The sequence below is a fragment of the Oncorhynchus tshawytscha genome, linkage group LG26 (genome assembly GCF_018296145.1).
Source record: "Oncorhynchus tshawytscha isolate Ot180627B linkage group LG26, Otsh_v2.0, whole genome shotgun sequence".
NCBI lineage: Eukaryota > Metazoa > Chordata > Actinopteri > Salmoniformes > Salmonidae > Oncorhynchus > Oncorhynchus tshawytscha.
This window is the reverse complement of record NC_056454.1, coordinates 14,097,306-14,207,393: the sequence shown is the minus strand read 5'-3', so window position 1 is coordinate 14,207,393 and position 110,088 is coordinate 14,097,306. Positions and strand designations below refer to the sequence as shown.

Here is a 110,088-nt window from a genome sequence, read left to right as displayed (position 1 = left end):
CTTGCATTTTACTGGAAAAAAGTAGGCTGGCTACACCAAGAAAAGTACTGGAGAAAAGTAGCTACACATCACAGAGCGCTGTCTGCTGATAGAATGCCCCTCTGTGAATTCCAATCTGATTGGAGAAATGCAACTGAAGCACAAAATGTGTCTGCTGTCGAGCAGAAATTACAATTAGAAGCATTTTAGATCTACGTTTACAAAATGCAGCAAGATATTTCTTATGCATTGAATCTCTTTTTCCTGTGTGAAAAACAAAGAAAAACAAAGAATTCTGCGACCCCTAAATTTAACTGGCTAGTTATCTAAGTGGCTGAAATAATAAGGTGACAGGGGCATCATCACATTGTGTTTGTGTTATGCCGTGTTTGAGAAGTCAAAGCCCTTTGGGTGAGTTGTCTGTACAGCTGCCACTGCTATCTTTTGATTTCCTTGCGTTCTTTCTCCTCTCCATGCTTGGTTGTCTGCTTCTCCCCAACTTCTCCAAGCAGAGCAGGCAGACCTGTTGCCCTATGCCCTAGTGACTCTAGACTCCACATTATAAATGTCCAAACTGATCAAAAATGACATTCGGTAGCTCCTATATATATATATATATATATATATATATATATTTAACTTTAAGAGCTGGGTTGCCTGTCTTGGCAATTTTTTACATTTTTGTTTGCTCTTATTAGCATATGTAGCTAGCAGCTTCCATGAAAAGTCACTATTACTTGTGCTAATTTTGTTAGCATTCTGGTAATATTTTACCTTTATTTAAGTAGGCAAGTCAGTTTAGAACAAATTCCTATTTTCAATGACGGCCTAGGAACAGTGGGTTAACTGCCTGTTCAGGGGCAGAACGACAGACTTGTACCGTCCAACGCTCGAACCACTAGGCTACCCTGCCGCCCCATAGATGTCCAATGGGCTTTTTACGTTTTTTTTGGCACCACTTGGGTACTAAGCCAATAATACTGTAAATCCCGGGATAAGAGAAGGACTGTATGACGATATAAAAACCTGGATACCGCCCAACCCTAATTTGTAGACTGCAAATTGACCACAAGAATTCCAAAGAGATATAACTTTGACTAAAACATAACAATTTCAAACTTTGCATCCATTTGTATACGATCACATGTGCCTCTCTATTATGCGTGGGCATACAGATTTCCAAAATGAAAATCCCTTGGAGACAATGTCCTGGTGTTTTTACAGTCTTTTTTTCCCAACAACATTTTTTTCCCAATATATTTTAAAAAATCCACAGAAAAAATGAAACCCCTCACGGGCAAAATTCCACCCACCAGTTGGGGAACCCTGCTATAAGCACCACTGAATAATGTTAAACTTTGAAACCACCCAAGTCCCGTCTTGGCCAGGCAGGCAGTTGATTGGTCCCGCCGAACAATGACACGTATTGTCCCGCCACTGAGGGTATAATGCCCACTGCCCTGACCAAGAGTGTCACTCTTGCTTTATTCAGCCACCGCTGTTTATCGAAAGCCACCATTCTACTCATCATTAAATTAATCTTTACATATTTTTTGTCTAAATTGCTCAACTTCGGACAGTCTAACGCCGTCGACCGAGCGGTGAACATTATATTTTAGATTTTATTTTAGATTTATTCGATGTCGGTCCGTTTAGTATCCTAAGTCAGCTAGCTTGCTAGCCACTCCTTGCTAACGGTTCTTCTAGCTAGCTAGCAAACACGTCGCTCCTGCAGGAGACTCAGGATTCTGAAGTAATTATATTATAATTGCCTTCCCAATGACACTCAAACAGTTTTCTTAACCTTTGAGTGAGGGTTCCAGAGGGATTCCTTCTGGGTTTTTTTGTTTTTAAAGATTTTTGTCTCCTCAGGTCGAGATTGACATCCCCTGCTGGGATAAAACAGATGCGTCAAGTGTAAGGCGCACATGTCGGGGAGGGACGGACACAGAGAGTGCGTCCGATGCCTCAGACCACCCAGAGGTGGTTCTTATGGACTTCTTCTGAATGAACTGTCCTTTGCCTTTTCAGTTCCAAGACCCTCGATACAGCTGCATCCTTTAACTGAGCCTGCATGAGACAGCTCCTCTTGCACTGATAGCCTTAGTGTGACCGTGGATATCCAAGTTACACAGTCATGCTGTTGTGCCTGAACATTACTGAGTGTTACTTTTACTGTCTCGGGTGAGTGTTTCTCTGTGCATTCATTCATGTAATGTTCAGCATGCAAAGGAGAACGTGACAGAAAGTCTGCATCAGTGTTTACCTTTCTAGGACGATAATTCAGTGTGAGATTGAAGTCAGACAGCTCTGCCACCCACCGATAACATTCAGTCTTTCTGTAGATACTGTACATAAAGAGGCTTGCGAAAGTACTCACCACCCTTGGCATTTTTCCTATTTTGCTGCCTTACAACCTGGAATGAAAAAAAAATTTGGGGGGGGAGTTTGTATCATTTGATTTACACAACATGCCTATCACTTTCAAGATGCAAAATATTTTTTATTGTGAAACAAACAAGAAATAAGACAGAAAAAAACTTGAGCGTGCATAACTATTCACCCCCCCCAAAGTCAATACTTTGTAGAGCCACCGTTTGCAGCAATTACAGCTGCAAGTCTCTGGGGGTATGTCTCTATAAGCTTGGCACATCTAGCCACTGGGATTTTTGCCCATTCTTCAAGGCAAAACTGCTCCAGCTCCTTCAAGTTGTTTGGGTTCCACTGGTATACAGCAAGCTTTAAGTCATACCACAGATTCTCAATTGGATTGAACTAGGCCATTCCAAGACGTTTAAATGTTTCCCCTTAAACCACTCGAGTGTTGCTTTAGCAGTATGCTTAGGGTCACTGTCCTGTTGGAAGGGGAACTCTGTCCCAGTCTCAAATCTCTGGAAGAGTGAAACAGGTTTCCCTCAAGAATTTATCTGTTTTTAGCACCATATTTCCTTCTATTCTGACCAGTTTCCCAGTCCCTGCCGATGAAAAACATCCCCACAGTAAAGCATGGTGGTGGCAGCATCATGCTGTGGGGATGTTTTTCGGGGTGATGAGAGGTGTTGGGTTTGCGCCAGACATAGCATTTTCACCAAGTGTTCTAATGCTCTCTGGTGAGCATCCTCCCATCTCACTTTCAGGTGAGGTGTAGCTTGTCCCGACTGTATAGTAATCTTGGTCCTTCGCTTCTTGGATACTGGGTTCTCCGACTTCACTGCTAGTAAGTCATAGAGACGTGTTGCATGTTGTGAAAAGTTCTGTATATAACCACTGTAGTACCTTGTTGGTGGCCTGTTTACCAGTTCTTGCACTGCTGCAATTTCTTTAACATTCATTCAGTAACCCTCAGCCCAAAACAAAATTCATAAATATATTTATTTATTTATAAAAAAATTATTTCACCTTTATTTAACCAGGTAGGCTAGTTGAGAACAAGTTCTCATTTACAACTGCGACCTGGCCAAGATAAAGCATAGCAGTGTGAACAGACAAGACAGAGTTACACATGGAGTAAACAATTAACAAGTCAATAACACAGTAGAAAAAAAGAGAGTCTATATACATTGTGTGCAAAAGGCATGAGGAGGTAGGCGAATAATTACAATTTTGCAGATTAACACTGGAGTGATAAATGATCAGATGGTCATGTACAGGTAGAGATACTGGTGTGCAAAAGAGCAGAAAAGTAAATAAATATAAACAGTATGGGGATGAGGTAGGTAAAATTGGGTGGGCTATTTACCGATAAACTATGTACAGCTGCAGCGATCGGTTAACTGCTCAGATAGCAGATGTTTGAAGTTGGTGAGGGAGATAAAAGTCTCCAACTTCAGCGATTTTTGCAATTCGTTCCAGTCACAGGCAGCAGAGAACTGGAACGAAAGGCGGCCAAATGAGGTGTTGGCTTTAGGGATGATCAGTGAGATACACCTGCTGGAGCGCGTGCTACGGGTGGGTGTTGCCATCGTGACCAGTGAACTGAGATAAGGCGGAGCTTTACCTAGCATGGACTTGTAGATGACCTGGAGCCAGTGGGTCTGGCGACGAATATGTAGCAAGGGCCAGCCGACTAGAGCATACAGGTCGCAGTGGTGGGTGGTATAAGGTGCTTTAGTAACAAAACGGATGGCACTGTGATAAACTGCAACCAGTTTGCTGAGTAGAGTATTGGAAGCTATTTTTTAGCACAGGTTCATGACAGAGCCCCACCGGAGCCTGGCCCTGAAACAGGTTACACAGAGTTGTGGGAGCCACCTGTAGATGAACAGCACTTGAACCAAGAACAAATAACGGACCTCATTCTTGAAAAGGGTCACACTTATCAGCCCTGAGTACCTGACGGACATCTTCCACATGTTGTTCAAATGACTGACTAAAAATAAGAACATCATCCAAATATGGGATACAGATTATCTTTCTTACGCCCTCTAAACTTTCCTCCATGCTTCATTGGAAGGCAGAGGGACTGTTTCATGTCCAGAACAGTCTTCTTGTTCAATCCCCTGTAATCAACACAAAGTCTTATACTCCCATCCTTTTCTGTACCTCATAGACCAGAGGTGATGCGTAAGCCCCTGGAGGTGACCTTTCTCCTCAGCATACAAGGGGCGTGGCACACCATTGTATCTCTTTGCCACTGGTATGTTATCAGTCAATGTTGTCTCCATTTGGAGATTTTCAATGTGCCCTATGTCCGTGTTGTCTTTATACAAAATGTCTGCTTCCTCTCTGAACAATCGGTTTGACTAATGTGTGTTGTTCTTGGTTCAAGTGTTGTTCATCTACAGGTGGCTCCCACAACTCTGTGTAACCTGTTTCAGGGCCAGGCTCCGGTGGGGCTCTGTCATGAACCTGTGCTAAAATAACCTTTTCTCTACTGGGCACCGGAACAGGGTGACACTCTACCATTCTCTGTAATATCCTTAGCAGTGTTTGTCTTGGTATGGTTATGTCATGTTTGGTAGTATTCACTACTGCAATGTCAACTTTTCGAGATGGGCGTTTTCATGTTTCACTACCTGACTTTGTAGGTCCAGGCCCCAGGACTAGGACCATGAAATAATGTCCAGTCTGAGCGGTTGGCTTCTGAGCCCGCTATGTACTTAAGTGCTGATTTGTTTTGGTTCTGCCCACTATAGTGCTGTCCGGTTAGAATGTGATGTTGACGCCCATACTGAACACTTGGTCACCACCACATGCACACAGACACAGCACTTTGGTTAACTAACAGCATGTGAAAGTCCGTCAGCATCAAAAAACGTATTTTCTCCAGAGGGCAAAGCACATCTAACATCAGGTGTGCATGTGGAGCCCTGGAGTGAGTCCAAGCACCCTGATTGGTTGGAATGAGTGGAAGCTTGAAGGGTGATTGACAGGGCTGCAGGCCAATCAGGTTGAAAGGGCTGGCCTTTATTTTTACAGCTCATCATTGAAGGGGGCCTCTCTTGGGAGACAGGGACGAATCCATTTTGTTTTCCTACCTGGAATTACAATGTCACATCTGCCTGCTGTAAGCAAGCATTCCTCAGTGTACTCTGAGTGCTGAAGCAGTTTGAGTAGTCTTTGCCTCATCCTGTCCTAGCTTAAGTGCATTTCTTAGCATATTTTGTGCCCAATAAAATGGCTACACGGACTGAGTTGACCCTTGTATTTTGCTTTGATTCTTGCACTGTCTCTATGCACTCACAAAGCCCTACACAATCGGGCACACTGACACTCCAACACACACACAAACTATCACTCCATCATTTGCTCACACACGCATAATATTCACATACATTTATACTGACTCTACACACACACCCACTCACATACAATCATCATATACACTGCTCTGCTTTTCATATATCCCGATGCCTAGTCACCTTACCCTTATCTACCTCCATCACTCCAGTATCCATACACACTGTAAATATGCTACTGGAACTGACTGACCCTGTACAGTATATAGTATGCTTACTTACTTTCTCATGTTCTTCTTATTTCTATTTATTTTGTGTTTTTGTTCTATCTTATGCTATTTTTAGTATTACATTGTTATTGATTACCACATTGTTGGGTTTGGAGCTTGCAAGAAAGGCATTTCACTGTACTTGTTTGTGCATGTGACATTAAAACTTGCTCTTTACTATATACATCAGCTGTGAGGGCTCATTTTTACTTTTTGTTTGGACTATTTATTCAATTACATTAAACCCAATGATTGGTTTATCCAGTCTTTCATGTGTGACTAATATCGAAACCCTCAATTATGTCCCTGTAATGACATCAACTTGGGATCAAGCAAACTAAAACAAATGTCCACCCAACCCAGAAAAGGAATTTCAGTGCCATTGACTGCCCTCAGATCCAGTTTCTCCGTATTGCCCATGATTTCTGCCAGTGGTCTAATTTGTGAGCTGGCAAATGTGGTCTCCTCCATTCCTCACTAATGATGGATGCCTGAGCCCCTGTATCCTACAGTGCTTAAGTCTTTACACCCTCCATATAACACCACACTTGACATTTTTTCCCCCAATGAGCTGTGCTACATTACCATGTCCTGTTACCCATCAGGAAGCTCTTGTGGCGAAATTTGAAGACTGTGACTTACAGAATGTGATGCAGCAAGTCGTGCGTGTGTTGAACATTAATCTTGCGAGGGCACTGAATCACTGGCAATTCCGCAAGTTGCTGGAGGAATACCAGACAGAATACGGCAACTTGATATTTCACAATGAGGTGTGATGGCTGTCTCGTGGCAGAGTTTTGAAAAGATTTCTCTTTCTCCGCTCTCAAATCTGTGACATAAAATAAAAAAAATAAAAAAACTGACATCACCTTCCACCTGAACACTGTGAATCTCCAGCTCCAAGGGAAAGCTAAAACTCTGGGCAAAATGCTACGTGTGGTCACAGCGTTTCAAAATAAAATCAACACACTGTTCATTCCCGTTTGTTCATTTCCCAAAACTCAAGAGCAGTCACCACATCCAACCCAGACCCAGACATACTGCAACATTTTAGCTATGATGTATTTGTGCGTGTGTTGGAAGAGTTGAAGTTGGAGTTTGAGTCAAGATTCAAGGATATCATGTACTTCATTGAGAACCCCTTTCATGTACCAGTATCATCTCTGACCCTTCATTATAGCCCTCTGTCCTGACCGTGCTAGAATAGAGAGTGAGATAGTGGAGCTGCAGGCAAATGACACATTGCAAGGTGAACTAAGATCAGGCGTTACCCATTTCTGGAGCCTTGTGTCAGACACAGAGTATCCACTTCTGAAGCAATGTATCTGTCAGCACTTATTTATTTGAAGCAACATTTTCAACAATGAAAATTGTGAAACAAAAACATAGAAACTGACTGATCACTGCACACCTGGATTGCCTTACAAGGATAGCAACAACAGACTATACATTTAGAATGAACTCAGTCAAGGAGCAGAAGGGACATTTTCGCTCATCCAACTACTGAGGTAACCCTTAATATGGGTCTCATACATGTGATGCAGCCTATTTTATGTGTGTATGTATATATTTGTGATGTGCTGTACATCAACTCAATTGCATTTGATAATATTGGAATAAAAAGTACAACAAATTAAAGATCTGTGCGGCCCTCTGAATGATTGTCTCAACCCAAAGTGGCCCCCTTACAAAAAATTGTGAGTAACACTGCTTTAGGCCCTACATGCCCACACTATAATCCCTTCTACAAGTGCATAGCCGTAGGAGTAGGTTATTCTTTACAACGGCCTGTGTTACCTATTTCTTATTAATTCTATCACATAGCCTGCAGGCTTTGTCTGTCTTATCCCGGTATTGATTATGTTATGTCAGGGGTATTCCAGTGGTGCCCGTCCTGGTGACAAGCAAGGTTGGTTATATACGATATAGCGTAGTGGGGTAGATCAAACTGTTGATGGTTTTATAGTTATACATGACCTTTCCCCCAGTTACCTGTCTGGTTATTTTCATTTCATTAGAAACTCTCATAGCCATCACACCAGAGGCAGTGTTGCCAATATCAGACCGCTGCGCGATAGAAGCATGGCTGGAAAAAGCTATTTCCTTAACACTGGTGCAGAGGAATGGAACGGTGTAACAAACGATTTAAAATCCATTCCTATGCTAGGGTATTTTAAGATAAACCTTAAGAAATGGTTTATGGGCAAAATACTTTAAAACTGTACAGACTTAAAGAAAGTATAATTGTTTTCAATGAGCATTACATGGTAATCTATTTAATTCCTTTTACAGTTTCCTCCTATTGATGAGATGTATTTGAGATGTTTTGTTTTCATGCTATAATTTTGTGTATATTTTGTTTTCATGCACTTTCATGAGGACCACAATGGACATACGTTTTAAAACTTTTTTGTGTCATCCTCAATGATTTGAATGGCATTGTACTGTTTCCACGTGTGGTTGTACTATGTTTTAAAATGGTCAAATAAATCAAAACAACAAAAAACTTGAGTCGAAATGATGTAAAGAATGAGCTGTAGGGTACTAGGGGGTAGCTGCCAATTATTTCCCCAACACCTTCCCTGGCTGCCACTGCTCTTGCACAACAAAAAAAATGTCCTCTGTGTCATCACAACTTTGAGATATTTCAACAAAACGATTTTGTGGTAAGTTGATCAAAAATGTTTAAATGTAGAAAAAGTTGTAGATATATTCCAATTACGTTAGATCTATAATCCTCTCACTAAGAGAGAAAAATGTAGATAATGTTTGAGTAAAGTAGTATGTTGGATGAGTGTGTTGGGTGCAACATTTCATGAAATAACAAACAAAAAAGTGTAAACCGTAGCCCTTTATTTCCCTTTACAGTTTATCCGTTTAAGCATGACCTTCGACCAAATAAAAAAAATTGCCGGCAGGGCAAAACGTATTATTACGTATTATACGTATTATACTCTCGAGGGCAGTTTCAAAATTGAAAATGATTCAGTGGTGCTGTCTAGAGACAGTAAGTAAAACCTCATGACAAAACAAGCAAGTATAGTGTAGAGCACGTGTCAAACTCATTCCATGGAGGGCCAAGTATCTGTGGGTTTTCACTCCTACCTTGTACTTGATTGATGAATTAAGGTCACTAATTAGTGATGAACTCCCCTCACCTGGTTGTCTAGGTCTTAATTGAAAGGAAAAACCCAAAACCCGCAGACACCAGGCTCTCCAAGGAATGAGTTTGACACCCCTGGTGTAGATTAACATTGTATCATCTAAACTGCTCTGAAATATATTTTCCATAACCAAAAATATTGTATTTTCAGCTGTTTGAAGCTGGTGTTCAAAACCGAAAGTAAAAGACAGAATGAAACTTCAAAACTGGAAGCATAGAAATAGTGCACATATAAACAGCTCTACCACTTCTAAGACATGTTTTCAATGAGAATGACAGGTCAATAACTCACATTTCTGTGAATTTGGTCTGATCGCCAGAAAAGTTACATATTGCAGCTTTAAATTCTGTTTGCATAGCTGTGGGAAGTAGTTTGGGACGCTGTGATTTTTTTTGTGCCTGCACTGATGACATCTATATGGGGGCTCCCGATTGGTACAGTGGTCTAAGGCACTATATCTCAATACTAGAGGCGTCCCTACAGACCCTGGTTCGATTCCAGGCTGTATCACAACCAGCCATGATTGGGAGTCCCATAGGGCGGCGCACAATTGTCTCAGCGTTGTCCGGGTAAAGGTTTGGCCGGGGTAGGCCGTCACTGTAAATAAGAATGTTCTTAACTGACTTGCCTAAAAATCCAACACAGTACTAGTAAAGGCCCAGTACACTACCTGTGTGATTTAAAAAAAAAAAAATGTATGAGTGTTTACCAGCATTTGTAACTTGTATCTGATAAATATATATACAAAACAGTTGATCTGATAATACTTGTGGAATATAAAAATACTTGCTTGATTTACAGTATCAGTCAAAAGTTTGGACACACCTACTTATTCAAGGGTTTTCCTTTATTTGGACTATTTTCTACATTGTAGGATAATAGTGAAAACATCAGAACTATGAAATAACACATACGGAATAATGTAGAAACCAAAAAAGTGTTCAATCTAAATATATTTTATATTTGAGATTCTTCAAAGTAGCCACCCTTTGCCATTATGACAGCTTTGCACACTCTTGGCATTCTCTCAACCAGATTCATGAGATAGTCACATGGAATGCATTTCAATGAACAGGTGTGCCTTGTTAAAAGTTAATTTGTTGAATTTCTTTCCTTCTTAATGCGTTTCAGCCAAGTTGTATTGTGACAAGGTAGGGGTGGTATACAGAAGATAGCTCTATTTGGTAAAAGTCCATATTATGGCAAGAACAGCTCAGATCTTCATTGTAAAGGGGTTAAACACCGTTTCCCATGCTTGTTCAATGAACCATAAACAATTAATGAACATACACCTGTGGAACGGTCATTAAGACACTAACAGCTTACAGATGGTAGGCAATTAAGGTCACACTTATGAAAACTTAGGACAGTAAAGAGGCCTTTCTACTGACTCTTAAAAACACAAAAAGAAAGATGCCCAGGGTCCCTGCTCATCTGCGTGAATGTGCCTTAGGCATGCTGCAAGGAGGCATGAGGACTGCCGATGTGGCCAGTGCAATAAATTGCAATGTCCGTACTGTGAGACACCCAAGACAGCGCTACAGGGAAACAGGATGGACAGCTGATTATCCTCGCAGTGGCAGATCACGTGTAACAATACCTGCACAGGATCGGTACATCCGAACATCACACCTGCAGGACAGGTACAGGATGGCAACAGCAACTGCCCGAGTTACACCAGGAATGCACAATCCCTCCATCAGTGCTCAGACTGTCCGCAATAGGATGAGAGGCTGGGCGGAGGGCTTGTTGGCCTGTTGTAAGGTCCGTCATGGTCTGGGGCGTGTCACAGTATCATCGAACTGAGCTTGTTGTCATTGCAAGCAATCTCAACGCTGTGCGTTACAGGGAAGACATCCTCCTCCCTCATGTGGTACCCTTCCTGCAGGCTCATCCTGACATGACCCAACAGCATGACAATGCCACCAGCCATACTGCTCGTTCTGTGCGTGATTTACTGCAAGACAGGTGGTTACCCCACTCTTGTGAGAGTGGGGTAACATCTCACAGCAAGAACTGACAAATCTGGTACAGTCCATGAGGAGGAGATGCACTGCAGTACTTAATGCAGCTGGTGGCCACACCAGATACTGACTGTTACTTTGATTTTGACCCCCCCCCCTTTGTTCAGGGACACATTATTCCATTTCTGTTAGTCACATGTCTGTGGAACTTGTTCAGTTTATGTCTCAGTTGTTGAATCTTGTTATGTTCATAAAAATATTTACACTTGTTAAGTTTGCTGAAAATAAACACAGTTGACAGTGAGAGGACGTTTATTTTCTGGCTGAGTTTATATCCCGCTTAGGATGACCCTGGTATGAGTAAGTCAGATGACTGTCATCTTGCATTTCACTTGTTAAAATGTCAAGAAAGGGGCCACTATCATTGATTGTTGAAGCTTGTAATGGCTTCATCTTCAATTTATGTAACAGATACAGCAGAACAAGCCAATTAGATCACAAGTGGTGTAAACAGATTTACCACTTGTTTTGGGTAACACAACATAAGATAATGGTGTGTTCTTTTTCGTCACGTTTCTTATAGGCCCAAATATAATTATTTGATCATTTGTCTGCACCTATTTCCACCTTTAACGAATCCTGCCCATAAAACAGCATAACCTGCAGGGATGTCTGCAAAGTTCCCTGACCCAAACACTCACAAATGGAGTTCAGGTAGAGTAAGGCTTAGCGGCACTGTTTCGCCAAGGGAACAGATAACGTTTACAGACACAGCTGCAGTAACTATTACTTGCAGTACAGGCCAATTTATCAAAAGTAACACGCACTGAGGTGTGATTTACAAATCATAAGTGTCAGGAATACAGTGTAATGTATGTCATATACTACCAGGCTTTTTTAAACATTTTTTTTATTTAACTAGGCATGTCAGTTAAGAACAAATTCTTATTTTCAATGACGGTCTAGGAACAGTGGGTTAACTGCCTTGTTCAGGGGGAGAATGACAGATTTTGACCTTGTCTTGTCTTTTTACCTTGTCTTGCAAATCTGCAAATCAGTTTAGCATATACTGAAAAGTGGGAGACGGCCAGAGGATATTATTCTGGCGCAACATGACATTTGACATTCAGTTCTTACTGCTTATTGTAGGAGTTGTTTTGTCATCCCAACCTTTTTTAGGTTAATAGCTGTCAATAATTTATCATGCAAAGAATTAGGTACAAGTAACAACATAATCAAGCCTGATATAACAACGTTCCAATGGTCAAAAGCTCTCTCTCTCGTTCTGTGTGTGTTTTTCTAAGAAATGTGATGACAAAATAACTCCTATAATAAGCAGTTACTACAGTTGAAGTCAGAAGTTTATATACACTTGGGTTAGAGTCCTTAAAACCAGTTTTTCAACCACTCCAAAAATGTCTTGTTAACAAATTATAGTTTTGGCAAGTCGGTTAGGACATCTACTTTGTGCATGACACAAGTAATTTTTCCAACAATTGTTAACAGAACAATTGTTTCACTTACATATTCAATGTATCACAATTCTGTGGTTCAGATGTTTACATACTGTACATGAAGTTGACTGTGCCTTTAAACAGCTTGGAAAATTCCAGAAAATGATGTCATGGCTTTAGGCTGACTGACCATTTGAGTCAATTGGAGGTGTACCTGTGGATGTATTTTAAGGCCTACCTTCAAACTCAGTGCCACTGTGCTTGACATCATGGGAAAATCAAAAGAAATCAGCCAAGACCACAGAAAAAAAATTATAGACCTCCACAAGTCTGGTTCATTCTTGGGAGCAATTTTCAAACGCCTGAAGGTACCACGTTCATCTGTACAAACAATAGTAGGCAAGTATAAACACCATGGGACCACGCAGCCGTCATACCGCTCAGGAAGGAGACGCGTTCTGTCTCCTAGAGATGAATGTACTTTGGTGCGAAAAGTGCAAATCAATCCCAGAACAACAGCAAAGGACCTTGTGAAGATGCTGGAGGAAACAGGTACAAAAGTATCTATATCCACAGTAAAACAAGTCCTATATCGACATAACCTGAAATGCTGCTCAGCAAGGAAGAAGCCACTGCTCCAAAACCGCCATAGAAAAACCAGACTACGGTTTGCAACTGCACATGGGGACAAAGATCGTACTTTTTGGAGAAATGTCCTCTGGTCTGAGGAAACAAAAATATAACTGTTTGGCCATAATGACCATCGTTATGTTTGGAGGAAAAAGGGGGAGGCTTGCAAGCCGAAGAACACCATCCCAACTGTGAAGCACAGGGGTGGCAGCATCATGTTGTGGGGGTGCTTTGCTCCAGGAGGGACTGGTGCACTTCACAAAATAGATGGTATCATGAGGAAAGAAAATGTTGCTTCAATATGTCCACATCATCTCAAGACATCAGTCAGGAAGTTAAAGCTTGGTCGCAAATGGGTCTTCCAAATGGATAATGACCCCAAGCATGCTTACAAAGTTGTGGCAAAATGGCTTAAGGACAACAAAGTCAAGGTACTGGAGTGGCCATCACAAAGCCCTGACCTCAATCCCATAGAAAATGTGTGGGCAGAACTGAAAAAGCGTGTGCGAGCAAGGAGGCCTACAAACCTGACTCCGTTACACCAGCTCTGTCAGGAAGAATGGGCCAAAATTCACCCAACTTATTGAAGGAAGCTTGTGGAAGGCTACCCGAAACGTTTGACCCAAGCTAAACAATGTAAAGGCAATGCTACCAAATACTAATTGAGTGTACAGTCGTGGCCAAACGTTTTGAGAATGACACAAATATACATTTTCACAAAGTCTGCTGCCTCAGTTTGTACGAAGGCAATTTGCATATACTCCAGAATGTTATGAAGGGTGATCAGATCATTGCTTGGCACAAAAAGGGCTTCACAGGCAAGGATATTGCTGCCAGTAAGATTGCATCTAAATCAACCATTTATCGGATCATCAAGAACTTCAAGGAGTGTGGTTCAATTGTTGTGAAGAAGGCTTCAGGGCACCCAAGAAAGTCCAGCAAGTCCCAGGACCGTCTCCTAAAGTTGATTTAACGGCGGGATCAGGGCACCACCAGTACAGAGCTCTCTCAGGAATCGCAGCAGGCAGGTGAGAGTTCATCTGCACGCGCAGTGAGGCGGCGACTTTTGGAGGATGGCCTGATGTCAAGAAGGGCAGCAAAGAAGCCACTTCTCTCCAGGAAAAACATCAGGGACTGACTGATATTCTGCAAAAGGCACAGGGATTGGACTGCTGAGGACTGGTGTAGTCATTTTCTCTGATGAATCCCCTTTCCGATTGTTTGGGGCATCTGGAAAAAAGCTTGTCCGGAGAAGACAAGGTGAGCGCTACCATCAGTCCTATGCCATGCCAACAGTAAAGCATCCTGAGACCATTCATGTGTGGGGTTGCTTCTCAGCCAAGGGAGTGGGCTCACTCACAATTTTGCCTAAGAACAGCCATGAATAAAAAATGTTACCAACACATCCTCAGAGAGCAACTTCTCCCAACCATCCAGGAACAGTTTGGTGACGAACAATGCCCTTTTCAGCATTATGGAGCACCTTGCCAGAAGGCTAAAGTGATAACTAAGTGGCTCGGGCAACAATCCTCTGCGGATTGCAGAAGTCTTGAAAAAGAAGGGTCAACACTGCAAATATTGACTCTTTGCATCAACTTCATGTAATTGTCAATAAAAGCCTTTGACACTTAAGAAAGGCTTGTAATTATATTTCAGTATTCCATAATAACATCTGACAAAAATATCTAAAGACACTGAAGCAGCAAACTTTGTGGAAATTAACATTTGTGTCATTCTCAAAACTTTTGGCCATGACTGTATATAAACTTCTGACCCACTGGGAATGTGATGAAAGAAATAAAAGCTGAAATAAAATCTCTCTACAATTATTCTGACATTTCACATTCTTAAAATTAAGTGGTGATCGTAACTGACCTAAGACAGGGAATTTTTTACTAGGATTAAATGTCAGGAATTGTGGGAAACCGAGTTTAAATACATTTGGCTAAGGTGTATGTAAACTTCAGACTTCAACTGCATATAGTTAATAATTAGAATAATTAGCCAGATAACATCAACACGTTCAAGTTCCAATGGTCAAAAGCACACACACACACACACACACACAGCCTGTACTGCCCTCTTGTGATAGAGATGTAAACTAACACTAACCCTAACCCTATAAAAGTTACAGTGCACCATCTCTTTTAAACTTTCAGCCATATTCACCATGTTGGGTTCTGACACTGCTGCACCGGGGCTCTGCAAGCTCTTAAGCCAGGGTTTAATACCCTAAAAGCATTCAGCAGAGCCCCAGGCGCTCTCTCCACACTTGCCTGGGGACCAAACGGAAGAATTTCTAAATCCACCGTCTGGGACATTTCAGTGTTTGTGTTTGAAATGGTCCTCTCAGGACCTCTACAAGCCTGGATGTTGGATAAAATTACATTTGAACTTTCTCTTCCAGTTGTCTGCATGGTTAGTCATTATGTAGGAATGAATTCAAAACAATATATCTACAGGAAATTATAATTAATCCAAATTTTCAAAGCACAGGTAGTATGTTCAGATTTCTATCACATGAAGCATGTGCACACAATGTAAATACACCGAACAAAAACATAAACTCAACATGCAACAATTTCAATGATTTTACTGGGTTACAGTTCATATAAGGAAATCTGTCAATTGAAAGTAATTCATTAGGCCATAATCTATGGATTTCACATGACTGTGCATGGGCACAGCCATGGGTGGGCCTGGGAAAGAAGCAAATTCATACTCTTATCTTATTACATCAGTGAATGGGTGGATGGAATGGTAGGTAGTCTTAGCCAATCATATGGCGCAGCTTGGCATTTAACTCCTTTTCCTTTTCAAGTAGGTCAGTGCTGTGGTTTTTATAGGCTTCAAAATCCTATGAAATAATTGTATACAATTGAGCACGATAGAACTTCTATAGCAGCTCTTTTGCAATATTGCAATGTCAGTTTATCCCAATGATTTATATATACACTAGATGACTAATTAGACGGTGGTGTGTTGAAGACACCGTGCCTCCATCTTGGCACTCCCCCAACATTATAAAAAAATATTTTGGAAGCTATAGAAATGCATTTATTAATGTCTACATTCATTTTTGTCACATGTATTCTGTTACAGACACCTTAATGGATACTTCTAAATTATATTTTATAAGATAAACATAAAATAGAAACAAATTGAAAAACATTTTATTTAAAGTATACATTTAAGAGATGACTAATTGTACTGTCCCCACTACAACAAAAAATACATAAATATATGTAATTTTGTCCTTTATACATTTAATTGAAATACTGTAGAATTCCATTGATTCCTTGCTATGGAGGACTGGGGAGTGCAATATGGCCGACCGGTGTCTTCAAAGCCTCTCAATCGCCAATACATAGCATTAGCAATCCAGGTTTTATATACATCATTGTTTATTTCCACATTTCAACTAACCTTCTTCAGCTTGTTGCAAGTGTTCACAGACTGATCAAGAGCATGCTGGAGTTCTTTGACTTTCAAATTAGTGTTCACCACAGCTGCCTCTCTTTCAAACCTAAAGCAGAGACATATTTAATATACAGACTGTACATTATATGTGCCACTATTGGACTGCATTTTAAAGGCCCAGTGCAGCCGTTTAAAAAAAAATCTCAATATCAAATCATTTCTGGGTAACCTTCCTGTGATTGTTTTCAATCAAAATCATCAAAAAGAACCACAAATAGCTTCTTAGCAAGAGCAATTTCGCAAGCAAGAATTTTACTAGGACTGTCTGGGAGTGGCATGAGAGGGGAGAGATTTGGAACACTATTATTGTTCTATTCTTTTGAACTAATTTACCACCTAGTGATGTCACCAAGCAGGCCAAATCTCCATCCCACCAAAACAGCTCTTACACTAAACGGGCATCATCATAATTTTCACAGTATTATAACTTCATAGTGTGGAAATATATATATATATATATATATATAAACACAGGCAATCACATTTTTGACTGCACTGGGCCTTTAAACCATTATATACCTTTCTTCTGCAGCAGCCCTGTTTTTTTCCACCTCTTGCCTTTTTGTCTCCAACTGCTGGATTTCCACCTGTTTATCCTTTCAAAAGGCAGAAATATTATGAATTAGATTAACTGCTTCCATGTGTAGTTAAAACTGCCATTCTGTTTTTAAAAAATGATGTTATGCATTACCTGTATTAGTTTCCCCCTTTGCATCGAGAGATCCAAGAATTTGTCTTTTTCCTTGGCCAAGACCTCCATTTTTTTCTGCATCTCTGTCCCTTTCAATGAATCATTTTCTCTTGCTTTTTTAAGCTGTTGATCAAGTTCTGGTCAAGAGACATCAGAAAAGTGGTCATATTTGTCATTTAGGACAGATGTTTTGGGAAACAGAATTATACAGCCAAACTCACCTGTGCACATCTCCACTGCATTGCTCAGCTGTCTTTGAGCATCATGCAATTCACCTTGTAAGGACGCCTCCTTAGTATGATGGAGATCCATGAGCCCTTTAAGTTTGGTCTTGAACCCAGTTGTTTTTCCCCTGTTGGGAAAAAATATATACCTATTGTTATAACACTCCTACATTGAACAATCGGATGAAGTCCGTCTACATTCACTAAATGCAGCCATAAATTTAAATAGAAAAACAAATGGTACATTCTTACTGATATTCATTATCAAGACTTCTATGTTGCTCAGCAAGGTCTCTCAGTTCTTGTGTTAGTTTCAAAACAACTGCTTCTTTGTCTTGTAAGTCTTTAGAGAAAAGTTTCTCGTTCTCTTCCTGAAGTCGTTCGTTCTCCTGTTTTAGTTTGGCATTCTGTCTTTTGTACTCGTCCTTGAAATGTATCAGCTCCTGATGGTTGGCTGCCAGATCCATAAACCTTTGCTCTAACTGCATGGATCTCTTCTTTTCCTTGTCAAGTTCGGTCTGTACGTCTGCTCTCAGGTCTTCTAACTCAGAGTTGATCCTCTCCAGAGCCTGACAACGAAGAAGCATGTCGTCTGCTCTTTGTTTCAAAATGCAAATCAAACTCGATTGCTCGTCTATCCTTGACCGCAGCATCCCTGACTCTGTCCTCTCCTCCAGGGAAAGGCCACGCAGTTTCTCCAAAGACTTGTGGACATCGTCCATGTCCTGGAGGAGAAAAATAAGTCATGTGAAATGTACAGTGGGGCAAAAAAGTATTTAGTCAGCCACCAATTGTGCAAGTTCTCCCACTTAAAAAGATGAGGCCTGTAATTTTCATCATAGGTACACTTCAACTATGACAGACAAAATTAGAAAAAAATCCAGAAAATCACATTGTAGGATTTTTAATGAATGAATTTGCAAATTATGGTGGAAAATAAAATGGTCTATATCGTAACAATCTGCGTTTTGGTCTTCATTTAAGGTTAGGCATGAGGTTACCCGTGTGGTTCGTTAAGGCTACCTTTAAAATCCCATTTTAAGAAGAATATTGTTTTAATAGGCATGGTAACTAGTGACGACCATGTCTACTCGACTCTCTGTGGCACATCCAGCCGATCATCCAAGAACCTCAACTACCATGTAGAGTTGCACCACATGCATTTTACACGAACCAAAATGTTATGTTATGTTGACCCCTCCCAAACCAAAGTTTCCTTCCAACCTCGCATCCCTGCTGTCACCAACATTGCAACATTTTACTTCCACTGAGACTCAAGTTCCACGGGAAAACAATTTGCTTCCAATCATTTGTAACATTGTAGCAAACATATACCGTCTGCAAGTGCAAGCAACCTGGAGCAAGTGAACAGCAGATAATCAGTCTGTCAGTCAATTAGCTAGCTATACATTGTTCATTGCAATGCAATCTTGTTTTAATTCGAAGGAAATTAAACGTATATTCCCATAAGATTGGCCATGCGGACTTCAGATATCCACACACACAGGTGGCTAAATAATGCAAAACAAAGCGTGCTTTACTGCTAATGTTGACGAGTAAATTAGATGGTTAACGTTAGCTAGCTAGCTACAGTAGCTTGTATCTGGCAGAGTCGGACGTCGACGTTTCTTGAAATTATAATAACCTGGTAACGTTTCTTACCTGTTTGGTCTCTCTTATCATCTTCCTTAAGTCTTTTGGACTTCTGTGGGGTGATGCCATGTCGACTGCCTTTAGAAAAAGGTATACGAGCTTCGAGATGCGTAAATCAGTATCGTTCACTTAACGCTACTACTTCAACGAGTCTTTTACAACGGGTCTTGTCGGAGAGCCGCAAAGTTTCAGCTGTTGCTACTGGCAACTGTCATTTCAGTTGCCTACCGGAAACCATTTTCTCCCCTCCCATCTTTACATTTCCTCGCACCATTTCTTAGTGTGCGGTGGCACACACCAACATTAATCATGTTTGACCAGAATTGTTACATTTATAATAACGTAGTTGATTTTGTATGTATTTATTTGGCTAATTGGCTTGTGCCTAAAGACATGAGCCACGGAATTATACAGCTCGACACAAATGCACAAGGGAAATGGAAAAGGGAATCCTATGTTGCATTGTTCGGAAGTGTTGCAGATGAAACATTAAACGGTGCGCCGCAGGTGGAATCTCCTCCTCTGCACCACATGATGGGGCTGCTGCGCCTCTCATAAGTGGCTTTGCATGCTACACATCGAAACGTGAGGCCCATCTAAAGTGGCTCGCAAACATGGTCCCAGACCCAAATCCTTCGTTATTTCCGTAACACCAATATTTAAAAGCAATGTATACAAATAGATAGATATCGAGGAGTACAAAAACAATAAAATGTATTAGGCTATGCATGATACCCAGCACATCAAAACCTGATTTTTTAAGAAAAGGAGCGAAAGTGCAAGGCTTGAGGCACAGTTTATATTTCAAATCAAACCATTTTGGGACATTCAATGGATTTATTGGGTGAAACCTTGCTTGCAGACCTAAAGTATGTGCTTATTAGGCAGTCATTTACAGGGTTAAATAGTGATCCAATTTGCAGGCCTATATTTATTGATTAGTCGATTTCATCTCATTTTGCAGCTTTTTTTTTGGCCATTTATCATGATCTGGGCCTTGAAATGATGATCCTGCCCCAGTGCCCCCCATGTAATTGAGGCGAGCCTTGACCCCGGTGTATTCCCGTACCAACACACCAAGGTCACCCTGAAGCTGAATAACGTTGAGTCCTTTCAGTCAGAACAAAAAATAACATTCAACAATGCTCTGGCAACAACATAACCTATAATTGATTCGTTTATTTTTACTTTTATGACAAATAATTGTCTTATTCATTTTAGACATCATTCACTGGATGTGAAAGATCATGTGAGCATGGTGGAAGAAGAGCAACAGTTGTGTTTCTTATTTGCCTGCTGCTGAGTTAATCAAATAGGCTACTAAATAAATAGTAAATAGATAAACAGTAAATAAATACATGTTTAAGACCTAGGACATAAATCTTTCAATTCAGCATTGTAAAAAATAAAGGTTTCCAGGGAATTATTTGCGAATGGGCTATTTTAGGCTAACCCATGTTGTTTTGATTTACATCGAGAGTAATTATTATAGATGTTTAAACAACAAAATGCTGCGTTATTATTTCACTAATGTTGCCACCATTAGGGCCTACCTAGCTGTCTGATGGACAACGCAATGTCAAATCACGTGTAGATGAGACACCCCGGGCAATGGAATTATGCAGATTCCAGGGCGCGCGGTTTAAGGGTTTTATCAGCAGGGCCAGGGTTGGGGGAGCGACCGTCTCTGGCTTTGTGTACGCCCCTTTTCATCAACTAGCGGGACAAAAAAGAGAGAGGCAAGCAACAGCATCTCAGTCCCTAGAGCACCTCCATCTGCCCGGCTTCATGAGGAGCTGGACGGACCAGCCGGGACCCAGCATCAGAATGTGGAGAGCAGTACTTGCAAAACTTGTTGTTATATTGATTTTCTGTACTTTCCGCTGTCATTCACAAGGTAAGAGTATCCTAAACTCATCACTTCATTGTGAACCTGCTGATAGTTGTTTGTGTAGCCTATATCTGCCCTTGATGAGAAAATGTCAACCACTTGTACATAGACACCAATAACCCCTATCTGGTAGAGTGGCCTGATTTGTAGTTATTGGGGTTGTTTTTTGAAGACATATTTTACTCAGCTAAGATGTTGATAGACAAACAATCATCTAATTTGGCTATCTATAAGTCAAAAACAAGCTATTTAGCCATGTTTGTACAATGCTTGGCCAATTTTAAGTGATAGGCACTAGCGGTTAGAGCATTGGGCCAGTAAGTAACTGAATGGTCTCTGGTTCGAATACCTAAGCCAACAAGGTGACAAATCTGTTGATGTGCCCTTAAGCAAGACATTTAACCCTATTTTGCTACAGTGCCACAGTACTACTACGGCTGACCTGTAAAACAACACATTTCACTGCACCTGTTCAGTGTATGTGACAAAACATACATTTATATTTTTATCAAGTGATGTGCACTTTCTATATAAAAAAATCTGAATTTATTTAGTCAAATCTTACCAACTCCTTGGCCAGTTATTTCCCCAGCACTACACATATTTTTTTTGCAACCAATAAATACAGAATTAATTTAATTTAATTTACAATATTTGACTTATTTAACAAAACTATTCCACTCTAAACATTATTAAAGCTTGTATTGAGCACAAAGCCTGCCTCCGACGATTTGAAGATCTCTCTTGGAGAACTTTTGCCTGAGCTTTGTCGTTGCTAGGTAACAGAAGTGAGCATGTGACTTGCAGACAATCTGTGTGGACTGCAAGCTACTGGTACAAATCTTATTCAGAGGAACTCAACGGCTTGCCTAGTGCAAACCTTTATAGATGATAACTAATTATATAGCCTTAATTCAAGGACCCATTTTCCTTAAAATGTTGTAGAAACTAGTCATACACCTTGTTTGATAGATCTGGAATACTGTTATCTTTGTCTCTTGCATACTAGAGTAGCCTATACCCTACTGCTCAAATTGTAATCTGCTTTCTTTTTGCTCAACCCTTAGTATGTAATCTCCTTAGTGTGAATCAAGCAACTAATTACGCTGCAGCTGCTGCTGAAAGTGACTATTTCTACCTAAGCAACAACAGGCAAAAGAGTGTATGTAAACTTCAAGGGGAAAGTTCTTACAACCTCACATGGAACCATCCCAGGCTAAATAGGCTGTATGTTTCTTCTTTATTTTTATTTTTTTATAGCTGCATTGCACTATAAAGGCTACTGTACATTCCAAGGCAATACAAAATAAGAAAGTATGACATTTAAAAATAAATAAAAAACACATATCTCAATCAAATGTAATAATTGAAATTATCCAGTGGCATTTTTTAGTCCATAATATAGAAGTGATCTCTACAAGCCGAGGCTATGAGCATGGTCTTCGCCAGAATTAATTATAATATTGAATCAAATCAGGGCTTTGCCAGCGTTTTCATGTTAGTAATTTGGAGGCTTGTCCCTTAGAAATGAACAATGGTGTACCAAAATATTTTGTGTCATTCGTAGTTTAAAAAGACATCGAAGTCAACAGGTAATCAAAGTCGTCTGTTTCAGTATATACCACGTTTTAACTGCATCGACTAGCAACAGGCCTCATGCACATCCTGCATCTTCTGCAGTTTTGCATCATGGCACTTGTTGATCTCCTCAGAAATTTGAGGCAGGAATGGTTGATTTAATCCAGATTCATCCAGCATGCGTTTGAGAGGAAATTACAAAAAGGGGCTTGGAGGACAGGTTACTTTCTTTAATCCATTGAGCCTAATTTCCACTGGGTCCTCCAGGGATAGTGTTCACACTCATTTTTGCCCTGTCAAAGTTTCTCCAAAGCTGGGGCAGCAGGTAGCCTAGTGGTTAGCACGTTGGGACAGAAACCCGCAAGGTTGTTGGATTGAATCCCCAAGCCGACAAGGTAAAAATCTGTCATTCTGCCACTGAACAAGGCAGTTAACCCACTGTTCCCCGGTAGGCCGTCATTGTAAATAAGAATTTGTTCTTAACTGACTTGCCTAGTTAAATAAAGGTTAAATGTAATTTAAAAAATGCTAATGTGGCTCAACTTGATGATCATTTAATGTGTGACAGACAGTCTTTTGTGGCTTATTATCAAGAGGCTTTAAAAGTGTTGTAAAACGCCTGTGTTGAAATAATGGTTAGTGTGACACACTTGTAGGGTGATTTAATGTTACAATAATAGGTAACAAAATGAACTGGACTTGGTGGCAAGCATTTCGCTACACCCGCAATAACATCTGCTAAATATGTGTATGTGACTGATACAATTTGATTTGATTGTGGCCGTTCAAAACATGTTTTTGCAGGTTAATTGCTTGAATATTGGGGCTAAATGCCTTTCAAACCTCAATCATTTGCCAAACAACGTTGGTCATTCAGGATCTTGTGAAAAACAAGCGTGATTTATTTAGAAAAAATACATACAATTAACTAGGATGAACAAGATGTTCAACGTGTCACACACGTGATCTAGTACAGGGGGATATGGGGTTGACTAATTAACATTTCCTCCTACTAACTCAAATAGGTGTTTTCAGTTGCTCACATTCATTGAGCCTAACCTATTATTAGTTAATTTTGTTTTATAGCACTACAAAAAAACACTTGCGGGTTGCTGTTGAAGTTTTACAAGGCACAGAAAACCTTGGCCAGCATGTGCGTGCTAAATCTTAAAGATGCTGCGGCCTTTTCCGGTCTAAATCCATGAGCAACGTTAACGCTGTACTGGAAAGGGGAACAGAAGTTAGCACAGTTGACTCAAACGAAGGGCTAATCCTTTCCCATTATACAGCAGTCTCAACCCAGGTCCCAGACTGTTATGTGATGCATAGGGTGCAAGGTTTAGGCTAACAATGCTCATGTTGTGTTGAGTGACAGTTTGTCAGAGGCAGTGCGAACAAAACCATTTGACCTCCTGCAGAAGTGCAGTGTAACATCTCCATCTCTGTTGCTTTTTTTTTCAAATCTAGCCTTACAAATGTGTTAAAACGTTATACGGGTTTTTTTCAAGTTAGAATTAGAAGTACAGCTTCATTCCTCACTCACTATTTCTTGCCTCCTTTTGTACCCATGCCAATACCAAACTCCCTTGGGCTTTTCTCTGTTTTGTGTGTGGCAGCAAGAGCCAAAGTCAGTTGTTCAGCAATTGACTGCATTCTGTTGAATTGATTTCCATATGAAATGGAGCAGGAGCACTTCGCTCTAACAGCATGGACGGATCCAGCGCTCCGCGCTGCCAGCCGTTTTCTAGACACACATTCAGAGAGTGCGAGGGGACGCACAAAAACAAGGCGGTTTTGATGAAAGAGGCTACAACTCTCTCAGGGCCCCCACATGATTGGAAAGAGATGTTTTTGGGAAGGGGTGGGGGGTTCAGTTAAACTTGTGTTTTTTTGTAGGAAGCTATACTGTATTCTGCATTCTGCTATCCCTCTCCATAGTCCATTTGGCGTGGTGACACTTCCAGTTATGAGGTTGAAGCCCTGCTGGCTCTTCCATTGTGCCATTGTGATTTCACAGTGGGGTCTGAGGCATTGGCAGGCTTCATTCTAATGAAAATTCCTCTGCTGCTCCTCTTTGTTTGGCAGTAGTAGGGCGCCCTTATCTTTCTCTGTGGATAGTGTAGGGTTCTCGCCTGCTGTGGGTTTAAGATGGCTAATTACAAAAGACGTGGTCAGAGAGAGGGACAAAAAGAAAACACCAAACTAAACAAAACAGGCTAAACAAAGACACTAACGAAAAAGTACCAATCCTTAGACACCACATTCTTAAGAGCTTATTTGCATCATTTTGGCCACTTTTCTCTTAACTTTATTTTAAAAGTAATTGACTGACATAGTCAAATTGTTATTACATTTTGGCTTTAAAAAAGAACAACTATTTACCAATTTATTCCTGAAGGAATAGTTAGTCAAATGACTTTAACAAAAAATATGGCTGAATGTAAGAGCAGCTCACATTCATTTAAAAGTCCACTTTAGTCTGCCAGTCACCTTTCCCAGAACTGATACTGTCAGGAAACACTGGCTTCATTTGAATGTCTCAGAAGATTGGTTTCCCTTTGGCAAAGGTTGTTGAAAGCTGTTAACCTAATGCATAGCAGACAGGGATTATGAACAGGGATTATGAACATCGCCATTGATGCTAGGAGGCCTCAGGAGTGTCCTTCCTCTGAACTTGAAGTCCATTGTTGCTAGGAGGCCTCAGGAGTCCTTCCTCTGAACTTGAAGTCCATTGATGCTTAAAGACACTTTTAATATTTTGCTCTTTTGAAAAATATGTTGGTTTGTTATGTTGATAAACTGGTGGACATTGATATGCAATCCTACTTGTGGGTCAAGCAAGGAGTGAACATGGTTTTATTTGTCTGATATCTACCATACATTGTCAAATATGACATATTCAGAGTTGATCTTATAATGATCATAATGGCATTGAGCATTAGACCACTGAATGTCTGTTCAGGGGTACAGAGATAAACCCAAATGTCTTTCAGTGGTGTCACTGTGCCGCTCCGATACTGTATGCGCCGTTTGTCTTACCTGCACGTTACAGATGATGCTGAAACCTCCCGGATCATTTCCTCCCAACAAAGGCACTCTTTGAGCTAATGGGGAAGCAATTTTATCATTAGTAAACTGAGCAGGGAAAAAGCTTGCTTCTCCATTGGCTGCTGAATTAGTTAAATATGAAGCCCCTTTGGCTGGCGTAGTTTAAAAGCAGTTTGGTGGTGTCGGCTAATTAATCTGAGACCAGACCTCATGATATGAGATGCCCCTCACAAGGCTTTTAGCACAGTCGTGACCCCACAACTGAAGTGGAAGTGAGTCATCTTTGAAGAGCACATTACATGAAAGAGATGATCAACTTCTGGCTCGCCTTTAATAAAGTGCCTGCTCGCGCAACATTTGTCAACTGAATGGGCTGAGGTTTTCCAAGTCAATTCGTTACGTTGTATGTCTGTTTGACGAGGAAGGAACATTTCCCTTGGCTTTTGGCGTTTGGTCCAGTACTGGTCATATTGGAAGGTTGAGAGGTTGACCGATTATGATTTTTCAACGCCGATACCGATACCGATTATTGGAGGACCAAAGAAAGCCAATACCGATTAATCGGACGATTTTTAACATTTATTTGTAATAATGACAATTACAACAATACTGAATGAACACTTATTTTAACTTAATATAATACATCAATAAAATCAATTTAGCCTCAAATAAATAATGAAACATGTTCAATTTGGTTTAAATAATGCAAAAACAAAGTGTTGGAGAAGAAAGTAAAAGTGCAATATGTGCCATGTAAGAAAGCTAACGTTTAAGTTCCTTGCTCAGAACATGAGAACATATGAAAGCTGATGGTTCCTTTTAACATGAGTCTTCAATATTCCCAATATTCCCAATATTCCCAGGTTGTAGTTATTATAGGAATTATAGGACTATTTCTCTCTATACCATTTGTATTTCATATACCTTTGACTATTGGATGTTCTTATGGGCACTTCAGTATTACCAGTGTAACAGTATAGCTTCCGTCCCTCTCCTCGCTCCTACCTGGGCTCGAATCAGGAACACATCGACAGCAGCCACCCTCGAAGCAGCGTTACCCATCGCTCCACAAAAGCCGTGGCCCTTGCAGAGCAAAACTGGCAAAACGCACGAAAGTGCTGTTTGAATGGATGCTTACGAGCCTGCTGGTGCCTACCACCGCTCAGTCAAACTGCTCTATCAAATCATAGACTTAGTTATAACATAATAACACACAGAAATATGGTCATTAGGTCATTAATATGGTCGAATCCGGAAACTATTGTCTCGAAAACAAGACGTTTATTCTTTCAGTGAAATACGGAACCATTCCGTCTTTGATCCAACGCGTGGCATCCATAAGTCTAAATATTCCTGTTACGTTGCACAACCTTCCATATTATGTCATAATTACATAAAATTCTGGCAAATTAGGCAGCCCAAACTGTTGCATACACACTGACTCTGCGTGCAATGAACGCAAGAGAAGTGACACAATTTCTCCTGGTTAATATTGCCTGCTAACCTGGATTTCTTTTAGCTAAATATGCAGGTTTAAAAATATATACTTCTGTGTATTGATTTTAAGAAAGGCATTGATGTTTATGGTTAGGTACACATTGGAGCAACGATACGCACCGCATCGATTATATGCAACGCAGGACACGCTAGATAAACTAGTAATATCATCAACCATGTATAGTTAAATAGTGATTATGATTGATTGATTGTTTTTTATAAGATAAGTTTAATGCTAGCTAGCAACTTACCTTGGCTTCTATTGCATTCGCGTAACAGGCAGGCTCCTCGTGGAGTGCAATGTAATCAGGTGGTTAGAGCGTTGGACTAGTTAACTGTAAGGTTGCAAGATTGAATCCCCCGAGCTGACAAGGTGAAAATCTATCATTCTGCCCCTGAACGAGGCAGTTAACCCACCGTTCCTAGGCCATCATTGAAAATAAGAATGTTTTCTTAACTGACTTGCCTAGTTAAATAAAGATTAAATAAAGGTGTAAAAAAAAAAGCCAAATCGGTGTCCAAAAATACCGATTTCCGATTGTTATGAAAGCTTGAAATCGGCCCTAATTAATCGGCCATTCTGATGAATCGGTCGACCTCTAGTAAATACTTTGCCAGACTTGTTCTTTAATTAAGTAGGCAGACTCTTAATGTCAGTGTCCAACAATTCCATCTTATCCTTGAATAGCTCCTGGTGTCTCTACATCCTGCTAAAGGATAAATGTCAGTAGAACCTGTTCAACCGACGCCGTATCAGTTTATTTTAATTTTAAATGAGAAGAAGACGGAAAAGGCAGTAGTTTCCCAAGAGATTTCAATTTATCAGCACAAGATCAAAGGATGACATCATACCAATGCTTAGTTCAGTGCCTTATCTCATGAAAGCTCATGTTTAGCGTTAGGCCTAGATGGGTGTGGCCGGATTGAAAATCCTTTTTCTCGTACAAAATTGTCCAGCAGCTATATTTTCAACATGTCGGTTTTCTTTTTGTTTGCAATGGACCACTGTCTTCTTGTTTTGCATGTCCTTATCATGGAACATGCTCCTATGCCATTGGAATTTGAAGTCGTCTGTTGATAGCTGGAGTGGGAGAGAAGCACCACGTGAAAGGTTGTGCTAGTAGAAACCCAATGCACATGCTGACTGGTGATGGCACAGCTAGCTGATGCAATGGAAATAGCTGATTACTTGCATATTTGCTTCTAGGAGTCACAATACATGCATAACATATGATTGATGGATATCGCCCATTGACACGTTTATGTTATGTGAAAAACGGTCATGAATCAGTATCCAAAAATCTGTTGTTTAAAAATATATATGTTTGTGTTTTGTGTGTAATTTGATTGGTCGGATGGCAGTGTTTGATTTATAGATTGGAAATAAAACAGAGGGGTATTTGTATTACTGGTTGTATTTCTCAGTGTTGTTTGTTTCTCGAACAATGTCTTCAGTTTGTTTTGCAACTGAGGTGTTGACGCAATGTCAAACCCTTCACTTCGGCACATATTTGACCGAGCAGGGACTGTGATTCAAGGTAGTCGATAAGACACTGTAGACCACCAACCACAGACATGCACCACCAACCACCACCTTGCATCTCCCCCAGCAAAGAATTTGGGCTTAAGGGTTGCGGTACCACCTGGTACCACTATTTATCCCAATTACATTTCCGACAAGGAACAGCATGCACCATAAATCAGGTTGTCAGAGAGAGACAATGAGAATTGTACATTCCAATTCGGACGGGTCTGACGGAGCGCTCTGCCACTGAACTATGCTGCTTCAGTTGATATCTCCTGGAAAACGTCAGGGAAGGTAGAGTGGGGGTACCTTATCTCCTCAGATGCCACTCAGTGAGAACATCAAAAGGAAGCTTGGGATGAGTGTGCTGAGGGTTGTGTAACTGTTTTGAGGATGGCTGGCACGCTCATCTCCAGTCCCTGTCGATGCTGTTAACACCATGCTTCATCAATAAGAGACATTCCCAAACGCACCCAACACGGTTTAGATGTTTTGATAAGAGACACAAAGAGTTCCTACTATTTATTGGGCTAACTATAGAAGAGAGGGAAAATTTGACAGGAAATTATTTCTTATTTCTGACCTAGTTTAGAAATACACATGATCAAGATCATGAAGAATTATGCACCTGGGGACGGAAGGTATTACAAAATAAGATTTGAGAATTGGTCTAAAATATGGAATGAAGATAACTTTCGAAGTTAACTTTAGTAATATTGTGTCTCCTGTATGAAGGTTGTGAGACGGGGCAGTTCCGGTGTGGGACAGGCCGATGCATCCCACAGCACTGGCATTGTGATGGAACGTTAGACTGTGTAGACGATTCTGATGAAGCTGACTGCCGTGAGTAACTTATCCTCTTACAGTGGACTGAGCTGCACACTGAACCTCTCCCTTTACACTCTAACAGGATTTGTCCCATTTACTCACATTTCCCTGTTAAAGAGCAGCAAAAGTGTTGCTTCGTATAAGCATCTTGTGTAAGAATCAACTGGCGTTGTCTTACTTAGACCTTCACCTACGTATTGAGTGTTGTTGCTGAGAGTGTGCAGACTAATATTGGATGTGCTGTGTGTGTCCTCAGCCCTTGTAACATGCGATGAGAGTCATTTCCAGTGCTTGAGTGACGGGGAGTGTGTCCCAGATGTCTGGGTTTGTGACGACGAAGAGGACTGTGAGGATGGCTCAGATGAGAGACACCACTGTCGTAAGTTCTCACACTTTCTACAGTAGATGAAATCAATACACAAGTACTGTGTAGACCATACAGTGTACAACCTATTTTATTTAGAATTTTCACCAGTGTGACAGGTGCCACAAATGTTAACCCAAAAATCAATGACAAAGGCAATTAAGGGTTAGAAAAATGCTACACTTGTGGTTAAGCTGCTCCTCAATCTCTCTGCAGCTGGTAGGACGTGCTCCAGTGGGCAGTTCAGCTGCACCAATGGGGCCTGCATCCCAGGGGAGTACAGGTGTGACCGGCTGCCCGACTGCGCGGACGGGGCTGACGAGAGAGACTGCCGTAAGTTCCCCAGTGTGGCTTACTTACCTTCTTCCCTCAGGCTCCTGTGGCATTTTAATCAATTTGTAAGATTAAGAGGCTTGCTGACTGACAGAATGGCCACAATATGCTTCTTGTTGTCAGAGGTTGATTGCAGATTCCTTGGGGATTAGTCAAGCTGAAGTTCAGCTGCTATTCCATTATTGTGCCGAAATGTTAGACTCACAGCACTGCACACTTTGGTCATCTCACAATGGCAGAAAAAAAAGCCAAGGCTGTTTGTGGCGCTAATAGAAAACTTACTGTAAGTGTTTTATCCTCCCATTAGATTTTAGCATATTTTTTTTTTGCGCCATTACAGGCCGAGCCCGTTTGCCATAATTACGTACAAAGCTTTATATTTCAGAGGTGAATTGCCAACGTGACTTCATGGGGGAGCATTTAAGGGTATATTTTCTACTGTTAATGAGATTAAAAGGGGGTTAGAGCTGCCAACGCAGCAGCTAAGTTAATGATCTGCTAGCAGCAGACTGTTACATTTGGCTAATTGCATAGTTGTGTTAGCACTTGAGTACTTGAGAACTGTATATAGGAATGCGTTAAGACTACTGACATTGGAGAAATGTCATGTTTGAGAAATGTTTAAGACGAGTAGAGACATTTGACATTTGAAAGGGAAAGCATTATGCACCTCTTTGAGGAAATGATTTGATGCTTATGCCTGATGTTCTTTGAATATTCCACAGATGGGTTTGTTCTATGTCAGTCTGGTATGATTTGTCATGTTTATTTCCCTCTCAGACTACCGTGAGTGTACAGAGATGAGGTGTGCCAACAGTGCCTGTTATAACCGGACCCAGCACTGTGATCAGGTCATGGACTGCCGTGACGGGTCAGACGAGGCGAACTGCAGTAAGTGTTCACTTCTGGCCGTGACTAGGGCTGTTACAGGGACCGTATTACCGCCACATTGCCGGTCACGAGTCGTGACAGCAGTCAAATTCCACGTGACCGTTTAGTCACGGTAATTATGATTCTCCAAGCTCTGATGCTGCTGATGGTCATTAGTAGCCTACCAAGCTTGCTAACTGCCTGGTACTCCGCACTCTATTGTCCCTCTAATCACATTAATGCAAATGTATTCGAAAATCTAATCAAACACTTCATTAGAGCCCTTGAGCTCATGTTGCGCAACATTTCTATAGGCTATGTATTTGCGTGAGAAAACAGAGTGATGGCCTCTATTAAAAGAGGAGGATCCCATCAGCTTTCTATAGGCTAGGCCTACTATATTTATTTCTCAGCTTTCCTAATGTTAAGCACATTGCTTCTCTTTAAAACAGGAGTATAGCCTATCTGGCTGGCATGAAAATGAACCACGGGAAAAGGGTTCTTCATTCTCTATTTAAGTGCATAGATTACATGTATTTTGTTCCGCTGCCTCTATTTCGAGACAGGTGCATTGATAATGGTGAATTATAACTAAAAACAAATTTCACACATATATTATTTTGTATATGTAAAGTCAAGATTAAATCAAAAATAGTGTGATGGGTGACAATATTAGCTTATCACTTGTGAATGATGCCCAGCTTAAGGCAAACAGCGCATGCTTTTTTTTGTGTGACTTTTCAAATCATAGTCGCACACCTCATGTAGCCTAGCTCATAGGCCTATATGTTTTGATAAGGTTTGTATCACAACTAAAGTGGCCAAATAACTTCTTAGCGTGTGAGTTTCAAGTTTGGGGAAGATCATTTTCACCATAAAAATGCACCTTTATAATAAAAGCATTACATGAATAATCACATTTGTGGTCACTTTTGAGAATGGTGTTTTCCTGCTAATGGAACATTTGCGCTTATAGCCTGCTGCTGTGTGCACATTGCTGCGCTTATAATGTGAAGAAACAGCCTAGTAGTTTATCAACATTTTAAGTTAAACATTCTCATCTGTTGCATTAGGCTCATTGCTTAAAACAGTTTTTTTGATGCTAGTGGTTTGTATTAATTTGGGATCTATCGCATCCCACAACTGTCCCAGACTATGTTTAGAATATGTATTTCTCACACAGAATAAAATAGGTCAACTTTTGTACTATGAGGGATAGAAGATTGACATAGGCTAGTGATTTTGCTGTTTGTTAGACTTACTCATCTTGTTGGCTAACGAAAATTAAATGTGGACAGTTCTTCCAATATCTTCAATATGCGCCTCGGGAATTAGATAAGGACTCGAGCAGTTGCGTCCCCAATGTGTCTGTCTTCACTTGTAGCCTGTGAAAAGGCCCAATCAAGTGACTGAGAGCAATGTGAATGGGAGGTGCTTCGGCACACAGCCGGGAGAAGGGAATTATAATTATTATATTCAGCCCAAGGACACAATGGCCACTGACCACAAAAGACATGGATTTTTTTAGGGGGCATTACGGCTGCACAAAGGGGATGCAGCCGGGAAATTCGAGGCATTATTAAGTGTTCGTCAAATTGTTAATGAGAGACTATTGCAGTTTGTACAGCCTGAGCAAAAAAACAAAGCAGAGCTTATGCCTTTCATGCAACTTCTTTCAAATTATCATTGGAGTCGCATCACGCAGCCTTAGAATGTACAAAACATATAGCCCAACATTTGTCTAACAACTAAAGTTACATAAATAACTGTAAATTAAGCATATAGGAGTACCTGTTTCTTTGTTAACCGCTCAACACAGAATAGCCGCATGCGCACGCTCACTCAAATCATTTGGAGAAAATATCCTTTCTATTTTATTCAGCTTTGTTCATTTGTGTTCTTCATACGATAAAACAATATAAAATAATGCCATGGAATTCTAAGCAAATCTTGTCTGCTAAATTAACTAGTGTTGCCCACAGCCATCTGGCATAGCCAGATCAGGACCTAACATGAGGACAACTCAGACAATGCTATTCTGTTCTTCTGAAATAGACTACATAGACCTGTCTAAAATAAATAATGGATTTATTGTTATGGTGTAGGCTATATTACATGGATTTATTTGACTTTTAAAAAAAAATGTAGATGTTCCAAAGATCTGTATCAGTGTGTGAAAGCCAGGAGATGCTAAATGTGTTTATGTTAATTAACGGTCAATTACCGTGGGACCAACAGTTATCTGCTTGACAATCGCCGGCTGACAAAATTGTATGACCGCTGTGACGCATGACCACATATTTAACCATGCCCTCGTCCGGTCAGTGCAGCAGGGGTAAGATGAAAAACGGACACATACAGACAGTCACTGAAGGGGTTTTGTGTCTGTTTTATTCAGCACAGCACTGCAGTAGTGGCCTGTTCCAATGCGGAAACGGAGAGTGTGTCCCTCAACGCTATGTCTGTGACCATGACGACGACTGTGGAGACAGGAGTGATGAACAGAGCTGCAGTGCGTACCTCTACCCTCCTCGCACCACTACTGCTATCTGTCAACCCATAGTCTACACCTCTAATCTTAACTCCTCACCCAGATAGTTTCTCCCCCTAACTTGGACTTAATCTGACCTTTTCGATGTGCTTCTCTCTCTCTCTCTCTCTCTCTCTCTCTCTCTCTCTCGCTCGCTCGCTCTCTCTCTTCTCTCGCCCTCCCTCCATGTAGCCTATCCGGCTTGCAGAGGGAGCTACTTCACGTGCCCCAGCGGTCGCTGTGTTCACCAGGTCTGGCTTTGTGATGGGGAAGACGACTGTGAAGACAATGCAGATGAGAAAGGCTGTGGTATGGATGCTACAGAGTGACAGCTCCCCTTCTTCTTGACACATTTCTAATATTGGACCCAAAAACCTGACAAAGAAACAGTAAGCGGGTTCAGTAGAAGCACACTTGAAGGAGTGAGAAACACTGCTTTGTCGAAACCTGATTCACCTCTGGTCTCCGTGGTTGGTATGGGCTAGGCTCTGTGCTCCTTAAAGTGTGGTAGTCAAATCCCTCTTTGATCGCTCACCCCTCCAAAAGAGCTTTAGAATTCTTCAAAAAATATTAAAGTTACGGGAGTTAGTGTCCTTGCCTGTTTTTAAGACTCTGATCGACAACACTGTTTGCGATCGCCGCAGTTGTTTCTAATCTTGAATCGTGTCTGTAACTTGTGACGCTTTTGTGTGTATTTTGTATTTTTTACTTTCTATTTTTACACGCTGCTATTTCCCTGTTTTGCCTTCTTGTCACTACGCCCTCGCAAAAGAGGTTTTTAACCTCAATGGGTCTTACCTGGTTAAATAAAGGTTTAAAAAAAATATATATATATATTTTTCCTCCTCACACGAAGAGTGTTTTTGGAGAATGGGCTGCAGAATCCTCCAATAAGGCTGCTGTCTTCAATGCATACCTCACACATGGTTGCTGTTTTCTCAAAGCAAGCCAATGAAGATGACTTTGTTCTCTCTGCAGACTCTGTATCACACGAGTGCTATCCTGGAGAATGGCCCTGTCCATCCTCAGGCCTGTGTATCCCAATGGACCAACTGTGTGATGGGACAGCCCAATGTCCAGATGGAGAGGATGAGGCCAACACCACTGCTGGACGCAATTGCAGTCAGTAACAATACAACCAGTTTAAAGTGCATGCGCTCACGCACATACGTCATTTTGAGAAGTGACATTGGGAGTCATGTGTGTCTGTCTGTGATGGTCAGGTATCTGGAGGTGTGCTTCTCTGAGCTGTGAGCATCGCTGTCATGCGTCTCCTGAGGGAGGAACCTGCTCATGTCCTTCTGGGTACACTGTCAACAACAATAACAGCCGCTCTTGTATTGGTAAATACTGGTAAATTCACTCCGTAACAGTACATTGAAAGAACTGGAATCGCAGGCTACTAGAGGTAGAATATTGGATGTGTGCTTTGAATTATTCCGTTTTTTTTTCTTATTTCATTGTGAAGACTTTGACGACTGTCAGATGTGGGGCGTCTGCGACCAGCTCTGTGAAGACCGGATGGGAACCCATCGCTGCAGCTGTCGAGAGGGCTATTTCCTGGAGCAGCACCGATACTGCAGAGCTAACACCTCAAGTGAGTGGCCAGTGTTGAGCTTCAATATACTTCAACATATCAAAGTCATTCCTGCTGGCTAGAGGCCCTCAGCCCCTCCACCCAGCCTCCCGTCTGCCAGCCTCTGTCCGCCTGCTCTGCTTTCTGGTGCATTGTTGCACACTGAGTGTTATTTCTGCCAGTCGTTTGTGTCTGTGGACCCCTCTGACTTTGAGGCCAGCAGCAAGGAGGGATTTGCTGTGTTAATAATACAGATCAAATTATTTTGACCATTTGGGTTTCTAAAAATGACATCAAATGAAAAATCTTACTAAAGGTATTCAAATTATAAGATTTGAATCAACCCAATAGTATGGCTTCAAAACTGACAGACTAAAATGTTTTTTTTCTTTTTTTTTCTGTTTTCCACTGCTGAGTAAATGAATGAATGATTATACAGTATATACAGTCAAAAAACAACTGCTTAAACAGCATATGACAGGTGTTTATACGAGATGATGAAATGTTTGAGCATGTTGTCTTACGGATTGCCTTGCCTACTGTCTGTAGCTAGCGTAGCCTCGCTGGTGTTCTCCAATGGCCAAGACATGCTGATTGGTGACATCCATGGACACAGCTCTCGCACCCTGGTCCATTCCCAGAATAGAGGAGTCCCTGTCGGGGTGGACTTCCACTACCTCCTCAATAGAGTCTTCTGGACGGATACTATTCAGAACAAGGTAATACTGGCATTAAAATACTTCACATGAGTGGTTCCTGTGGCCCTGTTAAGGCATCAGTGCATCGTTAGAATTACATGTACAGTGGACCGTAGTTACAGTCCACAGGATAGAAAGGCTTATTGTTTGAGGAAATGCTTGAGTTGTACAGGAACCTGTACCCCCCCAAAGGAGAGGGAATACTTTGTCAGATCTGTTAAGATACCGCCACTGTTAATACTGTACAAATGGTAGACCTGCCGGCTCCCAAATGGCTGGGTCATAATGAAGGGGAAGTAGGTTGGAAATGGAATCCAAAATGTCTAATCTGGAGAACTGTCCGATATGCTGGTACGATGTTCGCATAGCTCAGTGTAATTTTTGTAACCCGATCGTGTTCAAAGTAATCGTGCAGTATTTGTTTTCACCGAGTCCACCCTGTTATATGCATTCTTTGGCCAGCTCAAAGGGCTTTGTTCAGCATCTTGGCTTCTGTATGGTTTGAACCCCAGCCATGAGGCTGAAAAGCAGGGACATATCAGCAGTGGGGTATCTGTGCAGATCAGTCACCTCCATGGCGGAATGTCAGCGTATTTAAATTGGGGGGACCACAAACAGGCCATGTGAACGTACTAGGAAGGTTAAACTAGCAGGCTACTTCCACATATTCAGTTTCTCTTTAAACAGGTCAGCTGAAAATCCTGCTTTTTAGACGTCTGGGTCTTGTTTCAAACGAGCCAGAGCTGTAAAGAGCACTATCCCTTCTGAGGTGCCAAGGCTTCAAGCCTGAGAAACTGGTGCCATCTTGGAATCAGTAGGGTAGAGGTTTCACAATACTATCCGACAGCACCGCTCAAATGCTACTAGACAGACAAGATGGAAGTCAGACAAGCAACCAAAGCCCAGCCTTAATGACAGTAATTTCCTTCTCATATTGAGGTATTATGGTGACATATCCCTGTTTTTCGGACTGTCTCTTTTTATTTGATATCTCCGTGAATTTCCGGAGCCTTAACCACCAAAGAGCTAATCTCTTAGCAACAATGCTTTCTTTTGTGGCCAGGTGTTTTCGGTGGATATGGACGGCTCCAATATGCAGGTGATTTTAAATGTATCAGTTGACTACCCAGAGAACCTAGCCGTGGACTGGGTGAACAATAAGCTGTATGTGGTGGAGGCCAGCGTCAACCGGATTGACATGGTGGACTTTGACGGGAATAACCGGGTGACGCTGATCGCAGAGAATCTGGGAAATCCCAGAGGGCTGGCCGTGGACCCAACTGTGGGGTGAGTCGAGGGGACCTCCTCTATCCTCCATCCCTCTATCTATCTGTCTCTCTCTCATGCTGTACCGGTAGGGAGTAATGAGTGTGTTCGATTCGCAGATTTTCCTGGCGGATTAGTGAGCAGTATTAAAAGTGATGAGCCTCATTGTAATCCAATAGTGTGGTTCCAGAGTGGAGCCTGGGCCAGGTGGCTACAGGTGAATTGGGAAGTGAGGCTAAATGTACACACTTGTTCTACCTCGGTGGGATTTAGGGCTGGCCATCCTGTAAGACCGGGAACAAAGACAGTGGAGGATGTGTCTGTTTCAAATTCAATTAAAAGGAAATCCGCTTATGTATCACCATTTGTTGAGTTGCAGTCCTGGTCGTTTTATAGCTAAAAGGAGGGATAACTTTGCTGCTATGGAATCCAGTTCACCGATGTTCAATATTGCATCCGGTACATGAATCAAATCAAATTGTATTTGTCACATGCTTCGTAGACAAGCTTCGTAGTCTACACGTAGGTGCAGACGAACAGCGAAATGCTTGCTTACGGGTACTTTTTCAACAATGCAGAGTTCAAAATAAGATTTTTTTTAAATCAAATAAAAAATGTAAATGGTGAAATGAGGACACAGTGGAAAAAATAAAGACTAAAAATAACATGGCTATACACTGAGTGAACAAAACATTAAGAACACCCGCTCTTTCCATGACAGACTGACCAGGTGAATCCAGGTGAAAGCTATGATCCCTTATTGATGTCACTTGTTAAATCCACTTTAATCAGTGTAGAGGAGGGGAGGAGACGGGTTAAAAGAAGGACTTTTAAGCTTTGAGACAATTCAGACATGGATTGCCTTGAAAGATTTAAGTGCCTTTGAACAGGGTATGTTAGTAGGTGCCAGGTGTACCGGTTTGTGTCAAGAACTGCAACACTGCTGGGGTTTTTCACGCTCAACAGTTTCCCGTGTGTATCAAGAATGGGCCATCACCCAAAGGACATCCAGCCAACTTGACACAACTATGAGAAGCATTGGAGTCAACATGGGCCAGCATCCCTGTGGACACCTTGTCCATGCCACGACAAATTGAGTCTGTTCTGAGGACAAAAGGGGGTGCAACTCAATATTAGGAATGTTTTGTACACTCAGTGTATTTAGGGAGTAGAAAATAACATGGCTATATACAGGGAGTACCAGTACAAGTCGATATGCAGGGGTACGAGGTGTGTGAGTGTGTGGCGTCAGTATGCATTTGATTTGTGTGCATGTTTTGTTTGTGTGGGCGTAGGTACAGTTGAAGTCGGAAGCTTACATACACCTTAGCCAAATACATTTAAACTCCGTTTTTCCACAATTTCTGACGTTTAATCAGAGTAAAAATTCTCTGTATTTGGTCTTTGTTCCATGTGCAGTTGCAAACCGTAGTCTGGCTTTTTTTATGGCGGTTTTGGAGCAGTGGCTTCTTCCTTGCTGAGCTGCCTTTCAGGTTATGTCGATATAGGACTTGTTTTAATGTGGATATAGATACTTTTGTACCTGTTTCCTCCTGCATCTACACAAGGTAATTTGCTGTTGTTCTGGGATTGATTTGCACTTTTCGCATCAAAGTACGTTCATCTCTAGGAGACAGAACGTGTCTCCTTCCTGAGCGGTATGATGGCTGCGTGGTCCCATGGTGTTTAAACTTGCGTACTATTGTTTGTACAGATGAACGTGGTACCTTCAGGCGTTTGGAAATTGCTCCCAAGGATGAACCAGACTTGTGAAGGTCTACAAAAAAATTTCTGAGGTCTTGGCTGATTTCTTTTGATTTTCCCATGATGTCAAACGAAGAGGCACTGAGTTTGAAGATAGACCTTGAAATACATCCACAGGTACACCTCCAATTGACTCAAATGATGTCAATCAGCCTATCAGAAAAAGCCAGAAAAAGCCATGACATTCTAAAGCCATGACATAATTTTCTGGAATTTTCCAAGCTGTTTAAAGGCACAGTCAACTTAGTGTATGTGTTCTGACCCACTGGAATTGTGATACAGTGAAATAATCTGTCTGTAAATCATTTTTGGAAAAATGACTTGTGTCATGCACAAAGTAGATGTCCTAACCGACTTGCCAAAACCATAGTTTGCTTACAAGAAATTTGTGGAGTGGTTGAAAAATTAGTTTTAATGACTCCAACCTAAGTGTATGTAAACTTCTGACTTCAACTGTATTGTGTGTGTGTATGTTAGGGTGTAAGTGTAATTAAGTATATTTTAGTAGAGTCCAGTGTGTGTGTGCATAGAGTCAGTGCAAGAGAGTTAGTGCAAGAAAGGGTCCATGCAGGTAGTCTGGGTAGCCATTTCATTAGCTATTTATCGTTCTTGTCTTGTGGCTTGGGGGTAGAAGCTGTTCAGGGTCCTGTTGGTTCCCGACTTGGTGCACTGGTACTACTTGCCATGCGGTAGCAGATAGAACAGTCTGTGGCTTAGGTGTCTGGAGTCTTTGACAATTTTTTGGCAACCTACTGTACTGGTAACCTGTACATAATCTGTACCAAAACACATTTTCTTCACAGGTTCCTGTTCTTCTCAGACTGGGACTCTCTGAATGGAGAGCCAGGTTTGGAGCGGGCTTACATGGATGGCACCAATCGCTATGGGATCATCAGGACTAAATTGGGCTGGCCAGCAGGGATCACACTGGATATTGATGCTAAGCGAGTCTACTGGGTCGACAGCCGCTACGACTATATTGAAACCACCACATATGATGGGCTTCATAGGTAAGCATACCAGATATGTTCCTTATGAAAGGGCTCAAATGTGATGTTTTTTGGCCAAATGTCTGGAGAGACCAAATGTAAGAAGTCAAAACAATGCTGTTTCCCTGTCTATCACAATGGTAAATGTACAGTCTGCTCAGGGTATTCTCTCCACCTTTCAGGAAAACAGTGGTCCATGGAGGTGCTGTGATCCCCCATCCCTTTGGCATCAGTCTGTTTGAGCACACTGTGTATTTCACTGACTGGACCAAGATGGCCGTGATGAAAGCCAACAAGTTCATTGACACAAACCCTCAGGTGGTCTACACCACATCTCAGACCCCACACGGAGTGCAAGTTGTACACCAACTGAGACAACCGTATGGTAAGCACGTCACTTGGTACAACCACTCCGCTGATCTGCCCCACTTCTGTATGTTCTGTCAGTGGCTGAGCGTTTGTGTTGTGTTCACAGTGACTAACCCTTGCGGGGTAGACAGGGACGGCTGTGAGCAGATCTGTATTCTAAGCCACAGGTCAGACAACCAAGGGCTGGGCTACCGCTGCAGGTGTCGCATGGGCTACGACCTGCATGCTGACGGCAAGAGATGTGTTGGTAAGGCCAACACACAAACCTTGTTTCGTTTTTTTCCCTATTAACATTGGACTTGGTACACTTCAATGTGCTGTGTCCTTTATACTGTGAGTGCCCATGTGGTGTGACATATGAGGTAGAAGATCTGGAGGTTCATGGTGGATGTCTTCTTCTCACTCGCTAGCGGTGAGGCAGTTCCTTCTCTTCTCCAGCCAGCTGGCTGTCCGAGGCATCCCCTTCAACCTGTCCTCTCAGGAGGATGTCATCCTTCCTGTCACTGGAACGCCCTCCTACTTCGTTGGGGTGGACTTCAGCGCAGAGGACGATGCCATCTTCTTCTCAGACACGGCCAAAGACATCATCTACAAGCAGAAAGTGGATGGCACCGGTGAGAGCGGCCTACATTTATTTGATTGGATTGATGACTCGATACTGTATATTAGAATCAAACACCGAATTTTCTGTTAAATATATTTTCATAACTGAATTTGTAGTTCATTATTACTGAATGTTTTTTTTTTCATTTTTAGAATGTGAGGAATAGTTTTTTGTAACCATGGTTACATCCCCACATATATCCTTTCAAGCAGAGAGCTCAAGCATGTGATCCAGCCAAGCTTATACCGGCAGTTAGGGGAGTGCCTTATGGAGCCGGGTAGTGCAGTGGGGGAGGGAGGGGAGAGGGAGGGAGGGAGGGAACAGGCAGGAGCATGGACAGCAGTGAAACTATCACGTAACAGCTCAAAGTCAGGCTCCAGAATGTGATAAAACAAACACTGGGAACATAATTAATACAAGTTGTCGAAGATTCAATATTTATCTTCCAACTTCCATGTAAAATAAGTTACTAATGTGGTAAAGAAATGACAGTAGAAAATGAAACCACAATCTGTACTGATCAGTGGTGTTGTTTTTGCAACATAGGGTTGACCAGCCCTAGTTTTCTCTGTCAGGCCTACATAGCACAAATGCAAGCTGACAGTCTATTTACTTAAATGTGTTCCTCTTTCATCTCCGTATGAAATGGCGGTGTCACCGCTTTGATCTGCACAGGCAGGGAGGTGCTAGCTGCCAATAGAGTGGACGGCGTGGAGGACTTGGCTTACGACTGGATTTCAAAGAACCTCTACTGGACGGACCCGCGCTTCAGGAGCATTTCAGTCATGAAGGTGGCCGATCAGTCCAGGAGAGCCATCATACGCAACCTGAACAACCCACGGTCCATCGTGGTACACCCTGTGATTGGGTAAATACAGCTGGGCTGGACCTCAAGGGGGGTCAGGGGAGAGGCCTGGCGCCACTTCCAGCCTTAATGTTGCAACAAAAACAAGAGAGAGGCAGGGAGAGCAGATATGATAGGGTTATATATCTTTGTTGATGCTTGAAGAATGCTGACTTTACCGATGAATACATGCTTTTTACAGCATAATATCCCAATGTTTGATTCTATTCAGTTCATTAATATAAATGTTGATCGGATTATATTTGTTTGAGATTCATTTAAAGGACCATAGGATGTCAAAGGGAGACAAAGACAGTGTGTGAAATCGGTCAAGTACTCCAATGTCCTGGGCATGCACAATTTAGTGAGGGCATTAGCCAGACCCAGCAGGGCTCGGAGGCCCATGTTTTCATCCTGGATCCCTGCCACTTAAGAACATGAAAAAAAAGCATGAGCAAACTGAGCAGTTGTGTCTAGTCACACCTAGTATAATGCGAGAGGTACCGACCCATTCACAGATTGTTCGCACTTTAAATCCCAAACCTGATAAAAGGACTCTTTATTTAGTGCTAGTGGGACATTTCCAATAGCTTCAAAGTCATAAGGCCTCTGAGTCCAACAGCCTAGATTAGTGCTGCATGAAGGCTGGTATTGTAGTGAACACTAAGAACTTGGCTTAAACGGAAAAAGCCCTGGGGAGCTCTGAAATAAACGGTCTATATTTCTCACTTCATAAAAGATTTTGAAGTGGACCTAAAGCCAGAGACTACTTCGGTTGAGGTGAAAAAGACACTATGATCTTTTTCCATATAAGTGTGAGTGTTGGATAATGTATATGTTTTTATTTGGCAGGTATATTTTCTGGACCGACTGGTATCGTCCAGCGAAGATTATGAGGGCCTGGTGTGATGGGTCACATGCCCTGTCGATTGTGAACACTACTCTTGGCTGGCCCAACGGCCTGGCTATCGACTGGAGGTGAGCCAATGGTCCCAGAGCCTAGCAGGACCAAAGGAATGGCCTCACAATACACCATTCTTCATCTTCCAGTTGCACTCCGTCAAAAAAAAGCAAATAGCAGTTTCATTCATAACAAATCCGATGCATAGGTTTGACTTAGGTTTGAAATTGTGACACTATGTGCATTGTAAGCTATTAGCTGGTCAAAGTGAGGCTGCATGAAAAGTGGAATACTGTTAATATAACTGTATGTTAGTGTGGTTTTTAGTGAATTTATGTTCATCACGGAGCTCATCTGCATTTCCTGCTGTCCAGCAAAATTCTCAGCGACAAAAGAGTGATCAAATTAAGATCCGACGTCTGTAAGATCTCAGTAAGCCTCTTATCAGACTGATCTTCCCTAATCCTCCTCTTGACAATATGTTTGTGCAACAGTGTTTAAGAATGTCTGTCCTACTCGTCCTGTCTCCCCCCCAGCTCCATGCGCCTGTACTGGGTGGATGCCTTCTTTGATAAGATCGAACACAGCACCTTTGATGGGCAGAACAGGCTGTCTTTGGAGCGCATCACTCAGATCTCACATCCTTTTGGTCTCACCATTTTTGGAGGTGATTAAATTTTCTCCTCTTTAAATTCACGAAGAATGGAATGCAACACGGTTCCATCAGTTGCATTAAAGCGACCTTGTTACTGTATAGAAGCCTTCATCGTTAGAATTTCATTACTACTACTTACCCATCCAGCTTGATTGATGATCATTAGAGAGAGCAATTACCGTGTCATCTCAAACATTAGTTCAGTGATGATAAGAGATAAAACCGCTAATGTCATAGGTTGTGCCCTGGCATTCCCAACGCCGGGTCTCAAGTTTCATGAGCATTCCTGCTTGGCCCATCCAGGTTATGCATATTTCACTGACTGGCGCCTGGGTGGGATCGTGCGTGTGCGCAAGACTGACGGGGGAGAGATGGTCATCATCAGGCGGGGAATCAGCCACATCATGCACGTCAAATCTTTCAACTACAACTCCCAGACCGGTGAGAACTCTGTCAACCCCCCTGCTGCGGTGTTTATGTGATGGAGGATAACTCTGTGGCCATCACTGGATTCATTTGCTACCCCTCTCAGGTTCCAACTTCTGCAACAGGAATACTAATCCTAATGGAGACTGCAGCCATTTCTGCTTCCCGGCGCCGGACTCGCAGAGGGTGTGTGGCTGCCCGTATGGCATGAAGCTGGCGCCCAGCCAGCAGACGTGTGTAGACGACCCTTCCAACGAGCCCCCTATGCTGCAGTGCGGTTCCAATTCCTTCTCCTGCACCAACGGGAAATGTGTCCCTCAGAACTACAGATGCGACGGCGTTGATGATTGCCATGACAACAGTGATGAGGCCAACTGTGGCGGAGCTCATAGTAATGCATTGTATTACGTTTCAATGGAGTATACTAACTGTTTGTCATTCAAGGCACTTTATTGGGGCATTAGTAATAATGTTTAATATACTTATACGTATATTTTGTATACTTTTAGTATACTTAGAATGGCTTGTTACGGTGTTAAAAAGTAGCCAAAAAATGATGTTTCATGAATCCTTACTTTTCTTTCTCAGACACCACCTGCTCACCCAGGGCATTCACCTGTGCCAACCAGCACTGTGTGCCCAGTGGATGGCACTGTGACGGGCACAACGACTGCTTTGACAGCAGTGACGAGCGGGACTGCCCCACCCAGACCCCTGGCACCTGCGCGGCCAACCAGTTCACCTGTGCCAACAACCGCTGTATCCCACACATCTGGCTGTGTGACACGGACAACGACTGTGGAGACGGCTCGGACGAGGCCAACTGCAGTGAGTCTCCGAGTCAAGGACCACATTTATTTACCATAGGAGTAATACCTCTGTTATTGAGTGTCTTTTTGAGAATGACTGTCAAGTCAGTCATGTGTTGCATTTAACTGTTAGCTCCATTGGTCTCTCTGTGTTGGCAGACCTCAGTGGTACATGCCACCCGGAACAGTTCCAGTGCCCAGACCACCGCTGTATAGGCCCCAGCTATGTGTGTGACGGTGACAGAGACTGTATGGATGGGGCTGACGAACAGGGCTGCAGTGAGTCTCTCTGTCTTATTTCCGCACTGTACTGTATTTAGGAACTTGCATAGTTGGACAGCGCCAACAAACAAGTGTCACACAGTTTCAAGTCAATTGAATACACCGTGAACGCAAGCGTACGTTAGCCTCTTATCCCATTGATCTTCTTCCATGTGTATTAAACAGAACACGCAATGACTTTGCGTGTTCTAAACGGCATCCTTTGTTGTTTTTTTTCTTTTCAGTTTACAACTGCACTCTCTATGAGTTCAAGTGTTCTAATGGACATCAGTGTATCAACTCCTACTACCGCTGTGATGGGGTCTTTGACTGTAGCGATCACTCAGATGAGTCTGGCTGTCGTAAGTATTCAACCTCTTTTTTTTTAAGTTACAAGAAAATGTAATGATCAGTTTATATACTCTCCTTTCTTGCCTTCCACACTGCTATCAGATGATCGTGAGCCTTTACCAGGTAGGAACAGCCTCAATCATTGGTTAAACCTCACGTGTGTAGCTTTGATTCATCCCAATACCTGCCAACCACACTAACCCTCTGAATACGGTTAGCATGTTGCAAAACACAATTGTATAAAAACAATTTTTTGGGTCTGTAGTCACGTGTGTTCTAGAATGTCCAAATAGTGGGTTTTGATACAGAGTAGAATGCAATGGCTGTTGCAAGTGTACCAACTCAATGTTTTGAGTCACAAGAAGAAAATAGAAGGATCAGTTTCTACATGCAGAGTTGATCAACCAACGGGTCTCAGAGCACAGCAGTTTGAGCATTACTCTCAGTGAAGTGACATCATCGCCGAGGTTCTGTTGAGGCTTCGTCCTGAACTTCAGCCACACTTCACTACACTGTCTGACCTTGCCTTCTCCTGCTCTGCCCAGCCACCAGACCCCCAGGGATGTGCCACCATGAGAGTGAGTTCCAGTGCCAGTCCGACGGCAGCTGTATCCCCTCCACCTGGGAGTGTGACGGTCACCCGGACTGCGAGGACGGCTCAGACGAGCACCACGTCTGTCCCCCCCGCACCTGCCCCACCACCCTGTTCCGCTGTGACAACGGCAACTGTGTGTACCAACGGTGGCTCTGCGACGGCGACAACGACTGTAGGGACATGAGTGACGAGAGAGACTGCCCCACGCCACCTTTCCGCTGCCCTAGCTGGCAGTGGCAGTGCCCGGGCCACAGCATGTGTGTCAACATCAGCAGGGTGTGTGACAACAATCCCGACTGCCCCAATGGTGCAGACGAGTCTCCGCTCTGCAGTAAGTCACCATCTCTCTCTGCCTTTTAGGCCAGCATGCTAATAGTGTCATGTTACGAAAATGAAGTGCACTCTCTGTAAATTTTCCATTGTAATTATCTAGTTTCACTGGTCACTTGAAATCTTGACATATTTTGCACGGCATTTCTGGTCACAACCAATTGAGTGCGTTAATGTTTGTGAGGAATTTGTGTTATGTGTGTAATCTTGTGTTCAAATCATGCATGTGTTGATTTGTTCTGTATTAACTTAAAAGTGATCTATGATTTCCTTCCTTCTTGCCTTCCTCACTGCTTTCAGACGAGCCCTTGCCAGGTAGGAACAACCTCAATCATTGGTACAAACCTCACGCGTGTAGCTTTGATTCATCCCAAAACCTGCCATCCACACTAACCAACTCAATATGGGTAGAATGGTGCAAAACACAATTGGAGGATAAAGGGAAATTCTTGTCTGTAGTTACACGTGTAGAAAATGTGTTTCAGAATGTACTAATGGTGTGTTTTGACGAAATTCACAAAATATTCTCTAGGGTAGAACGCGTTATTTGTAGCACTGTGATTAATTGAGCAGCTTTCTCTTATTGACTCTCCTCTTTTTACCGTCCTAGACCAAGAGAGCTGCACTGACAACAACGCAGGTTGCACCCACGGCTGCATCCAGGGGCCTTTTGGGGCCCAGTGCACGTGTCCCATGGGCTACCAGCTGAGTAACGACTCGAAGACGTGCGATGACGTAGACGAGTGTAGCCCCCCTGGCCTGTGTAGCCAGCATTGCTTCAACGAGAGAGGCTCCTTTCGCTGTCACTGCTCCGACGGATACACTCTGGAGGCTGACCAACGCGCATGCAAGGTCTCAGGTCAGGAGGAGGATGTGTGTGTGTTTGGGGGGTTGAATTGGCATCCGCTGCATTACCATTTTGTGCTCTTAGAAACGATTTACGTACATTGTCATACCAATCCATCATATAGATTTGACCAATCCATTTAGTCCACAACATACTCAGTTATGTTTCCTCTAAACATAATTGGCCTGATTTCAAAATAAGACACATCCTCCCACTATGGATTAAATTCAGTCTCCTAGATGACAGGCAGAGATGGATATACAGTGCATCTGATTGGCCCACACAGACATGATAAACTGCCCAGTGGCTGGACAGGACAGGACATGAATGGTCTGAAGGGAGCCGGTGTTGGCACCAGACCACCGGGCGGATGCACTCTCTCTCTTCTTCATTCTCTCCCCACTCTACTCTGATTTCCCCAGATAAGACAAATAACATATATGTCACTCACTGACTCTCTCTCCGGGTAATTAGGACATAATCAACAACAAAGGGCTTGTTTATGAGCAGTGTGCCTGACATGAGCCCGTCTACCTCAAAGATAACCAGTTGAAAATCCCTGTAATTCAATCTGCCATTATTCCCAACAGGGCTGCATTGATTCCCTGCTGTAGATATCTTAGGAGCTCAACTTATCTTGTTTTGTAGATTTAAGGAAGAATTGTATACAGCTGATGTGAAGTCTTGTTTGAATTATAATGCACAGGTGAAAAGAGAGTATTCTTTGTTTCCAGGTTCACGCGAGGCTTTTCTTTTAGTCGCCAGCCGAAATCAGATTGTGTCTGATGACATAACCACTCAACCCAATGTGGTCCGCTCGCTGGTCCGGGATGGACGAAACATTGTGGCGCTGGACTTTGACTCAGTGACTGACCGTGTGTACTGGTCTGACACCAGCCAGGACAGAATATGGAGCGCTCACAAAAATGGCAGCGACAGGGCTGTGGTGAGTACCGAATGCCCTTCCATTTCCCACAAAAGAAATGCTGCGCTTTCTACATTCTCTAGGGTAATGAAATGAACTCCAATAACTTAAACATATGTGTGTTGATTTGACAGGTTTTTGACAGTGGAGTGACAGTGACAGAGAGCCTGGCAGTGGACTGGGTTGGCAGGAACCTATACTGGACTGACTATGTTCTGGAGACCATTGAGGTGTCCAAACTGGACGGCACCCACAGGACTGTCTTGGTTAGTGAGAATGTGACCAATCCCAGAGCCATTGTGCTGGACCCAAGGGACAGGTGAGGCTCATCTTTAGAGAGTAGAGTACACAGTGGAAATTCAAAATGTAATGAATGAAAACAGCGTAATTGACTGTAACTATAACAGTTCATCTACTGTGCAGTGCTCACCTCATGTTCTGGACAGACTGGGGGAGGAACCCTCGCATTGAGAAGGCCAGTATGGACGGGAAGATGAGGACAACCATCATAAGCAACAAACTGTACTGGCCCAACGGCCTAACCATTGACTATCCCAACAATCTGCTCTACTTCGCGGATGCCTACCTGGATTTTATTGACTACTGTGATTACAATGGCAAAAACAGGAAACAAGTTCTGGCCAGCGATCTGGTGAGCAAATTAAAAATGTTATTTACATTCTTTACATATATATCAAATCATTGATACATAATGAACAAAAATATGACTGCAACATGTAAAGTGTTGGTCCCATGTTTCATGAGCTGAAATAAAAGATCCAAGAAATGTTCCATACGCACGAAAAGTGTATTTCTCTCAAATGTTTGTTTACAATCCTGTTATTTCTTTCAAATTGGTTTACAACCCTGTTTGTGAGCATTTCTCCTTTGCCAAGATAATCCATCCACCTGACAGGTGTGGCATATCAAGAAGCTTATTAAACAGCATGGTCATTACACAGGTGCTGGGAACAATAAAAGGCCACTCTAAAATGTACAGTTCTGTCACACAACACGGTGCCACAGATGTCTCAAATTTTGATGGAGCGCGCAATTGGCATGGTGACTGCAGGAAAGTCCACCACAGCTGTTGCCAGAGAATGTAATGTTCATTTCTCTACCAAAAGCTGCCCACAAAATCGCTTTAGAGAATTTGGCAGTACGTCCAACCGGCCTCACAATCGCAGACCATGTGTATCCACACCAGCCTAGGACCTCCACATCCGGCTTCTTCACCTGTGTGATCGTCTGAGACCAGCCACCCAGACAGCTGACGAAACTGTGGGTTTGCACAACTGAAGAATTTCTTTACAAACTACCAGAAACCGTCTCAGGGAAGTTCATCAACGTGCTCGTTGTCCTCACCAGGGTCTTGACCTGACTGCAGTTCGGCGGCGTAACACAACTTCAGTGGGCAAATGCTCACCTTCGATGCCCACTGGCACGCTGGAGAAGTGTGCTCTTCACGGATGAATCCCGGTTTCAACTGTACCAGGCAGATGGCAGACAGTGTTTGTAGGTACTTTAGGTATTTTTAAGGTGAGGACCTTATTGGGTTTTGTAGGCCTATGTTAATGACCAAATTGAATAAGCAAAGGTATAAATATAAAATATAAATGGTAGGCTACATTTTTTACAGGGGTGGAAAAAGTACCCAATTTTCATTCTCCAGTAAAAGTAAAGATACCTTAATAGAAAATGACTCAAGTAAAAAGGTATTTGGTTTGAAATATACTTAAGTATCAAAAGTAAATGTAATTGCTAAAATATACGAAAGTATCAAGAGTGGCACAGGCACTGCATCTCAGTACTTGAGGCATCACTACAGACACCCTTGGTCAATTCCAGGCTGTATCACAACCGGCAGTGATTGGGAGTCCCATAGGGCGGCGCACAATTGGCCCAACGCCGTCCGGGTTTGGCCGGTGTAGGCCGTCATTGTAAATAAGAATTTGTTCTTAACTGACTTGCCTAGTTAACTAAAGGTAGAATAAAATAAAATAAACATCAAAGTAAGAGCAGATCAGATACAGTAGGGGTGACCAGGGATTTCTTCTTGATACGGGCGTGGATTGGACAAGATTCCTGTCCTGCTTCAAAATGTAACGAATACTTTTGGGTATCAGGGCAAATGTATGGAGTATAAAGTACGTTATTTTCTTCAGGAATGTAGTGGAGTAAATGTGAAAGAAATAGTATAGTAAAGTACAGATACCCCCAAAAAACGACTTAAGTAGTACTTTAAAGTATTTTTACTTAAGTACTTTACACCACAGATTTTGTAAATGTATTTTTCTCATTCAGTTTCACACTCTCGATCCTGCAAAACGTTCTCACTACGCTACTGTAGCTCACCCAACCTGTGTTGATTGACAGTTTGCTGATCCAATCAGAGGGCCGAGTGTGCGTTTCACTAGCTAATATATATTTTTTGGGGGCAAGTGCGATACTGTCTCTGGCTGCGTGCGCCTAATCTACGGAGACTGTGCCACAAAACGAGTGACAAAATGTAACAAAATGTGGGCAGATGTCATCAGTCTCAAATATAAGTTGATTCCCAAGTCTTGAGACTCCAAATCGAAGTCAAGTCTGAAGTTGTTTTATTTTCTATCAAGTTGAGTCTCAAGTCATCAAATTTGTGACTCAAGTCAGACTCGAGTCCAAGTCATGTGACTCGAGTCCACACCTCTGCAAAGAACCCTAGAACAACATCCGGGGATCTCCAGGCCTCTCTCGCCTCGGCTAAGGTCAATGTTCATGATTCCACCATCAGAAAGACACTGAGCAAAAATGGGATTCATGGCGGAGTAGCAATGCGGAAACCATTGCTCACTAAGACGAACCTGAATGCTCGTCTTAAGTTTGCCAAAAAGCACCTGGATGATCCTCAAGCGTTCTGAAACAATGTTCTATGGACCGATGAGTCAAAAGTAGAACTCTTTGGCTGACATGGGCCCCGTTATACCTGGCGAAAACCAAACACTGTATTCCACAGTAAGAACCTCATACCAGCGGTCAAGCATGGTGGTGGTAGTGTCATGGTTTGGGGATGCTTTGCTGCATCAGTACCTGGACGCCATGCCATCATTGAAGGAACCATGCATTCTGTTCTGTATCAGAGAATACTACAGGAGAATGTCAGGCCATCCGTCTGTGAGCTGAAGCTGAAGCGCAGCTGAGTCATGCAGCAAGACAATGATCCAAAACACACAAGCAAGTCTACATCAGAATGGTTGAAGAACAAGAAATTGAACGTTTTGACCTGAAATGAGCAGGTCATGCTGGAAAACCCACAATTGTCACTGAGTTGAAGCTGTTCTGCACGAAGGAGTGGGCTAAAATTCCTCCCCGGCGCAATGAGAAACTAATTGATAACTACAAGAAGTGTTCGATTGCAGTTATTGCAGCTAAAGATGGTGTAACCAGTTATTGCAGCTAAAGATGGTGTAACCAGTTATTGCAGCTAAAGATGGTGTAACCAGTTATTGCAGCTAAAGATGGTGTAACCAGTTATTGCAGCTAAAGATGGTGTAACCAGTTATTGCAGCTAAAGATGGTGTAACCAGTTATTGCAGCTAAAGATGGTGTAACCAGTTATTGCAGCTAAAGATGGTGTAACCAGTTATTGCAGCTAAAGATGGTGTAACCAGTTATTGCAGCTAAAGATGGTGTAACCAGTTATTGCAGCTAAAGATGGTGTAACCAGCTATTGCAGCTAAAGATGGTGTAACCAGTTATTGCAGCTAAAGATGGTGTAACCAGTTATTGCAGCTAAAGATGGTGTAACCAGTTATTGCAGCTAAAGATGGTGTAACCAGTTATTGCAGCTAAAGATGGTGTAACCAGTTATTGCAGCTAAAGATGGTGTAACTAGTTATTGAGTTTAAGGGTGCGATTACTTTTTCACACGGGGGCATTGGTTTTGCATGACGTTTTTTTAATAAATAAATGAAATATGTATACATTTTTTGTATTATTTGTTCACTCGGGGTCCCTTTTATATAACATTAGGTTTTGGTTGGTGAGCTGATAACATTCAGTGTAAAAAATATGCTGGAAAAAACGTCTGGGCAGATACTTTTTCACGGCAGTGAATGAATGAACAGTAACTCAGTAAAATCTTTGAAATAGTTGCATGTTGCGTTTATATTTTTGTTCAGTGTAGATGTCAATGATACCGTTTTTAAGCTAGGAGAACATTACATACATCATATAATTTTTATTCAAATGTGCTTATTTCCTTCTTTTGTGTGGGTTAATATCAATAAAATGCACTTCTTGTCTTTTGCTGCTCTCAATAAAAAGGTACTGCAACATCCCCACGCAATTACCATTTTTGAGGATTTTGTGTATTGGACCGACAGATACATCAACCGCGTTATCCGAGCCCATAAGTGGCACGGGGGGAACCAGACAGTGATGCTCTACAACCTTCCTCAGCCCATGGGCCTGGTGGCGGTACACCCGGCCAGGCAGCCCGCAGGTAGGACAAGGACATACAGTAGTACATGGTAGGCCAACTGAAAATACAGATTTGGCATGGTGATATCATAAGCTAGTATTGCCACAGTACAGTTTTGTCATTGTATTTGAAATGACATTTCAGAATGAAACCAGAGGTGACTGAAAACGGTTTACTTTTTTTTCTTGTGTGTGTGTGTTATGGGACCTGTGTGCAGGTGAAAACCACTGCTTTAGCAGCCCCTGTTCTCATATCTGTCTGCTGTCGGCCGTGGGGCCCAGCTTCTACTCCTGTGCCTGCCCCTCAGGCTGGACCCTGGCTGCAGACCAAATCACCTGTGCCAGAGGTAGGCTCCATGCCAACCTGAGGGAAACGCTCATCACTCACAGTTTGATTAAAAAGGAAGTCAGGTCAGATGGAACAGATAGATTGTAACATTCATAAGTCATAAAGCTTTTATTAATGGAGTAGGAATTGCAGTAAATCCTTCTCGAGCCTACATACAGAGCTGCTCTTTGCAAATATATTTTAAGGGGATCTATCCAGCTCCTAGAGCGCCAGACTCATATTTTAGAGGCTAGGGACTTGTCAACAGTATCCCATTTAAATTCTGTTGTAAAATCCCTTTCCAGAAGTAAATATTTAGGATCATAAAAGTGTGGCTAAGGTTTCAATAAGACAAGGGACCTTTAATGTGAAGTCCAGAGAGTCCTCTTTAGGTCAACAGCTTAACCCATATCAGGTTGCAGGGCTTCAGCTTTTTCTAGCCATGCAGAACGCATTCTCCCCTGAGAGGTGAATTACCCAAGAATGAAAATGCCCCCGAGCTATCCATTGATTCTAATCTCTGATGACAAAGCAAATCAGGGCTGTGGAACAAACTTTCACCAGCCCATCTGAACCCCCTCCTCTTTCAACCTTCTTTCAACATTAAGAGGTCTTAGGAAGAAAGTATGGTGATACCAAATTATAGTATTTGTTTCTGTTTTAAAAAATTCAGTCAGCGCCCCGTAGGCTACAGACATGTCCGTTTGGAGCTGTTTGGTGATGAATAGTTTTGTTTTCCTGCAGTTGAGGATCCTTTCTTGGTGGTGGTAAGAGATAGCGTCATATACGGCATTCCCTTGAACCCGGACGTCAAGAGCAACGATGCCATGGTGCCTGTTGCTGGACTTCAGAATGGATACGATGTGGACTTTGACAACACTGAGCAGACCATCTATTGGGTGGAGCACCCGGTAAGTGTTCACACTCTCCACACCAACAGAGACCTGAAGTGAGACTACTCTACTGTCCCTAGGCTCTGACCAACCCCTGTCCCTTCTCCTCTGTAGGGCGAGATCCACAGGGTGAAGTCGGACGGTACCAACAGGACAGAGTTTGCCCCGGCAGCCATCCTGGGTTCCCCTGTGGGCCTGGCCCTGGACTGGATGACAGAGAACCTGTACTACACCAACCCAGCCAGCCAGTCGATTGAGGTGAGCTGAAACATCCATACTCTCTACGCTCCTGTAGAAAGCAATGCAGTTATTCTGGAAAATGAACGGTGCTGATCGTGATCATCGTATTTAGACAAATAAAGTCGTTATCTCAGTTGGTTTCCCTACGTCAGGGGTATATCTGATACAGTATGTGCGTGCATTTGCGTGTTTTGTCAGGTTTTGAGGCTGAGAGGGGAGATGCAGTACAGAAAGACTCTCATCACCAATAATGGCTCCCCGACTGGCGCAGGCACTCCGGTTGGCATCGCTGTGGACCCAGCACGCGGGTAAGCCCATTTTTAACACTGCTCTGGCAGGGCTGCTCATCTCCACAGTCACTGAGCCCTATCTGCCTGCCTGCCATTTGCTCCACCCCCAGAGAGAGACTTACCACTGTTACTGTATACCACACAACACAATCCACTCCAACAAGCCACCACCTGGGAATATGTACACCTATTACCTATTCATTGTTAGCATATCAAATGTGTAATGACATCATTTTAAAAACTTATCAGCTGCAGGACAGAAGAACGTATCAAAGAAAAAGGAATGTCCGCAACTCTGGTAATCAGAAGCACAAAACAGTTGGATCTTCTGAAATCACCACGGGAGTTTACCAGAGTTGCGGACATTCCTTTTTTTCTTTAATGACATAATTGAGATACACATTTCTCGCTTCATCTCACACATGGATTGAATCTGTTGTAGAGGGTCTCATATGAGGTGATGGAAATGCCGAGGGGCTGTATTCATAGCCGTGTGTCTCTCTGTAAGGAAACTGTACTGGACAGACCAGGGCACAGAGAGCGGCATCCCTGCCAAGGTGGCGGCTGCAGACCTGGACGGCTCCAACCCTGTCACCCTGTTCACCAACAACCTGGATCAGGTGGAGTTCATCACTGTGGACATCAGTGAGAACAAGCTGTACTGGGCTGTCACAGGCGCCGGAATGGTGGGCCGCCGTCACTACCTTAACCACTGCCTGTGTCTCAAATGCCACCCTATTCCCTACATAGTACACTACTTTTGACAAGGGCCCATAGGGCTCTGGTCGATTCAAGTGCACTATATGGGGAATAGGGTGCCCTATTATTCCTGGGTCTGACTCTTAACAATATACCACTTATGTAGTCCACCTCAATGCCTATTATCCATATATTTGACATGTTATTAATGGCAGTCTTGATATTAATAAAACCCCATAGATTGAGCGTGGCGACCCAGACGGGACCAATCGCATCACTATAGTGACAGGCTTGTCCCATCCCTGGGGTGTTGCTGTTCATGAGAGCTTCCTGTACTTCACCGACCGGGACTTTGAGGTGATAGAGCGCGTGGACAAGGCCACCGGTGCGAACAAGGTGGTGCTGCGGGACAACGTGTCTGGACTGAGAGTACTGAAAGTGCACTACAGGGAGAGTGAGTATCTGAGGGACCTGATGGTACACAGCCAAGCAAATATGAACCCCACTCCATTGATCTGGATGGAGACCTAAGCGTTGGTTAATTAAATAAGAACCATTAACTTGTTGGAAGCATCAGGATTACCAGTTTATTGGAGTTTTTTTTATTGTGTTGAGTGTTTAATCAGTATGCAAACATACGTATTCTGTCTGTTCTGTTTTTTTGTGGTAAAGAAATAGCATTGCTGAATTATGGTATTGCTTTGGTGTTTTTGATAGCTGCTGGGTAATTACTAGGGAGACGGAGTGGATTATTAGTTGACCAGTTCCTCGTCCTTTATTAGGAACACTGGGCATTGTGTACGGAACAAGCCGTGTTCCTTTATCCCCTAAAACAGAGCAGATACTGTGAGTGACATGTTTTCTAGGAGTTAAACCAGCCGTGAGCCTGATTTGACAACAATGTATCAAAGTGGTGTTGTCGTCAGATTCTTCCAATGATGACTAAGAAATGAGGTGCAGGTTACTTTCAGTTCCAGTAATGTCATTTGTAATAGTTTAGTCTCATTTTGAAACGTCCCTGGCGTTGCGCTTGTCGTCCAAGACCTAGAAGTTGTTTCGGGAATTCTTAATACATTTCTAGTTCTATTTGGCCAGACTCCTGTTGTATATGAATGATGTCCTAATCCACCATGTGGTCTTTGCCTCTGCAGCCTCGGCTGGTACATCCAACGGCTGCAGCAACAACATGGGGCTGTGTGAGCACCTGTGTCTACCACGGCCCGGGGGCCTGTATACCTGTGCCTGTGCTACGGGCTTCAAGCTGAGTGCTGACAACAGAACCTGTGCTTCATACCAGTCCTACGTGGTCATCTCCATGCTATCTGCCCTCAAAGGTTTCAGTCTGGAGGGGGCTGACCACTCTGAGGCCATGGTGCCAGTGGCTGGGAGAGGTAGGTGTTGTTCAGATATAAAACTCCTGCTGCAGGGCATTCTAATTCTGTATGTCATGCATGTGGAGGCTTTATGGATGCTTTATGAATGTTACATGATACCAAGGAAACAACACTTTGTTTGGTTCTCAGACAATATACTCTGATGTGACAGTGTGACATTGAAGCAACCACTGAAGTGTTTGTGTCTTACATCTCTGGTTGTGTCGTGCAGGCCGCAATGCTTTGCATGTGGACGTCCACATGCCCTCTGGGTTCCTCTACTGGTGTGACTTCAGCAGCACCGTGACATCTCAGAATGGAATCCGCCGGATCAAGTCTGACGGAGCAGGTTTCGACAGTGTGGTCACGTCTGGAATCGGACGCAACGGGATACGAGGTATCGCCGTGGACTGGGCTGCAGGTAGGCATGTTCAGAGAGCTCAAATGAAAAGTGTTTCAATTATGCCAGAAGTAGGGCTCTATAAAATCTGTTTTATTTTTTGCCTGATTCTGTTTGTTTTTTTCCCAAATTCCCTTTTCTCCATTTTGTTTTTCCAGGTTTCTGTTTTTCCCAGTTTTTTTTTTTTTTTTTTTTTTTTTTTTTGGGGGTTATTCAAAATCACACTTAGTTAATAGAAAAACATCCTACATTCGATGATTTAAGTCCACAACAATCCTTTAACAACATCCGGAGACCACCTTTGAGTTCTGGGAAATATCTAAGACGTTTAGAATTTGGGGTGTAGTTACCCTTTAATTAAACTGTGCACCAGCCAGAGACCATTGTTTGGTTAGCTGTGTTTCTGTAGCGCTTGTGTGATTGCAGAGTTTGCAAAACAAATGGCCACAGGATTGATACAAATAATCATGACATTATTCTGCCAGGTAGGCACAACCCATTGGAACCCCTGCCCAGTTGACTACTTTGACTACTTTAAAATGGCGGAAGCATTGTAGAAGCCCACAATGGCACTGCCTATGCTAAAATGGCCTTTTGGCCACTAGAGGCCTTTGTCATTCTCTATGGGCCCTACAGCAGGTAGAGGAAGTAAAGGTCAGCCAGTAGTAGGTATCCATGGATACAGCGTAAGAGGCTTCAACACAGGGCCTGACTCCAGAGAGCAGGCTGGTTTATATAACAGTCAGTTGACTGGAAAGAAATGAGTATAATGGACAGGAGAATGCTACTTATCTTGGTACTGTGGCCAATAAGGATTTAAATGATGGTTATACTAAACAAATGCCGGTTTCCCGGACCCAGACTATATATAAGCCTATTTCTGCTTTTGCTGTCCAGAAATAGGCTTAATCTGGGTGTGGGAAACCAGCTCCTGGTGACTATGCAAATTAGCAGGCTTACTCTGTCCTTACGCAACCACTCAATAAGAACTACATGACCACAGGCCTTTCCTACATCATCTAATCCCCATTACCCTTTCACTTATATATGTCAATTTGGCTTTTCAGGAAACCTCTATTTCACGAATGCTTTCCTGACGGAGACCTATGTGGAGGTTCTGCGCTTGAACACCACTTTCAGACGTGTGCTGTTGAAGACTCAAGTGGACATGCCACGCCACATCGTGGTGGACCCTAAAAACAGATACCTGTTCTGGGCAGATTACGGACAGAACCCCAAGATTGAGCGAGCTCTGCTGGACGGGACCAACCGCACTGTGCTGGTGTCGTCTGGGATTATAACCCCGCGAGGTCTGGCTCTGGACTACCAGACTGGATATGTCTACTGGGTGGATGACTCTCTGGATATGATAGCCCGGGTCGACCCTCAGGGGGGCGAGACAGAGGTAGTCCGGTTTGGGAGTCGTTACCCGACTCCCTATGGCATCACTGTGTTTGAGACTAGCATCATCTGGGTGGACAGGAACCTGAAGAAGGTGTTCCAGGCCAGTAAGGAGCCTGGCAGTACAGAGCAGCCTACAGTCATCAGAGACAACATCAACATGCTGAGAGACGTGACCATCTATGACCAGCGTATCCAGCCCAGCTCGGCCCAGCAGCTCAACAACAATCCCTGCCTGGAGACCAATGGAGGCTGTGCCCACTTCTGCTTCGCCCTCCCCGGGAACCAGACCAAGAAGTGTGGCTGTGCCTTTGGCAACCTGGGGACGGACAACAAGGGCTGTGTGGTGTCGCGGGATGATTACCTCATCTTTACAACAGAGAGTACGGTGCAGAGCCTACATTTGGACACGGACGACCACGGACTGCCCTTCCCTGTGGTCAACGTGCCCGGCACCTCTGTGGCCCTGGACTTTGACCGCACAGACAATAGGATCTACTTCACCCAGAGCTCAGGGGCTGGGAGCAGCAAGATTAGCTTCATCAGTCTTTCATCTCCTCCCTCACCTCCAGTAGTGGTGGCTTCAGGTAAGACACTTAACAGCTAGATTTGTTTTGTTATGTTACAAAATCATACTGTAATTAATGATCTGGTTTCACCTTTTTTTGTGCTATTTGCTTATTGCAGTACTTTTCTACATTATGTGTTGTGTTTTGTGTCCATGCAGATCTTGGAGCTCCTGATGGTATTGCCTATGACTGGATCAACAAAAGGATTTACTACAGTGACTACATCAACCAGACTATCAGCTCCATGGCAGTGGACGGGACACAGAGATCCATCATCGCTCATGTGCCTCGGCCTAGAGCCATAATGCTGGATCCCTGCAGGGGGTAAGACTGGCCAGAAATGCCAAGAATGCTAATACCGTTTCACTCCTTCTGTTGTGAAAAACAAGAGCGCTCACTCAGTATCACATATTCAGCATGTGTTGAATGTATACTGTGCAATCATTGATTAACAATGGGAAAACTCATCTTCTTCCATGCCACACAGATATATGTACTGGACAGACTGGGGGACGAATGCAAAGATTGAACGTTCTACTTTGGGAGGGAACTTCAGGGCAGAGATTGTAAACAGTAGTCTGGTGTGGCCCAATGGGCTGACCCTGGACTATGAAGAGCAGAGACTGTACTGGGCAGATGCCAGCCTGTAAGACCCTCTTATAAAGCTACCTTCTTCTCACAAGTCATTCGTTGTCCTTTCATGTTGATGCTAAAGATATGTGCTGGTTTTGGTTATCAGACAGAAGATTGAGCGCTGCTCTCTCACCGGGGCCAATCGGGAGGTCATCGTCAGCACAGCCATTTACCCTTTCGCCATGACCATGTATGGCCAGTACATCTACTGGACTGACTGGAACACACGCAGTATCTACCGGGCTAACAAGCACGATGGGTCTGACCAGAGGGTGATGACCCAGAACCTTCCATCCAGGCCTATGGACGTCCATGTGCTGGCCAGCAACAAGCAGCAACAGTGCAACAGCCCATGTCAGCAGTTCAACGGAGGCTGCAGTCACATCTGTACCCCAGGTACTAGAAGTTATGGCCCTGTTTTAATCCTCAAGTTTTCTGATCAAATAGAAGCAGGCTGTAGTTTCTGAGCTAAATGTCGGAGTTGGACCAAACTTCCATTGAAAATGTGATCTTCTCTAGCATCCTATTGTTTTGGTGTTGTAATGTTGTTTTGGGATCATGTGAGTTGGGCTGTGGTACGCCTGTCTGTCATACCCCCCCATCCGTCTGATGCCTGTCCCCCTGTCCCTCTCCGCAGGGCCCCAGGGTGCTGAGTGTCAGTGTCCCTCAGAGGGTCGCTGGTACCTGGCCGACAACAAGCACTGTATCCCTGACAACGGGACCCGCTGCCAGGAAGGCCAGTTCACCTGTATGAATGGACGCTGTATCCGTGCTCAGTGGAAGTGTGACAATGACAATGACTGTGGGGACGGAAGCGACGAACTGGAGAGAGTCTGTGGTATGGTGCTCAGTGGCCACAAGTAGTGCCTGTTTTCTCAAATCATATTTGTTTGTCTCGTCTATTTAGAAATATCTTGCAATGTGATGATTTTGCATGTCTTGAATGTGGTTGTGATTACAGCTAATTATGATTGATTTATCACTGCACCTGCTCTGTCCTTCACTCTCTGAACTACTCTTAACTGTCTTTAACATGCTGCCTCTAACCAGCCTTCTGTTTCTCACTGCAACAAACATTTTACAGGATCCAAGAATGATTTCCAAACTTCCGGTGTGTATGCTTGCAGTTCACTAATCTATTGTAGCTATTTAGTGCTGCTTGTTTATTTCTACTGACCCCATCCTAAACTAATGAATACATGTACTTACATCTTACATGCAGTCCAAGTGCAAATGGCAGCCGCATTTATTGCCTTGTCAGGTAAAGCCCGCCTCTATATTGTACACCCGTCCATCTTCACCTGCTCTCCCTGTCCATTGGCTAGAGCTCTGATAATGTTGTATCTGGTTTGATTGACAGCCTTCCACACCTGCGAGCCCACTGTGTTCACTTGTGGGAATGGTCGCTGTGTGCCCTACCACTACCGCTGTGACCACTACAACGACTGTGGGGATAACAGTGATGAGGTAGGCTGCCTGTTCAGTCCGTGCGATCCCAACACTGAGTTCCCCTGCAACAACGGACGCTGCATCGCCAAGGACTACATCTGCAATGGCATCAACAACTGTTATGACAACGGCACCTCGGACGAACAAAACTGCCGTAAGTCCTCAAAACAAAACTTGGTTACAAATCTAAAGTAAAAAGATTAGTTCATGAAGATTAGATATGTTTTTGTGTTGTAAAAGTCACTAAAATATACAGTACCAGTCAAAAGTTTGGACACACCTACTCATTCAAGTTTTTATTTTTATTTTGACTATTTTCTACATTGTAGAATAATAGTGAAAACATCAAAACTATGAAATAACACATGGAATAATGTAGTTACTAAAACAAGTGTTTTACAAATCTAAAAACAAATCATTCTTCAAAGTAGCCACCCTTTACCTTGATGACAGCTTTGCACACTCTTGGCATTCTCTCAACCAACTTCATGAGGTGGTCACCTGGAATACTTTTCCTACAGTCTTGAAGGAGTTCCCACACTTATTGGCTGCTTTTCCTTCGCTCTGCGGTCCAACTCATCCCGAACCATCTCAGTTGGGTTGAGGTTGGGTGATTGTGGAGGCCAGGTCTTCTGATGCAGTGCTCCATCACTCTCCTTCTGGTCAAATAGCCCTTACACAGCCTGAATATGTGTTTTGGGTCCTGTTGAAAAACAAATGATAGTCCCACTAAGTGCAAACCAGATGCCGTATCGCTGCAGAATGCTGTGGTAGCCATGTGGGTTATGTGTGCCTTGAGTTCTAAATAAATCACTGACAGTGTCACCTGCAAAGCACCCCCACAACATCACACCTCCTCCTCCATGCTTTACGGTGTCAAGTGTCAGTTGTGCAGAGGTGAGGACGGAGTCAGGCGCAGGACACAGAACTGAGTAAAATAACGTACTTTACTCTGAAAAATAATCAGCCAATAAATCCACGCAGGGATAACAAACCCTAACACAAATGATTAACACAAAACCAGGAACAATCACGCACAAAACATAATGAGAACCAGAGGGTTAAATAGGGAAATAATAATAACATAATGGGAACCAGGTGTGTACAAACAAGACATAACAAATGGAAAAAGAAACGTGGATCGGTGGCAGCTACAAAGCCGGTGACGACGACCGCCGAACGCCGCCAGAACAAAGACAGGCACCAACTTCGAAGGAAGTCGTGACATATGGTGGGATCCACACATGCAGAGCTCATCTGTTCACCTACTCTGAGTCTCACAAAGACACAGCGGTTGGAACCAATAATCTCAAATTTGGACTCATCAGACCAAAAGACAGATTTCCACCGGTCAACTGTCCATTGCTTGTATTTCTTGACCCAAGCAAGTCTCTTCTTCTAATTGGTGTCCTTTAGTAGTAGTTTCTTTGCAGCAATTTGACCATGAAGGCCTCATTCACGCAGTCTCCTCTGAACAGTTGATGTTGACATGTGTCTGTTACTTGAACTGTGTGAAGCATTTATTTGAGCTGAAATCAGAGATGCAGTTATTTGCCGATTTCTGAGGCTGCTAACTCCAACAAACTTATTATCAGAACTCAGGACAAGACCCAGTTGCAGACAGTTCGAATCACAGAAGTTTATTTACACAACAGGCGACAGGCAAACAACAGGTCAATCCCAGGCAGAGTTTGGTAATTCAGGGCAGAGTCCATAAGGTACAGAACGGCAGGTAGGCTCAGGGTCAGGGCAGGCAGAAGTCAGTAATCCAGGGCAGTGTCAAAAGATACAGAACGGCAGGCAGGCTCGGGTCAGGGCAGGCAGAATGGTCAAAACCGGAAGAACTAGAAAACAGGGACTAAAGAGAACAGGAGTACAGAAAAGAGGAAAGAGGAGACAGAGGCCTGTGAGACAGACATTTAATCCTTGATACATGAAAAGTGTGATGTATACGGAGGGTGCGGGCAACAGAAGACGAACAGCAGAGGGGCTAAGAATCTTAGAGATGGGGAAAGGTCTGATAAAACAGGGGGAAAGTATACAGGAACCCAAGTGGACCTTCTGCTCGAGACTAAAGCCGGGTTCCGGTGGCGGTCTACTTGTCGTCGATACCTGAAGGTGGTCTTGAGGAAAGCGGACCGGGCTCTCTTCCAGATACAGCGACAGTGGCTGAGCAAGGGAGGGTGTTGCAGGCGTATTCCACGCACATGAGTTGCTGCCTCCAGGTGGTGGGGTTGGCTCAGACGAGGCAGCGAAGACAGGCTGGCTGACGACCCAATGGGTATGCAGAATGGCTTCCAGAACCGCGACAAGAACTAAGCACCATGGTCGGAGACCATGTCCAGCGGAAGTCCATGGATCCGGAGGACGTGCTGCACCGTCTCCTTGGCTGAGGGTAGCTTAGGGAGGGGAATGAAATGGCCGGCTTTGGAAAACATGTCCACCACCGCAAGGATAGGGGTGTTGTCATCAGACAGGGGGAGACCAGTGATGAAGTCCAGAGATACATGTGACCAGGGATGGTGAGGGACAGGAAGTGGTTGAAGGATGCCAACAGGAGCTTGCCGAGGAGTCTTATTATGAGCACAGACAGTGCAGGCGGCAACGAACGCGGAGACGTCAGGGACCATGGTAGGCCACCAAAAGCGGTGTTGAACAAAGGTCAGGGTCCGACGGGAGCCGGGGTGACAGGCAAGCCTGGAGGAATGAGCCCATTCCAGGATCCAGGGAGCGGCAGCGTCTGGGACAAACATTTGGTTAGCCGGCCCCCCAGATGAGTGCAGCAGCCAGACACGAGGTAGGAAGGATTGTCTCAGGGTCTGAGAGTGTAGCAGCGGGGCTATAGCGGCGTGAAAGCGCATATAACTTAACATTCTTGGACACCGGCGGTAAGAGATGGTAAAATTAAAACGTGTGAAAAACAGGGCCCATCGAGCTTGCCTGAAGTTGAGACTCTTGGCGGTGCGGAGATATTCCAGGTTCTGGTGATCCGTCCACACAATGAATGGATGTTCCGCCCCATCTAACCAGTGCCTCCACTCCTCCAACGCCATCTTCACTGTTAGTAGTTCTCGATTTCCCACATCGTAATTCCTCTCCGTGGTGTTAATACGATGGGAGAAGAAGGCGCAGGGATGTAGCTTAAGGTCCAGAGCAAAACACTGGGACAGAACAGCCCCGACGTCCGAAGCATAGACCTCCACCACAAACTGAAGGGACGGGTCCGGATGGATTAATATAGGCGCCGTGGTGAAGCTGTGCTTAAGGTCCAGGTGCGCCCTGTCAGTAACTGGGGACGTGAAATGGACCTTGGGAGAGGTGAGTGCTGATTAGGGGAAAGCCAGGGTGCTGTAACTCCAGATAAAACGGCGATAGAAATTGGCAAATGCCAGGAAGCGTTGCAGCTGCACTCTGGATGTGAGCGCCCATCCACCTCTCTAACATCCATGGGATTGGAGAGGGGCTGAGTGGGGATGCCCAGCTCTGACACCAGGGTAGTGTCCATGAAACTCTCATCGGCCCCAGAGTCAATGAGTATTCAGATAGATTTTGACTGGTCGCCCCATGGAGAGGAGCACGGGTAAGGGGAGAAGGAAAATTCTCCGTATAGCCCACCAGATTACTCATACCTACTGATGAGTCTGGTCTTTTAATGGACAGGTAGACACGTACAGACAATTCTTGGTGTTAAGTCAGCGTAAACGTTCGGCTGGAGACAACCTAGCTCTGCCGAGTTGCATCGGCTCCGGAAGAGGCGAGTCTGCAGACCTCCGAGACTCTTGGGGAAACTCCGGTAACCTTGGATTCTCTCTGAAACGTAGATGCCAGGGACTTCCAGGATTCCTCAGAGGTGAGGTGGGATCCTTGTGTAAATGAGTGGGACTGGAATCAGATCTCCTTTCCCTCCTACGTTCCCATAGCCGCCCATCGATCCAGATGGTCAAGGCGATGAGCGACTCGAGATCCATAGGCAGCTCCCAGGCTGCAAGCTCGTCTTTTACCTCCTCCGATAATCCGTGGAGGAACATGTCGAACAGGGATTCCTGGGTTCCAGGCACTCTCAGCAGCCAACGTGCGGAAATCAAAAGCATAGTCTGCCACACTGCGGGAGTCTTGACGAAGCTGGAGTAACTTCCGGGCAGCCTCTCTCCCGGATAACGGAGAATTGTTGTTCCCACACTGCCTTAGCCCAGGCGAGGGCCCTCCCGGACATCAGCATTATGAGGTATGCTATCTTTGAGCGGTCCGAGGAAAAGGACGAGGGCTGCAGCTTGAAGATGAGGGAATACTGGGAGAGAAATGCCGGACAGGTTCCTGATTCTCCAGCGAAGCGTTCCGGAGGAGGTAAGCAGGGTTCTCGGGAAGCCGGGGAGGCCTGGAAAGATGCGCTGCTGACAGAGCGGTTACTGAGGTGCTGGAAGGTTACTGTCGTGGCTGGCTGCCTAACAGACAATCCACCAAATTGCTCCAGCAATGTATTCAACCCTTCCAAAAGACCTCGAAGTAACTCATTGTGTCTCCCAATGGTGACTCCTTGGGAGGAAACGGCATTGCGGAGCTGGTCCGAGTCTGCTGGGTCAGTCATGGCCAGTTCGTACTATCAGAAAACACAGGTATAAATGCACAGAGGATTATGGGGAAAATGGGCAATAACTGGAGGGGGGTGGAGACAAGCACAAGCCAGGTGAAACAGATCGGGGTGTGACACTTATCCTCTGCAGCAGAGGTAACTCCAGGTCTTCCTTTCCTGTGGCGGTCCTCATGAGAGACAGTTTCATCATAGCGCTTGATGGTTTTTGTGACTGCACTTGAAGAAACTTTCAAAGTTCTTGAAATTTTCCGGATTGCACTGACCTTCATGTCTTAAAGTAATGATGGACTGTCGTTTCCCTTTGCTTATTTGAGCTGTTCTTCTCATAATATGGACCAAATAGGGCTATCTTCTTTATACCAACCCTACCTTGTCACAACACAACTGATTGGCCCAAACGCATTAAGAAGGAAATAAATTCAAAAAATGTACTTTTAACAAGGCACACCTGTTCATTGAAATGCATTCCAGGTGACTACCTCATGAAGCTGGTTGAGAGAACGTCAAGAGTGTACAAAGCTATAATCAAGGCAAAGGGTGGCTACTTTGAATATTCCAAATATAACATTTGTTTGACACTTTTTTGGTTACTACATGATTCCATATGTGTTATTTCATAGTATTGATATATCCACAATTATTCTACAATGTAGAAAATAGTACAAATGAAGAAAATCCCTTGAATGAGTAGCTGTGTCCAAACTTTTGACTGGCACTGTATACTAAAATATATATACTCAACAATAACACCAATCCTCTTCTTGTCATGTATCTCAGCGGAGCGAACATGTCAGCCAGAACACACTAAGTGTACATCCACCAACATCTGCATCCCCCGCTCCTACCTGTGTGACGGGGACAACGACTGTGGGGACATGAGTGACGAGAGCCCTACACACTGTGGTGAGTCCCCCAGGCCTGTTCTGTACAGTAAGGGGGCGTCTGAAATGGCCCCCTATGCCCTTATATAGTGCGCTATATAGGGAATAGTGTGCCCTTTTGGAAGCACAATAACTGGGTTTTGAGAGGAGAGTGACCCCTAAATGACCTTACCATGTCTGTTTCTCTCCTTCCAGCCACCTCCACTTGTGCCCAGAACGAGTTCCGCTGCTCCAGTGGCCGCTGTATCCCAGCCCATTGGTACTGTGATGGGGGTACCGACTGTGCTGACGGCTCCGATGAGCCCTCCTCCTGTAGTACGTACCACAGCTCTCCTTCACTCACTACGCTAAGCAAGAGAGATTCAACTAGGTTCTCAGAATGGAGTCATTATTCATTTGTTCTCCTGAGTTGACAGTCGTGAATGATTGGTTTATTTTCTGTGTGTGTGTGTGTGTGCGTGCGTGCTGTTGGTGATGTGTCAGTAGTGTATGCCTTTGTTAGTGATGTGGTCAGTCAGTCAGTCCGGCCTCCCACTGTCTGCCACATTCCTCCATAGTGACGCCCACTAGTCTCCTATGACAAACACAGCCCCTCCCCTTTCCTCCCTTCATTTCCTCTCTTCCTTTCCTCGCTACCTTCCCTCTCTTCCTTTCCTCTTCCTTTTGTCCCAGGGTAATTACACAGCCTCACTTTATCTAGTGTTTCAATAGAACACCATAGATTGGAATGTGCATTACCTGTTGTCTTTACTAGTTGAAGTCAATCAGAACATGTAAAGGGAAGTTTTAAGTGACTGACATATTTGTATTTAGAGGACAATAGTATTCTAATTGTAATCAGTTTTCACATGGTTTGCTTTGACCTTTGATTCCCTGCAGCCACCCTGGTGAGAACCTGCAACACTGACCAGTTCCCCTGTGACGACGGCAGGTGCATCGCTTCCTCCTGGATCTGCGACGGGGACAATGATTGTGGAGACATGAGTGACGAGGACCAGAGACACAACTGTGGTGAGTGTGAATTCCTCTCCTCTACCTCCTCTCTCTCTCTCTCTCTCTCTCTCTCTCTCTCTATCAGGAGTCAGACACTGAGGGATCAGGATACATGCTGGGTTTGTGGGGGGTGGATACTGGCTCTTGTTGAAGGTCTCCGGCCAGAGTCCAAGGAGCTCACATTCCTGATTTCCCCTGCCTCACTCATTACTTTGTGTCTGTCGCAGCTCCCAGGCTCAGGGTGGAACTAAACTATTATGTCATCCCTCACCAATGTGGGCTCTGACAATAAGGAGCCTGGAGCGCATGGCTTCAGCGCACCACGGGCCTCGGCAGGAGTCTCACTTCAAACAATAGGGCTCAATCACATTAGATGGATAGGAAACCGAAGTCACGGCTAGAGGTCCTGAAATACACTTAGGAATGTTTGGATCGCGAGAAATTTCAGGTCCAGTCTCGGGAGTCTTCATAATCTTGAAACGTCTCTAATTTGGCGTCATTTATCCTGCCCCCCTCTGTTTTGTTAGACAACCGCACATGCTCAGCTTTGGAGTTTACCTGTGTGAACAACCAAGCGCCACAGCGGAAGTGCATCCCTCGTGATTGGGTGTGTGACGGCGATGCGGACTGTGCGGACGCGTTGGACGAGCATCAGAACTGCACGCGCCGATCATGTGGTGTCAACGAGTTCACCTGCAGCAACGGCCTCTGCATACGCAGCTCCTACAGGTTTGGCAACTCGGACTTGACAGAGACATAACAGTGACATTTGTCAGATGTCTTGAATGAGTCACACTGTTCAGTAGATGATGAGACTACAGTGTGAGTGTGTGGACTGGGCAGCAGCACCCCCTGGTGTACGGCGAAGCACACTGAGTGACTGATGTGTTTGATGGCAGGTGTGACCGGAGGAATGACTGTGGGGACAGCAGTGACGAGCAGGGCTGCACCTACCAGCCATGTCAGCAGCACCAGTTCACCTGTCAAAACGGACGCTGTGTGTCCCGCGACTTCATATGTGACGGGGACAACGACTGCGGGGACGAGTCCGATGAGCTTGACCACCTGTGCCGCATGCCACCGCCTACGTGCCCCCCCGGGCAGTTCAGGTGTGACAACGGACACTGTGTCCCGATCGTCAACGTGTGTGACCGTACCGACGACTGCTCAGACAACAGTGACGAGAAGGGCTGTGGTGAGTGCATGATATATAAGCAATAAAACATATTAAGTTATATAAAATGTAAAAACATAAACTACAACGCTCATATAGCCATTTAGTATCACAGCAGAGCAGCAGTGTGGTGTTGGATTCATAGGCAATCTCCTCTAATGCGTGTTCTCTCTTGTCCTGGATGCAGGAATAAATGAATGCACCAACCCCTCTATGCACCACTGTGACCAGAACTGCACTGACACACCCACCAGCTTCATCTGCACCTGTCGCCCCGGCTACCGCCTCATGTCCGACAACAAGACCTGCGACGACGTCAACGAGTGTGCGGAGACGCCCAGCGTGTGTAGTCAGGTGTGTGAGAACACGGTGGGCTCCTACATGTGTAAATGTGCCCCCGGGTTCCTGCGGGAACCGGATGGCCACAGCTGTCGTCAGAACAGCAACATTACGCCCTACCTCATCTTCAGTAACCGCTATTATCTTCGTAACCTGTCCACGGACGGAGAGGCCTACTCCCTCATCCTGCAGGGCCTGACCAGCGTGGTGGCCATGGACTTTGACCGCGTGGACAAGAGGTTCTATTGGATTGATGTGAGTCGCAGGGTGATTGAGCGGATGTTCTATAACGGCAGTAACAGGGAAGTGGTGGTGAACGGGGTGCTCCATGGAGAGGGCCTGGCGGTCGACTGGGTGGCCAGGAAACTCTACTGGGCGGACAGTTTCCTGGACTGTCTCAAAGTGTCTGAACTGGACGGACGCTTTGTGAAGAAACTGGCTGAACACTGTGTGGACGCCAATAACACCTACTGCTTTGAAAACCCCAGGGCGCTCGTTCTCCATCCCAAATATGGGTGAGTAAATCTAATCACTCACCATTACACGGTCAAAATGAGGAATAGTTCATTTATTCTTGATTCATTCGATAAGCCAATAATCTCAACCCATTTGATCCCTGTCAGATATGTCTACTGGACAGATTGGGGGGACAAAGCCTTCATAGGCCGTGTTGGAATGGACGGCACCAACAAGACCGCAATCATCACCACTAAGATCGAGTGGCCCAATGGGGTCACTATCGACTACAGCAATGACAAGCTCTACTGGTCGGATGCCCATCTCAACTACATTGAGTAAGACCCTGCTTCATATTGCCATGCAGTCTTGCTTTGTTCCCGAAATGCCTAAAGGCCTCCTGTAATCCTACTCCTCTTCTCCTCAGGTTCTCAGACCTGGAGGGACATCACAGACACACCGTGTATGACGGGATACTGCCCCATCCTTTTGCCCTGACTGTGTTTGAGGAGACTGTGTACTGGACTGACTGGAACACCCGTACAGTGGAGAAAGGCAACAAATACGACGGATCCGGCCGCCAGTCTCTGGTCAACACCACACACAGACCCTTCGACATCCACGTGTGCCATCCCTATAGGCAGCCCATAGGTCAGTCTCAGTCTAGGAGACAGTAATCTGAGTCTCCTCTTCTCCTGGATCAACATCCATTCCTTCACACTCAGATTGCTATCACTTCATTATCCTGACGTTTCCTGCCTGTTAGATCCATTCAAGTGTTTACATTGACACAATGCCGGGCCTGTGTTTGCCCAGCTGCATTGAATGCCTGACTGATTCCCTGACCCCCTCTCTCCCCCCCAGTGACCAACCCCTGTGCAGTGAACAATGGAGGCTGCTCCCACCTGTGTCTGCTCCGCGACGGGGGGCGGGGTCACACCTGTGAATGCCCAGACCACTTCCTGACTTTACAGCTGGGGGGGGTGGCTCGCTGCCTGCCCATGTGCACCAGCACCCAGTACAGATGTGCGGATAATGAGCGGTGAGTGGGAGTTCACCTCAGAGTTCTACTGCGATACACACATTCTCTTTATTTTATACAATTGTGGCATTGGTGAGCCCTGAAGAGTATTGCCCTTCATCTCCTCCACAGCTGCATCCCCATCTGGTGGAAGTGTGACGGCCAGAGGGACTGCAGAGACGGCTCTGATGAGCCCTCCACCTGCCCCAGTCGCCACTGCCAACTGGGCCAGTTCCAGTGCAACGATGGAAACTGCACCAGCCCCCACTTCCTGTGCAACAGCAACCAGGACTGCCATGATGGCTCTGATGAAGATCCTGTGCTGTGTGGTGGGTGGCATTTAGCTCTGTAATTTCTGTTTTCAGAGAACACATGAAACAGTCTTTGTAATTGCTTGATAACATTGTTATTCCAATTGTTGATTTCCCATGAGTTGTGATCTTTTGTCGTTCAATACCAGGGATGGATCAATGTAGAGTGTTTCAACTGAATTGACTGTTTGTCTGTTCAGCCACTCATCAGTGCGAGACCCACCAGTGGCAGTGCACCAGTAAGAGGTGCATCCCAGAGGCGTGGCAGTGTGACGGGGAGGACGACTGTGGCGACGGCTCTGACGAGGAGCCCACTCACTGCTCCAGCAGGACCTGCCGGCCCGGACAGTCCAAGTGCCGTAACGGACGCTGCATCCCCCAGAACTGGATGTGTGACGTGGACGACGACTGTGGCGACAACTCCGACGAGCCTCTGGAAGAGTGCAGTGAGTGACACGCACAACACAGAGAATCACGTGGTGAAATCACGCCCGGTTAACTGTAGGGATTGGGTGGGATTGCTACAGTGAGCCTATTGAGATCTGTTCATCCTAAACTGTGGAAAATCACAATTGATAGCTGTTTGCTCCCGCCAGATATGATTGAAAGACTTCGTCTTTGTTATTGACTTCTTTGACGTGGTCTTTTCGCAGTGGGGCCGTCTTATCGCTGTGACAACCACACCCAGTTTGACTGCAGGACCAACTACCGCTGTGTGCCACTGTGGTCTGTGTGCAACGGTCACAACGACTGCAGGGACAACAGTGATGAGCAGGGCTGCGGTGAGTCCACAGAAACACCAGCGTCCTGACATAAATCGACCAATGGTGCAAACCCACCGTGCTGAATAAAAGAGTCTTTGTGTGAGGTAACAATGTGTGTTGAGAGTGAATGAAGGGTTGTTAGCGGGAACATTACATAGTGTGACAGCAGGAGGTAGTGATGGAGAGGTACTCACCGCCTGCTCTATTCACCTCCCCGTGAGAGAACGCTCTGGATTTATGGCCTGTGTGTGTGTGAGAGAGTGTGCGTGTGTCTGCGTGTGCATGTGTAATGGGGCAAGGTTCACACTGCGCTCTTTGTACTGCGCCCCGATCTACACAGCAGCATCCCTGGCCCTCCCGTCTCTTATCAGAGGCCCTCACTCCATTAGTGCCATCCCCGCGCTAGAGGGAAGATCCGTGCTAATCTCTGTTAGAGAATGCAGCCAGCGGCCGGGCCAGGTGAAGAGCAAGGAGGGCCTGGATCCACTATCTTTCAAACCTCCGGCACTGTGTGGTAGAGACAGCGCAGCTCTGCTCTCCTCCTCTCCTGTCCTCTCCTATAGACCTGGCATAGCTCAGAGCTCACCCACTTCAGACATGCTGCCCTCCCCTCTGCATGATGAGCTCTGCTTTAATTAAAAAACCAGAGGGCACCTCTCAGTTCAGCACTGTGGTCTAGTAGTTATCATCGACGCTATATTAAATAGTAGGAGGCACAGTGTTGAAGAATTTCTCATTAGTCTGACAGTGTCTTGTAGTACCAATGGTTGGTTGTAGCTGTAACATCATAACAGTCTTGTAATTTGGTCGAAAGAGGAGAAGTAACATCGCTGTAATGAACCATTGATTTTTCAGCAAGTAAAAAAATCAACTATATGTGTTTGCGCCAGTGCAATGTTTGGCCGAAAAACATTAAAGATAAAACTAAAGGATAAGAACAATAAGAAGGATAAGAATGATGACAGGGATAATAAGGATAAGAATGGTAAGAACAATAAGAATGATAAGAACAATAAGAATGATGAGAAGGATAATAAGGATAAGAATGGTAAGAACAATAAGAATGTTAAGAAGGATAAGAATGGTAAGAACAATAAGAAGGATTAGCTGAAGTGTAAATGTGTCGTCTTTTGTTTCTTATCTCATATCCATGTGTGTGTTTCAGAGGAGGTGACATGTGACCCTCTGGGGGACTTCCGCTGTGACAACCACCAGTGTGTCCCTCTGCGCTGGAGGTGTGACGGGGACAATGACTGTGGGGACAGCTCGGATGAGCGTGCCTGCAGTGAGTTCTACAGTACATCTAACCACCATTAACTATCTAGTACTGTATCTACACTGAACAAAAAATATAAACGCAACATGTAAAGTGTTGGTCCCATGTTTCATGAGCTGAAAACAAAGATCCCAGAAATGTTCCATACTTACAAAAAGCTTATTGCTCTAAATTGTTGTGCACAAATTTGTTTACATCCCTGTTAGTGAACATTTATCCTTTGCCAAGATAATCCATCCACCTGCATGTGTGGCATATCAAGTAGCTGGTTAAACAGCATGATTGTAACGGTTCTCGTCGAAAGGAGTGGACCAAATAGCGGCGTGGAAAGTGTTCATGATATTTTTTTTTTTTTTTAAACACTCAAAGAAAAACAACGTTTTCATCAAAGTGAAAACGACAGTGCACAGTTCTGTCAGGTACAGACACTAAACAGAAAACAAGATCCCACAAAACCCAACAGGAAAATGACAACTTATATATGACCCCAATCAGAGACAACGATAGACAGCTGCCTCTGATTGGGAACCACACATGGCCAAAAATGAAGAAATAGAAAACATAGACGTTCCCACCCGAGTCACACCCTGACCTAACCAAACATAGAGAATGATAAGGATCTCTAAGGTCAGGGTGTGACAATGATCATTATACAGGTACACCTTGTGCAGGGGACAGTAAAAGGCCACTCTAAAATGTGCAGTTTTGTCACCAAGACAATGCCACAAATGTCTCAAGTTTTGAGGGAGCATGCAATTGGCATGCAGACTGCAGGAATGTCCACCAGAGAATTGAATGTTAATTTCTCTACCATAAGCCACCTCCAATGTCATTTTAGAGAATTTGGCAGTACTTTCCTACCGACCGCACAACAGCACACCACGTGTATGGCGTCATATGGGCGAGCGGTTTGCTGATGTCAACATTGTGAACAGAGTGCCCCATGGTGGCGGTGGGGTTATGGTATGGGCAAGCATAAGCTATGGACAACGAACACAATTGCATTTTATCGATGGCAATTTGAATGCACAGAAATACCGTGACAAGATCCTGAGGCCCATTGTAAAGTCCCATTTCTTTTAAGGTACAGTAACTTTGACCAACAGATGTATATCTGTATTCCCAGTCATGGGAAATCCATAGGTTAGGGCCTAATGAATTTATTTCAATTAACTGATTTCCTCATATGAACTGTAACTCAGTTGAATCTTTGAAATGTGTATGTTGCGTTTATATTTTTTCTTCAGTATACTTAACACCTGAACCTTAGATTGCCTGGCTGGCTCGCATTGGGACCTCTACACTGAGCCTTCATGGGCTGGTTGCACAAGTTGAGCATAACTAGGTCGTAACTCTATCTCGTCCTTTTAAGCCCAACCTTTTAAAGTCCAACTGGTGCAACCGGCCCTATGTGTCTGCTTAGCAGTTATGGGCTAACTCAGACAACTGGATACTTATATAGTCCTGGTTTTGGTGAGTCTCTGAGCAATTCTAATGGAGTATTCCATTGTAGCTCAGACACAGTGAGTCACCCAGATGAAATAGGGGTGTTGATGGCAAAGAATGGACCTGTTAAGATAACAAAGTGCTCTTGCAAAAGACAACACTCCTGTCTTCGAAGCAGTGTTATTTGGGGCGGGCTTATCAGCTGCTAGCGAAACAGCTTGTCCTCAGCATGTCAGACGGAGGGGAGTGAGGGAGTCGGCCACCTCGGCTCTGGAGAATTTAAACAAGTCTGAGAACATGCCGGCTAATGAGGATAATATCTATGCTTCAATGAACAACTAATGTCTCGCGGAAAATCACTGTGTTGTATGATGAAAATTTGTGTTTTTTTGCTGCCACTCCCCTTGTAGCTGTAGGGGTTATGCGTAGTGAGAGAACACCTCCACTGAATTCCATCATGAACTCACCACAGAAAAATGACTGACATGATTGGTCGGGGTCTTTGAGATCATTTGATAATGTACAAAAAGCAAGTCACAGCTTTTGCCATAACCCAATTGAGGGAATATAACTACAGTATGTATCAATGCAGTGTCTGGTTTGTATGGAAAATAGCAAACAATCACAGGATAATGTAGTAATACTGGGACACCCTCTGTCAGCTGTGTCTACATCGTGTTTGTTTGGACTGTGGCAATGACGACTAATTTAGTATTCTCGTGTGCGGTGATAATTCTTTAGTTCCCCTCTCTGTGTTCCCCCCCAGGCCCGCGTGTGTGCTCCGAGAGCGAGTTTCGCTGCGATAATCTGCACTGCATTCCCGACCGCTGGGTCTGTGACCATGACAACGACTGTGAGGACAACTCGGATGAAAGGGACTGTGGTGAGTGGAGGCTCTTTGTTTTGCCGCTGGCTTGGCTTATTCATGTGTGAGGGAATACAGCGCTAAGCAAAGAGGCACTAAAACGTCACCTTTTTGAGGAACGGGATACACAGAAAGGACCACCCGGATGAATTGACTTTGCATAATGAAAGACATGACATTCCTTCTTCCGTTGCCAATTATACTGGTCAGATTGTGAATTCAAGTCCATTCTAGATGTTTATTTATAGTAGTCATGAACACAAGGTCAGAATCTGAGATACATCAGTACTTGGCATGACTGTAAATGAGTGATATTAGTGCCAACTGAAATAGAATTTGTATTCAAATGGGTTCATTAATACCTATTAATTATGAGTTGTGCTGGCATGGCTGTGCTGCAGAGCTGCGGATCTGTCACATGGGCTACTTCCAGTGTGGCAGTGGCCACTGCATCGCCGACCGCTTCAAATGTGACGGCAATGCCGACTGCATGGACTACACTGATGAGTTATCATGTCGTAAGTGTTAGATATTATCATAGATGTGTCTATGGGCTGATGTCAAATACAACGCTCCCAGTGAGCAAAACTGGATAAAAAAGACATAATTTCAATGGCAAAACTGGTTGAAATGATGTCTTTTCAACCAGTTTTACTCACTGGGCTCCTATCTCTTCAGATGAACAAAACACATTGGGTCCAGAACAATCATTATGTTACTACAGCACCCTCTACAGTTATCTAAATTCAAGTTACAACTGTGAATTTGATTTGTAATGGGCCATTTATCTTTCGTTTGCAGCAACCCGTTATCCCAATGGCACTTTTTGCCCACCGTTCCTATTTGAGTGTAGGAACCATGTGTGTGTGCAGCCCTACTGGAAATGTGACGGAGACAACGACTGTGGAGACAATTCAGATGAGGAGCTCCATCTCTGCTGTAAGGCCAATGCACCTTCAATGGTTACACTGTCCTTTAAATGGTTACACTGTTCCTTTAAATGGTTACACTGTCCTTTAAATGGTTACACTGTTCCTTTAAATGGTTACACTGTCCTTTAAATGGTTACACTGTTCCTTTAAATGGTTACACAGTCCTTTAAATGGTTACACTGTTCCTTTAAATGGTTACACAGTCATTTAAATGGTTACACTGTTCCTTTAAATGGTTACCCTGTTACTTTAATTGTTACGCTGTTCCTTAAATGGTTGCAGGTGTTCCGTAAATGGTCGCACTGTTCCTTAACCCTATTACTGTCTCTTCTTGAAAAACTTGTTGAAACTATTATTTACCCTTAAATTCCTATTACTAACAACTCAAATTAGAAATTCCGATAGTTAAAAAAAAAAAATCTTTATGTTTATTTTGGAAATTACAGAGCTCTACCAGGCGGTTGAGAAGGCAAAATAAGGTCATACCCGCAATGCCATATTAGAATGTCAATTCTATAGCATTTGTACTAATCTCAACAATATTACCAAATGCACTTTAGGTCTGGTTCAATGGCTTTTATAGGTTGGTAAATTGGTAATTGTGTATGCCCAAACATGAGTATCCAATTACATTGTAATGAATGCTTTTTCAGGTGGTGTGTATTGCAATTTCCGTCAAAATGTTTTTCTTAAAATTCTTCCACCATGTTTCCCACTTGTTCGGACTACATTTTGAGTTAATATATGACAAAGTGCAGTTTTTATTACTATTCTAGGTATTCATTTATAGGCGACCTTACGTCTGAGTATTGATTAATTGACCCCATGGGTCATGAAATGTAGTTTAACCAATTTATGTTGCCTAATATATAGTGTGTTGTCAACAATTCAATTAAATTTTTCACCATAATAAGTATATATATATATATATATATATATATATATATTTTTTTTTAATATACCCTATTCTGAGTCCACCATACTTTTTACTGACATATCAACTGCCTGGTTGAGCAAAATAATTGTTTACTAAATTCCTGCTAATCAGGCCTTTTTACATTTTAACTATTTATTTTAATATTCCTGCTTAATTCTATAGCTAGAGGACTCCTGATATCTCCAGGAGTGATAAGTATAATTGTTGTCTTAATCTGTTGTCGTCTAGTACTGTCTTTTTGCTAGCTAGATGTACTTTAAGTGCTGCCTGTCTTAACTAACACTCTCACTTGACTTTCCCCCCTTATTAGCTCTGACTTTGCTACTTTATAGAGGAAAAATGTACTTACTATGACTTTGGTATGTGGTTGTCCCACCTAGCTATCTTAAGATGAATGCAGGAGGGCTGGGGGAGTTGACCAATCAAGTTCAAGTAAAGATTTGTTTTATTTCCAAATCCATTGTCAAAACATGCTCTACCAGCCGGTTGAGAATAGGGTTAAATAGTTACACTGTTCCTTAAAGAGTCACACTGTCCCTTAAATTGTTACATTGTTGAATGTGATGGTCTTTATTCTTTGACAGTGAGAAATGACATTGAGTTCATGTTCTGGTCATGTCTCCCTTAGTGGACATCCCGTGTGACGCGCCCTTCCGTTTCCGCTGTGACAACAACCGGTGCATCTACAGCCATGAGCTCTGCAACTCTGTGGACGACTGTGGGGACGGCACTGACGAGAAAGAGGAGCACTGTAAGTATACGCCAATCACAAGTTACAGTAGTGTTATGTAGGGCAGGCTTCCCAGACACTGATTATTAAGCCTAGTCCTGGACTAAAAAGCATACTCAATGAAGAATCTCCATTGAAAAAGCTTTTTAGTCCAAAATTAGGCTTAATCTGTGTCCAGGAAACCGGCCTATATTGTCCCGTCTCCGTGGGAGTTTGGAGTAAATGTAGCTCATCATTTAGGGCTCCCGAGTGGCGCAGTGATCTACCGCACTGCATCTCAGTGCTAGAGGCATCACAATAGACCCTGGTTCAATCCCGGGCTGTATCACAACCGGCCGTGATCGGGAGTTCCATTGGGCGGCGCATAATTGGACCGGCGTTGTCCGGGTTAGGGTAGAGTTTGGCCGGGGTAGGCCGTCATAGTAAAATAAGAATATGTTCTTAACTGACTTGCCTAGTTAAATAAAGGTTAAATAAAACATCATTATGTAATAATACCAAAATTGATTGTTCAATTCGTGTCAATGTCTTTTACTCTCTAAAATGATTGACATCTTAACATGAGGATTGACATCTTGACATGTTGTGTTTGTCACAGGCCAGACCCCCACACATGGGCCATGTTCAGCGGATGAGTACAAATGCAGTAATGGCCAGTGCATCCCACTGCAGTATACCTGTGACGACTATGATGACTGTGGAGACCATTCTGACGAGCTGGGCTGCAGTGAGTAACCCACCCAACTCATTTACCACAGTCTTCACTCTACATCTCAATCATCACAAACCTTTATTTTATGCTAAGCCATATGGCTGTTTGTATAATACTTAAGTGAAAGTAAACGTTGACCCTCATAATGTGACACGTGTACGTGCTCTGCCCAGATGTTGGCAGTGGGCGCTCCTGCAGTGACAACATCTGTGAGCATAACTGCACAGATCTGACAGACGGAGGCTTCCTCTGCTCCTGCAAGCCTGGATACAAACCCAGACAGACAGACAGGAACACCTGTGAAGGTACAGGAAGCAGCAGCATCACCTGAGTGTACAGTCGTGGCCAAAAGTTTTGAGAATGACACAAATATTAATTTCCACAAAGTTTGCTGCTTCAAGTGTCTTTAAATATTTTTGTCAGATGTTACTATGGAATACTTAAGTATAATTACAAGCATTTCATAAGTGTCAAAGGCTTTTACTGATTACATGAAGTTGACGCAAAGAGTCAATATTTGCAGGGTTGACCCTTATTTTTCAAGACCTCTGCAATCTGCCCTGGTATGCTGTCAATTAACTTCTGGGCCACATCCTGACTGATGGCAGCCCATTCTTGCATAATCAATGCTTGGAGTTTGTTAGAATTTGTGGGTTTTTGTTTGTCCACCTGCCTCTTGAGGATTGACCACAAGTTCTCAACGGGATTAAAGTCTGAGGAGTTTCCTGGCCATGGACCCAAAAAATGGATGTTTTGTTCCCCGAGCCACTTAGTTATCACTTTTGCCTTATGTCAAGGTGCTCCATCTTGCTGGAAAAGGCATTGTTCGTCACCAAACTGTTCCTGGATGGTTGGAAAAAGTTGCTCTCTGAGGATGTGTTGGTACCATTCTTTATTCATGGCTGTGTTCTTAGTTAAAATTGTGAGTGAGCCCACTCCCTTGGCTGAGAAGCAACCCCACACATGAATGGTCTCAGGATGCTTTACTGTTGGCATGACACAGGACTGATGGTAGCGCTCACCTTGTCTTCTCCGGACAAGCTTTTTTCCGGATGCCCCAAACAATCGGAAAGGGGATTTATCAGAGAAAATTACTTTACCCCAGTCCTCAGCAGTCCAACCCCTGTACCTTTTGCAGAATATCAGTCTGTCCCTGATGTTTTTCCTAGAGAGAAGTGGCTTCTTTGCTGCCCTTGTTGACACCAAGCCATCCTCCAAAAGTCTTCGCCTCACTGTGCGTGCAGATGCACTCACACCTGCCTGCTGCCATTCCTGAGCAAGCTCTGTACTGGTGGTACCCCGATCCCGCAGCTGAATCAACTTTAGGAGACGGTCCTGGCACTTGCTGGACTTTCTTGGGTGCCCTGAATCAAATCAAATCAAATCAAATCAAATGTATTTATATAGCCCTTCGTACATCAGCTGATATCTCAAAGTGCTGTACAGAAACCCAGCCTAAAACCCCAAACAGCAAGCAATGCAGGTGTAGAAGCACGGTGGCTAGGAAAAACTCCCTAGAAAGGCCAAAACCTAGGAAGAAACCTAGAGAGGAACCAGGCTATGTGGGGTGGCCAGTCCTCTTCTGGCTGTGCTGGGTGGAGATTATAACAGAACATGGCCAAGATGTTCAAATGTTCATAAATGACCAGCATGGTCGTATAATAATAAGGCAGAACAGTTGAAACTGGAGCAGCAGCACGGTCAGATGGACTGGGGACAGCAAGGAGTCATCATGTCAGGTAGTCCTGGGGCATGGTCCTAGGGCTCAGGTCCTCAGAGAGAGAGAAAAAAAGAGAGAATTAGAGAGAGCATATGTGGGGTGGTCAGTCCTCTTCTGGCTGTGCCGGGTGGAGATTATAACAGAACATGGCCAAGATGTTCAAATGTTCATAAATGATCAGCATGTTCGAATAATAAGAAGGCAGAACAGTTGAAACTGGAGAAGCAGCACGGCCAGGTGGACTGGGGTCAGCAAGGAGTCATCATGTCAGGTAATCCTGGGGCATGGTCCTAGGGCTCAGGTCCTCCGAGAGAGAGAAGGAGAGAATTAGAGAACACACACTTAGATTCACACAGGACACCGAATAGGACAGGAGAAGTAATCCAGATATAACAAACTGACCCTAGCCCCCCGACACATAAACTACTGCAGCATAAATACTGGAGGCTGAGACAGGAGTGGTCAGGAGACACTGTGGACCCATCCGAGGACACCCCCGGACAGGGCCAAACAGGAAGGATATAACCCCACCCACTTTGCCAAAGCACAGCCCCCACACCACTAGAGGGATATCTTCAACCACCAACTTACCATCCTGAGACAGGGCCGAGTATAGCCCACAAAGATCTCCGCCATGGCACAACCCAAGGGGGGGGCGCCAACCCAGACAGGATGACCACAAAGAAAGCCTTCTTCACAACAATTGAACCGCTCTCCTTGAAGTTCTTGATGATCCGATAAATGGTTGATTTAGGTGCAATCTTACTGGCAGCAATATCCTTGCCTGTGAAGCCCAATGATGACGGCATGTGTTTCCTTGCAGGTAACCATGTTTGACAGAGGAAGAACAATGATTCCAAGCACCATCCTCCTTTTGAAGCTTCCAGGCTGTTATTCAAACTCAATCAACATGACAGAGTGATCTCCAGCCTTGTCCTCGTCAACACTCACACCTGTGTTCATGAGAGAATCACTGACATGATGTCAGCTGGTCCTTTTGTGGCAGGGCTGAAATGCAGTGGAAATGTTTTTTGGGGATTCAGTTCATTTGCATGGCAAAGAGGGACTTTGCAATTAATTGCAATTCATCTGATCACTCTTCATAACATTCCGGAGTATATGCAAATTGCCATCATACCACCTGAGGCAGCAGACTGTGTGAAAATTTATATTTGTGTCATTCTCAAAACTTTTGGCCACGACTGTAGAAGAAAACACCACTCTGTAACAACATCACAATCTTTGATGATCTATTCTTTCCTCTTCTTATGCCATTAGTAATATTTTGGTCTTTTCTCTGTGTTTTTCCTGTTTTTCGTGTTTGTGATCAGACGTGAACGAGTGTGAGGTCTACGGGACATGTCCACAGGAGTGTCAGAACTCCAAGGGCAGTTACGAGTGCTTCTGTGCCCAGGGCTTCCGCTCAGTCAGCGAGCAGCATGGCATGGAGTGTGCTGCTGAGGGTAAGAGCTTAGCTGGACATGTCATTTTGTCTGCATCCTAAATGCACCCTATTCCCTTTGTAGTGCACTACTTTTGACCAGGGCCCATACAGATGTAGGATCTTCATTTGAGCCAGTTTGCTAAAGCAGGGAAGATGGTGCCATTTGGGACGCAACCTCTGTCTCCGATCTGTTAGTCCTGATTGTTCAGGAAGTTACCATATTCTCCATTCTCCATTTCAGGATACCCACCAGTGCTGCTTCTGCCCGACAATGTGCGGATTCGTTGCTTCAACCTGTCCTCAGAGCAGTATTCAGACTACGTGGACAACATGGAGCACATCCAGGCTCTGGACTACCAGTGGGATCCAGAGGGCATCGGACTCAGTAAGACCTTCAGCTCAACTAGTTAACTAGGCAGTTCTCTTGGGCTTATGTGAAGAGCACTATGGGAGTGATACAGTGACTGGGGAGGTTTTAATTTTTACTCCACTTCATTAGGAACCAAACAGAAGCAAATGGGTCAAAACGGGGAGGGACTACCTGAACTTGTTAAATGAGAAACACCTGTTTGCATTTTCCATTGCAAACATTTTGCTATGATGTGTGCTTATTAATATGACCCTGTTGTGCTTTTAGGTATTGTGTACTGGACAGTTCTGGGCCGAGGCTCTCAGTTTGGATCTATCAAGCGGGCCTACATGACCACTTTCAATGACAACGGCAATAACCCAGTGAAGGAGTTGGATCTGAACCTGAGATACATTGCCAACCCTGATGGCATCGCTGTGGACTGGATCGGAGGGTACAAGACCTCACTCATTGCTTACTATTTTCATTTTTTGAAAATACCGTTTGGGTTGAATACAATCTAACATCTTCCTTCTGTTTCTCAGCCACATTTACTGGACAGACGCAGGGACCAATCGAATTGAAGTGGCAAAGTTAGATGGTCGCTACAGGAAGTGGTTGATCCATACTGACCTGGACCAGCCAGCTGCTATTGTTGTCAACCCAGCACTCGGGTACGGAAGTGATCAACTACAGGCTTTCTGTTTGTTCCAAAGAAGAATGTGTGTGTGTGTGTGTGTCAGTGTTCACCATAAGCTAATACACTGGATCCTCTCAGCTATAACAGCAATGTCGAGTGATCGACAGTATATAGATTTCAAAGTAGTCAAAAACATTAGTTATTAACAAAGACTGTTTTATGTGTCTGTCCATTCCCTAGACTCATGTACTGGACAGACTGGGGCAGGAGACCCAGGATTGAGTCTGCTTGGATGGACGGACAGCATAGGCAGGTTCTGTTGGATGAGGACCTGGGCTGGCCCACTGGACTGGCTCTGGACTACCTGAATGGAGACAGGATCTACTGGTGTGACTCCAAAGAGAACATCATAGAGTCCATGAAGCCGGACGGCACCGAGAGGAAGATCATCATGTCTGGAGGTCCGAACCCACTGAGACCTTTCTTAGATGTTGCTAACATCGTTATGTTATAACATCATGTTATAGTCTTTGTAATATCTACATTATTAACTCCCTTAAAAGTGACTGATTAAATCAGACCACATGTCCAGGACAAAGTCTCTCTTGTAAAAGAGGTATTCTGACCTCAATGGGACTTCAATAGACTAGGTCTTATGGAACTATGGCTAATTGAGTATGGTCATTTTCTGCTTCAGATATTGGGAATCCCTACAGCCTGGATGTCTTTGAGGGCCATGTGTACTGGACAACCAAGGAGCGGGGTGAAGTCTGGAAGATGGATAAGTTTGGGAAGGGGGACAAAGTGAAGGTGCTGACCATCAACCCCTGGCTGACTCAAGTCCGCATCTACCAGGAGCACAGACACAACCGTTCAGGTTAGAGTTTTTCAAGTCTAAACATACACACTGTAGTTTTCTCCTGTCTGGTGAGTGTATGGTAGTCACTGATCTCTTCCCCCTATCAGTACCCAACCCCTGTAAGAACATGTGCAGTCACCTGTGTCTGCTGCGGCCTGGAGGCTACACCTGCACCTGCCCACAAGGCTCCTCCCTGGTCGGCTTCAACCCCAACGAATGTGACGCAGGTATGGTCATTAAATCACATCACCTCCCTGCCATATTGGCTGCACCATCATTTATCGTTGGAATCATACTCCATGCAGGCATGGCTGCTTTGATATTGTTGTGGTGACATTGTGGTGATGTTGTGGTGACTTTGTGCGTGGCTTTCACTCCTGCAGCCATTGAGGCTCCAGTCTTAATGCCACTTGCATGCAGATGCATGAACGGAGGGACCTGCTACACTGACGAAGGGGGCCTGCCCAAGTGCAAGTGAGTTCAGCAGCTGGTGTCCGGAAGTAGATTCGTTGTCATATTATTATAACATGTAACACCACAGCCACAAGCCATAGGAGTGTTTCGTTCCAGGAAGAAGAAACATCGTTTTTTTGTATTTTATATTCCAGGTGTCCATATGGCTATGCAGGGAGTTACTGTGAGATGGGAAAGTCCAGGGGTGCCCCTGCAGGAACAGGTATATTATAATATGAGATAAGAAGTAGAATATCTATATGATTTCTCCCCAAACAAGTCAGTCCAATATGCCAGTCTTCATAAAAAAGGTTTCCACTGATCAATGGTTCACAATAGAATAGTTATACAACATTGGTCAGAGACAAATTACATCATTTTTCTGGAAACCGTTGCCTCACAACTGGGGCGGCAGGTAGCCTAGTGGTTAGAGCAGTTGGACTAATAACCGAAAGGTTGCAAGATCGAATCCCCGAGCTGACAAAGTAAAAATCTGTCGTTCTGCCCCTGAACAAGACAGTTAACCCACTGTTCCTAGGCCATAATTGAAAATAAGAATTTGTTCTTAACTCACTTGCCTAGTTAGATCAAGGTCAAATTAGATTGTGACCTTGAGATTGGTTAAACACTAAAAGTGTTTTTCTCCTGTAAAATAACCTTTTAACTTCAATTGGGAGAATGTCAACCAAGTAATAAGTCTACTGTTCTACAGTAGAAAATGGCAAACATGCAGAACATATGTTTCTATTCCTTCTAACTTTTTGAGGTTTGCTTCTTATTGCTACGTGTAGGTTAAGAGGCCCTGGGGTTGTGTTGGCCTGCTTTCTGCTAGTCATCCCTTGTTTTTCAGATGCAGAATGAAATGAAATGTTCTGCATGTAATTTACCAGCAATAAGTGAGAAATTGTTTTAGTTTCGGACTACTGATATGTACATGTTTATCTGGACACTTACAAATGATGAGTAGAAATGTTCTGGAATAAACATTGCTGCTGATATCTCTGTCTTCAGCAGTTGCCGTACTTTTAGCAGTGATTATCATCCTCATCACTGGAGCGTTGGCTGTTGGGGTTTTCCTCAACTACAAACGAACTGGCTCCTTAATCCCATCCATGCCCAAACTACCCAGGTAGGATCTCAGCTTTGACCTGATCTCACCCATCTGTGGGTGCCTCTGTTGTGTCGTTTTAAAACCAGAGCTTCATATGAGAATTGTTACCCTGGAAATTGTAAACTATTTTTCTACCGTCTCTCTTTTCCAGCCTAAGCAGTCTGGTGAAATCGGGTGACACTGGGAACGGGGTGACGTTTCGTTCGGGTGACAATGTCACCATGGATCTGGGACCTCCACCCATCGGGGTTTCATTCATTGACAGGGCCATGCAGTTGGTAAGCACGGGATTGTGTTGGATTAGCACTTAGTGGTGTCACTGTACCTTCAGACAATACTGTCAGCATGTTAATCCCGTGTTAGGCCTGGGAGACCCCGATTGACTTTGGCCTTTTGGACCTCTGTAAATCTTTCCCTTGTACATTATTTTAAGCTATGAAAATAAATTGAGAGTCAAACACTATATATATATACGTGTGTGTGTGTGTGTGTGTGTGTGTGTGTGTGTGTGTGTGTGTGTGTGTGTGTGTGTGTGTGTGTGTGTGTGTGTGTGTGTGTGTGTGTGTGTGTGTATATATATATACAGTATTTATGTATGTGTAATCTATCCCCTAAAGAAGGCACAGTGATGCCGAAACGTTGGTGTTTTACCCAAGAAATTACTGGGAGTTTATTTACATTTTATTTTATTTAACCTTTATTTAACCAGGTAGGCCAGTTGAGAACAAGTTCTCATTTACAACTGCGACCTGGCCAGGATAAAGCAAAGCAGTGCGACAAAAGCAACAACACAGAGTTACACATAAACAAACGTACAGTCAATAACACAATAAAAATCTATGTACAGTGTGTGCGTATGTAGAAGAGTAGGGAGATATACTGTATACATAGAGCGTGCAACTGTCATGGTCTTCCTCCTCTTCATCTGAAGAGGAGAGGCGAGAAGGATCGGAGGACCAAAATGCGGCGTGGTTTGTGTTCATCTTGATATTTAATAAAGAAAACACTGAACACTGAAACACACTATACAAAAACAATAAACAAAATAACGACCGTGACGCTAATGAGAACTGTGCTGACACAAGCAATCAACATAGACAATCACCCACAAAAACCAACACAAAACAGGCTACCTAAATATGGTTCCCAATCAGAGACAATGACTAACACCTGCCTCTGATTGAGAACCATATCAGGCCCAAACACAGAAACAGACAAGCTAGACATCCAACATAGAATGCCCACTCAGATCATACCCTGACCAAACAAAACGTAGAAACATACAAAGCAAACTATGATCAGGGTGTGACAGCGACTCTCTTTATTTTTCTAGCTTCCAGTTTATTCTCCATTAGTCAGCACCTCCACACTAAATAATGTTCTCTGGGGGTGCTCCAGCTCCAGCTTTTTATTACTGTCCGTTATTAACAACACTAATAGACAGTCTACACATTCCCAGCCAGGGTTCAGTAGTTAATAAAGTAAAGCACAAATTGCAGGGCATTGTGTTCATACTACAAACCTGAAATACATGTAGGTGATAGATAGCAATGTGTCATCTTTGAGGGACATGATGAATAACACTGTCTCTCTTTCAGGATGACAACTTTGCCGTGGAAGCGGGGAGGCAGCCAATCACATTTGAGAACCCTCTGTATGGCACTGCAGCGGCTGGATCGTCTAGTGAGCCTGCTGTCATCCACGCCACACAGGTGCGCAAAGGCAACACTGTTGCATGAACATTCCTAGGGCAGGTTGGGATTGACATCGTTGTTAAAGCAGTACCAATTGCTCTGCGCTGTTTTACTCCTAACAGGTGACTGTTACTGTTAGCGGTGAGCAGATAGAGAAGAACCTTGCGAACCCAGCGTACCATACAGATCAGATTGTGTGCACCGTGGACAGTTCCACAGCCAGAGCCAAGCCTGTTCAGGTGACTCTCCCGCCCTGTACTTGTATCATTAGTTAAATGTAAGGGATTATTTTGTAATTTACTGCAATTGTGTCCTACATTGACAGGAGTCCAGGTGGAGCTTCTTCAAAAGAAAATTTAAGCCAAGCACAACTTTTGAAAACCCTACCTACTCAGAGGTAAGGCCAATACTGCCACCCAAGCAGCTCCTATTCCTGTTCTACAGTAGAAAATGGCAAACTTGTATGTTAAGAGGCCTTGGGGTTGTGTTGGCCTGTTTTCTGCTAGTCATCCCTTTGTTGTTTTTCAGATGCAGAATGAAAAAGCAGTAGGAAGCAATGAGGACAGTTCCTCCACTGACCCCTCTCCCTTTGCCCCAACCGCCAAACCCTTCAAGAGGGATCGTCCCAGCACCTACTCACCAACTGAGGACACTTTCCGAGACACAGCGAACCTTGTTAAAGAGGACAGCGATGTGTAATCCCGTTTCCCACAGATGGGAATCAAAGACACACTCTCCTTTGCACAGAATCTATTTTTATATGCAGCCTGTGTAAAAAAAAAAACACACAAAAAAAACGAAGATTGTTTTGAGAGAAGAAATTAGACAAACGTTTCTTTAGCATACAGAAAAGAGGTCTGTCGTGACTATGCCTTCGGATATTTCTGATGCCAATTCTTGTTTCCTGATTTTTTTTTTATTGTGATGTAATATATGTATATCTTTGCACTGAAGCTGCTGATAGAAATGTTATAAATATGTTGTACATTTGTAAATTTGAAGAGTAAGATTTTTGTCGATAATATTCTCTGGCTATTGGAAGTAGATGAACTTATCGATAGTGCTTCATAAACAAAGTAACAGGTAACATAACAGGTGAAGTGCATTGTGAATGTACAGTAGACATATCGCATTAGGACAATGTTTTGAAAGGATAACTAACTATTTTTGCCACTGAACCAAACTGAAGATGTATGCATTTTATCTTGCATGTTTATATACCTCATTTCAGGGAGCAAAACAAACACAAACTGATCCAATTACCTTAGCTATTCTAAATCTATAGATGCTGTAAAAAGAAAACAATCAAAATTCTGAATATCTCGAAGAATAGTATGCTAAGCATATTTACATGGTACTTACGTTCAAACTTGTAAAAACAATTCCCTGACTTTTTTTGGCATATATATATCAAAATTATCATATTTAGGTAAGACTTTTTAATGAATAATGATGGCCTCTTTTTAAAATTAATTTGGAACAATACTTGAATATGCCAATGATTTTAATGTGTGAAGATGTAAAATTTTGGACATCTCTAGTGACTCTGGAGCTGGTAAAGTCCAAGAGCATCTGGAGATACAGAATTTGAAGAAATTAGGAATCTGACTGTCATTTTCTAAACATGGGTTATACATCCTGTGCTCTTAGATTGATTGTTTTATATTGTGATGAAAATGACAAATAAAGACTGTATCAATGATCATTCTAAATATGCTCAAATGGTTTTCTAGCTAGCAAAGTGGGAGACGAAATTTATGCTGCTGAGACGTCAAATGAATAAATGTTTTTTGGTTTTTTTTTTTACAATCTCAATAGTCTGTTTTTCTTACCTTAAACTACATTGTGATTAACACAGTAGTATATATTTTCTTGGCACCTCAGGAACATTTATTTTCAATATTCATGAATTATTCACTACATACACTACCGGTCAAAAGTTTTAAAACACTTACTCATTCAAAGGTTTCTCTTTATTTTTTACTATTTTCTACATTGTAGATTAATAGTGAAGACATCAACACTATGAAATAACACATATGGAATCATGTAGTAACCAAAAGTGTTAAACAAATCAAAATATATTTTATATTTGAGATTCTTCAAATAGCTTGATGACAGCTTTGAACACTCTTGGCATTCTCTCAACCAGCTTCACCTGGAATGCTTTTCCAACAGTCTTGAAGGAGATCCCACATATGCTGAGCACTTGTTGGCTGCTTTTCCTTCACTCTGCGGTTCGACTCATCCCGAGCCATCTCAATTGGGTTGAGGTCGGGGGATTGTGGAGACCAGGTCATCTGATGCAGCACTCCATCACACCCCTTCTTGATAAAATACCCTTACACAGCCTGCAGGTGTGTTGGGTCATTGTCCTGTTGAAAATTAAATGATAGTCCCATTAAGCCCAAACCAGATGGGATGGCGTATCGCTGCAGAATTCTGTGGTAGCCTTGCTGGTTATGTGTGCTTTGAATTCAAAATGAATCACAGACAGTGTCACCAGAAAAACAACCCCACACCATAACACCTCCTCCATGCTTTACGGTGGGGAATACACATGCAGAGATCATCCTTTCACCAACACCGCGTCTCACAAAGACACAGAGGTTGGATCCAAAAACTCCAATTTCCATTGCTCGTGTTTCTTGGCCCAAGCAAGTCTCTTCTTCTTATTGCTGTCCTTTAGTATTGTTTTTTTTTGCAGCAATTCAACCATGACAGCCTGATTCACACAGTCTCCTCTGAACAGTTGATGTTGAGATGTATCTGTTACTTGAACTCTGTGAAGCATTTATTTGGGCTGCAATTTATGAGGCTGGTAACTCTAATGAACTGATCCTCTGCAGCAGAGGTAACTCCAGGTCTTCCATTCCTGTGGCCGTCCTCATGAGAGCAAGTTTCATCATAGCGCTTGGTGGTTCTTGAAACTTTCAAAGTTCTTGAAACGTTCTGTATTGACTGACCTTCATGTCTTAAAGTAATGATGGACTGTCGTTTCTCTTTGCTTATTTGAGCTGTTCTTGCCATAATATGGACTTGGTCTTTTACCAAATAGAGCTATCTTCTGTATACCCCCCTACCCTGTCACAACACAACTGATTGGCTCAAACGCATTAAGAAGGAAAGAAATTCCACAAATTAACATTTAACAAGGCACACCTGCTAATTGAAATGCATTCCAGGTCTCATGAAGCTGGTTGAGAGAATGCCAAGATTGTGCAAAGCTGTCATCAAGGTAAAGGCTCGCTATTTGAAGAATCTAAAATATATTTAGATTTTTTAAAACACTTTTTTGGTTACTACATGATTCCATATGTGTTATTTCATAGTTTTGATGTCTTCACTATTATTCTACAATGTAGAAAATAGTACAAAATAAAGAAAAAACTTGAATGAGTAGGTATTCTAAAACGTTTGACTGATAGTGTACATCATTGAGTATCTATTTTACTGAACAATGCAACATGCAACAATTTCAAAGATATTACTGATTTACAGTTCATACACTACATGACCAAAGGTATGTGGACACCTGCTCGTTGAACAGCTCATTCCAAAATCATGGGCATTAATATGGAGTCGGTCCCCCTTTGCTGCAATAACAGCCTCCACTCTTCTGGGAAGGCTTTCCTGTAGATGTTGTAACATTTCTTAAGCCTGGTGTTCGATGGGGTTGAGGTCAGGGTTCTGTGCAGGCCAGTCAAGTTCTTCCACACCGATCTCGACAAACCATTTCTGTATGGACCTCGCTTTGTGCGCGGAGGCATTGTCATGCTGACTCAGGAAAGGACCTTCCCCAAATTGTTGACACTAAATTGGAAGCACATTGTATGTGTCACACCAACCTTCGCTTTGGCTCCCCCTCCTGTCCGGCGTCGCCGGCCTTCTAGCTGCTGCCGAACCTGCTGCTGGCAAACTCCCTTCACTTGTCAACCCCAGACTTGTCTCGTAATCATTACACACACCTGGTTCCAATCCCCACTCTATCACTGTAGGTATACTCCCTCTGTCATTTGTCTTTGTCGGTCATTGTAAATGTTGCTTGTTTTCCTGAGAGGAAGCTCTCCTACTATTTCCTGAGTACTTTATTATTTTGCACTTTGGGTTTCATTTCGCTTTTAAATATATAGTGCTTTAATTAACTCAGTAGTTCTAAACCTGTGATTACCTCCTGCCTACTCCTCTCTACACTTGTGACAGAATGACTGACCCAAGAAAACAGGAAGCATCAGGACATCCCAACATCTCCGTTATAGGAGCGAAGCTCCTATACCACGACTCATGCCTGGACTGCCATGGACGAGGTGCTCCGGACCGTACGCCAGGTGCATGCTACACCACCAACTTCCCAGCTCCCCATGGTTGTTCCATCCACCCCACCACCATCTAAATCACCTGGTCCAATCAGCAATGTCCACCTGCCCCTCCCGGAGTGGTTTGACGGCACCCCAGCTCATTGTAGGGGGTTTCTCCTGCAGTGTGACCTCCACCTTGCCCGTCATGCTGGGACGGCCTCCGAGAGGGACAAGGTGGCCTTGGTGAGCTCGGTGCTGACAGGCAGGGTTCTGGAGTGGGCACACGCCGTCTGGGAGAGGGGCGGTCCAGAAATGCAGTCCTATGAGCGCTTCACACAACTCTTCTGTGCTGTTTGCGACCATCCTACAGAGGACCTGCCTACATCAGGGGTCCAGGACAGTGTCTGCGTCCAATGGCTGGAGCGACCAGGCCTTGTTGACGGTTTTCCACAGCGGGCTACAGGCAGACGTCCAGACCGAGCTGGCCTGTCTCGATGAGGACCTCACGCTGGACCAGCTCATCGCCATGGCCATCTGCCTGGATCATTTCCTGCGTGCCATCGTCGCCCATCCCGGGGGCTCGGGTCTCTCCCAGGAACCTCCAGCGAGGTTGAGCCCATGGTGATAGGCACGACACACCTTCCCCCAGAGGGATGTCAACGCAGCCGTCAACAGGGTCTCTACTCCTACTGCGGGGAGTCGGACCACCCCTGGAGGAGAACCAGGCGAGGAAGCGACAGGCCGAGGAGCACTCCTGCACCTTCCCAGGAAGGCGTGGACGTGCCTTGCTTCTCTCTGTCCACCCAGCTCGTCCTCCTTCCTGTCACCTTCCTAGACTGTCCTGGCTCCCCAATGAGTCCTGCGCTACTGGCCTCAGCTTCTGCAGGCAATTTCCTAGACCGGTCAGTGGCCTTATCAATATGCATTCCTCTAGTTCCTTCACAACCCCTTATCCCAGTCCATGCCCTAGACAACCATCCCCATTAGGAACCGGACTGGTGTGCTAGATCACGATTCCCATTTTCCTCACAGTTTCTCAAAACCACCATGAACGCATCACTTTCCTCATCTTAGACTCTCCTGCACACCCCGTAGTTTTATTTTTCCCCTGGTTACAGTTCCATAACCTCAGTATATCGTTGGACAAAGAGGAGGTTGTTGGGTTGGTCGCAGGAGTGTCAGGGGAAGTGTCTATCTGTGCCACCTCCATGGAAAGTCTGGACCAGGCCACCCACGTCCCTTTTCCTGGAGGAATCCTGGGACCTACAGGTGGCTTCTTCGAAAACTCGTGCCAGGCGCTGGCCCAAGGATTCCTCCATCCGTCCACCTCTCCGGCCTCCTCCAGCTTCTTTTTCATGAAGAAGGACAGATTGCTCCGCCCCAGTATTGATTACCAGACACTGAATAAGGCAACTGTTAAATCCAGTTATCCCCTGCCTCTCATACCCACTGTGATCGAACAGATGCACGGTGCTCAGTACTTTACCAAATTGGATTCACGCAGTGCCTACAACCTGGAGCGCATCAGAGAGGTGGATGAATGGAAGACCGCCTTCAGCACCAGCACTACGAATACAGGGTAATGCCCTACTCCTCACAGGAGGACGAGCTGGGTGCACCCTCTGTGTTTCAATCCTTCATTAACGAGGTGTTTAGAGACATGTTGGGTTGCTGTGTAGTGGTGTACATAGACAAAATCTTGGTGTACTCCACTACACGCGAGCAACATGTCTCTCATGTCAGGTCCATCTTAGAGAGGTTGATAGGTCATCACCTGTACGCCAAGGCGGAGAAGTGCCTTTTCTTCTAGCAGGTGGTCTCCTTACTGGGCTCTAGCATATCTACTGCGGGAGTGGAGATGGAAGAGCAAAGGGTCAGTGCAGTACGGTTGTGGCCTGTTCCATCCAACATAATGGCAGTGCATCGCTTCCTAGGGTTTGCCAACTATTTCAGGCCCTTCATTGGGGGTTTCAGCACAGTGGTGGCCCCTCTCGCCTCCCTCCTGAAGGGAGGTCCTAGACAACTGCGATGGACTGAGGAGGCCAATGAAGACTTCCGTGCGCTCAAGGAACGTTTTACGAATGCACCTGTTCTGGCTCGTCCTGACCCGTCACTGCCCTTCATCGTGGAGGTGGACGCCTCCGAGGTTGGAGTAGGGGCTGTTCTCTCCCAACGGACTGGATTTCCATCTAAGCTCCATCCATGTGCCTTCTACTTACGGAAACTGTCTCCCGCAGAGCAGAATTACAAAGTGGGGGATCGGGAGTTGCTGGCCGTCAAGAAGGTGCTGAAAACATGGTGGCACTGGCTGGAGCGTGCTCAACAACAATTCCTTGTTCGGACGGACCACCGGAACCTAGAGTATATTCAAGCAGCGAAGAGGCTGAAACCGCATCAGGCCATGTGGGCCCTATTCTTCGCCAGGTTTGACTTTACCCTCTCCTACCGGCCGGGATCTAAGAACATCAAGGGCGATGTGTTGTCCCGGGTGCATGCCACAAGGGATCGAAGGGAGAAAGTGACACCCATTATTCCCCTGTTCCGCATTGTGACTCCTGTCGTGTAGAATGTGGACGCGACATCGGTCGAGACCTGTGACAAGAACCCTCACCTGCCCACATACCTATGTGCCCTCTGATGTGTGGGACCGTCTCCTCGCCTGGGCACACACAGCACCTGTGTCGGGGAACCAGGGTATAGCCAGTACTATCAACTGGCCCAGGACGTCCGGGTTTATGTCTCTTCCTGCTCCACTTGCACACAGAGCAAGACACCGAGACACCTCCCCTATGGCAAACTCCACCCACTTCCGGTTCTACAATGACCCTGGTCCCATCTCTCCGTGGTCTTTGTCACAGACCTTCCCCCTTCGGAGGGGCACACCACCACCCTGGTCGTTGTGGACTAGTTTTCCAAAGCCTGTCATTTGATTCCTCTGCCTGGTCTCACTACAGCCATGCAGACCGCGGAGGCTCTCTTCTCTCACACCTTCTGGCACTACGGGATTCCAGAGGACATGATGTCTGACCGTGGTCCTCAGTTCACCTCCCGTGTGTGGAAGGCCTTCATGGAACGACTGTCAGCATCACTGACACGGTCTGCATCACCTCCGGGTACCGTCCCCAATCAAATGGGCAGGTGGAAAGGGTAAATCAGGAACTGGGTAGGTACTTTTGTAGGTACTGTCAGGACCGGCCGGGGAGTGGGCTGCGTTTCTGCCTTGGGAAGAATACGCACAAAACTCCCTCCATCACTCCTCCACTAACCTCACACTATTTCAGTGTGTTCTAGGCTATGAGCCGGCCCTGGCAACCTAGCACCGGAGTCGGATTGAGGCTCCTGTGGTGGACGATTGGTTCCGGCATGCTGAGGAGGTATGGAACACAGCACACACCCGTCTCCAATGCGTCATCCTCCGGTAGAAGGTGCAGGCCGATCGTCACCGCAGTGCCCGCAAAACACCAGTCTCAATGTCAACAGTGAAGAGGCAACTCCGGGATGCTGGCCTTCTAGGCAGAGTTGCAAAGAAAAAGCCATATCTTCGACTGGCCAATAAAAATAAAAGATTAAGATGGGCAAAAGAACACAGACAGTGGACAGAGGAACAGAAGGCCAGCATCCTGGAGTCGCCTCTTCACTGTTGACATTGAGACTGGTGTTTTTTTAATGAAGCTGCCAGTTGAGGACTTGTGAGGCATCTGTTTCTCAAAATAGACACTCTAATGTACTTGTCCTCTTGCTCAGTTGTGCACCGGGGCCTCCCACTCCTCTTTCTATTCTGGTTAGAGCACATTTGCGTTGTTCTGTGAAGGGAGTAGTACACAGCGTTGTACGAAATCTTCAGCTTATTGGCAATTTCTCGCCTTCATTTCTCAGAACACGAATAGACTGATGAGTTTCAGAAGTTTTTGTTTCTGGCCATTTTAAGCCTGTAATCGAACCCAAAAATGCTGATGCTCCAGATACTCAACTAATCTAAAGAAGGCCAGTTTTCTAACTTATTTAATCAGAACAACAGTTTTCAGCTGTGCTAACATAATTGAAAAAGGGTTTTCTAATGATAAATTACCCTTTTAAAATGATAAACTTGTATAAGCTAACACAAAGTGCCATTGGAACACAGGAGTGATGGTTGCTAATAATGGGCCTCTGTACGCCTATGTAGATAATCCATAAAAAATCAGGCTCTTCCACCTACAATAGTCATTTACAGCATTAACAATGTCTACACTGTATGTCTGATCAATTTGATGTTATTTTAATGTACAAAAAAATGCTTTTCTTTCAAAAACAAGGACATCTTTAAGTGACCCCAAACTGTTGAACGTGTGTGTGTGTGTATAGTGCTTTAATAAACACAGGAGTTCTAAACCTACGACTGCCTACTCCTCTCTACACTTGTGAAAGTATTGTGTAGGGTTAAGAATTCCCTTCACTGGAACTAAGGGGCCTAGCCCGAACCATGGAAAACAGCCCCAAAACATTATTCCTCCTCTACCAAACTTTACAGTTGGCACTATGCATTGGGGCAGGTAGCGTTCTCCTGGCATCCGCCAAACCCAAATTCGTCTATCCGACTGCCAGATAGTGAAGTGTGATTCATCACCCCAGAGAACTCGTTTCCACTGCTCCAGAGTACAATGGTGGCAAGCTTTACACCACTCCAGCCAATGCTTGTCATTGCACATGGTGATCTTAGGCTTGTGTGCGGCTGCTCTGCCAAGGAAACACATTTCAAGAAGCTCCCGATGAACAGTGCTGACGTTGCTTCCAGAGGCAATGTTCTGCTTTGTGAGCTTGTGTGGCCTACACCTTTGCAGCTGATCTGATGCTCCTAGACATTTCCACTTCACAATAACAGCACTTACAGTTGACCGGGGCAGCTCTAGCAGGGCAGAAATTTGATGAACTGACTTGTTGGAAAGGTGGCATCCTATGATACTGCCACGTTGAAGGTCACTGAGCTCTTCAGAAAGGCCATTCTACTGCTAATTTTTGTCTATGGAGATTGCATGGCTGTGTGCTCGATTTTATACACCTGTCAGCAACGGGTATGGCTGAAATAGCCAAATCCACTAATTTGAAGGGGTGTCCACATACTTGTGTATATCTATAGTGTATAATAAATTCATTTTTTGGGATTTCATATGACTGGGCAGGGGTGCAGCCATGGGTGGGCCTTGGAGGGTATAGGCCCACCCATTTAGCAGCCAGGCTCACACACTGGGGAGCCAGAACCAGACAATTAGAATGTATTTTTCCCCACAAAATGGCTTTATTATTGGAAGAAATACTCCTCAGACTTTTATTGTCCCCAGCACAAGGTGCCCCTGTGTAATGATCATGCTGTTTATTTATGTATTTACCTTTATTTAACCAGGTAGGCAAGTTGAGAACAAGTTCTCATTTACAATTGCGACCTGGCCAAGATAAAGCAAAGCAGTTCGACAGATACAACGACACAGAGTTACACATGGAGTAAAACAAACATACAGTCAATAATACAGTATAAACAAGTCTATAAACAATGTGAGCAAATGAGGTGAGAAGGGAGGTAAAGGTAAAAAAGGCCATGGTGGCAAAGTAAATACAATATAGCAAGTAAAACACTGGAATGGTAGTTTTGCAATGGAAGAATGTGCAAAGTAGAAATAAAAATAATGGGGTGCAAAGGAGCAAAATAAATTAATTAATTAAATACAGTTGGGAAAGAGGTAGTTGTTTGGGCTAAATTATAGGTGGGCTATGTACAGGTGCAGTAATCTGTGAGCTGCTCTGACAGTTGGTGCTTAAAGCTAGTGAGGGAGATAAGTGTTTCCAGTTTCAGAGATTTTTGTAGTTCGTTCCAGTCATTGGCAGCAGAGAACTGGAAGGAGAGGCGGCCAAAGAAAGAATTGGTTTTGGGGGTGACTAGAGAGATATACCTGCTGGAGCGTGTGCTACAGGTGGGTGCTGCTATGGTGACCAGTGAGCTGAGACAAGGGGGGACTTTACCTAGCAGGGTCTTGTAGATGACCTGGAGCCAGTGGGTTTGGCGAAGAGTATGAAGCGAGGGCCAGTCAACGAGAGCCTACAGGTCGCAGTGGTGGGTAGTATATGGGGCTTTGGTGACAAAACAGATTGCACTGTGATAGACTGCATCCAATTTGTTGAGTAGGGTATTGGAGGCAATTTTGTAAATGACATCGCCAAAGTCGAGGATTGGTAGGATGGTCAGTTTTACAAGGGTATGTTTGGCAGCATGAGTGAAGGATGCTTTGTTGCGAAATAGGAAGCCAATTCTAGATTTAACTTTGGATTTGAGATGTTTGATATGGGTCTGGAAGGAGAGTTTACAGTCTAACCAGACACCTAAGTATTTGTAGTTGTCCACGTATTCTAAGTCAGAGCCGTCCAGAGTAGTGATGTTGGACAGGCGGGTAGGTGCAGGTAGCGATCGGTTGAAGAGCATGCATTTAGTTTTACTTGTATTTAAGAGCAATTGGAGACCACGGAAGGAGAGTTGTATGGCATTGAAGCTTGCCTGGAGGGTTGTTAACACAGTGTCCAAAGAAGGGCCGGAAGTATACAGAATGGTGTCGTCTGCGTAGAGGTGGATCAGAGACTCACCAGCAGCAAGAGCGACCTCATTGATGTATACAGAGAAGAGAGTCAGTCCAAGAATTGAACCCTGTGGCACCCCATAGAGACTGCCAGAGGACCGGACAGCAGACCCTCCGATTTGACACACTGAACTCTATCAGAGAAGTAGTTGGTGAACCAGGCGAGGCAATCATTTGAGAAACCAAGGCTGTCGAGTCTGCCGATGAGGATGTGGTGATTGACAGAGTCGAAAGCCTTGGCCAGATCAATGAATACAGCTGCACAGTAATGTTTCTTATCGATGGCGGTTAAGATATCGTTTAGGACCTTGAGTGTGGCTGAGGTGCACCCATGACCAGCTCTGAAACCAGATTGCATAGCAGAGAAGGTATGGTGAGATACGAAATGGTCGGTAATCTGTTTGTTGACTTGGCTTTCGAAGACCTTAGAAAGGCATGGTAGGATAGATATAGGTCTGTAGCAGTTTGGGTCAAGAGTGTCCCCCCCTTTGAAGAGGGGGATGACCGCAGCTGCTTTCCAATCTTTGGGAATCTCAGACGACACGAAAGAGAGGTTGAACAGGCTAGTAATAGGGGTGGCAACAATTTTGGCAGATAATTTTAGAAAGAAAGGGTCCAGATTGATTTGTAGGGGTCCAGATTTTGCAGCTCTTTCAGAACATCAGCTGAATGGATTTGGGAGAAGGAGAAATGGGGAAGGCTTGGGCGAGTTGCTGTTGGGGGTGCAGTGCTGTTGACCGGGGTAGGAGTAGCCAGGTGGAAAGCATGGCCAGCCGTAGAAAAATGCTTATTCTCAATTATGGTGGATTTATCAGTGGTGACAGTGTTTCCTATCTTCAGTGCAGTGGGCAGCTGGGAGGAGGTGTTCTTATTCTCCATGGACTTTACAGTGTCCCAGAACTTTTTTGAGTTAGTGTTGCAGGAAGCAAATTTCTGCTTGAAAAAGCTAGCCTTGGCTTTTCTAACTGCCTGTGTATAATGGTTTCTGGCTTCCCTGAACAGCTGCATATCACGGGGGCTGTTCGATGCTAATGCAGAACGCCATAGGATGTTTTTGTGTTGGTTAAGGGCAGTCAGGTCTGGGGAGAACCAAGGGCTATATCTGTTCCTGGTTCTAAATTTCTTGAATGGGGCATGTTTATTTAAGATGGTAGGAAGGCATTTAAAAAAATATCCAGGCATCCTCTACTGACGGGATGAGATCAATATCCTTCCAGGATACCCCGGCCAGGTCGATTAGAAAGGCCTGCTCGCTGAAGTGTTTCAGGGAGCGTTTTACAGTGATGAGTGGAGGTCGTTTGACCGCTGACCCATTACGGATGCAGGCAATGAGGCAGTGATCGCTGAGATCTTGGTTGAAGACAGCAGAGGTGTATTTAGCGGGGAAGTTGGTTAGGATGATATCTATGAGGGTGCCAGTGTTTAAGGCTTTGGGGAGGTACCTGGTAGGTTCATTGATAATTTGTGTGAGATTGAGGGCATCAAGGTTAGATTGTAGGATGGCTGTGGTGTTAAGCATGTTCCAGTTTAGGTCGCCTAGCAGCACGAGCTCTGGGGATAGATGGGGGCAATCAGTTCACATATGGTGTCCAGAGCACAGCTGGGGGCAGAGGGTGGTCTATAGCAGGCGGCAACGGTGAGAGACTTGTTTTAGAGAGGTGGATTTTTAAAAGTAGAAGTTCAAATTGTTTGGGTACAGACCTGGATAGTAGGACAGAACTCTGCAGGCTATCTTTGCAGTAGATTGCAACACCGCCCCCTTTGGCAGTTCTATCTTGTCTGAAAATGTTGTAGTTTGGAATTAAAATGTCTGAATTTTTGGTGGTCTTCCTAAACCAGGATTCAGACACAGCTAGAACATCCGGGTTGGCAGAGTGTGCTAAGGCAGTGAATAGAACAAACTTAGGGAGGAGGCTTCTAATGTTAACATGCATGAAACCAAGGCTATTACGGTTACAGAAGTCGTCACAAGAGAGCGCCTGGGGAATAGGAGTGGAGCTAGGCACTGCAGGGCCTGGATTCACCTCTACATCGCCAGAGGAACATAGGAGGAGTAGAATAAGGGTGCGGCTAAAAGCAATAAGAATTGGTCGTCTAGAACGTCTGGAACAGAGAGTAAAAGGAGGTTTCTGGGGGCGATAAAATAGCATCAAGGTATAATGTACAGACAAAGGTATGGTAGGATGTGAATACAGTGGAGGTAAACCTAGGTATTGAGTGATGAAGAGAGAGAGATTGTCTCTAGAAACATCATTGAAAGCAGGAGATGTCATTGCATGTGTGGGTGGTGGAACTAATAGGTTGGATAAGGTATAGTGAGCAGGACTAGAGGCTCTACAGTGAAATAAGCCAATAAACACTAACCAGAACAGCAATGGACAAGACATATTGACATTAAGGAGAGGCATGCTTAGTCGAGTGATCAAAAGGGTCCAGTGAGTGGAGATGTTGGTTGGGGGTCACGGCGATTTAGACAGCTAGCCAGGCCATCGGTAGCAAGCTAGCATAGGATGGAGGTCTGTTGTTAGCCACCTCTTGCGTTCCGTCAGTAGATTAGTGTGGTTCCGTGTGGTAGAGGGGATTAATCCAAATCACACAACAACAACAAAAATAAAAACAATAGATATAGTTATAGAGGCCCAAGAAGAAAACATAATAATAAAAATAAATAAATTGTCCGATTGTCTATTCAGATAGCAGCCGGTAAGACACTAACGGTTAGCAGGCCGCAGATGGGCGTTCAGGTAACGACACGACGGAGGAGCCAGACGGATCTCCTTCGGGTAGATAACGTCGGCAGTCCAGTTGTGAAGGCCCGGTGGGGCTCCGCGTAGGCAGTAAAACGGGTCCGGATAGGTGACTGCAGCCCAGGTGTGATTGATGGAACTCAGGAGTGATTGACGGAGCTGGCTAGCTCCGGAATAATTGATGTTTGCTCCGGAATCGACGAAAGCCGATAGTCACACGGATAGCAGCTAGCTAGCTGTGAGATCCGGGTATGAATGTCCAGAGAGCAGTTGAAATCCAGGGACATGGAGAGAAAAATTGGTCCGGTATGTTCCGTTCCGAGCCGCGCTGCGCCGTACAAAACTGCCGATAGATTTTCGAGCTAAAGGATAGCTGATGACCACAAACCGTGGTTAGCTGAATACTAACGATTTGCCAGTAAAGAAGCTAACTAGCTTCTGATTAGCTTCTGGATTAGCTTCTGGGCTAGCTTCTGGCTAGCTCCTGGCTAGCTTCTAATAAGCTTCTTGATATACCACACCTGTCAGGTGGATGGATTATCTTAGCAATGGAGAAATGCTCACTAACAGGGATGTAAACAAATTTGCGCACAACAAATAGAGAGAAATATGCTTTTTTTTGTGTGTATGGCAAAACATGGGACCAACACCTTACATGTTGCACTTATATTTTTATTCAGTGTAGTATCAACATCCTTGAAATGCAAATCATGAATATAAATCAATCTAAAACGTATCATAGACGTGATTGATAAAGGAAAGAGTCCAGTGGCTCATGTGTTTGCCACACCCACTTGGTTTGCATGGCTCTTTCTGTCGTCTTTGGGGACAGGAAGTAGAACAGCGACTGTGAAGTCTGCTATGAACGCAGGGAGGTAGGACAGGGGGATCCAGATGAGCTTAGCATCCCAACCAGGTGAGTAGCGGGTCCGCGGGTGGCGGGCTGTGAGGGCATGCTGCATGCAACTGGTCACCTTGGAGATGTCTGAACTGCACAGGAGACCCATGGAGAAATCCTGAGCTTTTACATCTGTAATAGACCACATGAAATGGATGAGAATCAGACATGAACGTTTCAGCATTGTAATGACATGACTCAACCATTTCAAAAAAACATACAGTACACAGTATTTACTCACATTCGTCAAAGAATTTGGGTCCATATGAGTGCTTGACCTCCTCAGGGAGACGGTTCCACAGTCTCTGCAGGTCTGCTTCAATGAGGTCCAGCCTGGTCACACCCGTCTTGAAGAAACCAGGCTCAATGATACTCACTTTTACACCAAAATGCTGCATATCCCGCCTGAACATAAGAGCAAGCAGCTTAGTCGTTATCTAGCTAATACACTAAGATGCTTAAATCTATGAATAACTCTGTGGTGCGAATCTACCCAGCACAGCGTCGCACAGTTGCAGTTCCGTAATAGAATGCTTGGAAATCAATCCCTAGTTTACTGAGTTCATTATACTGTAAAACAATGCCACAGTACCTAAGGCTGTCAGAGAAGGCCTCCACACCATACTTAGATAGGCAGTAGCCTCCTCCGTTGAGGGCAAGCCTCCCCAGAATACTGGCAACATTGACCACCCTTCCTTGAGCCTTCTTTAAGAGTGGGAGGAACTTCAGGGTCACGTCAATCAGACCTATTAAATTCACATCTAGAACTTTCTTGAAGTCCTCCAACTGCATCCATTCAGTGGGGCCTATAGGTGTGGACCTCCCAGCGTTGTTGATCAGCCCCCAGAGACCTGTGATACAGAGAGGGAAGGAGATTTCCTACAATAACGACATGTGATACAGCATTATCAAGTATTAGAGTACTCTTATATGATGAGAAATGTGGGTAGAAAGAGATACTACAGTTACTCTACAGAACAGTTGCAGTGTAACACACACTCTTTTCTACTACATGTAATCCTAGAGTGATGCCCCCTACTGCAATATGTGTCCTATCAATAGCTAGATGAATTCTGGGAATGTCAAAAGGCAATTAATTCATCTTTAATCAGGGCTGGATATGTGAAGCAAAGGTGTCTTAAATATTCCATTCACTAATCTGCATGTGGAAAGAGGTAAAGGATGCATGACATGGTTGTGGATCTTGCACCAAATATTTCATTCTAAATGGGTTGGGCTACAGTAAGTGCAGTAGTAATATTTCAAAGCTTGGGATAGCCATAAATCAATATGTTTTAGTGTTTAGTGTTTAAAGCAAGAATATTCCAATTTGGCATCTAATTCAAATCACATAGACCATTTATGTGATTCAGAGTAAACTTGTCTGGTGACCAACAAAAGTTTGTCAATGTTCTCATCACTGTGTCTAGATAATGTTACGGTAGGCTTTCTAGATGTTTCCTCAGCAGCTCTCAAGGCGGTTTGAAAATATGCAGATGTATGGGTCAGTTTCGGTTAGTCAAGCACCCCTATCTCATTTTTATCTCGCCCGGTGCTCGACTCTGACTGGCACCCTATCTACCCCCATGCTGCCTTCCTCACTTACCTCGCTCTCCAACCTCCGCGCGCACAAACTCCACCGCACTCTCGATGCTCGGACTGTCGGTAACATTGAACAGAACTGTCTTCAGTCTGGGAGAGGCCGCAGCCTTCAATTCCGATTCACCTTTCTCCGTGAGACATGCGGCTATTACATGAAACCCATTTTGGTCAAGCTGCCTTGCCACCAAATTTCCAAATCCGCTATCACAGCCCGTGATAAAGACATGTTTCTGGTCAAAATCTTCAACTTTGAAAGAATCTCTAATAAACCAGGCGATGGCTATGGCTGTAACTGAAATGAGTATGCAGGATAGAGCCAAGTGTGCCTAAAACAGACACGCATAACATGACAACATTATTTCTTGCATAATCAATCAAGCAATGTAATAAAGAAAGTAATGTTATAAAGTTATTAAAGATAAGGAACTGTATCAATCTCACCTGAAAAAAATCTAATAGAATATTCTCTTCAGACACCACAGGAAAGACCTGTAGGGAGTCACATTTCAGTTATATAATGGTACCTTTTCAATAACATATTATAATCTTGTCTTTCCTTCAAAACACTTACACCAGAGAAAGCTGAGTCTTCATCCATTCGTATTCCAATTACTCATTCATTTGAAAAGTTGACATGTTTGCCAGTATAATACAAACAGCATAACTATATTGATAAAGAGGAATAGGCTCTAAAGAACCATATTAAATCAGGTGAGTTTTCAAATTAAGACAATAGCTTCGGGTTTAGAGTAGGCCTACAGTATAATTATTCTGTTTCTTTTCAGATGCAGTTGTTTGTCTGAGTCCTCCATCGCCATACTCCTTGTCTATCTTGCTTACAGAACTGGTACACACCTGAAGGATTATATAATTAGTTTGCCATAATCACAGCAGTCACCTGGTCATAAGCAAACTTGGCTGCAAGCAGCTCACAGCTTTTCATTTGACATAGTATACATGTCTGGCAGGTTGAAAGATAATACCTAAAAGCGTATTTCTGGTTTGAGAGAACGTGGCTGAACAGAAAATTCTACAATTCTTCTAAATTCTACAACCCTCTTTTTTCAATAATTATTTCTGATTCCGCAGTTGAAATTAATGGTAGCAAGTCACAGGTATATCCAATGAGAGTAAACATTTGATTAGGAAGCTTTTGTTTTTTGATAGGAAGAATTTGCTATAAATCATACAGTAGGCTAAGTCTATTTGGTTTTCTCATCATGACACTATTCTATCATAGCTGTATAATGGCAAACACCTGTAATAGCGCTTATCTAACCACCAGATGGCCTCCTGGTCTCTCCTAAATGTGTACATAAACACTGTTGTAAAGTAAATAATGTACAAGTCCACACACTGTTGTCAACAAGGTTAAAGGTCATTTATTTCTGGCAGTGTTATGTTTATGTAAAAATGTATAATATATACCCACACAATTATATATAAACCTATATTCACAAATGCAATAAGTATGTTGTGTTGAATTCAATTTGTTCACAATTGACCATTAAAAGGGTAGAACATTATTACTGCTTACACTTGCATGGGATTAGGGTTACAAAATTCTCATTAGTTTCCACAAATTCTAGGATTTCTGAAAAATCCAGGAATTTAGGGACATTTTGCATCCTATACAAGCATCTTCTGTAATGTAAATTATACATTGGACCTACCATGGCTACTTGCAAGTTTGGTGTTCTCATCCAGTATATAAAAAAAAGCAGAATGGAGTTTGTTCCGCAGTCCAACCTACATGCTTCCCAGTAGCTACTATAAGAAGACTTTACGAGGGGCTACAGAATGGGAGCCGTGTCGAAGGTCTGTGCTGCTTGATTGTGTAATATGTCCCGTTGACCTTCAATGGTTTACATGACCATAATAGTCCTGGTAAATGCATCCTCTTTCATCTGATTGCCTCTAGGGCTAGGTCACTCATGTTTTTCTTTTGAAGGTGCACTCCATTCTGCAAAGTCACACAGTATCATTGAGCAGAGCAGTGTAAGTGTGACGTTGTTCAAGACCAATGAATGAGAAGAAGGGAGCCAGAGCAGGTAAAGTAGAATGCACATAATACTATAATCAGCAGCAGCCATCTCCCCTTAGTAACCTAGGAAACAACTATTGGTTGTATCCTTCAATGAGATTGGGTAGCTATAAGCTAATCAAATGTATTTATACATATTTACATCAGCAGATGTCACAAAGTGCTTATACAGAAACCCAGCCCGAGTAGATCTAGACTAGAGTTTGGATTCATGGTCTAGAGACAGAATATAATTTACTGTATGTATCAAGTGGACACAATGAAAACATCCTCTAAACCACAAACTCTTTCCATTAAATTTTATTATCAGACCAGTGAAACACCATACAAATACAATATGCAAATCCCAACTCTGTTCATTTTTCATTCATTGGTTGAATCAAATGCAATACTTTTTTCTCATCAGAAAAAAATTGCATTTTTCTTGCTGTCCCGTGGGTGTAAATAAAGACTTGTTCTTACTTTTGGTCAGACAACCATTAACATTAAAGAATAGATCCTGTTGGTTTGGCCATATCTTTTAAGAGCATTTTGTCAGCGATCCAAGTTGGCAGGTAGGACATTGGCAACCATAAGAACTTGGCATCCCAGCCAGGTGAGTAGCGTGTCCGAGGGTGGAGAGCAGAGATGGCGTGCTCCATGCAGCTCACAACCTTCATCAGGTCCCCATCCAGCAACGTCGCAACATTCTTCTCCAATGTCACATTTGCTGGAAGAAAGGTATTACCTCCATTAACAAGCTGACGTCAAAGGCAGACTTAACTTGCCCAGTTAATTTGCCCTGGGCAATCCCTGTCAGCCCGTTCTTGGAGTGCTTGTCATTCTGTCACACAAGTTTTGATGAACCTATTTGCGTCAATCACACTACAGCAGCATGCACAGGTTCATGTGTATATTTGTTTGTTAAAAAAAAAAATATGTAAACAATATATTTTTTTACAGTACCTCTCTCTGGGTAATCATGTCCATATTGATCTTTGATTTCTTCAGACAGATTGTCCCACAATGTCTTTACATTCTTTCTCAGGAGATTTAGATCAGTCACACTTGTTTTAAAAAATCCTGGTTCAAGACACAGGACTTTAACTCCAAACGCTGACATGTTCATCCTGGAATTCAAAAACAGAAAATGTCCCACAACAAACATTAAAACATGTCTGCAATACAGTATCCATATAAACTCAGAGCCATAGAGAATAATGCTCTGAGCATCACTATTCAGTTTGCTACAATTCTCGAACTCATTCAAATAAACCTGATACAGTATATTCTTAGACAAAAGGCCAGGCCTCGCACCGTAGACTGTCATTGAAAGCCTCCACTCCATATTTTGACACACAGTAGGGACCCCCAAAGGCGCTTATCCTCCCAAACACGCTGGCCACATTCACCACCCTGCCCCTGGCCTTCTTGATGAGGGGCAGGACACTCAGAGTCACACCAATGACTCCAATAAGGTTAACATCCAACATGGACTTGTAGTCGTCGACGGTCATCCAGTCACAGGGACCTGATGGTACAGAGACTCCAGCATTGTTCACCACAGCCCACAGACCTGAAAAAAAATATTAAGGCAGACCATATTGTACAAACAAAATCACACACACAGCAGGACACAGGCTGTAGTCACAATGAAGGATGTAGGCACGGAATGTTTTCATCCAAATGTCAACAAGTGCTTACATGCCAGTTGTCACATATGGGAGTGAGGTACCTTACAGTGAGAAATGTTAACTTAAAAAGGCCCAGTGCAGTCAAACACCTGATTTTCCTGTGTTTTATATGTACAGTTGAAGTCAGAAGTTTACATACACTTAGGTTGGAGTCATTAAAACTATTTTTTCAACCACTCCACAAATTTCTTGGAACATCAAAAGAAAAATCAGCCAGGACCTCAGAATTTATTTTTTGTAGACCTCCACAAGTCTGGTTCATCCTTGTGAGCAATTTCCAAACGGCTGAAGGTACCACGTTCATCTGTACAAACAATAGTATGCAAGTATAAACACCATGGGACCACGCAGCCGTCATACCGCTCAGGAAGGAGACGCGTTGTCTCCTATTGATGAACGTACTTAGGTGTGAAAAGTGCAAATGAATCCCAGAACAACAGCAAAGGACCTTGTGAAGATGCTGGAGGAAACAGGTATAAAAGTATCTATATTCACAGTAAAACGAGTACTATAGCGACATAACCTGAAAGGCCGCTCAGCAAGGAAGAAGCCACTGCTCCCAAACCACCATAAAAAAGCCAGACTACGGTTTGCAACTGCACATGGGGACAAAGATCATACTTTTTGGAGAAATGCCCTCTGGTCTGATGAAACAAAAATAGAACTGTTTGGCCATAATTACCATCGTTATGTTTGGAGGAAAAAGGGGGAGGCTTGCAAGCCAAAGAACACCATCCCAACCGTGAAGCACAGGGGTGGCAGCACCATGTTGTGGGGGTGCTTTGCTGCAGGAGGGACAGGTGCACTTCACAAAATAGATGGCATCATGAGGAATTCAAATTATGTGGACATATTGAAGCAACATCTCAAGACATCAGCCAGGAAGTTAAAGCTTGGTCACAAATGGGTCTTCTAAATGCACAATGACCCCAAACATACTTTCAAAGTTGTGGCAAAATGGCTCAAGGACAACAAAGTCAAGGGATTGGAGTGGCCATCACAAAGCCCTGACCTCAATCCTATAGAAGATTTGTGGGCAGAACAAAAAGCGTGTGCGAGCAAAGGAGCCTACAAACCTGACTCAGTTACACCAGCTCTGTTTGGAGGAATGGGCCAAAATTCACCCAACTTATTGTGGGAAGCTTGTGGAAGGCTACCCAAAACATTTGACCCAAGATAAACAATTTCAAGACAATGCTACCAAATACTAATTGAGTGTATGTAAACTTCTAACCCACTGGGAATGTGATGAAAGAAATCAAAGCTGAAATATATAATGCTCTACTATTATTCTGACATTTCACATCCGTAAAATAAAGTGGTGATCCTAACTGACCTAAAACAGGGATTTTTTACTAGGATTAAATGTCAGGAATTGTGAAAAACGGAGTTTAAATGTATTTGGCTAAGGTGCATGTAAACTTCTGACTTCAACTGTATATTTTTCCACCATTGAGGCTGGAATAATACTGTGAAATTGTAAACATTATGTTAATGCCCTTTTAGTGTAAGAGCTGTTTGAAAAGATTGCAAGAAATGTCATACTGTTTTAGTGGGATTGTGTTTTTGCCTGGCCGGTGACATCCAAACCAGTCTACCAATAGCAGCTAGTTTTCAGTTCTCCCCACTCAGACCACTCCCAGACAGTCCTAGCAAAAATCTTGCTTGAGAAATTGCTCTTTGCTAAGAAGCAAGTTGTTTCTTGTTGACTATTTGAATTTAAAAACAAATCAGAGTAAGGTACTTAATTCTTACCCAGAAAGTATGATAGAGATAACAGCTGCATTGGACCTTTAGGATGTTTGTGGTTAGAAATTCCATAGCAACAGTTTAATCTGACGCATAGTAATTATAGTTATTGAGTAGACCAACAGTCAGTCTAGATACTTGGATATTTTGAATACCAAAATATCCAAGTATTACAAAAGTTGCAACATTTGGCTAAATTGGACTTCAAAAGACACACACCCTTCTCCCCAACCAAGGTTTTGATGAATGCTGTTGCTTTGTTGACACTGTCAGTGCTGATGACATCCAGGTGGACTGTGTTCAATCGTTCAGAAGAGACCTTCTTCAGCTCATCCTCCCCCTTGTCAGTGTAGCAGGCTGCGATCACACAGAAGCCCAGCTTGTCCAGGTGTCTGGCCAGAAGGTTCCCGAACCCAGAGTCACAGCCAGTGATGTAGACATATTTCTCTCCTTTATTGGGTACTCTTGCGAGTTCCCTGTACCAGCGGAACACAAACCAAAAAGCCACCAGTCCAATAATGTACAGGAACATTTCTGAGAGGAAAGAGGTTCATTCAGATAAACATAATATTTTATCACATTCAAAATAAACATTTTCTCTTTGCAAAGATATGTAATTGAAGGTTAATTGGGAGCATATCATATTATCTTCTATTTTACCAAGGAGCACAAACCAGTAGAAAAATCAATGCAATCATTCCAATAGCAAAAACGGCAGAATCTTGTAGGATACTATTTTGAAAACCATATATTTCCATTCATTTTAATTGGATTTTAGAAGCAAATTCATATCTGCTGTGTTGTTTGCACTACAACATTTGTTTAAGTGTTCAAGGTCTATTTACATTACTCCAGTGAGCAACTGAAAGTTCTGCTTAGTGACTATCCTACAGCTAGAGCAGTGTTTCTTCATCCTGTTCCCTGGGACGCAAATGAGTGACAATTTTGTTTTTGACTTTGCACTACACACCTGATTCAAATCATTGAAGCTTGATGATAGTTTGATCATTTGAATCAGCTGTGTAGTGCTTGGAAAAAACAAGAATGTGCCCAGGACAAAGGACAACTTGCCTACAGTAATTACAGAATATTTCCAAGTGAAATATATAGTAGACAGTCTGATGACATGGCCATTTGAACATGAAGTGAGGCATGGAATTAGAGAGAACTGGATGGGTGAATCAACTTGGCTACAAAAGATGATGCATTATCACAAAGTATTATACCTCCAAACTGATTAGCCTGCCCTATTCCCTGGATCAACAAAACCATAAACTGTCTACATAACATCTAAACGAATGATAAGATCTCCTGTTTACCATTTTAACCATGAATGATCTTTGACCACTATGGGTTATCTGATAGTTTATATTGAGCAAAAATTATTCGGATAAATGGCTGAAATCTTCATACCACATCTACTAGCCCCTGTTGCATACAACAACCTAATAAATTATATATATAAAACTTTGCGCCTCACATAAAATATGAACATTAATCAGATTCAGACGCCAAGAACAATATTTTTTTTAAATGTTTTAATCACCTCGTTATATTTCATCACATTTTTCAATAACCACGTCTAGGCAGTTAGCCCATTCTTAGAAAGATGATACACATGAGTGACTCGAATCACTTGTTCAGCGAACTGCAACTTTATCAGCTCGACTAACGTTTGTCCTAACATTTAATGTTCATCAAAAACTGAACTGCTTGATTAATATCCTTTCTCAGACATGGCAAAGAAACACTGGAAACTTACCCCAGGCGACAGAATTGCGCTCCCCTAAGTACGCTTGTTGAGTGGCTGGTAATAGTGTAACATCAGTGACTGTATTCCTTGTCCTAAAATAATTTTCTCTGTGTTCTTCACCTTCCGGTGTGTGAAGAAACTTTATTTAACTTTTTTTTTTAATGAACGGTCGACGTACTCCATCTGCTGGACGTTATAAAAGCTGTAACTACTCTTCAACCACAGATGAAAACCAGTCGTTAATTTCAAATGTTCGATTTGCAACCTATTTATGTTGATGAGTGAAATATATATGTAAACACTAATGAAGTGTAAACATGACAGTGTTGAAATGTTCACCTACTGCACCAAGTCTACTGGCCTACCATTCAGGTGTGGTGGGTATGCTGGTATAGAATGTTTTCATGATGGTATCTGTCTATAATGAT

At 43.7% G+C, this 110,088-nt stretch overlaps 4 protein-coding genes across 8 annotated transcripts; 1 reads left to right on the top strand and 3 right to left on the bottom strand.

Moving 5' to 3' along the window:
• Positions 1-15,007: 15,007 nt before the first annotated feature.
• zgc:172182 (coiled-coil domain-containing protein 89) lies at positions 15,008-19,519 on the bottom strand. Its single transcript, XM_024388514.2, has 7 exons — positions 19,196-19,519; positions 17,786-18,258; positions 17,531-17,661; positions 17,310-17,446; positions 17,138-17,214; positions 16,565-16,664; positions 15,008-15,995 (listed from the first exon to the last, which is right to left on the bottom strand). Exons 1-7 carry the CDS (start codon positions 19,253-19,255, stop codon positions 15,909-15,911), a joined length of 1,065 nt encoding a protein of 354 aa, XP_024244282.1. The 5' UTR covers positions 19,256-19,519; the 3' UTR covers positions 15,008-15,908.
• Positions 19,520-20,955: 1,436 nt separating this feature from the next.
• Positions 20,956-87,999, top strand: lrp2a (low density lipoprotein receptor-related protein 2a). Of its 4 annotated transcripts, none has more exons than XM_042306802.1 (82): positions 20,956-21,083; positions 29,461-29,568; positions 29,810-29,932; positions 30,134-30,250; positions 31,031-31,141; positions 33,519-33,632; positions 33,843-33,959; positions 34,629-34,772; positions 34,874-34,993; positions 35,119-35,247; positions 35,776-35,945; positions 36,988-37,211; positions 39,758-39,964; positions 40,126-40,328; positions 40,419-40,559; positions 40,723-40,926; positions 41,592-41,784; positions 42,613-42,738; positions 43,198-43,328; positions 43,620-43,757; positions 43,849-44,133; positions 44,331-44,570; positions 44,711-44,830; positions 45,058-45,174; positions 45,266-45,286; positions 45,709-46,089; positions 46,389-46,403; positions 46,699-46,947; positions 47,670-47,881; positions 47,995-48,179; positions 48,284-48,512; positions 52,166-52,343; positions 52,540-52,668; positions 53,394-53,560; positions 53,657-53,800; positions 53,981-54,090; positions 54,581-54,758; positions 55,012-55,225; positions 55,923-56,162; positions 56,377-56,565; positions 57,612-58,532; positions 58,673-58,838; positions 59,002-59,160; positions 59,254-59,543; positions 59,785-59,985; positions 60,232-60,258; positions 60,370-60,408; positions 60,508-60,750; positions 65,965-66,090; positions 66,264-66,383; positions 66,948-67,079; positions 67,589-67,790; positions 67,961-68,256; positions 68,423-69,089; positions 69,198-69,368; positions 69,458-69,681; positions 69,895-70,072; positions 70,184-70,380; positions 70,563-70,808; positions 71,016-71,144; positions 72,292-72,411; positions 74,615-74,731; positions 75,115-75,231; positions 75,515-75,652; positions 77,211-77,333; positions 77,911-78,039; positions 78,198-78,329; positions 81,076-81,207; positions 81,430-81,573; positions 81,826-81,991; positions 82,083-82,211; positions 82,418-82,638; positions 82,875-83,054; positions 83,144-83,263; positions 83,420-83,510; positions 83,645-83,712; positions 84,504-84,618; positions 84,752-84,878; positions 86,199-86,312; positions 86,417-86,533; positions 86,620-86,691; positions 86,823-87,999. In XM_042306802.1, the coding sequence occupies exons 1-82, from the start codon at positions 20,975-20,977 to the stop codon at positions 86,991-86,993; spliced, it is 14,109 nt and encodes a 4,702-aa protein (XP_042162736.1). In that variant the 5' UTR covers positions 20,956-20,974; the 3' UTR covers positions 86,994-87,999. The 4 variants fall into 4 exon arrangements, with proteins under 4 accessions (XP_042162736.1, XP_042162735.1, XP_042162737.1 ...); XM_042306801.1 differs by having other exon boundaries at positions 84,501-84,618; XM_042306803.1 differs by lacking the exon at positions 45,266-45,286 and having other exon boundaries at positions 84,501-84,618.
• A 12,596-nt stretch (positions 88,000-100,595) lies between these two features.
• On the bottom strand, positions 100,596-104,653 carry rdh1 (retinol dehydrogenase 1). Of its 2 annotated transcripts, none has more exons than XM_024388945.2 (6): positions 104,115-104,653; positions 102,883-102,930; positions 102,446-102,767; positions 101,432-101,690; positions 101,081-101,244; positions 100,596-100,971 (listed from the first exon to the last, which is right to left on the bottom strand). In XM_024388945.2, the coding sequence occupies exons 1-6, from the start codon at positions 104,142-104,144 to the stop codon at positions 100,715-100,717; spliced, it is 1,080 nt and encodes a 359-aa protein (XP_024244713.1). In that variant the 5' UTR covers positions 104,145-104,653; the 3' UTR covers positions 100,596-100,714. The 2 variants fall into 2 exon arrangements, with proteins under 2 accessions (XP_024244713.1, XP_024244714.1); XM_024388946.2 differs by lacking the exon at positions 104,115-104,653 and adding an exon at positions 103,013-103,452.
• A 116-nt stretch (positions 104,654-104,769) lies between these two features.
• dhrs9 (dehydrogenase/reductase (SDR family) member 9) lies at positions 104,770-109,805 on the bottom strand. Its single transcript, XM_024388947.2, has 5 exons — positions 109,670-109,805; positions 108,127-108,441; positions 105,782-106,040; positions 105,431-105,594; positions 104,770-105,194 (listed from the first exon to the last, which is right to left on the bottom strand). The coding sequence occupies exons 2-5, from the start codon at positions 108,437-108,439 to the stop codon at positions 104,971-104,973; spliced, it is 960 nt and encodes a 319-aa protein (XP_024244715.1). The 5' UTR covers positions 108,440-108,441; positions 109,670-109,805; the 3' UTR covers positions 104,770-104,970.
• Positions 109,806-110,088: the final 283 nt, after the last annotated feature.

Bases quoted from the DNA above. Each gene is read 5' to 3' on its own strand.
- zgc:172182 (XM_024388514.2), bottom strand. From the start codon at position 19,255: ATGGCATCACCCCACAGAAGTCCAAAAGACTTAAGGAAGATGATAAGA. The intron at 17,662-17,785 runs GTAAGAATGTAC...TTTTCCCAACAG, and splicing joins AGTCTTGATAATGAATATCA to GGGAAAAACAACTGGGTTCA. The intron at 17,215-17,309 runs GTAATGCATAAC...GCCTTTTGAAAG, and splicing joins AAAGGGGGAAACTAATACAG to GATAAACAGGTGGAAATCCA.
- lrp2a (XM_042306801.1), top strand. From the start codon at position 20,975: ATGAGGAGCTGGACGGACCAGCCGGGACCCAGCATCAGAATGTGGAGA. The intron at 74,732-75,114 runs GTGAGTGGAGGC...GCTGTGCTGCAG, and splicing joins CTCGGATGAAAGGGACTGTG to AGCTGCGGATCTGTCACATG. The intron at 86,692-86,822 runs GTAAGGCCAATA...GTTGTTTTTCAG, and splicing joins AAAACCCTACCTACTCAGAG to ATGCAGAATGAAAAAGCAGT.
- rdh1 (XM_024388945.2), bottom strand. From the start codon at position 104,144: ATGAGAACACCAAACTTGCAAGTAGCCATG. The intron at 102,931-104,114 runs GTAGGTCCAATG...GACTCCCTACAG, and splicing joins CAAACTTGCAAGTAGCCATG to GTCTTTCCTGTGGTGTCTGA. The intron at 100,972-101,080 runs GTGAGTAAATAC...GGTCTATTACAG, and splicing joins ACCCAAATTCTTTGACGAAT to ATGTAAAAGCTCAGGATTTC.
- dhrs9 (XM_024388947.2), bottom strand. From the start codon at position 108,439: ATGTTCCTGTACATTATTGGACTGGTGGCTTTTTGGTTTGTGTTCCGC. The intron at 105,595-105,781 runs GTGCGAGGCCTG...TTTGAATTCCAG, and splicing joins GCTTTCAATGACAGTCTACG to GATGAACATGTCAGCGTTTG. The intron at 105,195-105,430 runs GTACTGTAAAAA...CCTTTCTTCCAG, and splicing joins ACATGATTACCCAGAGAGAG to CAAATGTGACATTGGAGAAG.